Source organism: Numenius arquata, chromosome 20 (genome assembly GCF_964106895.1).
Source record: "Numenius arquata chromosome 20, bNumArq3.hap1.1, whole genome shotgun sequence".
Taxonomy (NCBI): Eukaryota; Metazoa; Chordata; class Aves; order Charadriiformes; family Scolopacidae; genus Numenius; species Numenius arquata.
The window spans coordinates 5,171,684-5,315,862 of record NC_133595.1 but is presented as its reverse complement, the minus strand read 5'-3'; the positions used below and the strand labels follow the sequence as shown (position 1 = coordinate 5,315,862).

Genomic DNA, 144,179 nt, shown 5'->3' with positions numbered 1-144,179 from the left:
CCAGAAAAACGAGAGCCTTCTGCTTCCTTAAAGGGGCAGCTCTGCTTCAGCACCGCAAACTTACTGCAAAGCTAACTGTTTTGGCATTTTAATATTTTAAGTGCTGACCCTTCATTGATTCTGTTCAGCCTTTTAAATCTTTAATTTACTTACTTATTTGGGTTTTAAACCTTGCCTGCAATTGCAGCTAATTAAAAAGCTCATTAGTTGGCATCCTGAGCTGATTCCCTGGGCTTTATGTACTGTACAGTTTGCCTCCTGTGAGTTTAAACCATGGCTGGGATTGCTCGACTTGTTTCCTACCTCCCCAGCTTTACGAGGTGTTCCATATTTTGGAAGACTATTCCCCTTTTCCCTGATTTTTTTTTTTTTTTTTAAACTACCACTTGTTGCAGTTTTCAGTAAACTTAGCAGCCATTCTGGTTATATACAGTAGCTGTGCCACAAATTTATTTATAGCTGATCTTCCCCATGTTCAGAGCTAAGACCTCCCCATACTTGCAGCCCCTTTTTAAAAGGGCCATTATACATAAACAACAAAAATCCCAAGCAGATTCATTTCCAGCACCACATGCAGGGCTTGACTTGCCCAAGTGGGCTGTTAACATGCTCAGTAGGAAATTCCATCCTCCTTGAAGACAAACACTGAGGGCTAAGGCCAGAGTTGGAAAAAAGAGGCCCTGATCTCAGACACCACATGCACAAGTCCCAGCACCCAGGCCCCGCTGTCAGAAACCTTGTCACCCTGTCCAGCCTCCTGTGCATAGTGATCCAGAAGAGACACGTGGAAGGACAGGACACTTACTTGCTTACCTTGTTCAGGACCTTACCTTTTGCAGCGATGATTTTCAGACAGGCTGACAGCACTCCTAAATTCCACTGACGTGGCTGGGAACTGTGGCTACTCAGTCCACCTAACAATTAGGCTACATACTCGTGTTATTTATTGATTCTTAGCAGGAGGAAGATGTAGCGTAGACCCTACAATAGAATGTCTAGAGCAGAACACCAAAACACATTTCTGGACTAAAAACAGACTCACGTTCATATCTCCCCTCCATAATAATTTGCTCCTTGAATTTAGGGGTGGGTGGATTCAAAGCCAGTAAACATTCTTCTGTTTTGGTCCTGATAAAGCCACAGTCTGTGCCAATTCTGGTGAAAATTTTTTTTGAATGCACTTGAGAGGCACCTTCTTTCACACACCTTCTTTGCTGAGCCGTGTCATTACAGTCCAGACGGCTCCAGTCCCTGGGGAAAGCAAAGAGCACATGTTCTGGGAGCTCCCCATTCCTTGAGGACTCAGCTGGCTGGAGAGAGGCAGCCAGGGAAGCCTCACCGCAGGTGCCTTTGTGCATAGTCGCTGCTTTGTCATGGAGATTCTGCAGGTCTTGCAGAGTCTCCACTGGAGATGCTACAGCTAATGAAACCTCTTTAGCTTCCCCCCTCACTGCAGGAAGTCCAGGGGGAGCTCAACAGGGATTGATGGATGGACCCCTGGAGATGCTTTGGGATCAAGTCCATCTGCCCTTTCCAATTGAGTGTGCGCAGGGCTGTGCTAGGCTGGGTGAGGTATGCACATCTCATTATGTTCCGCTGTAGAGCCTCTGCTTCAGCAAACCTCCCTGCGGCCCTGTGCCCCCTGGAGCTGGCTGATTATTTTTGTCTCAGGCTGGAGGCCTGGATGCTTCTGAGCATCACGACATTTGTGTAGCATTTCTCCTACGCTCCCTCCCCTTTCAGTCCCCCCCACTGCAGTCCCAGAGAGGCAATCCAGATGGAACTGCCCAGCCGCCCTCTGATCAAGCCGGGGAGATTTGTAATTAGGACTCGACGGCTATTATCCCATGACAGCTGAGTGCGGTATCCAGGCAGCCTGGAGGCCACAAAAGGAATGTGAGGTTTTTAAGGAAGGAGAGAAGATGTGAGTGCTTTTCAGCTGTGCCATATTGCACCAGCCCTGGTGACAACATCCCACCTGCCAGGCCCAATTCCAAGGGCAGCGTCAGTGCAAAAGGGCAAGGGCGGTGGAAGCAGGGGAGGAGGATGAGTGGCAGCTACAGCGGGGCCAGGAGTAGGGGAAGAGACCTCCAGGACCAGCCTAGCAATTCCGCCCGGGGCAAAGCCAGGACAGTCTGCTGGAGCAAGGGGGCCCAGGGTCCAATTTCAGAGTTTGTCCCCAGAACAGGGCTGCGACGGCGCCATCCAGGCTTCATCTCCGGCCATTCAAATTCCTCTGGGTGACACATGGCTCTGGAGCGCGGCCATGGGAGACTGGAGTAGCCCAAGAGGGAAGCAGGTGTCACCATCCTCCCTCGGTTTTCTGCATACACAGCCAGGCTTCCTAAAACAGAGCCCTCCTGCTTTAAAAAGAGTTGGCGCCTGAATCTAGGGGTCTTTCCAAATATTCATTTTATTGCCAAGCCTTCAGAGAGGTCAAGGAGAAACATGCTCTCTCACTCCTAAGCTCCTTTCTCGTTTGCTCTATCTGCTGTTGCCAGAGCTGTGGCACCTCTGCCTGTCTCTTATGCTCCAGTAATTACCAGCCCGCTGGCATACAGAGAGAGAGAACGGTAGGAGCAACAGAGGGCTGGCTGGGTCACAGACCAGCAAGCAGATCTGCAAGCGCAGGATACAGACAGCTTGCATCATATGCAAACTAAACCCTGGGAATTTGGGATCTAGTGTGTCAGAATGGGAAAAAAAAATCAGGTTGTCCTTCAAAGAAAGCCAGAACTCTCTATGCCCTGAGATGCTTCAAGCCTTGTCATTCTGGACTTTGCTGCTTCAAAGCACATCAGACTTTGAAACAAGTATTAAATCTGTTAGACAAGCAGTAAGAAGCAGCGAAACCCAATCCAGGCCATCTCACAGCCAGCCTTTACCATCCAAGGACTGTGCACTGGTCCTGGAAGGCAACAGGAAATTAACAGGGGCCAGCGAAGGATGTGAACAAACAGTAAATAAACCCCAGAAACTGAGACGTATGATCAATATCCACCTCCACATATCCCCCCTTCCGCTGCACATGCTCAGTGACTTCCCAGCCAGTACATATATCCCACTTTTCCCAACGCAGTCCGCATTGTTGCTGGCTTGAATGTGTTAAAACATGCTGTTTACTTCTGGCTGGAGACCTTTGTGTAGCTTCCCCTTCTGGCCCCACAGATCAAATATGGACGGGCTCTAACCTCAGAGTAGAACAAGCCAGATTCAGAAGGGGCAGGGGAGAGGAAAGAAGAGGTCTGAGAGGTTTAATGCCCCAAAGCATTTAAGTTGGCTCTTCCACACGGAGCTTCTGCCAAGGCCGGAGGAAGTGAGTCATTGCCGGGGCTGGAGGGGGGCTCTGGAGTTCGTAGTCACCCCGTGGAAAGGCCTGGAGCAGCGGACAGGCTCTGCCCAGGGATCAGCCAGCATTCGATTCCTGTTCGTGTCCCAAGTGAATCATTCCCACCAGCTGTCACCGTGCCTGACTGTGCTCCTCATGTGCTTTCTATTAGCTGAGAAAACAAGGCACGCTGCTCCCAAGCACAGGGAGTTTGCCTTGTGGCAGTGGGGGGAGTGGAGAGGGGAAAACCTGGGAAATCCAACTCTGTGCTTTAACCCTCCACACAAGGCAATGGTTTCTGTGAGTGGGCGCGGACACCGCTCACAGGCTTATTGGGGTGTCCTCGGCCCCATTTCTGCACAACTTTTTTCTCCATTCAGCTGTCTAAATGCAACTTCTGTGGATGTTCTGTCATCAAATTGACTCCCACAAATACATGCCACTATTCCTCAAAAGCTACAGCTCTATGCCTGGCAGAGCCAGCTTTTCAAGAAGTATTTTAAGAGACCACTGAAGGCACAACCCAGAGAAACTTTCCCATTCAAAAACTGTAGCAACACCCTGAAGGCATCACCGACAGCACCATGCAGCCAGGAGGGAACCACAGAGTCAGAGCAGGGAATAAGGGTCTTCAACAGCATGGAAAGAGCCTGAGGAAAAAAGCCTAAGCAAAGCGGATGGAAAGTCACAGCCTCCTCGTGTGACTTAGGGTAAATCTCTGTGCCTCAGTTACACCCCTTCTGCTAAGCAGAGGTTAGGGTGACCAAAGTGGGCTGGGAGGACCAAACAGCTCTTAAAGCTCTAGAGGAAAGGAGCTATAGACATGCAAAACTGTGGCTATTAATTGAAACAGCACAAAGAGAACAGCGGAGGCTTTACTCCCCTCCTGCTTGGGTCACTCCCCTATGGGAAAAATGCTAGGGTTGTGCTTTCCACCTCAGCCAAAAATAATCAGCAAGCTGCAGGGGGTAGAGGGCTCGGGGAGGGAGAGAAGATTTCTCTTCTCCAGCTGCCAGAGCAGAGAGGCTGCAGCATGTAATGAAAATGCATTCCTTCCCTCCCTGTTCCCTCTCCTGCAGCCACCTCTTCACAGGAAAAGCGTATGGGCCTGTCCAAAAGACACAGGAGTGTGAAGCCCAAAGCCAGTGGTTCTCCACTTCCCTTTGAGACAAAGAGGCTGCAAACTAAAATAGGACGTTTGTGCATTAATCCCATTGCTGCTCTCAGATGGCCTCCAGCTCCCATCAAGTACAGCTTGGGGTGAATGGAAAATACAGTTATGCTGAGTGGACAAAAGATATATAATGCTACAAAAAAAGGCTGGGCACCCATCCCCTTCTGACGCCCAAACAGCACTATTGGCTCCTCACCTACTGTAGGAGGCAGCCCAATTACTGCGCTCCTGGTTTTCAAAACCACTCCACAGGCTTTCAGTACATTCACCTAATAGACCTGAAGTAATAATTCAACAGAAGCAAAGCATTTATGGGACCGAAATCCCATTTCTCAGAGAAACATGGCACTTGAGGGACTGAATAGCACTGACTTTCCATGATTTTTAAGCAAATTCTTCCAAAAGTGGAATTTAGCCACCTGAAAAAACACTCCCTGTCTCACCTCTGCTCATTCATGAACATTCATGGCTGCACAGTGTACTGTCATGCTTATGGGAGCTTCCTAACCCACAGCGCTGAAACACCTTCCCAAAATCTCTCTTATGTCACTCCCTCCTCCTATCTCCTACCAGTGTCTGTTCCTCACCAATGTCACTATGGAGCTGGCTAGTAAATTACTTGGAACGGAGTTTTTTGGAGAGGCGCTGTATAAATAAGACTCAGACAATATTCAGCTTATTTTGATTAAGTAAAACCATTTGGTTTTAATCTTGCCACTGAGAAAAGGAAGCTATCCAGTTCTGTCTCACAGTAAACGTTCTTTACTATATGATGTGTCTTTACAGCGACTGGGTCTCCAAGCTCTATCACGCATTGCTTACAAGATCCTTCCCTGACTCCATGCCTCAAATTCTTCACCTATTCATAGGTAACAATAATATTTTCTATCCTTAGTAAAAAGAATAAGAAAAGAGCAATTATTTGAGATTTAAAATAGAATCACTGAGATTGGGAATTGCTAAACGCCATCCCCCTGTACACTCCTTTGCCAGCCAGTGTCCCATACACATTCACAATGTAAAACTATTTGCATTCACTTTACTTCATCCATATCCAAGGCATGAAACCAAGGCAGGGACTTAATCCAGTATTCTACTGGAACCCAATACACTCATTCCAATAGCAGCCAGGCCAGAGAAGTGGGCAGAAATGGCCTAGTAACAGACAATACATCTCACTTGTGTCCACTATTTACATACTATTCACCACCAGGTAAAAAGCAGCCCATTTTTGTGCCAACACCGCATGCAAAAACCCACCACCTAAACCTGGGACCATGCGGAAACATTCCCCTGTATTTTTTTAGGGTAAAAAACAAAATAAAAATGCCTAAATCATCAAAATACCACTACAGAGAACAGTGGGAAAAAGAATAAAGGGAAAGGAAGTAACAAACTCCTAACTAAAGCCAACCCAAACCTCTATCACAGGATGTCAGGGCACATACAGAAAACTCCTCAGTGTTAATAAAAGTTCTTTCTCCAGTGTTATGCAGGAAATCCTCATCTCACATGCCCCTGCACAGTGTGCGGTCAATGGACTGTCAGACTTATCTGTCTTGTAGATAACCCTTGGACATACGTAGAAGTTCTTTCTCAATGTAGTCCCTGTGCTTTCATGGGTGCTACACTTTCACTGCTAAATAAAACAAGTCTGTGTCAAAAGACAGCTGATGTATGTGGTGTTAAACACATTATTGCTTCCAGCTTTCATTTTCCAGAAGATGTTGCTGGGGCTGCTGCTCTGGCCTATATCCTGCAGAGACGGACTTGACTAGAGTATTGCAATTTGCTTTCTCCAACATCCTATTGCTGACCCTTGTCTGTGATTGTTGTGTTTCAAATCACCACATTTCCTCCTCTTAGTCAGAAACTTGGCTTCTCTCCAGAGGGTGTTCAGGGAGAAATACAGGTCAGAATAACCCTCCACCTTAAACTCCCCAGCATCTTCGCCTCAGCCACTCCTTTTCCACGTCATTAGCATCAGGGCTGTAGGATGCCAGGAAGAGGAAGCCTTCAGTGGGAGCTCAGGGCTAATTGACATGCCTTTCAGGCAGCAGCGGTGCCAGGAATCGAACTACCGTCCCCAGGGAGCGGCGGCAGAGGCAGCAAAACCCTTCCTCAGTGGCAGATGAGTTTTTCCATTTCCTTGGTTTCAAATCTTGCTTCTGTTCTCCCCAGTCTCTGCTGTGGCTCCAGCCGCGAATTCTAGGGAAGCCCAGCTGCCTCAGCAGGTATGGTCTCGTTAATGAGCAATTAGCTCCTAGCCTAATTGGGCAGCAGAATGGCTAATGAGCACAGCCATGGCTGTCTGTGCCCTCATTATCCTGTGCTCAGCCAGTGGTAATACTGAACTTCTGTCCCATTTCCGTCACGCCACGATCAGAGCACTGGCTGAAAGCTTAGATGTGCCAGCCCTCGCTGCCTTTTAGTGCTCTAAAGTTGATGGTTTGTCTTATCTGTTTCCTCTAGAAGGCCTGGAAAAGCTGCTCTCGCCTCTGCACTAACAACCAGATCCTCCCTCCCTTGTCTGACTCCTGCTCTTTCACTCAGCAGGTTTTTGATCTCTCTTCAATATATTTATATTTGTGAACATACATACAAATATTTAAGTATTTGTCTATGCATACATATGTATATATACACGCATACAAGGTTGAGGCTTGTGAAAATAAACAAGGGTAGTGCTTACCTGCCTAAGGAACACAATTGGTTACATTTCCAATGCAATACAGAGCACTAATATGTCTGTCTTCAGCACATATCAAGAGGTTGGTCTAACCCAGGCACTCAGCACCCGGAGAGGAATCCATCTGCCAAAGACTGTGCAGTGTTAGAAGGCAGGCAAGGTTAATCCAAAACCTTGCTTTCTAATTCTAAGTCACAAATCTTCAGGAATCCTCAGTAAGTTCAAGTTGCAAGTCACACAAGCCTGTTTTTATTTGCTCTGCTTTGGATTCCAAGGTAGGGAGTCACCAGTTGTTGGATTTTGCCCAGCCTCACAGCTATTTTCTATCATTTTTATCCCTGAAGTGAACCATAAGGATAGAAGGAGAAAAATGAGCTGCCCCTGACCAGACTTTGCTTTGCTAGGAGGTTGGGAAATCTTCATGAAGTTGTCTCACAGGTCTGAATACACCGATTAAAGAGCCTATCTTCACACATCTCAAAGCATCCTACAGTAAAACGATTCTTTCACAGCTACAACAGTATGAACAGCAGTTCTTAACAGAGAACCTCAACATTATGTGCCAGTTTAACATGATACATGAAAGATGCACTATCCACTTAACTAGCAAAGCACTTTGGCAGAATGGATCTTTACTTCCTCGCATTTGGATTCAGAGATCGCTTGTGAAAAGTAGCATATGACCTTTAATGACAGTATACAGTCAAGGTTGGGGGGTATTTTTGGCTTTTTGTTTGTTTGGGGTTTTTGTTCGGTTGGGTTTCTTTAAGTCTTATCCAGCTGCTGGGTTTCGGATAATCCAAGTCACATTCCTAAGATGTGAAATATTTCATAGCTCTACCTGCTGCAGCAATGAACTGTGTTCCTTCTAGGATTGATTATTCCAACTTCCTGCTGCTCCTGATAAGGCTTTCCAGTGGCTGCTGATGGTTTTAAACATGGCTTCTTCTGCCTCCAGGGTACTTTCTTAGATTATCTCAACACATCACACCCGCTTTTTAGTCGCTTCACTGCCTTCCTGTTAAGAACCAAAATGATTTTTTAACTGCTCTTTTGCCCTAGAAGGACTTGTTTGACCTTGCTTTACCCCACCTAGCGGTTCTCCTCCTAGGTGCTCCATGAAATCAGGCAGTACAAGATCTGTCACCTCTAAATGTCTGTACATCATGAGACACTTCAATGTCTCCACTTTTCACTGAGTATTTATACTTTCATTGAACTCTACGTTTTTAGAACCCACCAACTGAAAATCAAGACAAAACTTCCCCTGTTTATACAAATGTCTGACCATTGCTTTTTCTGACAGCCTTGAAACAGTGGGCCAGCCTGTTCACCCATCCAGAACAAACCCCTTTAGCACAGCGTAAGCAGCTGTAAGAAAGGAACTAGGGGTTCCAGCTGCACCAGTGCTAACGATGCTGTCAGAGCAGGCACACCACTCAGAGGCAAAACCACCCATTAATGCTTTACACAGAAGGAGAAAAGAAAGACTAGGTCAAAATTTTAAGTATTGAGCTTTTTTTAGGCCAAATCTTCTCAATATTTATTCATTCTTGCCCAACCTGCTAGTAACCACACTAAAATCCAACACACCTTTCATTCAGGACAGACGGACAACTTTGTTTCATCATGGCTTCCCAACACTGCGCTGGGCCCCTTCAGAATCTTTTTCACTTAAGATCTCAGAGCATTTCACAATCCTTAATGCAAGCCTCACACCACTCATAAGTCCACGGAAGAGGAAGCTGAAGCACTGAGAAAGACTGAGCAAGCAATGGCAGATAAACTTTCTCATAAAAAACATGCTGTGCATTGAACCATTAACAACCTGCACTAGTATCTTTAAGGGGCTAATTTAATGAATGGAACGAATGCTAAAACAGAAGGCAGTTAGAGAATCTTCTCACGTCTTCTCCCTAGCATGTGCTGAAATCCTTCCTTGCTATTGGGAAGAGAAGCACGGTCGTGTGCATGGGATTGATTTCCCAGAAGTCCCAGACGGCATAATACCAGGCATTCCACAGGGGCAGGCAGCAAACAGAATATTGTGTCCATTTTTGACAGTCTCTCCTTTTACTGTGGGCTCCCCACAGCGTTTCTTTTTTAAAAAGCTTTTGCACAGCCCTGTTTATATCTCCTGGCTCACCCACCTCCTCTTGCTAATATTTTATTTATTGCATCCTGATCCTAACAAGTGAGCTTCTTCCCCAATCACTGCTAATTAGACTGGGTGTCCCTCCAGAGCTCGTATGCACACAGATCTAGACAGAACATTGATGTGCTTTGCAATTCGCAGGAAGTATTCAGTGTCCATACAGATTGGCCAAAGACCATAGCACTGGAATAGATATATTTTACCCATAAATCCAAATATAAGCAAGCAGAATTAATATTGCATTTCACTGAAAGCAGAAGATAACAAAAGATCGGGCAAGCCTATATATTGATTTGGCAAAAGCAATACAATGGAAGACACCTGAGGGGAACTATTTCTCTTCCCCTCTCTCTGGTCTGTTTCAAAAAGCTGGTGACTGGCTCAGGGTTGAACCCTGTTGATCTCAAAGTCATCCCTCTGCCTTTGATACCGGCAAGAAGTTTTCCCAGCCAAAAATGCAAACTTGGAATTTCTTTTTCAGGGTGAATCCATGATTGGTACTCTTTTTTTTGCATCTTCAAGATGGAAGTGGAAAAGATGAGGTGAAGCCATAAATGCAGCATGGGGGGGACTTGCTAGGACCTAGATAATGGTTGGGGGCCCTGCAGTAAAAACTAAATGAAAGGGTATTTCTGGAAGCTAGAAAGATGGTACTGCAGTCCAAGGAAATGTCTCCAGAAAATAAGCAGTAAATCTTGTTCCCTGTATGTACGAAATCAATACTGGTATTGGACCAGGGACATCAGAAACGGCAGAAGGGACTTTCATACTGAAAAAGGTATTTACAGCACAGCAGATCTTGGACAAGGGAACAGAGAGCTGTATTTCACCTAGTGAATTCAGTCATTAAACAGAATTAACAGCAGCCATTTCTCATCCATTGCAGAAGATAAGAATACTTTGGCCAACCCTATGTATCGATACAGAAAAAGGCAACTCAAAGGAGGCCATTGTAAGGATGTTTTTTAATATGGATACATGAAGTCATTTAAGTAGGCTCATTTCCAAGCAAATAGTTAAAATGCAACCAGCACGAGCTATGTGTAGGAGCTGGTAGCAAGACAGGAGTTGCTCAAAGCAGGATTTAAACTTCTGACCTTCCAGTTCTGGGAAAGCAGGGAGGGGGAGAAACAGTAGAGGTGGATGGGGAGTAGGGGAGAAGGTCATAAATCTTATCATTCCTCCACAAGCGTTCAGAGTGACATAAAGGAGTTGTTCCCCATCAGCAATGCTGCAAAAGATGAGGAGCTGAGCAGGTGGGCTGCAGGACAGACTCTCGAGTAGACCCCACAGAGCAGTTCTCCACAGGAAACAACAAATGAGTGATTTGTGAGTCCGGCTCAAGTCAAATCACCTTCTGCCACCAGAGAGTCATGGCAAGTTAAGAGGAGAAATCTACAGGCCTCTACCATTCCTGCATGGGAGGTGAGGGAGATGTGCTCCTTGGTGCATGGCAGAATGGGGTGCTGTCATTTATCTCCTCACCAAAGACACTATTAAAAATAAAAGCTGAAAAGCCACCAGCTGGATGCCATGCACACGCTGGGCAGAAGGCCAAGGGTCTTGCTCTTTCTCACTTTACAGACATACGCCCCTAGCACAGGAGATGTTAAATATCAAAGGGCATAGCTTAAACTGTCCCACATACTTGGCAGGGTTGGTGGGGAGAGGGTTAACACTTGGCTGTGAGGACAACATGAAAGCCAAAGAAGGCTCTTTCTTAGCAACATGCTGGTCCATTCCAAGTTCATTTGCAGAGTAATCAGGTGGTTTGCTTTTGGCTACTCTTGACTGCCTTCCACCTGGCTGGGATTCAGTCAGTCATGACAGACTACACCAACATAGACATGAGCTCGTGCCACCAGACTTCCTGCTCCTTGCCCCAGGTTTGAGGACATCTTTGCAGAAAGACCTTGCACATGGATGCACGTGCAGGGGAACAGAGCCTGCTTTCCTTGGAAAACCCAAGATCAGACAACCTGATAAGCACAGACCTCTCTCCTAACAAGCCAAGAGACAGGACAAAAAGAAACTGGGACAAAGAGAAAAGACATTTCAAAGCTTGGTGTCAACGCTCAGACCAGACCCTATGGATATTTTGCTGGCAGATTTGCATGCACAAGCAGTACTATACACACACAAATTCGGCATATATATACACACACACGCTACATATTTATATATAAACAGATCACTGAAGGAGGCAGGAGCCAGGCACCCTCTGTCACTTCCCTCTGCCTCTCCCAGGGACTTCAAGCAACACACTCAGTTGCTCTGAGCTCCTGTTCCTTCACAATTTATTTTCTGTCGCATTGACAAAGTGCTGCTGGTATTCTTAATCCAGGCAAGGCACCACTCCTACCCCCAAAGAGCTTGCCTAACACCAGTAATTGGACATATTGCGTAACATAGCTAATTACTACCTGAATTAATTTACTTTAAATAATTCTTAGATATTGTCAGCTAGCCACAATCTCTTAATAACGTTACAAACAAAAGAGTTACACAGCGTATTAGTGCATATTTCATGTACACACACATAGGTAACATCCGCAGCCAGGAAATTCAGCTACGCCTGGCAGGATGAGCCGACACCAAAACCCAACCTCAGCGCTGTGCACAGAGAAGAGGCTGTGAAGGCCCCAGGTTGTGACGTGGAATGAAATGTCTCAGCATAAAGTTGCGTGGCATTTGTGACCAAGTCACATCCTCAAGTATTCTTGACCACGACATGCTTGGGAGCAAGCAGTATGGCTCACATTAGAGCTGGTCCAGAGCAGAAGGGACTCCACACCCATCTCTGAACTGAAAAGAAATTATTCTATTAAACAATCTTATCCCAACTTCTACCCTTGAGGGGGAACCACTTCTAGGGGAGCTCTGTAAGGTTTGGAGGACTTGGGGACAGGGAAATAATGTGGGGAGATTGCAAGAACTGTCCAAGTGGGCCCCTACCATCATTCTCTTTTAAAATTGATTTTTCAGGGGCAAAGTATTTGCCATGTAGAAGAAGAGCAGTTCTCTTCCTGCTGGCCCCGAGGAACCCTCTGCATCCCATGTAACACTCCTGCCCACCACACTATTTCACTACCTGCCTTTCTGCCTCCGGGCATGGCTGCCCAATGGCCTATACCTTCACTCGCTTCTTTTGCTACCCAGATCCTCAGAGGCGTTCAATGGAGTAGGATGTTCATCTCAACAGAAAATGCTAGTGCCATTAACTGGAGCAGCCAGATCAGCAAACAAATGTTATATCTACCAAACAGATCAAACAAACTTGGAGCTCAGACCTCCTTTATCACATCTCAGACCTGCAGACTGTCAGGGACTGGGCGGCGCATAATGCAAAGGCAGGGCAGGGGCTGGCACAAATACACGCTGGGTAACAAGGGGCCCTGGCTCCACATTTGCAGGTGCTTACAGGCTGATGCTGTGCCCAAGCACAGTCCCTGCACACCAGTTCTGGACATACTCCACAACCCCCTCGGTGCTCTGACACCAGTAGCTGGGCACCCAGCCTGTGACAAGATTACTACAAGAGAAGCTTTCAGAAAGCCAAACTCCCCGTAAGACAGACATCTTGAGCTAAGTCCCGTCTCAATACACAGGATCCATGCACAGAAAAGAGAGAAGTAATCAATAAGGTCAGAAGCATTTTATGTAGGGCATCCTCTACCAATACAACAGAGACCAGTCCTTACCAGACCAATACTGTTTGACGGTAGCCATTGATCACCACAGTACATCTGCTTGATAAATGACATGTGTCCTCAGCAGTAACTGACAGGCACGCTGGCACGCCCTTCAGACAAATAGTAGCTCTCAAGAGGCTGTGACAGTCAAACCAAGAAAGCCAAAAAAATCTAGAAGAAAACCCCTTGTGCCATCACCCAGCTGCGGGTGTGGAAGAAGCTGGAATGGTGTGGAAGAAGCTGGAATGGTGTGGAAGAAGAGGGCTGTTGTTAGCTGGGGTTGTTATATTAAATATTACTGCATGGCTTGTGTATTTTTCAAGTTCAAGAGTGAGCCTGGAGTTGAGGCCATCTAAAAGAAACAAATATTCTCAGGGCAGCTGCCTTGTGTTTATATCCCTGTTCCCATACAAGGGCATCAAAAGCATTACTTGCTGGGAGGGAAACCAAGGCACCAAGAGACGGTGCAACTCGCAGAGGGCCACACAGCCAGTCAGGAGTCCAGACAAGAATTCCTAGACTGCATTCCCCCAGGATATAAATGTGCACACACCCGCAGAGAGAAACTCGCTTAAAAGGTCTGTCTCTCCCAGCCCCTAAAATGTGGAACAAGGAAAGCAAAAGAGAATCGTGACCACTCTGCAGTGCCAGATAAAGCCAAAAGGTGCACGGTGCACAGCCATGAGGATAAAATTAAAGGAAGCAGCTGGGAAGTTCTGGCAACAGAAACTTATTTTTGCAAAAGAAATGAAACCCAAAGAAAGCCACAGACTTTTAGTGTTGTGTGGGAGCAGGTGGCCCTGGACCTCACAGGCCTCTTCTCTCCTGCTCTGAGGAAGCCCATCTTGCAGTGTTTCTGTGGAAGTCTTGCTTTTTGACCATGACTTTGGCACAGCAGTTCCTCCTCAAGTTTTCCTGGAAACACATGCTCATGGGTGAGGGTTGAATTCCTTTTTTCTGAGCATTTGCTGCCATCCAGTGGCAAAAGCTGCAATGGCACCCAGGGCCTCCCAGGCCAGAGTGTGGACAGCCTAGGTGACAACCTGCAGCCTGGCCCGAGTCCTTGGGGAGCCCAGTCAGCGTCCTGAGCAGGTAGCTCCTGGGAAGAGGGAGGGAGCTGTTTCACGCTTACCTGGACAGGGAAAGAACCTGGGTGAATCACAGACAGAAATCAACTGCTGCAGGGAACTATCAAATCACACTGAAGGCTGAAGTTGGGACAATTGTTTAGTGCAAGCCTACTCCCCTCACATCCCATGGTCTTCCTTCAGATGTTGTCTCCTCTCATACCACTGTCCTTTCTATTCCCCACCACCCCAAGGTGGAAGAGGGAGTTTCCCTTCCCCAGGGCCAGTACTCCAGTAGCCAGGAGGCACTATAAAGGCAGCTTTGCCAAGTCCCTGCAGTCCGGCTGGGCACAGGAATGCATGCCAGGGACATCAGCCAACTGTTCATGTTTTCTTATTTGTAATCTTGTAAATAAAAGTCAGTCAGACAAGAGCCCTGCAGGCCCAGCCAGAAACAGTCTAGTCCCCCATCATCTGAGAGCGTCTGCTCTACATGACTCAGAACTCAGTCTGGCACATGCAAAAATACACAGAGCATTGCAGTCTGCAGGAACACTGCACGGCAAGTATGTTAGACTGATGATAAAAAAAGCAGCCACATACCTAGACACTCTGAGGGGACAGAGCTGAGATGCCTGAAAGTTAGTATTCCTCAGCCAGTAAGAAAGAGCCAGTCATCTTCTTAAGAGAGAGAGAGAATTATCCATTGCAAAGGCTTAGACATAACAAGCAGTAACGTAAGAAGTGCAAGCCCAGATCTTCACTTTCCAAATGTTGCAGCAAAGGCTCAGCTTATCATCTGTTGTGTCCTAGTACCTCAGAGCAAACACATGACTGTGCAACGTGGCAGACACTGTGCAAAACAAGCTGTTCGTCTTACAGAGATTACACATTTAGGTAGAATATTTCAAGCATTGCTCTCAATTACTCCAAATAAATCCAGCAGAGCTCAACAGCAATTCTCCTACTTTATGGTGGCGTAACCAGCAGCTCACGATGGACCACTTCAGAATAGATGCTTATGCTTCCACCTGTAGTTGGTCAGGAGTGCTGGAGAAGAGCAATGGAGATGGAAGCCTTATCTTACCGCCCCCTCCAAAGCACCAGCTCCACAGCATTAGGGGCCAGATCCACACCATGTAACTACAGGACCTTTATTAGCAGAACAGAAGGTGTAAGCAACCCCAGCAACCTAGGGTCAAATCACATCCGAAATCACGTGACTACAATTACTAATTCTGTAACCATTACGATTCAAGGGTCTCAAAATGCTTTACTAAATTCTCTTCCATCTATATTGCACAAATAGAACTAGCAGAAATCCATTTGTTCAAAGCTCTTTGGAAAGAACAAGCCCAGAATTTAGAGCAAGACTGTATCCTCACCTCTGTTTTACACACAGGGAAACCAAGGCACAGCACACCAGCACTGGGATCTGCGGCAGAACCAAACAGCACCTGGACAGATTGGCAAAACCACCAGCCCAAGCCCTGTGGGACAGATGTATCTTTCAATGGGCCATTAAGCAATTTGTCATGAACGCCAAAATGCTGTTTGAGAGAAAAAAAATCCTGGAACTGCAGGGAGAATTACAGCAACGGAGATCCACTGGCAGTCAGCTGAACTGCCATCAACACCCGCCTGTGCCTGTTAGCCTCTCGCTGTCAGGAGCAGCACAGTGAGGTTACCTCAAACCAAAATCCAAGTCAAAAGAAAAGGAAATACCACTCAAAAGGCACCACTCATAGGTGCTGTTGGCACGAGACACACATACAGAATTGACACTTTGGTGTATAATATGAAATATATAAAGAAAGAGCCATGTTTTGCACTTTGGTGTGGCATCTCTTTACCTGCTTTCCCTCTTTACCAGACAGGAGGGGGTACAACAAGAGAATTTCAGGCTGACTTGGCCCAAGACGGTCATCTACAAACAGATGTTACTTCACTGAAGTGACTCAGAAAATCTCTTCCTCTATCTTTGTCAGGGAATCTGTTTTGAATTCCTTTACTCAACCCCGAACCCAAGTCATAAGAGACTGCCCCAGTGCACGGGGAGGAGCACCAGGGAGTTCTGTCCCACTTCTACCAGCACATGTTGTCTTGTGTCCCACTATTAAGGCGCTTTAGCTCTTTCCACCCTTTACACTCAGGAGCCCAAGTTGTAACCCCCAACTGCAACAAGCCTTACACAGTTTCTTTTCCCTCTCCTTTAATGCTTCCTATTTCTCATTCCATCTGAGGCACCTGCTTAAAAAACAAATGTGGTCCTATCACCCCAGAACAATACATTTCAAATAAGCATATAAAAGACCTTTTATTGACATGAATAAATTGATTGGGACCATTACTTTGTAGCTGCTTCCCACAGAAAAAGCCTCTTAAAGGCAGCCCGAGGCAGGGAAACCACATTTACATTTAGATGAAGGCGTTTGTGTCACAGCACCTCCCAACAGTTTCTGGCCCCAGGTATTGTCTCCAGAAGAAATTAGTAAAGTCAAGGAGCTTTGCTTTAAATAACACAGAAGGAAAAGGTAAAAAACCATTTCTACAGTCCCACTGTAAGTATATTGGAATCACGTAATCTGTAGCAAAGCGATGTCAACAGGTGAGAGTAGTGTCATCACAATGGGGAGAAACAGCCAACAGCCTATGTCTGGAAACCCATCTTTTCAGCACAAACTCTGTTAAAATGCTTTGTGTGTACCAAACAGTGAGGTTTCTATCACCAGGCTATGCACAGTTCCCTTCCACGCTGACAACGGGCTAGATTCAATGCTGCTGTGAAACACGGTAGTACCACCACCAATTTACACCACGTAGGCTTTACCTCCAGCTTTTACTCAGTTCATTACACTCTAAGTCTTCAAGACACCTGACAAATGAAATGCACGGTACATTGCTTCAGTCCTGATAGAGTGGAAGCGCTTTGCAAAGGTACCTATTTTAATGTGGGTTTTTTTTTTTCCCCAGTGAGCACAGATCTGACAAGGATTTTCACTGCCCTTGGCATCCACCATGTCCCCAACTGCCACAGAAATGTCAGTGAACAGTAACTGACCTGCATTTTTTGCTGTTCATTGAAAGGCTTGTCCGTGCTAGAAATTTGTCCTGTTTCAGCACTACACAACAGTTACAAGAGTAAAAGCAACAGATGCAAGTATAACTAATAAAATTATCTTTTACAGTCTTATCCATAGTAAAGGAATAAATATTTTGTAATCAGTCAGCTGGGGAAGAAAAGTACTGCCACCTTCCTAATTAATACCACCTACAGTAAAACTCAGCACAGACCAGGCTTTAATGGATGGATGAAAGACAGATTACAAACCCTCTAGGTCCAGCACATTCTCCTATTGAGCCAAAAAGTGGATCAAAAGAGGCCGAGAAATCAAAAAACCTCGTTAATAGTTTCAAAGGAAAGAAAAGATGTGTGGCAGATTCTGAGAGAGGATGTAGTTAGGGGATTATTTAAGTATTGTCATCTGAATGAATTAGTACTTACAGCTCGGTGCCACCCTAGGGACTGAAGTCTCTGCTCAGATTCCAAGTCTGAGGTCAACTCAGAACAAGTTCCAATCTACACAAGTGCAGACAAAGCTTCCCCATATGCTGAGGCAGCTGCAGAAAACTCCCCGGCTGCTCTCCTGATGGCTTGCCTTCACCTGGAGGGTCCCTGCACGTCAGCACAGAATGTGCACATGATGGAATGTTTAATTAAATGCTGTTTTATTACAAGCAGCGAGACACTTCACAGTGGCCCTGTGTCAACCCTAGCATTTTGCAAACCATTTCAGTTCTGTACCACAAGACACTTGTACACTTTTCAAACTGTGGCAGTGGGTGCAAACATTCACCTGCTCGTTCTGCAGAATTAGATTCACGCTCGTTTTTCTCTTCTTGAGAAATAACATGGTGGCACCAGGGGCCAAGTGAAAAACGTGCTGCCACAACAGCACAGTGCATTATAGGGATTTGCATATGTATTGAAGATAAACCCTTCAAAATTCCTTAAAGTATAGCTCCAGAAACTGTTCAAACACTTGACACTCTCCAGCCTTCCTTCTGACATGCTCCTCAAGCTCATCATCCTTCCTGACAATCGGGAAGAAAGGACGTATTTCCCTGTCTCAGTGTGTATCCTTAGTGGCCGTGTATCGATGCACCGCTAGTAAGTCTGAACAATGATGCTCATTTACCTTCATGTTTCCACTCCTCACACAGTGGCTGGAGGAACACTTCCAACATAAAATGACTTTGCTGGCAGATACACTGGACATCGTGCAATTCTGTCCACTAGAAGATTTAGGGCTGAGAGGACCCTTTCACCAAAAACAAAAAGAGCACCCAGAGAATTAATGTATTTCAAAATGGACACTTTGCCTGTTAAGTAATTCCCTCTATCAATCCTCTCCCCCTACTTCCAATAAATTGTCACAGACACTCCCTTGGCGACAAACCCCTCAATATTATGAAGTACTGGAGCTTCTCAGGGAAAGTGGATAGTGTTCCTTTACTCCTTTGCTACTGAGCAACCTCTTGTGCTTCTTAAAATACTGCTACTGATATCCGTTTTATTTGCTACTATATAAAAAGCATTAAGCTGTGAAGGAACAGACTAGAGAGAAGCCAAAAGAAGGATAAAACAGTGACAATTAGATGACAATAAAACAATCCAACTTAGAAGAAGGAAAACCCCCCCATGAGGCTGTGGCTGAGTATTTTGAAGTCATACATTCAACCATGTTACCAGGCCAAGAATACTAGATTCCTTATAATTGCCTAGACCGTCATTAGGGTTCACTCAAACAAGCTGCAATGCCAGAGAAATTTCCATCTTACAGATTTGACTAATAGTCTCTTCCAGCAAAACCAAGACCCCAGGCAAAGTGAAATACAACTCCATTGACATCATGCACAGCTATTTTCCAAGGCCAGTGCATCAATTTATTCCATAATTTCTCTCCCATACACACGTTCCCTGGTGCAGGAAACTCAGCCTTGCAGCTATAGCGATAGACAGGGGTGTTCACAAGCTAGGCAACAACTTTGTAGAGCATGCTTTTTTCTGGTGACATTGCCACAGGTAAGGACATCTGACAAATATTTAAAGAGCCAACAAATAACGAAATGGGATTGCAACAGGATTCAGAAACTGGAAAGACCCAGTCATCCAGAGTAAAGGAACGGGTAACAAGACTGACTGCATGAATCTTTTCTGGGTCTTTCACTTTGACAACTTTACTTCTGAGGTACCCTAAGCATGCTTTGGTGTTAGGGAAAGCACATTACTTCATTAATATTCATAACCAGTAAAGTTACTCATGCTTGCATTGAAGCTGGGCTTGATTTAGTGAACTAGAATTTACATATTCTGAATTCCAAAACCCAAGAGATGTGCAAGCAATGGAATTATCAAATCCTGTCCTGGATGTGACTTCTGCCTGCCAAGTGTCCTCCACTCACTAAGTGCTATCTTTTTATCATGCCTTTGCCCCCTTCTGCAGAGCAGAAGATTAGCCTAACCCCTCCCACTACTCATGCAACCAGAAAGCAGATTTGAGCCATGTTTATTGGGAAGACTGGTTTCTCTAGTTTGTGAGATGGCAAGGAAGACATGTTTATGTTGTGTCAGAAACATAACATCAACATTCACTGTTCTGTATCAACATTCATCGGTAAATCTGTCAGGTGCCATGAGTGACCATTCTTAGAATATAGTTTCGCAAAACATGAGTTTATGCAGATAAATGTTTTTGTGTTTTTTTTTTCCAGATTCCTTCACTTGTTTTTTTCTTTAGGGAAGAGAGTGGGAAAGAGGATGGTGCTTAGGAACAGGGCAGGGAAGTACATTCTTTATATATACATATATAGCTAATTTTGCAGGGGCCAGTCACCGCTTCTACAGAGATGAGCATTTCTAAAGACCAAAAGCAGCCTGGCTAAATCATCCACACTTGGGATTTGTGGTTTGTATTATGTTTGTTTTTATCTTTTGCTCCAGATTGTTTTTGCAAAGTCAACACCGTAAGAAAAATAAGGCTTGATTACCTTGCACTAAAGGAAAAAAAAAAAAAAAAAAGAAAAAAGCAGAACAGTATTTTGCAAAAGCTGATTTGTACACGCAGGGCACCCAGAAGGTTCTTCCCTTCAACATCAGACGTTGAGTCTTTCTGACACACTTAGGGTAAGAAACTACTGTGGAAAAAGACCCAACACAAACACCAGCAAGGTTTTCTCAAGCTTACCTGTCACAAAGAAGAAAAAACATCTGGGACTGTAAACACAGGAGCGAACAGGTGTCTGGAACATATGGCAAATCCCTGCTGCAGCAACATGGAGGTAACTGAGCAAAAAAGAACAAGGCCCTGGGACTTGGCTACCTCAGGGACCAAACGGTATTTGCCAGGAGCACAGAGGGATCCACCTCTTTTAGGGACGAAGGGACACTCCCAGGAAGGGCAGAGGGGAAGCTGGCTCCCTTTGGGATCAAGGAGCACGGGCGACCATCTACCCCAAGGTGTGGGCTTTCCTCCGCAGGCAAACAGGCACGGCTGCTCTCAGCGAAGAGGCTGTGCCCCAAAACTCGGTCCCACCATCTTTCTGTCACCGTTTTCCCCCTCACAGCAAGGGAAAGGCTCTCACCCGCCCGGCCTGAGGGGCGGGTTCCAGAAGCTTCTCGATCCTTCCGGGTCAGCTGCTCCCCGCCCGGCCCCGCCCCGCCGCCTCTCACAGGCCCCGCCCTCAGCCCAGCCCGGCCCCGCCCCTCGACCCCCGCCTGAGGGAAACCGCCTCAACAGCCCCAGGGACCAAACGCACGGCACAGGAGCTTCTAGAAAGGTCAGAAATTTCACAAGCAGCACTGTAAGAGTTACCTTTTTTCACGTTCAAAAAAACAGAAAAATCAAATTCCTGAACGAAACACCAGGAAAACCCAATTCCTGAACGAAACACCAAAAAAACCCAATTCCTGAACGAAACACCAGGCTTTACCTTTTCTCCTTGTACTTGAACAAAAACAAGTTGTAAAAAGCGATCCATGGCCTAGGAAGGATTGAAACCCTACTGCCTATTGTAACTTTTTACAGCTGACATGACATTAAAACGAAGTCTGGTAACACACATATAACAAAGCCACACCATAAATAGCTTTCCAGCTTTTACCCTTGTGATGACAAAACATCATGAACACCACACCACTATTGCAATAGAGACTATATTGTTCAATTTATGGAGTAATAAAAATCCTCTTCAGCCTTGTCCCTGTAGGATTCATAATTTTAAGTCTGGGAACTTAGAACCTGTAGCAAGGAAGGGAGAGCAGCCTAAGCCCATTCAAGTTCTACATTAAGTGCAAGGAATTAAAAAAAACCCCAAATGTCAAAATAAATACCGTAGCACATGTTCAGTTCAAGCCAGCCTCAGAAAAAGCACTTTCAGAAGCTATTTCCAGTAGCTGAGAACTGACCTTCCCCTTATAAAATGCCACGGGGTATAAATAGAGCAGCCTCTTCAAACAGGCAGCTCCAAACTCCCGTGCAATTTGTCATGAATCCTCCTCCCTCTGCTTCAAGCATCCTCAAACACCAGGGCGCTCTCTTCTCACGGCACTCGGAGCACTGATTAGCTTGAACTGGAGTCAGAATACCTTACTACTTGCGAAAAATCATCAAGCAGAACGAGATCAAGAACGCAGCCTTCCCGTCTCCCTTTCGACCAAAGATTTATTCCGCAGAGATACTCGCCGCCTCTCCGTGGCATCGTAACGTTTCCCTAAGTTTTGGAGACGCCGATTACCATGAACCGTAAATATGGAACGCTCGAAGAGCTGGCTCACACAAACACATTATAATCCCTGATAGATGGAAGGCAGGGAGCCGTTACAAACGTACACAAACATGTAACTTGATGCAATTTGAAAGCAAATTTTAGCTTTTCAGTGGGCAACGAACAGACAAATAGTTATTGTGCATCTTCCTCTCTGTAATTATCATCCTTTTGGAATGCAGCTCTCGCCAGCTCTGTATCAGTTGTACGAGATGATTTTACTGTCAGAAAGTAACCTCTCTTAGAAAACAAGAAGCATTAAAAACTCGGCTACTGGGGTATATACATAGTGTACTGTATCTAATTTCAAGCTTACACACCGTGAGTCATCAGGCCTCATTCTCCTTCCCATGTCTTCTGAAGGCTTCGGTTCACAGACAAATTTAGAAGATGATGGCACGCTGTCTTTCCTACTCTGTTGAAACCAAAGGATTTGTCCTCTCTGGTTGAGAAGTTCTTGTCTTTCTACTCTTCTTTGCCTGACGCAATGAGAGCTTATGTGCACACTTCATTTTAACGACTTGTTTGTGCTCTGGCAGATCAGTGGCTACAATATATTACCACCATACACAAAAAATCCCTGACGTCGTAACATCCAAAACATCCTTACACATTCGTTCTTACCCATTTGACTGCTAAACTTACAGGAAAACATGCCAAAGTTATGCAGTATGGCCCCAGAGCATAAATGTGCTTCAGAGAGGCAGAATACACTCTGGAACTGGACACGATGTTGGCGTTTTGTGTGGTGTGTATTAAAAAAGAAATGACCTCAGAGAAGGAAAAAATAAAGCCAAGAAAGACAAGACAGCTTTGCAACAGACAAGATGGCCGTGCTGGCATCCCGTGTTATCCCAGACAAAAATAACTCTTTTCCCACTAACAACAATCAACAGACACATTTCGCTTGCAGGCAAAACCTGGCTGCTGTAGTGTAGCTTGGTTTTATTTATGTCCACAAATATTTCAAAAAAATTACAAAATACTCAAATGGAGAGAACACAGAAGTCACGATTTCTGGGTTTCTACTCTGTTTACACTGTGTTATCCCATGGCAAACTACTCATATATACATTAAGCTTCAAGATATATATAAATGTAGCAGTCAGAATGTACACTCTGCTTTAACGGTGCAGTGAAACAAGCTCAACCATGACGACATAGAACAAGAGAGACGTTTCAAAAACACTAAAGCAAAATTTAAAAATAAAACTTTCAAAACAGAGGAAAAGTAAGAGAGATTTCTTAAAGAAAATCAAACGGTCTGGGTTGTTTTAACAGGGCATCGAACACCAAGATGGCTTCAAAAACCACTGCATGTAAAGTTGTAGTTAATCATTGGTCTAGAACGGAAGAATTTCAGTGCTTATTTGCTGAATGATGTAAAAAAAAAAATAAAAATAAGAGAGAACAATTAATAGCTTTTGAACAGACTGCAAACCTCAGCTGAAAAAAAAAAATACAGAGAGGGGACCATTGGAGGCAATTAGGTTTTTTTTTCTTAAGAAGAACTATAGCTAAAAATAACAGTAAAATAGAAGGATCAGAAGAAATGGCTGAAGTGGCTGAAGTGGCTGAACTCCCCCAAACTCCCAAATTCCACATGGTAAAAACAAGGAGGAGAGTTTTAACTGAAACGTGCCTAATTAGACCTTTAAAGTAAACTGAGGCACTCTCTCTGCTGAGCAGACGGATCTCACTAGCTACTCACTGTTAGCTAAAGTAAAAGGATGTTACTCAGAAGAAAACCATTTCACCTGATCACTGCAGACAGCGACTGAAGGCATTGACTGAAGAAGACTTTACCATCCTCGATTCTAGCTTGACCTCATGGTTTCCAAATCTCAGAAACACTAGCTGTTCCTCCTAATACCTTCACAGAGAGTTCAAATACAGCAGATGGAACTGATTAAATGCTACTGCAGCTCTTTAGCACTGAGAAATCTGGAATGGAGGACAGAAAAAAAGGAAGATCAACATCAGCTGAAATAGTCCCCCTCTCTCTCCTATACACTTTTGCCTTAAGCAGACCTAGAATAGCCCAATGTGTATTTTTAATTGGTAAATGGATGTTACTAACTGTCCAACAGTAATCTTTGGGCACTAATGCTGACACTGGTTTGAGACCCAAGAAGTGGATAAAGCACTGTGCATGCCATGCCTTCCATCAGAATGTATGATTAACTACAAGTTTATCAAACATGGCTCGGTACAGTCCTATGACACAACCATCACACTGAACAGTCTACAAGAGCAGAGAGAGAGCACTCGTGAGTTAAGAGAGAGAATGGGGTGGGGGGAAGTTATGCACCAGCAGAAAAAACAGCCAGCAGATTCAGATGTCCATTGGTTGCATCACCCTCTGCTCTGGCAAAGAAAACCCATGGCAAAACAGTCGGAAAAAAATAATAATTCTGCCTAGAAAGTAAGCAGAGCTGTCTCCAAAATAATGCTCACTGGCCTTCTGTGTATTCCTCTCCTTTTACCATCCACATGGGAACTAGCCAACAGGAGTTATTCTGCACGGACCTGTTGTGTTGGGAGTCAGTAAATGTTACTGTCCATATATCCGGTTAATCCCAAAGCAGTAAGTTCCTGAGATACAGAACACTGGTGGCGATTAAGAAGTTTTTGCTTATAAAAACAGAACTAAAACAGTCAAAAGAGAAATACAGACTAGTCTTTGCAAAACAACTTTAAGAACACCGAGTTGCCTATCCACTTTTCTTAAGAACATATCAAACGTAAGAGGCCAGAAAGAGCACGTCTTCCAAAAATATGCACATGCATACAAAATTCTGGCTGCACTCGTTTGAGCCACGGAAAATTTTTAAAAAGGTATTTTAGAACAGATTATTTCTTTGAACTTTTGCCTAAAGTCTAAAACCAATGTAGTTCGATTAAGTTTCAAAAGGTAATAGGAAAGAAGTGTATTATGGCCACACTGAAAATTAACCCTTGAAGTAGGCATCAAAAGGGTAAGCTAGTTCCAAGGGACACCTGTACTGCTGAGAAACCCAACTCAACAGAAATCATCTGCAGAACAGAGAGATGTAACACTAACAAAAAAACCCAACAAACCCAAACAAACCAAAAAACCAAGAACAGAAACAGTCATTTGCAACATTATCCCTGCAACTCCCTTTAATGCTTATTGTTGAGAGCAAACCAAATTTCAAGCTTTTACCCATTTGAAATTATTGATAACCATCGTTCCCTTTAATTAAAGGGATAATTATATATATATTTTTTATTAAAAAATCAACTCTGTATTCTGTCAATACCAGGTAGGAATTCACAATTTGTGATGTTACTGAAAATCAAGATAAATGTTTCTGGAGTTTTGTTTTGTTTTGTTTCTCCCCTCTACCCAAAAAAGTTATTTACAGACTTAAAAAGCCATGCTGCAGAACTGAGCTCTCTTTAAAATTATGAAGATTTCCTACAATGTATTAAAATAAAAGTAGATTTTTATTATTATAGCACTTGGATTCAGAGCTTGTTATGTCACCTACTTGCAATCCTTGTTTTTTTTTTTTTTAAAATAGCTATAGATGCATTGAGTGTCTCTTCACGCACAGTGACTTGTGTTGTGAACCTGATTCTAGCACCTACTCAAAACAAACTAGTAAGAAAAAAAACCCAAGATTGCAGGAAGTTCTCTGAATATTCCACACAGTCCTGTATTTTCAATAGGCTTCTGAATACGTTGTCATGCAGGGAGACCCACACCAGTCTTGAGAAATCTTCTCTACAAATGAACACTATGCTGATAAGTCTCTACTTGTTGGGTGGTTGTTTCTGTTTTAAATATATAAAGAAATCTTTATAAGATATTCTTTTCCTTTTGTAGCTCTTATTGTATGTAAAAATGTTCCACTCCTTCCCAAGGACTGGGGTTTCCATAGCCAGCATTACAAATAAATAATTTATTACAACTGTTTGTCGCCTTCTTTCTTCAGTCGACTGAAAGAGAAAGAAAACTCATTTTAACAAAGCCAAGGAGGTGTCACGACACTTCAGAGAGAGCTCTGCCTTCCTCTAACCTCACTCAGGAGCCCTGAAGGGACCAGAGGTTGCAATAGGACTTGTGAGCTTTCAGCACAAAAACGAGTGTCACTGGAACAGCAGTGATAACACTCTCTGCTGCGGGAGGAAGCGATGACCTTTTGCTACTGAAGCGCTCCTTACACGTGAGCGAGATCACTAGTGCCAGCTCATTGAGCTTCAGCTTTATCTGCGATTGCAGATACGACAGTCAGCTTCAGGCAGAGCGGCTGCCCCCGTGGCACAAGGCCAGCAGGCAATTCTGGATAGCAGAAGCGAGGACTGACACATCAGAGTAAAGCAGCGCAAAGCAGGTGTTTTAATATGCTGCTTCTTACATAGCCCTGCTACCCACAGACATGCGGAATGACCCTTGCTAGGTGCCGGTGGCCTTTTCTTCTTAGCTGTCAGTGGTCATTGCCAGACGGGAAATAAGGTGGGCCAAGAAGAAAACCACTCTACTATCAACACCACAGAGCATTCAGGGGAGAAAAACTCCCATGATTCGCCTAGGAATTCTCAGCTGCTAATGCAGGATCTGTATTATTCATACATTTCAACTTCCTACTGCCTTTAGTCATTTCTTAAAATTTATTGAGTTCCTCCCCTCTTCTCATTCATAAAGCTTTTACCCACCCTCCTCCGCTGTTCTCAAGAGAGAGAGATGTGGAAGCAGCAATCGTAGTATCACACTAAAAACCCCAATCAGAGGTAATTCTGCACTAGAAGACTCAACTAGTCTACATCCTGTGCCAGTAATTGGGACTTCGCTTCCAATCTGCCCTATCACCTACGCCCAAATGTCTTAGTACGTCTTCAATTACTGCATCAGGATGGTAACTCAGCACACAGTAAGAAAGGCAGTAATTCCAAAGAAAAAAAAAAAAGACATCACGTGGAGAAAGATGAAGGAAGCTGTAGCACCCCCGAGTCTCCAAAAGCCTCCATTGCACCTCTCACCTGTAATAATCTTCCTGACTCGGTAGATGACCACCATGCATGTGAGGATGCCCGTGCAACCACTGCTGCTCCATTGCCAGTCTCTGCAGCTCTGCTGACTGGGCGTGCATGGCCTGCAGTTGGTGGGCTGCTGACATAGGAGGTGGAATGGCACCAGGCAGATCTCGTGGATAAGGAGTACCTAAAGAGAGAATCGCCTGTTTTTAGACACTTGTTTGCTATGAGCTCTGCAGAGAGTTGTCCCATGAAGTTTATTGGGGTGGTTTTTTTCTTTTTTATAAACAAACCAACCAACCAACCTTTGGCTGTAACCCAAGTTACACCTCAACTTCTCCAACTCCCCTCCCAGGAAATGCTACAACCCTGACAGCAACAGTCCAGGTCAACAGACAACCTTCGTAGAGGACCATAAAATGCTCTCACCAAAGACTGGATGTCGGAGCATTTCATGCTCATGAGGTGGCTGCCCTAGCAATGGGTTGGGGATGGTCCCAGGCGGGTAGGGAAAACGTGCCAAATGGGGTCCAGCTGCTAAAGGATCCACCAGCGGATGAACAGGTCCTGCCGAACCTTTAAAAGAAGGAAAGAAAGCAAGCAATCAACTGCTTTGGGAAGCACTGCTCACTGTTGGGAGATCAAAAGCCCTGTTAGACTTGAGCTGGATCAGCATTTGGCCTAACTGGCATGTAAATACCAGGAGCTTTAGCTCCAACCAATTTGAAACCCACTTTTCTATCTTCAAGTGACATCTGCTTACCAAACAGTCTTAACTGTTAAAGCAACAACCCAGGGCTTTCAATTTCTACAAGAAAAAGAAATACACCAAACAATAAGGAAAAACAACAATGATGATCAACGTTTAAAAAGATTTTCCCCCAAACTCTCTCCTATTTCCCCTTAACACACAATAAAATCGAAGGATCACTAGTGACATTTAGTACAGAAGCACTTCTGACTTAACCAATACTACTTGATAGGCCAAAAGATGACACTGGAGCCCCTAACTATTTTAACCTGCCATCCAAAATTAAAGCCAAATTACTTTCAAACAGAGGTAGGAAAGACTTACTTGAAAATGAACTGACTTGGCTTTGTCTGCGCCAGTCTCTTGCTCAGAGTGAGAATGTACTAGCCATATTTTTGTCTGGAATAAGTAACTGGGGAGTATCTAGACTAATGGGCGCAGAGTGGTAAGTGACTTACCTCGCAACAGAATCCCTGTATAGACATGATCTATGACAAATTTCTTCTGCTATCAGTGGGGTATGCAAACCTACTCAAATTGCACCAGTCTGTAATCTGTGCAGTCTCAACCAATGCTGACAGCTTTAAGCATGCTGATGTTCAGCGCTACCATCTCTTACCTGTAACCCCTCGCCCCTTAACAATCTCACAACACCCTGCTGATTTCCTCGCTATACAATTTGGCTTCTGCAACAGCACTCAAACTCCTCCCAAGCTCCGAAAAGCAGACATCCCAATTCCATCTAATGCACATTGCTCCAAGGCGAAGTCTGCCTGCACAAACACTACATTTGTAGCCAGCTGCACCAGAAGCTGCACTTTAAGTACTTGGACTTTTTTCTTCTTACTTAGCAGCTACTGCACCTGGTGCCTCGCTTGCTATGTTCTCTCCAGTCTGCCACCAGATAATTAGAAAATTCTGCTTAGTGCCTCATCTTCCAGACTCCAGGTTCCAGACTCCTAGAGGAGTAACCACGTAGCTTGCTTTAGAAATGAGCAAGGCATCGATTCATTTTTCAGACTATTAAATACTTCAGGGAAAAAATTTCCATGCATAAGAATACACCATAGCTAAAAAGATGCCAACCTATAAATTTAGATGGTTCATCATGGGAATAGTGACAGAGAATTTCAGCTCGACTAAAGCCAGATGGTTGGCATGTCAAATGGCTAAGGAGATGAAGTTTTTCTCTAATTTTTTTTTTTTTCCCAGCTCCTGTATGGAAACACCAGCTTCAGCTCCTTTACTCATAACGTAACAGCCATGAGCGTTAGCAGTGTTACCGGTTCCATGACATCCCTCCTACTGAATTCCCTTCACCCACTGGAGTCTCCACCTGTATACCAGACACCACTGTGAGGTGGTGCTCTAGGACTCCAGTGCTTTAAAAAAAAAAACACAAAACAGCAAACCTTTTACAGTGACGGTGTGGAGTCTCAGTGGAGATCACCGCACTGTTACCATCATTTACTTTAGCACCGTTATTGGTCCACCCTCCCAAAAAATAACTGGTTGCATTTCAATTATCATTTCAATTATCACAACTTCATACAGTACAAAAAATCGTATCATGTACAAGAAAACAGGGATTTTTTTACTTGAATTGGAGCCACAGTCTGCCTGTTTTGGGCAAACTGCTGCTAACAGCTCACGAGAGAGGCTCCCTAGGAAACTGCCCAGCCTGTTTCCCTGCGCTCACCTTGATGTAAGGGATCCTGTTGATGTAGGTGTAAATGCGAGTGTATGTGTGAATGTTGGTGATGGTGAGGCGTGACGTTGAACATCTGGAGCCGTGCCAACGGGTCGTTTGTCAGCGATGCCATCCGCTCAGCGTGTATTCTCTCTGCTGCCAGTCTGTCAGGGTAGCTCATTTCAGGCCGTAACTGTGGGCCTGCCAGTGCAAGTCTCTCTCTTTCCAGGGGGTTCAAACCCGGATGGAAGGAAGCAAATGGGTGAGGTCCTGCTGTTGGGGGAATAGTCAGTGCACCGTGCCTGGCAAAATGCTCCATGGGGTTAGTAGCCGGGTGAAGTGCATCTAGCTCTGGGGGCTTCACCTCAAAGCCAGGTTTCATCCTCTCTCTCAACTCCCTTTCCCGGATTTCTCGCTCCCGTATTTCCCGTTCTCGCAGCTCTCGTTCCCGAATGGTGGGATCCACATTGTAGAGGCCAGGCATGTGGTAGGCCAGAAGTGGATCAGTGGGGTTCAAGGGGACAAAGAAAGGATGGTTACGGTTTGTTGGCGACATGACATGAGGACGGGCGTATTCACTCAGTGTTCGTAAAGCAGGTGTATCTGGACCAATGTATGGTGGTACAGCAGCAATGGTCGTTGGGGGAGGTTCGAATGAAGGTCTCATATGTGCTGGCCCGCTGAGCTGAGACTCTCCGAGACGGCCTTCATGGGAGGAGCTGGATACCTTCTGCTGCACAGAATGGGGGAAGAGAAATTTAGTTTAACTAGTTGGTACATGTCACAGCTATGGGCAACATAGCTGGCTGGTACCTGTCACCACAAACCACCAGTCTCATTTGCAGTGTCTTCTTCCTGTCCTCTCCACACTCACTTGTGCCCTAAAACTTACTAAACCAAAGGAAACTCATCTCCATGATGTGCAACACAACAAATTACACTCCTTCCGCATCAGGACTTTGCATCCTGTTCCCCCCTCCTGCACAAGGGCAGCACAGCACTCCTGGGGAGGGCGATAAGCACAGTTTACCCACGCAATTGCCCAAGGATCCCTATCCCCAAAATAATGCAAAGTCCCCGTATGTGACACATCCCTTAATGGACAGATGTTATGTTTTATAATTATATTTTTATAGGATTATTTTATAATCCTACAGAAACACCTAGTTATGATTCAGATCTCTGAAATGCACTATGGAATGGGAAGACTTTAGCACCTTTTTTTTTTTCAGCATCAATAATATATTACCAACATACCAATTCTGTAGGCCCAGATGTAATCATTCCTTTTCAACAGGCCACAGAAAAAGGGATTACTTGTGTTAGCTCTTTACCAATGCTGGAGTTTGGGTCTCCCCATAAAAAAAAAAAATACATGACTTTAATTAAGTTTACTTCAAATTTAAAAAGCCTTCAGATCCCCTTTTTCTAGTCTATAATCTAGTCTATAATCTATACTGCCTGCACAGCAGTATAACGTACACAAAGGCATTCACTGTATCTAGAGAGTGCTTTTCTACTGCAAGTAAATGTAAATAGTTGGCCTAGTTATCCCCAGCTGTGCTGGCTTCCTGCACATCACAAACAGACCAGGACCAGAAGCTCTCCATTTCCTTTAAAGAGAAGAAAGTCACAGGCAGGCCAAGAGGTGCTCGTAGCTGGTTGGCCTTCACTTAAAACACAAGGCTTTCATATTCACAAATACCTGATTGCACATGCCTTAAAGCACTTCTGGAGATTTGCATTCTGTAGTCAGCATCCAGGTCAGATCCTACCACACAGCTCCCTTAAACAGCAATTTGCTACAAATAAACCTACCGCAGCTCTTTCTGCTTCTCTTTCACGTTCCCGCTCCCTCTCTCTTTCCTTCTCTTTTTCTTTTTCTCTTTCCCTCTCTTCTCTGGCTTTCTGTTCTGCTTCTCTTTTGGCCTTTTCAATGGCCTCTTCTCTCTTCTTGGCCAGTTTCGATCCTGCCAGAGGCATGAAGTATAAGTCTGCTCTTGAGCATGAATTGTAGCCACGGTCCAGGTGCTTATAGAACCTGAAAGAAATGAAACAGAAAGAGCTTAGCCCTGGGAAAGATGCAAGAGTCTGGGATTGAAGAGCTGTATATCAAAAAAAAAGTATTACTCTACACTTACACAACAGCACTACCAGCTTCCCTGAAAGCCATGAGAAAATTAACTGCACCACATTACTCCAGAGACAAGTCGAGTATAAAACCCCTCTCACAATTACAAACTGTAACGCCCTGTCTGAATACACTGGCTGAAACAGCACCTTTCCAGAAAACCAGAGCAAAATCACACTAGAAAGAGAGGCTGAGAAGATGCGCATGTGAAACACACTCGGCTCCCACAGGAGCTCATTTCTCAACTTTTGGGAGTGCCCAGCTACACAGAAAACCAAAGCGCGTTAAAGAAGTGCTGCTGGCAACCTCCTTACCTGGCTGATTGACTAGCGTGACTTGGGGTATCCACCACAGTAGGTTCTGGTGATGGACTTCTGGGTGGAGGGGGGGGGCTTTCTGGTTCCTCAGCTTCATCTGGGACTTCTTCTTTGATTTGAATAGGTGGTAGCGTGCAGGCTGTCACCACTGGCACGTTGCCACTAGAAGCCGCTGACGTGGAGATGGAAGTCTGAAGTGGGATGCCAGGCACGGTGGGTGGTGTGGAAGTGGAAGGGCAAGAAGGAGGGGTGATGGAAGGCGGGCCTCCTGGGACAAACGGATGCTGAGAAAAGGGGGGCTGGGAGGATACCTGATGGAGTCCAGAGGGGGGGTGATTAGCAGGCGGAGGAAGGCTCTGACTCTGCGTCAGTACAGGAGGCTGGGCTTGCGAAGACTGCAGCGGCTGGCTTTGAGGCATCAGCTGCAGAGGAGGAGGGTGTGCAGATGGAGGATGGTGAGTTGAGAGGGAGCTCAGAGGTTTTAAAGCAGGTGGTGGAGGCAAGTTGGAGTTCATTGAGAATGGAGAAGGGCCAGAGAGATGAGGAGGATGCTTGTGGGACGGAGCAGTGGGGAGCTGAGGGATTGGGGTAGTAGGGGGAGGTTTGATATGAGGCATGGCCATGGGCGCAGGGGGCAAGGGCTGCTCCCGCGGAGGCTGAGCCTGCTGCAGCGAGGTTGCAGTTGGCAGGACAGGCTGTGTCACCTGCACCTGGAGAGCGGAGTGAGAATGAGATGGTGCTTGTGTCTGAAGGGGAACCTGAGACTGAGATGACTGAGTGGGGAGGGAAAATGGCTGGGAAGGTGCGGGATGAGGCAGGAGGGGCTGAGCCTGCAGGCTGTGAGGGGCAGGCTGGGCCTGACTGTGGAGCGGAGGCTGCGAGTGGGGCTGTGACGAGGCAGGGGTCGGCTGGCTCTGCGACACACTCAAAGGCTGCAGGGGCGGGTGAGGAGATGGGAGCCTCTGCGGGTGCAAAGCAGGGGCCTGCTGTATGTGCGAGTGAGGAGGGGGCGGCGCGGGGGCCTGGGGCTGGCTGGGGGGCTGGGACGCCGATGGCGAGACCTGCGGTGGAGCTGAAGTAGCACTCGACGTTGCTGGCAGCGATGCTGGTAACTGGGCTGATATAGGTGGCGTGGGAGGAGGAGCCTGGCCAGAAGCGCTCTGTGCCTGAAGCACTTGGGGCTGTGCCTGCAGCACTTGCTGTTGAGCAGATGAATCCGAGTCACTCTCATTGTCTTGAGGGCTTGGGATGCTGGGTGACGTGCTCCGGTTGTCCTGGTCAATGTCCTTGGGATCACTGCTGCCTTCGTCGTTGACACTGCGGCTGTCAGAGCTCTCACCTTCGCCCTCGCCCTCTGAGGGGGAGTTTGGCCTGCTGATCTCCTGCAGGGAGAGGGGGAAGAATAACCACCGTGCATGAGAAAACCACCCAAAGAACATGATCAGCATGCCAAAGGGTGCAACCTGTCACACACGCTGTGCAAACCCACCCTTTGAACCTCACAGGGCTTAAAACAGCACAGGCAACATCAATATCCAAAGGGAGGGTGAAAGATCACAGAGCCAGGCTCTTTGTAGCAGTGTCTGGTGGCAACGGGCACAAATGAAATACAGGGGGTTCTGCCTCAACATAACAAAATGGGTTTTCACTACAAGGACAAGCAAGCAATGGAACAGGTTGCCCAGAGAGGTTGTGGACTCTTCGTCTTTGGAGATATTCAGAAGCCATCTGGATGTGGTTCTGGGCTCAGCTCTAAGTGGCCCTGCCTGAGCAGAGGGGTTGACTAGATGACCTCCAGGTCCCTCCCAACCACAACCATTCTGTGGTTCTGTAACACAAAAAGCTCAGCGCCAAAATTCCCAAATCCTGGGCACACAGTGAACCTGGTCAGGTACATGGAGCTGAAAAGACATCCAGAAAGTATTTAAATTGAGCTTTGATACCATTAAATTAAGACAACTCCAGTGGTGGTCTTCTAACTTGCCACAGAAGAGGAAAAACCAAATTTCATTTTAAAAGTTTTGGGGATAAGGGGTATGGATAATAATCCATGTATACTCCTACATGGTTGATAATTGATATTAAAACAAAAAAAAAGACTTCTGGACTTACCTCATATAATCCCACTATTATTCAACAGAAGGAACACATTATAACATGGGTTGCTTTCCAACCGCAGATTAAGTTACAATTTGCGGTGGCTTAAACTGATTTCACGTTTTTGATTTGTTACTGGGTTTGCATCCCCCCCCCTCCCCCCAAACTATTCCCTTAAGTGAAAATATTCCTCTGTGGGACTCACTTGAGTTTTGGATTTTTTGGCATTGGACCTGTCAGGTTCCTCTGTGTCAGAAGCTGCCTTTTCCCGCTGCCTCTTGGAGTTCTTGAGAGGAGAAGACACCTCTTCTTTTATCTTCTGCCACAAATGAAGCAGAACACAACAGTTACCAGTGATACAAACGCGAAAATAAATTGAGCACGTGCCAGCGCTACCGTATTTAATACAAATAAACGAGAGAAATTCCTATGGAGCAAGAGAACGGATCAGAAGTTGAGACAGTGTCAGTATTTAACAACAATCCAAGTTACATCGAGTAAAGCATTCCTCATCAGGCAGATGTGGTTTCAAGCTTTGAAACGAAGGATTATTTTCAAGAAAGCAGTTGTCTTCTGCTGTGCAGAATCAAGTCCACCAGGAACTCACACCAGACCAACTGGCCGAGGATACTTTTCTAATGGAGACCAACACCAGCTGTTAACAGAGGATGGAGCAAGGCTCTCTGCAGTACACAGGCAGGGAATAAGCCTCTTTCTACGAGATGAAAGTCTTGCTTTACTCCTGATATTTAGAGACGGATATTTTTATACCCTCTCAAATATAGGGCTAACAGAGAGCGGCTACTGCAAGATTACTACCTTCTTTCATGGCCTGGGACAGCTTTATAAATCACATAATTATCTAACCTAACTTCAAATTTTACTAAGTTCTCAGTTTTATCATGTGAAAACTTGCTCCGTACTCCAGTTTTGACTAGATTTCTTTTTAAAATATTTATTTTTAGCTTGCTACTTTTCAATTTACACTGCTTAATGGCAACCCTTCCCGCTTCATCTGGCTTTGTTTCTTCAGTACTTTCTTGGAAAGGCACTTACTCATTTAAACAGACTAAACTGTCAGCTTGCTCTTAAAAATCAAGCAAATATATGTACAGAAAAACAGTAACAGAAGTAGTCTCAATTACTACATATTCATATTCCTTTGTAAACAAAGATTAAGTACTGCTTGAAAAAATCCTCAAAACTGTCTACTTGTCTCAAATATAGCATTTCTGATCTGTATTACTTCCATGAGCTTAATGCCTGCATTTGCATCTGAAATTGAAGGATTAATTTATCATGAGAGCAGGAAGGTTACGTGGGGATACTTTAATGGTTTCTATCACTACACATCCTCGTGTACAGGAACAAAGCATCAGTCAGATGCACCATTACATTTTTTGCTTATCCCCACAAGTAGGAATTTCAAGGTCACCGAGAGATTCCCTGGCCTCTCAGAATCTGCAGCTCATTTACCCGACTGCAGAGGCCTCAGGTGTCCCGTCCTAACCCAAAAGAATGGGAAAATTTTACCTTGGTAGACTTCTTCACTGAATCTGCCTTGCTGTCATTACTGGAGGTGCTGGCAGCGCTAGGAGAGTTGCGGCCGCTGGAACGGATGTCTTCATTAATGGGTGAGGCTCTACCATCAGGGCTGGCTGGCTGCTTTTTACGACCACTACGTAGTGTAGACATCTATTTGTGTAACGGAAACCAAAGGGTATCAAAGTCAGTGTTTGTCCAGGCTCTTTACTTTTTTCTGTTTTACAGCAGAGCAGGAACGCTCGCTCTATGCCTAAGAGCTTGAAAAATGAAAAACCAAGAGCATCTAACATTGTTACAGTTTTTCCTTGAAAGCTCATCTGGACTTAAAAGGAGACAAATCCTTAATTTATCTCCTCAAAACCTGATTATTTTATTTACTAGCATCTGCTAGAAATGACAACAGTAGAAAGATGTTCCAAAGCTGCTGCTGTTTGCATGCTAAATTGTCTTCATAAAACGCACGCACATTGACAAGCAGGTACATACAGAGTGCATGAGGTACCCTCATGTTCCATTAAAAAAACCCAGTCTGTTGGCATTCAAAACCAGTTTCTAAAGCCACAGTTTCAGTGTGCTCCTGCTCTGCAATAAGGAATCACGGTGTATTTCAATAATTAACGCTGTTTCCCTCCCAGTTTTGGCAGGTTTTTTGGATGACTGGCTACCATAAAAACAATGACGCCAATCTTGCCTGACAGTGTAGCCTCACAAGATATTTAAAAGCAATGGTCTTATCATCGTGATCAGAAAGACAGAGGGGGAGGGCAAGGAAAAGAAATATATCTGCTGCTTTCTATCAGCCAAAACCCAAAGCAAACATCAAATTAACTCAAGCTGCTGTCAGAGTTCTCACAAGTCACAGTAAGGCTTCCAGCATTTCACCCCGAGTAAAAACTCTGTGACAGAGCACACTGACCAGAGGAACAAACTACGCTTTTCTGCAGGGGAGAGATTTTTAATTCCGGTAATATGAGGAGGCCACATGAATAGCATTTAATTTTTCAAAACTCTTCCATAAATAAGCCCAAGGGCTTACCTCTGACAGATCCAGCTGGAAGGAGGATACATACTAGCACAAAAACTGTAATGATACACTGGTCAAATGCCCCCTTACGGTGACAGTCCACTGCCAGTCATTAAAAACATGGAAATAACGAGTTTTACTAGAACTTGCAGAAGAGACATTTCAGCTCCTTTTCCAAGGAAAGCTTCAGCCTTAGCAAATCTCACACCTGCATAGACAAATGCAGCAGCAGGCACATACCACGGCGAAAAAGCAAGATGGAAAAAGCATCATTTTCCAAGTTTGACTACCTTCTTCCAGACAACACCTCCTCTTTACAGAAGCAGCTGCAATGCAAGAGTGTTAAGCCTACCGAGCCTCGACTCCGCCTTGTCCTCATGCTATGCTTTCCACTAAGTCCATCATCTTCCTCTTTGACAGGCTTAAACATAAAGGGTGGAGGGTCTACAGGCTTCTCAATGGGTGGCAGCTCTCCGTATTTTTTGAAGTGAATGCGACAATCGGTGCACAACAAAATGTTTTCTCGACCGCCGTGGTGCCAGTCCTTGGAGGCTTGGGGCAGGAAAAGCAACAGCTTAGAAACACACAGTGTACCAGACAACTCAGCACAAACACATTGCATTATTAAAAAAAAGCACACAACAACTAGAAAAGTAGTTGCTTTTCTATGGGCAATGAAGTTGGAGAAATTTCTGGAAAACTTGTCCCGTTCCAGGCTTAGTCTGTGTTCCAGTGCACATCTTCAATATTCAATTTACAAACTATTTGTTTACTGACGCAATTACAGCCTTGAAAACAAAGAACGAAGCCTTATTTGCTCTACCTGGGAGCTAACAGGCAGCTATTATTCTCCAAAGCTGTGGTTTCTTAGAGTGAAGTGAGCCGTGAACTCACTTCCTTCCCTTCCCTATTTTGGGATTCACACTTCCATGCCATGCACATGCCCAAATATCAGACAACCTTCAGGAATGGGGCTGCTGCAAAAGAGATTTGGCGCAGCGTGAAGAAGTTTTGCGTGTGACAGTCACAGTCCAATATTGATTTGCTCTATCACATTGATTATATAGATTACGGATTATGTCGATGTTTTTTCCTGTATAAACTTCTGTCTCCCAAGATTCTCCTTTGTCACTGCAATATTCATGTGCAACGGCAAAGCACGATTAACTGCGCTAGGAACGCTGCCTATTTTAGCTGACTCAACCCCACACTTTTTTGAACAGCTGTACATGCACACGAACCGCTCTTGCTTGAATGAACCTGCGTTAAACAGGCAGCGGCAGGAAGGAGAGAAATACAGCAAGGAGTGGGGTGCGTACTGGTTGTGAAGCAGTGACGACAGGCGTAGCCCTTCAGTTCCTGTTCGCTGTCCTCGCTGTCAAAGTCATCTTCGCTGGCTGAGCTCAAATCCACTGAATAAGTAAAGAACAAGGGTAAGAGGAGGAAAACGGAAAAGAAAAAACTCAGCAGGATTTTCAATTTCTTCCTACTTGGCTAAAATAATCACTGATAATAATAGCTCTAACACAAATTTTGTGACTTCCCACAACCCACCTTGCCTTGGATAGCCATGATTTCCGATTTTGCAAACTAAGCAAGGCCAAACCTCATCAGTCTCCAGATTAAAGGAGGATTCCAGGAATGCACCAAGTGCTACAATTCACAGAACTTTTCATTCAGTACACGGTACTTTTCCAATTAGGTTGTTGTTCAAACACTGTTTGTGCTTAGTTAGAGAGGCTGCGTTCCACAAGCACAATTTTCAAGAGAAAGGAGGTTTATCTCTAGAACCTGGTCAAATGTAAAATGAAATATTCTATACCTCAAATCCTACTTTACTAGATTCCACGGACAGATACTGTGGTGGCTTTTCTGGTTTTTATTTTGTTTCTAGACTTCTATTTTCTAAACCAGATGGGAACTGCTGTTACGCGCTGTTAGACAGTGGCTACGTTTAACCCAAGAGCTAGATGTGTTTTGTGGGTGGAAGGAACGATGATTACATGTAACGTTACCTGTTTGAAAAACATGTTGGGATTCTTTTGGATGAGAGGTACTACAAGGTTACTACCCGCTTTCCAATCCTTACTGCAAGCCTCCTTAAAAGAGTTTTAACCCACGGCAAACTTACATTTCAAGAATGTCACATTTTGAAGAAGTGGAGAATACAGAAGGGGTCACTTTGTGGCAGGCAGTATATAGGAAATTAGCTGATTACAAGGCTGTGAGCTAAAAAGCACCATCTAAACCACTGAAAATCTGCAGACATCACAAAAACTGTATTTTACCTCGTCTTCTAAAACAACTCAGAGGTAAACCCTTTCTTATTGAGAGTACTGCATTTTTCTAGCACCACCACTAGAAATTCACAACGTAGCAGGTCTGTAATTTGTCACAAGCAGAAAGCCCTGTGGCTTCTTTTGTTCACATCTTTAATTAGAAAAGAAGTCCTTGGCGCAGGAATGCTGTTTTTCTAAAGGTTCCAAGAGCGTACTTTGTAATACACGCAGGTTATAGAGAGGGAGGGATTCTACAGTACTTGCCATTAGTGTCTGTCATCAACTCATTACCCTTCAAATTAACACGGGGTCCCATTTAATAACAGTAGCTCCTAGCACTACTGTAATTTCTACATTAATTCTTGCAGGTGTGTAAACCCTTACTGCAAAATTGACACCAGACTAGATGTCGCTTTCTTTTACTTAATTGATTTTTATTCTCATCCTGCAGTCGGATCCATATGGATGGCTCCTTCCAGCACATGTGCTCTGAAGCGCTGAGTATCTTGGATTGAGCTGGGAACTCAAGATCCTCAACTCTTGTGCACACAGAAATCGGCAATAAATCCTATCAGTTTCAGCAAGGAGAAGCTAATAGCCCTTTCTTGCCACCTCACTGATACACTCTCCAGAATTCTCCTGCCTCCCTGCTCACCACATCCTCTACCTCCCCCATATTAATAAGATTCTGCCAATTTCTACCTTTTACATAGTCCCTTTTCTTTAGAAGGCACATGAAACGTGCTGGGTTTAGTCCACAGAAAGACTTAAAACTCACAGGGTAACACAAGCCTTTTACGTAAGGATAAAAGTTTATATATCCATATGGACATGGCTAATCATAACCCTTGGCAATGCAGTACATTTCACTGGTTTAGGTAATTATTTTTTGTTTAGACACTCTTGCTTTAGTCAAGGTCAATGTTCTTCCAAGGTTCATTAAGATACAGCAGTGCTGGCTGCAGCACACAGTCTGAAGGAGAAGGCATGGGCCACCAAGTAAGGATGGAAGGGACTTCCTTCCAAAGGGATGGAAGTTTTTGCATTTACGCTTCTTTTTGCATTTTCTAATTCCCATTACTGTAATAAGCCTGGAGAAAATACAACACAAAACCAAGAAAAGAGCAAGAAAATTCAGTACCAGGGCAACGTTTCCATCCTTACAGGATGCTTTTATGTTTAAGAACTGCACAAAGCACTTGGTGATCAAAGACGCCTACCACATTCCAGCATAATGGTATAGGAACAGGAGAGGGCAACTGCCTGAACTCCATTTCCTTGCTTCATTCCCTTGAAGGTACAGCACCATTACATTACTGTTGCTCCCTGCATCTAAACAAAGATAAATGCATTGCTTTTAGCTTCCACTTACAGAATTCACTGGAGGGGGGCCTGGAGGGAGTGTTGACTGGAGTGGAAGCAGTTCGAGTTTTAATTCTCCGAAACACAGCCTGTCTTCGATGCCTACGGTGGGCTCGAGAACTTGCTGCTTCAGGGGTTTTCTTCCAATAGTAATAGAAGGTGATTAGTTCTCCCTGCAAATACAGAAGGAGTATGTTAGAGGGGCATGCAAATCTGACTTGTCAGCTTTTTTCCTCCCTTTTCCTCTCTCTACGCGCACGTATATTTTTGTAGGAAGCTTCATGATGCATTTCAGCCAGACAAAAGAATTCTTTAGCTAAGACAGGAAAAAAAAAAAATCCTCATTATTTTTGGTTTGCTTTTTGCAGGGGAGGAACAGAAGTAAATAGATGCCTTCTCACTCCTCTCCTTGGAGAGAAAAGAGGTTGGGCAGTTCGTATCCAGCCTCCACCCGGATGCTGCTGGCGCTGCTGCTCTCGGCAACGCAGCAGCGGGTGCCCCTGCCTTGCTGTCAGCATCCTATTGACACCTCTGGAGGCACCGCGTCCCGACAGGTAGTACCTTTCAATGAGTTGTCAGAACAAATAACTGATAACTGCTAAGAATTCTCTGTTTTTTTACAGAAAGAATAGGGATCAATTCAAACAGATACTGCCGTTTTGTCAACCTACATTCTGCGTACAGATTTTTTTCTATATACCTGTTTAAGAAGCTGAAAGTTAGAGTAGTATTCAACAAGAAGTCTATAACCATAACTCACCCCTACTACAGCAAATCGTGTTTTAAGTTGAATATATATGCCCACATCTAAATTAATTAAGCAGTTAAAAAAGCACACCTAGAGAAATGAGTGATAATTTCACAGCATCACGAATCTGGCTTACATTCAAAAACTGGAGCAGCTGCCATTCAAACTAGCGGATGTAATGCCGAACTAAAGAACAGCATGTGGTTTTAATCTCTTTTCTCTTACTTTGAAACCCCATCATTTCCTGGCGACTTGTCTGCCTCTAAGGTAAAAGATGTTGTTTCTTTCAAGTTGCAAGAGAAAGATGGAGAAGTTCTAACCAGCCCCTTGAAAAAAAAATCAACATCAGAACAAACATACCTGAATTGCCCACAAAAAGGGTTTCTTTGAACTACATTTTATGTGATCAAATAACATAACCTCAGCCTGCTCCCTCCGGGGGGAAATCCTGCAGCCTGTACTCGGGGCAGATCACTCACCTTAATGCTAATAAAGACACACCCTTAATCCAAACTCTCCCAAGGGCCTCAACAAGCAATTACAGCCACAAGTAACATCTGCACCACTGAAACACTGGAAAGACAAAAGGAGGATGTCGTTCTAGACATTAACTGCTGACATTGAAGACACTTAAGAATTTTACCGATGCCCAATTTAAAAATAGGAACACCAGAAAAAGAACGCAACCACAACCTTGATTTCTGGTGATGGACAGAAGAGATGCATTTTTAATCTGCACTCCTGTAGGCTGGGATTGACGCTACTGATCTCCACCACAGACCTCAACAATATTCCCACCAAGCTGTTTTCAGACTGATACGCAGTTAGGAAGAGGAAAGATTAAGTGGGCAAAATTAATCATTACCTACAACTAACTGTTGATTTTGAAGGACAAAAGCCCTACTGAAAAAAAAATAGAGAGACAGATAGATCTCTTTCCTGGAGAGAATCTAAAAGTAAAATGTGTGCAGGCTGGCGATAAGCATTCAAGCTATGTCCGACGTGGGAAGAACACCAAGTTCTGACACCCAGCACCCTGCCCTGCTGCTGCGTGTTCAACCACGTTGTGTTTGCTTTAGAAATACCATTTTACTCCGAGTCCATTAAGTGGGCTCAAAGTCCACCCAGCACAACTGTTTGTCAACCGAGGATACGACCTGTGCCAGGCGGCAGAGAAAGCTCTGCAGAAAAGCTTATGCAATGCTTTTCAGAGGTAGAAAGTTCTTTTGCAAATGAAACCAGCCACATTTTACGTATAAATTCATTTGTATCAAATCTGAGGTGTCAGCACCAAGGAGCAAGTCAGTAAATCCCATGTCTTTATGTCAGCGAATTAATGCGTCCTCTGACATATGGCAACAGCAGAGTGCAAACCAATCTGCTTTCCTCCCATCATAAAATAGGAAATGGGATCCTATTTGAGCTCTATTTACACATGGCAAACCCATCGGGTCCCAAGGGAAGTTTAACACATGTACTACACCATAAACCAAACTTAAAAAATAAATAAATGGTGTATATTTATAAAAACCCACTAACTTCATGATGATAAAGCTTTTCTTCCTGAGACCCCCCAACACTGCAGTCACAACTGCGTGCAGATAAAGATGAAACACAGGTTTATTCAACAGCTTGTTTTACCCCATCGATGAAATCTGGAGAGATGAAAGGACTAGAGGATATTCTGTACTTCACATTCACCGTCAGACCTCACAGCTCCATGACTCAGTACGTGACTCAGCCTTCTGACACAGGCGGAGAAACAAACGTCAGAAGGGATGGAAGCAAACCCCGAGAATGTCAATGTTATAGACAGACACGAGGTTAGACGCGTACCACACCGAAAAAATTCCACGCCACATCTTATTAGCTGCCTGGCTATCCAATATTATATTGTCTACCTAAGGGATTAAATGCTGGAGTGGAGGGAGGCTGGAAGGATTAGAAGCAGCGTACAGTGGCGGCGGCACGGGTGGCAGAAGCTTGAGCACAAAGGAATAAGTCAGGAAAGCTTTGGTTCTACAAACAGGGAGTGAAAACAGCTCCCAGCTTCCCTGCAAGTGAAGTCAAATGAACTTTAATCAAACATGCATAGTGTGCGCTGCCGAAACCCGTCGCACATAAATTCAGGAAACAAAAGCGGTTGCAGAAATCAATAGCCTACTGAAACATTAACACAGGCAGGCATTGATCAAAGGGCCCTTTTACAAAAGGCAGCCTTGCAAATTAGCTGCTGGTTCTGCTTGCAAGCAAACAGAAAAGCATAAACGCCGCTGACACGAATGGCCTGTAATGATCATCTCGTTCCCGGCGATTTCACCTCACCGCGAGGTCTCGCAGCCGACACATCCCACATCCCACATCCCCGGACCGTAACTGGGAACAGCATGAGGGACTGCGCCCGTCCGCTGGGGAAGGGCTGAGAGCAGCTGCTCTCAATCTGATTTTCTGGGTAGCAGGTCTACAGCCAGGGGGGAACAGCCCCAACCTAACAACCTGCAAATATACTGTATGTCTTCTTTGAAGCTTTTTGTGCCAGGAACTGGCTACTGCTAGCAACACACGCACTAAAATCCCGTAAAATGAAGCAGACTGAATCATCCTTCGTTGCATCATTATACTCGTTCAATTTAAGAGTGACATCCCCCTCGTTTCCTAACTCCAGAGATAAATTTAGGAAGGGGTGAGACCCCTGAAGCAACTACTGCCTGCGGTGAGGTCTCTGGTGGGTGGTGGAAGGGAAACTCAAGGTTTGCAAGCCAAGATCAGGGAGGGCTGAACCTGCTGCTGGAAACAGTGACCTTGTTCATCGGTCTCTCCTCCAGCTCAGTGGCCTGAAGCGCACAGACCGTCTGATGTGAGGAGGAGACCATCTCCTTTCGCAATAAGCACCATCCACCTGCTTCTGTCACCCTCTTCTCTTCCCTGCACCCAATAACATGTTCCTGTTTAACCAAGCTCTGGGACCACTGAGAAAACCAGCATTAGCAACCACTGCAAAGCCTCACAACGAAACGTAAACTTCAGCAACGCGTGGCCCAGCTGATCACCACTTCCAACGTGAAGCAGCAAGATTTTAGATGGCCGCACATACATGGATGACCCATAATGCATATGCAAATGAGAAACACGAGTGTTCAATGAAGCCGTCCCTCATAGCACGCACAAACCCGTTCTTCAGCAAAGCTTCCAGTCTAATGAATCGGAGCAATCGTAACGTTCCAGCTGTTTGGTGGCAATACAGCCAGTACTTTGAGGCAACTGGCCAGCAGGAAGGGTTTCCACATCCAAGTTGCTGCTTCTTTCTCCAGAACGGTTAATGGGCTGCCTCCTGTCCCAGAAACCCATCTCATCTCAGACCCCAGACACTGATGTTGCTGACAGTTGTCCATTTGTATCAATTACCAATAAATCCAACCCTAGAAGAAAAGTCCCAGTAAAGTGACCCACAAGTCTACTCTGTCACCATCCCTCAAATGAGCAGCTCTAATTCCTGTGCCATGCCACATCCAAGAGAGATGCTATTAGTGCCCTCCCAGATCAAATCCATCGAGGAACAGCTTTTTCCATCAGCGTGGGGAGAAGATTCATTTCTCTCCCAATCTCCTTCATTGCTCACAGTAAGAGCCTCACCTCCACTTGATACAAAGCCACCTCTCTTCTGCAAACACAACTCCATTTTTCTACGTTAACATCTGAATAACCGTCCCAAGCAATTTATCCAACACATATAAAGCAAAACGAGAAGCATTATTCAGGCTTTTAATGCCACCTTTCCTCGAGAATATCTACTTTCGCATTACTGAAGTTTCACAAGACAGAGGGGATATCTTCTTCACTAAAAACCATGGCTCAGCTTTCATCAATTCTGAAATACGTCCGCAGCTCACAGCTCCTCCAATCTCTTGCCTTCTCCTGCCAAGGCCATTTCACCCCGTGTTGTAGCTACACAGAAAAAAGTCACGCTTCATCTCCTTTTAGCTCTGGTCTAGGGATTATTTTTGAAGAGAAATAAACGGTTCGGATCCCCTCCCGCAGAAGTACGCGGCAGCGAGACTTTCTCTGCAATTCAGCTCCGGGGGCTGAGCTGCCAGAAGTCTCCGAGTGCCCAACGCCTGCATCCTCCCCAGCACAGTCCATCTGCGTTTATTCCATTACTTCCTCGGCACGTGGCACCTTTCCCTCACCTCTCCCACCATTTTCACCCACAGCTCTCACCCCTTATTTTTTCTGCAGCTCACTCAAGCTCTCCGGGCCACATCCCAAAACCCGAGGCCAGGCCTTACTAACTCTGCCATACCCTGAGCAAACCAAGTGCTTCGGGCCCTGGTTTCTCACTTCTTATCAGTAGTTTTCAAATGTAAAATACACAACACAAGCTGTGCCCCGTGTTTGTGTTTCGTCTTGCCTTAGGTAAACAAAGGATTAACACTGTGTATGCATTTCTGGATCTGAGAGGTTTTGACAGCGCTGCTGCAGCGGAGGCTGCTCCTGTGGAAGCCAATCACACAAACACATCAACCTACCTTCAAGTATCTGTTATGGTATAACAGAGTGAGCAAACATAATAATTGCTGTTTAATTTCCCCAGAGCCTAGCTCTGCCAGGGAAAAAAAAAAAAAAAAAAAAACAAACACCAAAAAAAACCCCACCGTGGGGGAGGGGAATAGCTTTGCAGTAATTAAACAGAAAAAGTAAATGACAACTCTCTTCAATGGCCATAAACTAGTCATGGCAGAGCAGAGGGGAACAGATTGTCCAGCTGTGGTCTTAATGAATTCACAATCTTTCTGGAACACAACAAAATTTTATTAAGTCAACTCAATTTAGCTAATGCTCCCTATTACTAAAGTCCTGTGGTAAAAACACTGTCTCCAGCGCGTCCCTCCTTCACCAAATCCCCTGGCTTTAGCAGCCTTGGTTACAACATCTGCTCAAACGCCTGCATGCCAAGGGGCGCATCAAGGAGATGGACTACACAGGCACAGGTTTTGCTTCTTGAAACTTTACAGAATCACCCCAGGGTATTCCATACGCTGTTAGTCTGGGAGACAAAACCAAAGTTGTCAGTCCCTTCTACCACACACATCTCCATGCCCAAAAGTTGCTAAGACAAGAGGTGCAAATGTATGCCAAGGGGCTTGCAGGACCATGGCCCAAGTCCTCTGACCCGTTGAGCAACACAGCCCACCACTCCAAGATGGACAGTGACTGGAGACCATGGCATGGCTATATCCAGAGAGAGAAAATTCCAAACAATCTTCATGGTCTAAACAAGTTAAACTATTGAAAAAATGCAGCAGGGAAGAGCAAGACCAGCTGTGTGCAGCTCAGAAGAGCTGAACCCAGGCATTTTTACAATTTTAAGCGTGGTCTACGTGCCTCTGCCAACTATGACAAATCGGTTTGCACATGTTCTAATTAAGCAATAAGTCTCAGCAGCTTATTCAGTAGCGCTGATTAATGTCCACCTTGGGTGCAGAGGAATACTGCATAACCTAAAACATTACTGAAATTTTAAGAGAGGCTTTTAAAAACCAAGCAATACTTTACTAAAACTACAAAAAACACATTAAAAATGGTGGGATGCTCTCTAAGGAATATCCTGCAGGTCTCTCCGTTCTCTAGCATATTTTAAAAGCGTAGGCATTTTATCTAGCAGTTTCTCTAGCCACTTATTATCTTTTGGATGACCATACAGCTTTCTCTCCCTGGTCTCTGCTAAGAACTCTACCTACAATTTTAGGAGAAATTGGCCGTCCTAATACTCCATATTTCCTTGTTCTGCAAACAGCAAGGTAAGCTACTTGGTTTCGATTTTTATTTGAAACTGCTGGCAAAACCAGCTGGCCCAGTGAGACTCAAAGGAGGAGACAGGTATATAAAAAACCCAGGCTAACTCCCTCGCTTTTTATGCTGTCAGTTCACCCCCAACACAGGAACAGTCACAGAATTTCCTGGGAACCCAGCCGAGGCTCCATCTGTATTTTCTGAATTTCATTTTATCATGGAAAAAACCTGCAATCAGATACAGCTTTATGCTTTCTAATCGTTTCTGCTAAATGAACGCTGCCACCCTGCTTAGTCCTCTACAGACCAGGGGAAGAGCGAGCTTTATCTCCTGCAAACGATGCTTTTGATCAGATCACTGACACAGGTCTAGGAGACAACAGGTCATCAGAGAACAGTGTCGCTCCTAATATCACTGAAACAAGTTTGGAACCTGAAGATTTCTCTCCAAGGTTCCTCAAGCAGTGAAGAGACTAAAATAATTTCATTTTTCATGTTACCTGAACACACAGATCACTCTTGCAATTCTCCCAAGAGAATATATTTGCCCTCCTTTACAGATAATTTTTAAAAAAATAAACATAACAGGCGAGTGCAAACTAAACCCAACTCCTCCAGCAAAATCATGCATGGGAACTGGAAGTGGCAAGAGACCACTAATGCAATCACTAGTAGAAAAAAGTCAGTGAACAGGGACTGTGAAGTGGGGAGAAAAAAGGAAAGGAATGAACAGGGTACGATGTAAATAATCTCTCATTTGATACAAACATTCATCTGCAGTAACACTCAGCCCTTGTACAGCATCTACCACCTGATGACAAAGTCAACGAAGTATTTACAAATTAAATCTCAGCACATCCTTTAAGTTTTATAGCATATAGAAACAAAGAGACAGAAGATTTGTAAATTAGCTGAGATGAATCCTGTGTGAGAAGCATAATTGTAGTGATTAACCTCAGGCTGTGAACGGCTCCACCAGCAACAGTCAGGTGCTAAAATTCCTTCAGAATTCCAGGCTCAGCCATCCTCATTCAGCACCGTCCCGGTGACTGGCCCTCGACAGCTCAGCACTCCTTTTGCCCTCGATACACGCTGCTGCTTCTTCTTTCCATTGGATATTCTTGTCTCGTGCCTAACGATTTATGGTTTTAGCAAACCACAGAGAAATGTAAATGTTATTGTCCATAGCCTGAAAAACCTGCCAAGAACATGTCTCTGCGCCACATCTAACTCACAATTTTCATGTAGTACATTTGCTAACCTTTTTCCAGTGTTTGTAATTAAGGTTGCACATACTGGTAGGCAATAGGATAATTAGCATACCATGGAGCTTACCCTTCCTATCTCTTCTATGCAAACAATTCTTTGTTTTTCAAAGAAGAAAAAAAAAAAAGAATTATTTTTTGGGAGGATCTAAGTACCAGCTTTAACAGTTTTGCACAAACAAACACATAGCAAGCCAGCGCGTTGTTTTAAGCCTCCGCCACAGCTGAAAGCTGCTGACCCTCTCTCCAGCCGTACGTCATGCCAGAATGAAAAGAAAGCTTTTGTAATTAAGGCTTCTTCCTCCAGAGACTCTTCTTTGTTAATCAACAGAGTTCCTAATCCCCACAGGAACTCACAGACTGTTGGCTGCATCCATTATTAATTATTAGAGCCTATCTTTAATAGCTTCAGTTATATCTCTCCAGGACTGCGTACCCACTGCCAGTGTCACCAGGTACACCCCACAGGGATCTCTGCCACTTGATCAATTAAGAGGTTATCAAAATAGTGAAAGAGTTAAGGACCTGCTTGCCTTACACACATTCATCAAGGATTTATTTTCTACTTAGCTTTGCAACTTAAGATTACCAAAATTTCCTATTTCCTAATTTGCTTGACCACTTTTAACTCCAATCATTTAACATCTATTTCCCCCTCCTCTCCGAAGCTCACCCTCCACCTCGTCCTCCCGCAGCCTCTGCCCAGGCACGGCTGCCAGCCTGAAGCACAGAGGGGTCTCCCATTCCAGCAGATCCCAGTTCTTCAGCACTGGTGGGATGTCTTCACCTGGCACACAGTATGAACCACCTCCTGTGGACAGAGCCTGGAGAACGTAATTTAGCCCCCGTGGAGCCAGGGTATCTCTCCTCCTCCCGAGGCTCAGGCCAGCGCACATTGCAGGGTCCTTCCAACCCACTGCTCGGCATCCACTTGTTCTCCCTGGCAAATGCAAATATTCAGCCTTTTCCCCTTTTCCCTTACACCTTGACACCCAAAGCGCTACCCCCTAACACAATGCACATGGGCCAGGTGAACCAAGCACAAAGCAGTTCTGAAGAACAGAGATGAAATGCTTTTGCAAAGGTGGGAGAAGTTCCTATTTTCTCGAGCCAGCAACCCTGTCATTCCATTTTACAGCCCACATCGCAGTCCTGGGGTTCCCAGCTGTTTCAGGCAGCATCGTTCACTGCCAGCCTTGTGTTAACGAGAAGTTCTCAATATCGGAGCTCACACATCGGGACAAAAAGGAGAGTGGGATAAACACCCAGATCAATTAAATGCAAACTATTCAGAAAAGCTTTCTGGGCAGAGCTCACCGCAGTCTGCACTGGATCCTGTCCTTCCCCCTTCACATATGCTTTTCCATCAATTCAGTTGACATCGAAAATTTAGCAGCACAATACAAGGAATAGGATTTTCTCAATGAAGGTGCCAAGCACCGACACATCATCCCTTTAACTGCACTTTCTTTTTGTACCAGCTCAATAATTAAGTTTCTTGGTTGCATATTGCTGGAATTCAGGTGTGGAACAAAAAAAACCATTTCACTGCTACCGGCTACATCACAATGATCTCCTTCTCTCTGCCTGTAATACCTTTACTTTAAATAGTGAAAATGTGATGTATCGGTGGTGGTTCACGTGGGTGTGTGTATGAGAGAGAAGCAAGCCATAAAGCAGTTAAAACTACCACCCTCCATCCCGTAAACATTTTTCTATTTATCTGCCCTTCATTACATGCACAATCTTATTATCTCTGCACATCCTCAAAGCGACAGCCGTCAGGGTCACCCTATAAAATATACATCGGCAATGTTACATTTAATGACTGGAGCGAGAAGAAAAATGAAAGATGGGAGGAGTGGAATACCGCAGGATGTTTTAAAGGGATCATCAGTTATATCTATGCATTTCCTGAGGTGATAATTGAATGACAGTGGCTGGGGGGAAATCCATTTTTGAGCTTGGGAAAGGACTGTTAAGAAAAAAATGTTTTTGTACTGGCAGCATGTAATGGCTGCCAGAAAATGAAAAAGGTTTCTTCAACCACAGCAGTTCCTCTATTTTATGGATTTTATATAGGGGCTGAAAATTATATCAAGTACAATCAGCTATTGAAACCAAGCAAAAAATATTGACAGACTTTGGTAATTTCATCCCCAACTCGACTACTTTCTGTTGTGCTTTGCGTGTCAGCTTGAATTAATTTAAATGGAGACTAATTTGTGTATGTGCCTGCGTGTGTAGAAAGCGACATTCCGAACACAAGGACAGCAGCATTTGCTACTTTCACAATTTTTGTTTAAACAAAGTATTAAAAATTTAATTCAACTATTCAGCAGGGAACTTAATCCTCCTGCATTTCAGTAAGGTACACATATGCTAGTTTGGTTTTTTAATTCTGCACAAGTGAAACTAGGCTTGCAATTATGAAAAAACTGTTACTACTTTAACAGTATTTTTATTATTACTGCACGGTGACAATTTTACAAACAGAATCAAACTATATTTACCAAAACATTTCCCGTGTTATAACTGTTGGCTCTAGTTGTTCTGTTAGTCGACCACAGCAATAAGCAAGTTGGTATTTAAACCAAACCACTTCCCGTTAATTGTCACTTAGAATCAATACTCTGCATTTCTGCAACACTCCACTGCCTGCCTCGGGCTCACTGGAGGACACTGACACATCACTGAAGGGATGATAGAAAATACTGACTTAAAGCTCATCAGAATTAGAAAGGTTTTCTCTCACTGGGAAGGGGCAATAAAATAACTCCCACACATTCACGCTCCTCATTAGCTCAAACGGACAATCACTACGTGGCTCAGCAAATTCTCCTTCTGTTCAGCTGGAAATTCACACAGGGCTGAAGATGGATTACATTTTACTGATCAAAATATATTTGAAATAAATGGTTAAGCGCTTCCATCGTTCCTGCTCAACTTACCTGAGAAGCCACTGGAGTCTCTTAACATTTAACAAAGAAATTTCTCGCTATCTCTCAAGCTCCCACTCAAAAGCCATCAATTAGTCCATGAGTGGACAAGTGTTTCAGGGCGAACGGACCACACCGTTCAACACTTCGGGGGCACCTTGGATGGTCTGGAGAAAGAGTTCCAATCCCCAAGTTGCTGCAGCTTCTCTGGACCAGTCAGATGTGCAAATCCTACGACGTTCTGTGGGCCATCTTCCTGTTAATTACAGCTGGTTTGTTTCTTTGTATGAAACTGTCTCACGCCTCCCCAGGTTAAGTTAGAATATATTATATTACCAGGTTTCAAAACAAATCTGATTCTTGCCGTGTTCTATTATTGGCATCTGATGTCATTCTCGGCAGGAGCTCATTCCCATGATGTCAGAGAGTTTTTTTTTCCCTGCTATCCCTTTGCAGAGTGGGGGTTTTGCCTCTAGATTAAGAGCACAGATTGCCTGCACTGTGCTCTGCAATCCCAGCCCCGTTTCCCTCCTGGGCAGGCAGTGGCCACCGAGAAGATACATACCATAAAAACAAGGAAACAAAACCACTCAAATAAATAAGCAAAGGGAAATCTGAAAGTTTGATCAGATTTTCCTGTTTTGATAGGGCAAGAAGAGGTGAAAGGTATGTCAGAAATCAGCCATTCGTTTCTCGAATGTCATATTCTGGAACTGCTTTTATTTAAATGTAGAAATAAGAATTGAAGGCCCACTTAGTTCTGAGACGATGCCCAGCAACGCGGCTTTGAACGGCTGCTGCTGGTGGCGGGCTGCGGAGTGTCTGCAGGCTGACCCGCGTTCCTCAGTGCAATCTAACACATGTTTTAGGTTTTCCAAACACATCTGTGATGAATCACACAAAGCCTGGCTTGTCAAACGTACGCGTTATCCTCCCTGACACGCAGCTTCCTCCCTGCAGCTCATGACCTATAGGGGAGCTGTTGAGTTTTAATAGTTTATTATATAAAGTCACGTTGAAAACAACAGCGCTCAGAATATACTGAAAATTACACGGGAGGCAACAAACCTCGTAAAATAATGCTCATGGCTAATGGGGAAAGTAAAGATGCAAACAGAAAACTTTTCCATCCCTTTTTTACTGCAGCTATCCTCAAAGGCCTCACAACTGCCTATTTCATGATGAAAACTATCAAATTCCCTGATTCCATGCTGAAGACAGCTACAGTTTGATCTCTTAATAGAAATCTGTATCACAGGATGTCCAACACCTGAACAAGACCGATGGAGGAAGAAAGTCATCCATTTTACACCTGGAAAGTATCAAATAAGCTCCTGCAAACCACCAGGCTCATCACCAGAACCTTTATTCCCACAGCACCCAAAGGCGGGTTTGAGGAGGACGGGTCCCTGCTCTGCTGCACAGTCCGAGATCTCCACAGAGCAAGAGACGTGCAAACAAAACCTCCGAGACAGACCCCCCTATCATTAAGCCTTGATTTTAAACAGACTTGGCTTCTCTCAGATCTGATCCCTGAACAGCTGTTTTCCTTTTACTGCTCTCCAAGAACATTTCCCTAAAATAGTAGATTTTCTAGATTAAGTATGGAGGGTTGAGGGGTACTTAAGTGTTTTCCTGTTTACCAGAGCAATATATGGAAAGAGGAATATTGAAGCGGGACATCCAAGCAACCCCCTCACCCCCTGAAATCACAACAGAACTGCCACGTAAGCTGCTTATCCCTCTGTTATTGTTGCTTCCCTCCAGTCTCAAATTCTTTCTGTCAGGAAAAAATCCTCAGCAAGCAAAATGTAACCAGAAGACAATGGGAAGAGTTGTAAAGCAGTATTTGAAAGACTAATTCGTTGTAGCTTACTGTAATACCTATACAGTGAACTCAAAAGTGAAAGAAAATGCTAATTCTTTACAGTTCTGTTCTGCCCTGGTGTCTCCAGCAAACACTAATCCCAGCTGCTCCCTTGGAAAGTGAATTTGATCCCCACTTCACAATTAGGGATAAGAATTTAAAAAAAAAAAAAAAAAGGAAGAAAAAAGAGGGGCCAGTAATTTGGAGCCCGACTGAGGGCTCTAAGTGCTGAGGTCTTGCAAATCATCCTACGGTGACTCCAGAGATGAAATCTGTCTGCTGCCATCAATCCTGCCCGCCCCGGACACGGCCCACGTCCACAGCAGGGCTGTCAGGACAGGCGACACGGCTGCCACGGCCCATCTTACAACGTGTGTAACTTAAAATGTCACGGATTTCAGTTTACGCTGTCAATTGCCACGAAACAGCGGGCTCATTTTTACCTTGTCATGTCCACTACAGGATGCTAACTTCCGATAGAAGAGCCATGTAAGCAGGAGAGAAAAGTAGTAGGATGGAAGAAGGACGTTAAGGCCGTAGTATTTTTCATCTTTTTCATTTTTTCAACCCAAAAATCAACTGCCACTCAGAACCAGAGGTCTCAGGCACAGAACCAAAACCCAAGAGCTCCGATTCCCACCAGCAGGCAGGCTCACCTTCTAAGAGCTGTTTCTCATGAGCTGGGCAAATTTCAGATCCTGACCCACTGGATGACAAAAAGCAGCTGCCACACCAGAAAAGGCATTTTTATTTGCCTGGCTCTGCACGGCACCCATTACACACAACCGGAGCCCTGCGCGCGGTCACCCCCCAGGGAGACAGAGGAGCCATTAAAGCAAAAGGGCAGTGTTGGCAAAAGAACAAATGGCTATAGACCTTATGAGCTTTAATATGAAGTTTAATCCGTTCATGAAAGGGATTTGAGAGATGGTTGCCTGTGACAACAGAACTTTAGATTCAGCAATCCTCCCCCCCCGCCTGTTCTGGCCCCGCGTTCCTACACCGGAGGAGAGAGAAAGAAACCTGTCGAGCAAGGGGGCTGTCCTGTTAGCCAGCCAGCCGGCCACTTACGAAGCATCTGCCTTACAACACCCTGATGAGCTTATTCTAGAGCTGCCTTTCTGTTTCCCTGAAACATTTCTCTCCACGTTTCACTCTACTACCCAAGAAGAGCCCGATTCTCTCATGTAAATGACACCAGGTTTATTTCCCTCTTCATAGGTACTGGGCTGGTCTGACTTTACCCGCCTTCCCGAGTTCTACAAGTTAACTAGAGATTGAGACTGAGTTTCTGATAAAGAGGAATAAAATGTCATTTTTACCCAGACAGCAAGCTTCTGAAGATTAAGATGAGAAGAGCTCATTGTACGGCTTTATTAGCTATGCACAACTATATACCCAGCCCCTCCAAAGGATGTTTGACTGACCTGGCCACACCACACTTTGCCCAGACCCGCGCTCTCACCCCCCCCCCCCCCCCCAAGCCCTCCATCGCACCCTCTCCCTCATTACCAGTTCATAAACACTCAGGAGTCTCATTCCAGCTGCATCAATAAGAGCTCAGACATTCCTGAGAGGAGCTCAGACATTCTCTACTATTACAGTTAGACTACGCCAACATGCCTGCCTTGGAAACACAAAGGCTGACTGATCAGGTATTCCAAACGCATGAGTGTTACACCGGTTATTCCCTACTAACACCGTCCAACAGTCACGGCACGGTGATGCCCACCACTAGGCAGCGTGAGTGATCGCTTTAATTAGTGGCTTGTATTCAAACGCAGCACCAAGGTGTCAGAATCTAAGAGAGAACCACTTATAATTGAGAACTTCAAAACAAGACAAAGAGTTTATATCAATATTTGTTGGCCTCCTTTGAGAAAAAACGAAGCCTACTGGTGTACATTTATACTTGAGTGCCTCTTCAAAGGATGCTCCGTTATTAACTGTAAGCTGTAGCTACCATCTTTCTCAGATTGTTGGAGTATGAATCTTCATAAATTTAACAGAGGGCAACCTAAACACTGCATTATTTGCAAACAAAACTGCTCACAGAAGCATCCTGCACTTTCAACAAGGCACTTCCATCCCTATTGGCCACCAAAATTGCCCACTGCATTTTTTCCTTAAACTTTTGTTTTTATGGAATCCTCTGCCTTCTTCAGTTGCTTCCCAAGACTGACTGCAGGTTTGTAAAGCCACACCACTCGCAAAGCAGCCCTCAGTACGCACGTCTTTTAACTACGGTGGTACCACACGGGAGGCTCTACCTGAAGATCTGAATTAGCATTTCCATCAGGAATCTGAAAATGTATCACAGACAGAATTTAAACACACCACTAGAGGGGAAAAAAAATAAAAAGATCAGTGCTAGTAGCAAGCAGAACTGCAACTAAAAACTTAACCTGGTTTTACCTTTAAAGCACATACATCAGAGGGAGGTTATACTGTCAGACAGGACTTCCAGCCTTTACTTTATGTGCAACAACACTTTCACTTTTAGTGATCATCAATAGTATTACACGAGCGTAAATCAGAGTGAAGTAAAAACTAGTGATTCACTGCATGGGAAACTCCATTAACTAGAAGTGGGTACACGCTGAGTTAGTTTAAGAATTCACTCCCCTGAAAGAATCCAAGAACAGATTTCTTTCCTCTCCCAAACAAACCATCCAACCTGTGACTCTAGACACAGCAACACCGGCTTTCATCTATTATGAAGTTGCATTACGTTCTGGATTTGGTTTACTACAGCAAAATATTACGCTATAAATAAATTCTTCAGAAAGATGCAGAGACCCAACGACGCAGCTCAGTGCTGAAACGAAGCTGGAGGTGGGCGTTCAGGGTGTTGCATGTGTAAGACTGAAAACCAGGAGATGCCAAAAGCCTCTTTGGTGGGGACACGTTCTCATTTTTCCTTCTAACTGTGGAAGATTTCCATTTGCGAAACGAGATGGGTGTTTAACGCGGTGCTTGGGCTCAGGGCCAAGTTCAGCAAACAGCCACATGTGGCGCACGAGTCAACGTTTCCTGCAGACATCGAGTACTCGCAACTTCTACAAAGGGTTTCTCTATATACTGCCCCATCGCATCAAACCCGTAGTAGAAGGGCCTGCTTAGAAAGGCCATGTTGACATCATATGACAAATCATTCTGGGAATCCTCCAGCTCCTGTCTTTTGCCTTCCCCTGTCCCCTCCGTCCCATTACAGATCACACCTCCTTCCTACCTGTTCCAGTGAAATGGGAAATTATCAGTTAAGGGATCAGCAAAACTAACGTTTGGGGGAGACACAGAATCATAGAATGGTTTGGGTTGGAAGGGACCTTAAAGATCATGTAGTCCAACGCCCCTGCCCTGGAAAGGGACACCTCCCACCAGACCAGGTTGCTCAAAGCCCCGTCCAACCTGGCCTTGAACCCCTCCAGCGATGGGGCAGCCACAGCTTCTTAGGGAAGTCTCTTCCAATATCTCATCATAAAAAATTTCTTCCTTATAGCCAAACTAAATCTACCCTCTTTCAGTTTACAACTGTTGCCCTTTGTCTTGTCACTACAGGCCCTGGTAAAAACTCCTTCTCCATCTTTATATGCTGAAAGGTTGCAATAAGGTCTCCCCGGAGCCTTCTCTTCTCCAGGCTGAACCCCCCCAACTCTCTCAGCCTGGCCTCACAGCAGAGGGGCTCCAGCCTTCCCAGCATCTCTGTGGCCTCCTCTGGCCCCGCTCCAATAGCTCCATGTCCTTCGGATGTTGGTGGCCCCAGGGCTGGAGGCAGCACTGCAGGGGGGTCTCCCCAGAGGGGAGCAGAGGAACAGAATCCTACCCCCCCGGCCCTGCTGGGCACACGTTAATGCAGCCCAGGGTAGGACAAAGGTTCTTTGTGGTTGACATCTTCACAGCCTTTCTAAATGCAGAATCCCTGTGTTTTCCATATGAAATATTCAATAACCTAAGATTGCTCTCAGCTTTATGTGCAGTTCTCCATCAATTAGGAGCAAAACACGGCAGTGACAGCCATCTCGGCTCTTAAAGGCATCTGCTGCTTCAAACAATTCATCACCTCAAGTTATTCAACAGCAACATTATTACCTCACAACAGCCTTTCTGTTCTGCTTAACTCTTCCCTATCTGTTCGTCCAGTTTTGGAGTTGGCAGCATCCTGTTCCACCAGCCACAGACCCCGTGTCTTGCAGGCTTAGAACATTCGAAGAAACAAAAAGCCACGGACTCAAGCAAGATGCAAGCTCCCTTCCGATCACAAACACGCTCAATTACCCAACGAAGCTGACACCAGCCAAGGCAGACATCTTGCAAAAACAGGGATTTGAGACATTACAAAAGAAACCCTGTGACACATTGCAGACAGACCACAAGCACTATTTTCTCAATTAAAAAACACTTCACTGTGCTGGAACTAGCCACACACATTATAAGCACAGGCTTTTGTGTGTCTCGTGTTTGTAAGTAACTCTAGCCCTCGTATTTGTCCCCCTCATTAATCACAACACCACCACTAAGATGTATGGTTTATTTTTGGTCCATCCTTGCAGGTATTGTTTGTAAAGTAACTGACAATTTCTTAATTTATTTGTAGGTTTCTATTGCTTAGGTCTCACTCGTGGAACTGCAGTCTGGGATTCAGCCCATTCCCATACCCACAGAGGACAACCAGGATTCCCCAGCTCTATACGCTGCTGTTAATTAACTGCTACCAAGATAGCAGGATAAAAAGTGGCATCTTCAGCTGGCTATAAAACAAAAGCAGCAAATTAAGACAAATACAGATGTTTTCATGCAAATGGTACTAACAATGAAAAGGAAGAGGGGAAAAAATAGAGAAAATGATGCACTTAAAAAAAGTGAAATCACTTACTGTAATTTTTCTATGGCGCTATTTTTCACAACAGCGCTACCATCTCTTTGAAATGTTTCATGAATCTTTCATACACAAACACACACAAGAGGCCCCGCAAACATCTGACATTCAACTCAGGCACGTAAGAATTTTTACATCGCTTATTTTATACCATGTAAAAATACCATCAACAGCTCAACGTCCGAGAACACCGAGCTGGAAGCAGCAGGGGACCACTGCGCGTTTGTGACTCCAAAGCAGGAAAGGGACTTTGAGGAGGTAAGATTTGCAATTCTTCACTTCCAACTCACTGGTTCAGGTTCAGTCTGAAGCATCAGGGAGAGAAGAGCTGGCAGCATTCCCAGGAAGCAAATATGCATCTGGGTGGATCAGAATATTTGAAGGAGTCAAGGAGCCTAAATCCACTCCTACCCTTTTGGATACAAGGCACACAAAACACTACGAGATAAAAAACAACGAGCAACTCATTTGGACTTTGTGTAAACTTTAATCTCTCTGAGCTGCTTCAGTTTCCTGAATCGGCCTCTCTTCAGAGTGATAAAGAGGAGAGCAACACTGCAGAACTCCAGGCTGCTGTGAAATGGTAAACTGTGATGTGAAGTTGAAGCTAGAGAAATAGTAAAGCTTAAAAAAAACCCAAAGGAGTAGGAGTTGAGGGAGCAAAAGCGAAGAAATATCTTTGCAAATTCCACACTCAAGAAAAGCCTATCTTTACAAAACAAAGCATGCAAATATCCACATTCGAACATACAGATAACCCATTAATCCCGTTAATTGACTACCCAAAGCTCCTTATTAAGTTAAACATCAGAAGTAGGTCGCGTTAAGAAGTATTCCTCCCAGCTTCCCTTACCTCCCCCTCTTCTTGGCCATCCTTTCCTCTGCAGAACCTCTACAAACCTTCAACTATGGATCCTCAACACCACCCGGGGTCTGCAACTGCGCACACAGCCCCGTCCAGCCGACTCCATCCTTCGCCCAGCACCCCCCTTCTGGGCCCTCTCTCTTTAATTACCACCCAAACCAAAATATTTACAAAATGCTCCAGCTCAGAAGCCACTGAAAAAGGATGAGGAGGCAGCAATGAATGATGTTCCAGCAGGGCATCTGCTGCGAGGCTGCGGTGGAGACGTTTCTATCAGCTCAGCCATCTTCTCTGGAAAATTATAAACCCTGGAGGGATGTTTGCTGTTAAAGTTTCAACCATTCACAGAGCAGCTCTGACTGACACCAGCGACACAGAATAATGCTGCTGTTAGGGAACAGAACGTAACATTTTAACAGTCATTCTCCAGGATTTCTGTTTCACAAAGACCCATACAACAATTTCCAGTTGGCATGGTACAAAAGTATGCATTATACGAGGTTTGATCAATTTTGAAGCACACACAGTGTAAAATAAAAAAGCAACATCAACCTGTGGAAAAAAAACCCCACCCTAATTAATTTTTCCACGTCAAGCAGAGATAGCTCTGTAGATCTCACTTGTTTGTTAAAAACAGAATAATTTCACCAAAAAAAGCATGTATCCTTATACTAAGCATTTCTCCTGTGGTCGGTGCTACTGGTTAAACACTTCACCTTTGTGCTCTACAGTCAAAGGAATTTTTCAAGATGTTGCCACAGCCTGACCGTATCTGTCCATGCACATCATTAATCAGTCCTTTCTCCCCCCTCCCCATTACTACAAAAGGCTTCTTTTTTAACTAGAATGTCAAGCTTTTAGAGTACTGCTCATTTCAACAAGCAATATTTTTGTCTTAAAAGACATTTTTATCTTCAATAGGAACACCACAAGTAAGTATCTGGAGCAAGGTAGAAATGCTTAAAAGAAAAGGATGGGAGAAACATGGCATCAGACTCTCATGGAACATGCCAGAGAAAAAAACCCCACAACTGCCATGTAACCCTGGAATAATTAGCTCCATCTTCTCAACGTGAAAAGCAGCCCCTTTCAAGATAAAAGGAAGGAGGCTGCCCAAGGTGCATCTCCGAAGGCTGATGTTAACTGCGTGTTTGACACCCAACCTTCAGGAACAGTCACGCTGTCACCAGCCCGTCAGACCCTCCATGCTGGAAAACTCCACCCGAAACTCCACCTCCACCCGTTGTTTTATTAGATATAGGCAATACATTTGGAACGACGGGGATTTTGTGTGCGTTTTGACTCTTGTAGATTGGTTTGGCGTTTAGGTTTTGGTTTTTTTCTTTTCTTTTCTAAATAAGTAACGCTACATTCTCGTATCACTCTTGCTCCTTCCAGTCATCTCTCACAGCTTCTGTCTCCCAAGGAAAGTGAACCAAAGAACGACAGGGACGTACCAATAGTATAATGGATGGTATCAGAGTACAGTCACATTACCCTAGAAATGGTTTAACTTCTCCCAATGAAATTACACTGCTTCTGTACAACCGTGGCAGTCAAGTTTCCTACGTGGACAGGCTGAGAGTGAGACTACAGCACATAAAAATCAAATTAATTGCAATTTTAATGCTGTAATACATACCTACGCATATTATTGCTTTGCATTGTAGAATGAACACACACTGGTGCTATCACCTTAAAATCAAAAGTCAAGAGTAACTTGGAACACGTGCCTTTCCCCCACCCCAAGTCATTAACGAGATGGTTGTACTGTATCCTAGGAGATTTCCTTGTTAACATTAACTCGGTTTTCAAAGGGCAGGCAACAGTATTATCAGATACTTGATGACCACTGGCTGTAACTGTCCCAGTGTTGGCAGCCCAGCTCTCAGCCAGTAACGTTGTTTTAGCTTGGACAGGGTAACAGGGAGGGAGGAAACTGTTAATATTATGTTTTTGTCAGGATTATGTTGATCAGTAACGAGTCTGTTACTCAATCATTTTGTCTGCCACACATGCTGCATTCCTCGGAATAAATTCAAATAGAAGTTTAACAGGTCCAGATAAGATTAACAGTTAAAAATCATTTGTGTTAGATTTCCAAACCTATGATAATTCTCCAGACTGCAGGAGTTCAAAAGAAGTCAACCAGAAAAAATAATTAACCATGAATTGTAGCAGAGAAGGTAACAGGTCAGCAGAGCACAGCGTCACTTGCTGGCATGGCAAAGCTACACAGTCTGACCATCGGAATCACTGCTTGTCTCCTGAGTTGTCCTGTGGTTCTCACCCAAGAGAACGACCCCACCAACCAGACCTGAACGGTGGAAGGGAGAACACACCAGGCTCCTTCCTGAATTCGGATACTCCCCAGGTACTGTAGTTAGGGGGTTTAGTTTACTGTGAAGGAAAATATTTAACACACCAAAGAATTACACCCAACGACGTAGGAAAATTTAATTTACCAATTTACTTTTGACCTTAGATAGAGGTACTAACATTAGAAGAAAACCAGTTATTTACAGATATACAGGCTTGTAAGAACATTGGAATTTTCAAATAGATTAAACACGTGGGACAAGGTGAAAGCACCACAAGGTACAGCCTTTTTACCTGTGTCCTTTTTTGGTGTCTGTTAGAAGCACCTGTTCTATACTCAGTGCTCTGGTAATTAAAAACAAAAAGCCCAAAAACAAAACCTAACAAAACCCAGAAAACCCACAACTAATACAAATTATTTCCTTACAGTAAATGACAGCAGACCATTTTCTTAAGCGGAGTAACATCCAATAATGAGAGCTCACCTAGGGATAAATTCCCACAGGACCCTTGAAAATTCAAATTTTCAAAAGCGCATTATAAAAGTGGAAAAAAGTATATAGGGGAATATCATACATAACTCTGAATTCAAGAAGTTCTTACAGTGGTTGTGTGTTTTTACTTCAATTATATTTTATATTTAAAAACCATGAAAACCACCTCAATTTGCATTTCCCACTCAGAAGAAAGCTGTTGCTACCCCAAAGAGCCGCGCTCCTTCCTCCCTGCCGAAAAGCCTCGAGCCACACAAAGCAGCAGGACAGGTTTCTATTACTCACGTTCCCCATATCCATCAAACGCACGCTACTGCGAAAGCGGTCTCATAATTGAAACCATTCTAATTGTCAAATACGGGAACAAAGCTGCCTCTGTGGCTCACCAGTCCCTCTGGCCGGTGGTTGGGTCCCTCGCTGGGCTTGGGAATCGCGCAGGACCTGGGAACGCAGGTGTAGAGCCTGCGACCACCCAGCACCGAGGTGGGCAACGCTCAGCCTGCAGAAGATACTTCATCAAATTCCTCAGAAATCCTTCAAATCTAACACAGGAAGGATAAGCCTCCTATAAAACGGCTTTTTACCCGTTAAAGGATTTAATTAATGGGCATGTATTCTGTTCAGAGAAGATGCGGGTACCTGCAACTTGTTTTTTCAGCGTCTGCATCTCGGAGGCATCTCCCCCCCGGGGAACAGACCCCCCTGGGGAGGGAGAACGCGGAGCTGCCAGGAACCCGGCAGCCTTCAAGCCAGAACCGTCAACATTCATTATTACCGAGACGAGGCAAAATAATACAGAGGCAACAAAGCTCTGGCAGCATCTAACTTACTTTCTTGCCGCCCTTCAAAAACACTTCTAATGAAATAAAATGGAAATCCCCACTATGTACTGCAGATGAAGGTGACCTTGGGAAGAGGGGGAGAAGAGGAATAAAAGCAGATGGACGATCTTAGCAAACTGCCCATCCTTCCACCAGGTAAGGACAGTTCAGAAAAAGCCAAGTCTAATCGAAGTGCTGATCAAACCTTTGCTATCGATGTCTCTTCCAACCACTGGGTTTCCACCAGCTGGGTTTTTCCCCTGCACTGCTCCATCTGCAAAGACGTCAACTACAGACATTAACCCCGTTAAAGAAACCACCTCTTCTTATTAGCGTTCCTTTTGCATTACAAGAACAGAGAAGGTGCACAAGCTGGAGGCTGATTAACGGAGTATTTGGGAAGTTACACAATGGACTCCTTTCAGCATTACAGGAGGGATGAGATATTCCTGGAAAGAGAGACTGAAGCAAGAATATCCAAAAATCAGTAGCTGAAAGAACTTCTTATTCCTAAGATAAGAAGTCCCTACTAGTCTGTGGTTTTGTTTTGGGGTTTTTTTTCCCCTCATTTTGACATGACCTTTATGGAACGACAAACCAACACCGAACAGTGCACCAGAAGGGCTGTTTATCTACAGCCTGCAGGATTCCATCCGCGTTTTTAGCTCCGAGATGACAACTAAAGCAGTCAAACATAATGTGAAACTGTTTTAAAAATTTCCCATACCTTTTCTACATAAGTTCACTTGAAAAGGTCAAAGCAAAACTTCGGGAATTCAAAAAAAACCCCCAAAACTTAACACTAGTTTGGCAGAGACATAAATATATACAACTAGCTATTCAGTGGTGACTCACATAAATTTGTCACATACTAGTTAATTGCTGAAGCAATGAAAACTCCTACAGTCGCAATTTCTAAATGCCAGCATGGTTTTTGAGAGTCATGACTCCAGACTGTGTAAACATGGGATAAGGACTATAAAAGAGTGATCGGATGAGGTGGGAAAAGAGTAGGGCAGTTTTCACTTAAACACTTACCAACCCCATCGATTTGTCTTCAGCTGCACTATTAATATGCTCCATTAGAAAAACATGCAGAAGATGAGAGTGGGGCAAGTGGGGTCATTCGTAACAACCACAAACAGCCGCCTCCAACCTCCATTTGTCTCTACAGCAGATACACACCTATTAAATACAACTTTCTAAAAGTCCATGCATTATTTCCAAATATATCTTGGACAGCTATGGGTTAAAACTCTCTGGTTTTTCAAATCTAACGAGACTTTAGATTCCTCCTTTTCATCGTTTAGCTGAAAAACATTTTAATAATTTTTGAAAGGCATACAAGTTTAAAAAAACCACCGATTTATATGAAACAAGAACATTACTCACCTTAAAAGAATATAAATAAGGGAAAGATAGGAAGAAGAGCTTTATGCCCACAGTGAGCAGCCAAATTCTTTTTAGGAGCTCTTACACTCACAACAAAAGAATGTTCTTCTAAATCCAGGCAACAACAACGACAAAAAATAAATCTATCACATCAAAATGCCCCAGAATAAGAACATGAGCTGGAATTGTTAAATCAATACAACTTTAACACAGCACTGAAGGTGGAAGGCCTTTGTCCATGTTACTTCATCATAACAAGGTGAAAGTCCAGTTATACAACGCATGGGGTTATTCTATGTCCTGCAGCTGATTTAGCAGCAGGAATTAGGATAAATGCATTTTTCACATGCTCTGTAAGCATCCAGAGCATGTTTATGGCACACATCTTTAATCACATCTGAATCTGCAAGGTATGAGATTCTGCAGAACAAAACCCGGGTCCAAACCAAAACCCACCTATTTCTATAAATTATGGTCTTCCAGTATTCGAGCCATTACACACTGCAACCATGTTCCTCTAACACAGTGGAAGGAAACCTCTGCAGAAAGTGTAGTCTCCGCGACACCAAAACTGCAGAGAAGTCAGCCAAGCTCTACGAAAGCACGACCAAACCCGAGAGCACTGCCCAGGCGAAAAAAACCAACTTACTACACAACCCAGCGAGTGCAGAATCTCTGATGAGGTCACCAGGTTTCTATGATGCACCCTCTCCTACACCCACAGCCAACGAACGAGTCTTTTGGGCTCTTAGAAATATGCCGTTAGAACGGGCAAAATCCCTCTTTCCCTTATCTTGTGCTACTGAAGAGAAAAAGATAAACCCGAGTGATGCTGTTAGCATTGCACATTTGTCTAAATCCGCTCTTAACCCTAAAGGCCTAGAAGAAACTTCAGAGAAGGGAAAGTATCGGACGGACAGGGATAGCTGCAGGGACAAGGAGAGGCGAGAAAAAGGTTGTTTTTATCTAGTTTCATGGCATTTCTTTTTTTGGTTTGTTTGCTGGGGAGGCGGCACGATTTATTTCTCCCAGTTTCCTCCCATTGGAATTCAGGTAATGAAAGATGTGAACTCTGACAAAGATCCCATCCTTAGCCATTGGAAAAAAAAAAAAAATAAAAAGGAAAAAAAAGAAGAAAAAGAAAAGAACCATAATTAAGCTTACCAGAAACAAAGCTAATCAAACTTGAACAGTGTCAAAGGGCAACAGAAACACGTTCACTGGATCCCATCTTCCTTGCTGGCCAAGAGCCCAGAGTTTTCATTACTTTTTTTTTCCTTCCCCCTCCCATTTCACAACAGCCCTGGCCCAGGACATCTCGCTTTACAAACTGTATTTATAGGAGGTCAGCTTTTCACCAGGCCAAAAACCCAGCATGTGGAAAGCGTTAAGGCTTTAATGTAGTAGAGGAGGTTCTTAAAACTACTACTGTTCAACTCAAAAAAAAAATATCTTGGAGCTTCACAGATCATTAGAGGTTTCTGAACCGCAGAGAAGGGCAGAGTTAGCAAAATAAATCAGGAGTTCCTGTGGGATGTCCTGGTGCTTTACACAACGAGCGGCGCTGGGCACAAAGCAGGCTCAGAATCCAGCAACAGGGAGGACTTCTCAAATTGCAGTAGGAAAAGAGCTGGTTTATAACCTGGAATGTACGTCCCCCTTCTTTAAAGGTTAGGGTCTAGAGGCATTGTACGAAATAATTCCGTTTATGTCAGGGGCACTGGGAGGAAGGGAAAAGGGAGCACAGAAAGTGGGTTTGGGGGAGGGAAAGGAGAGGAATCAACTCAACTGTTCCACCCCAGCAAGAACAATCCATTTCACCATGGCAATAAAAGTACTTCTCAGCACCTTTTTAATGCCAGATTTCTTACCACTGCATAGGAGTTTAGCAGCATAAAAAGAAACAATATTCCCTGCCAGTTTTCTATACACCAGACGACCAGAGCCAATAAGGATTTCCCAACCACCAGTACTGTCAGCATTCTTGATTTTGTCATTAATCTCCTAACACTTTGTCTATTTCTTAAGACTCCCAAGTTCTTAAATACAGTGATTACTTTGGAAACCACCTCTTTCACTTAAGAGAAAGCTTCTAAGTTACATTTACAAAGGCAAGAGGAATCGAAAAATTTAATCTTGAAAGATCTAAATCGGAAGGAAACACGCTCATCATTATTCTGTGATTTTTTTTTAAAAATAAGGGATGTAAAAAGCAAAGGGTTTTCTGTGGAACCTGCCTTGATTACTCAGTGTTTGATGGGACGCTACCTGTACTTTCTTAACTAAAGGCAAGAAGCGCAGCAGCGCGGTGGATTTCTTTACAGCAGAATGTGTGATGGTGCAGCGTCCGTGCAGTTCCACCTGGGAGGATGTGGGAGGCACCGTCAGCAGAGGGAGCCCCTTTTACTCCCAGCAAAAGGCACCAACAGCACCAATGACGGACCCCAGCCCCGCAAGATATTTATTACTCACAAGCAGGAACGGGAAACCCAAAGCCCAAGCATTTCACAGAGCTCACAGCTTCACGATGTTTGTTTTCCACATACCAGAAGAGACATTAAGGTGCCTGAAAACTCATTCTATCTCTTGGCAGGGAAAGGAATCCCCACTGTAAATCCACCATCAAACACACATATACAGGGCCGTGGTTCAGATCTGCAGCCTTCCACCTTGCAGAACACGCTGCTTGCCTTACACGCTGCTGGGATAAAAGCAGTGGATGTTTCCCCAAAAGAACACCACCGCTACTTATAAGTAACCATTAGTATTATTACATCCTCAGAATTCAAATTCTATCATACTCCTGAGCATTTTTCTTTCAGGTACAAAATAAAAAAGGGAAACAAAACGAAAGCAAACGTAGCAGATTTCAGTTTGTGATGTTAAACGTTTCTCGGAGCACAGAGCCTGTTATATCCACAAACTGCCTCAGTTTCCCCTATGGCACAGCCCCTTTAAACAAAAGCCACTATTCTTAACTCCTCATTCTCAGTTTATTCCACAATCTGTGTAATTCCTGGGAGTTTTCCTTGGCAAGAAAAAAAACAACAAACCAACAAAAAAAAAAAACAAAAACCACAAACAGTAATCAAGCACTGCTTCTTTTTTACAGCTGGTTTCAAACAAAAATGACAAAATGAGTGCATCTGTCTCCTGAAGTTGTTATTGTCTTGTTCGCACAGTACAGTTATAGCAGCATATTACAGGATATTTAGGACTGAATAATGTATTTGGGGGCTGATTCTACGCCAAAAGAACGCTGCAGATACCGTTCTTACGGTGCCATCTGGGGCAGGAAGCAACGATGAAGGCCAATGATCTGCTGTATAAGAAGAAAGTTAATTTCATGCTCAGTATGGCAGGCAAGACGCATTAAAAGTATAGTTTACTCGCTGCCAACAGCCGGTATTTTTTCTCCTGGTGCATAATCCTTTGCCCCTGGATGACTTGCTCTGTTGAACCCCCCTCACAACCCGGACAACAGTTTTATGAACAGTCTGCGTTAAGGAACTGAAAACTGCTTTGCACTAGTAAGTGCTCCAGATCACCCTGACTCTTTCCACAGGTCAAAGCTGTTCATATATTTATTTACTTCTTGAACTTGAAAATTCAAATAAAAGTGCTGCAATACCTTTTGAAATTGTAATTGCTCTCTCTCACGCACTGTAAATACACCCGTGAAACGGCACCACTTGGGACAACACCTAGATAACATCCTCAGTTCTGTTAGCTACAATCTGGCTGCCCCTCCTCTGTTTTTTCCCCCTTAATGTTACATTTGTAATTAATCTTCATTATCCCTGACTCGGATAAGAAAGCAGTGTGGGTGCTGAGGAGGAGAAAAATCAAGTAGCAAGACAGAATGCTTGCGCCTCAAATGTAAGCAGGTCACCAGTCTGGCAAAAACTGCCTGTGAGCCGCCTGCACTGCCTTCCATTGGGTAACTACGGCTAAAACTTGGCCCAAATACACACGCAAAAATCAAAAAACCAATTATATATAGGCCATAAACATCAAGTTTAAACACAGAAGTTGAATTAGCTGCAAAAACTGCTTGAGCTTCGCTGCAGTTTGTTTTTCAGTATCTCAGACTTGAGCAACTGCCATAAAACTCAGCCTGGCAACCAAACCACTTGTCTGTCTCCCCTTCTAAAAACCCTTTTTAAAAGGAATTCCTTTGTCTGTTCCATACAGGAATTTTTAAAAGTTAGCATTCCCACAGCAGGCAGACACCACCTGAAGCACATCTTCCCAAGAGACCTGCATGGTCTTGTCCCCGCCGGTCCTGTCCCCCCCCCCTAAACCAGACACCACCATCTTCAAATGCCATGTCCACGCATAACAGAAGTCTTGTAACTTGCCAGAAAACAAGGCCATTAATTCATGTTTATCTTTCACAGATTAAATAGAGTACTTGTAGGATGAGATTTGTGCGACACCCACTTTTACATCAATTATAAAGGACACGAAGCCTTATCCTCTGCTTCGCCACAGACGCTTTCGCTTCCCCCCAGCAAGTCACCAGGTTTGCTTCTGACTCAGTTCTTAACTTATAAAAACTCCAATTCCACACCCAACAGGGCTGTACATCTGGTATGCCACTAAAGACCATGGGATCCTCAGGTATCAGTTGTGGGTCTGTTAGTACCACAGAGGATCACGTGGAGAATACTTCTCTATTGAGCCATTTCAAAAAATCAGACACCCGGAAGGATTATACAGATTAATTTATTCAAGGAATTACCCAAATTTTGTAACATTAGCACTGCTCTAGGACAGGACATTCCACAAACATCACTGTTGCTTATATGACTTGTTTATTTTGCCTTTCTGAAAACCATCTTCAAGTTTTAAAGCGTTATCTTCAGTCGCTAACTGGATGGGCAACAAACAACAGGAAGGGTTTGGTGCACGGCATCCGTAGAAAAGAAATCTTGTCAGGATAGGACACTCAACCATGAAAATAAACTGCACAAATTCTCAAATAGACACCAATTTTATGTACCTGAGATGCACGGGACCTTAGGATGCATGTCTGAATACTTGATACGATCTGACAACTGCTACAAAAGAAGCTATTACCTTTTCTCATAGACAAAGAAAAATACAGAATAAAAGTATACAGCTGTCGATGAACAAAAACATTTTAAGCAGTCACACACACCCTTCAGCATCCACGCAAAAAAGAGAATTCCCAAAAAGAAAATAAACAAAACAAAATGCCTTGTGATGGTGAATTATTATCAGAAGGTAAGGAAAACGCAGAGTCACAGAACTCTGAGGAGTCAGGGAAGCACTGGGTTGTCTCAGTTGTGGAGGAATACTCAGACAATATTGTATCAACACCCCAAATAATCTTGGCTTAGATCTTCAGCTACAGACCTCTCACTACAAAGCAGAAATTGTCCTTTTTGGCTCTCTGACAGAGCTCAATGCAATTGCCTAATGGCCCTTTTTTGCTTGCAACAATATTTTACTCCTACCTATCTCTAAACCTTCAGAGAAAAATAAACAATGGGTTTCAATCTTGTAATGTAAAATAATAATAAAAAAAACCACCGGAGTGCAGAGCTGATTTATTACCCATGCTAAACACAATTCTAGAGTCCAGTTGGCACAGTGAATACACCTTCTGGTTTTATGCTCTTCACCTACAAGGATTTTTTAGGAACAAACTCAAATAAGCAGCCCAGTTCTTGAGCTGATGACACTGTAAATTACTTTTAGAATACAACAGTGAAATAACGCAATTAAAAATGAATTATCTTATTCTCTTAAGAGAAAGCTGAAGAGATTTAAAACAAACATTAGGTACTTTCTTTCTTTGGTTTTACTTGCTTCAGCTGGAATGGAGACACACAGGTCTGCGAAAGGCTACTCTGGTCTGTGTAGGACGAACCATAGTCATCCATCAGACCACGGCACTGGTGGCACCGGGCCCTGAAAGCAAACACTCAATGGAAACAGGCAGCCACGTAGCACGGGTTCAAGAGCTAAGCAACATATACCTTCAGGATATGTTAAGTCGAAAGCAGAAACTCAGGAAACCGAAACAAAAGGAACACGTGTGGTATATAAACCGTCAAACCATGGCCCAAGCTTGTCCAGTGAAACCCAGCCGGCAGCTCCGCTCACCTGTAAGGCCTGAATCAGCTTTTAGAGATGAAGACAACACGGTGTACACTAGAGTTAAACCTTTACGTCTCTTTAAAGACCTTTCCAAACCTTCTGGTTTATTATCCAATAAAGTGATGACATTTGCAATAGGTTTAACAGTTAAACTTTTAAAAACAAGCCAAACGACAGTGAACACATCTACTGAACATCCCTTACAGATGATCTAGGCTTTGTAAACAGCTTTCAGCTCAGTGCTGCTTAAATTTAGGAATATCTCCATCTGAGCTCAGCTCCTATGAGCTCAGCATTTCATTAAATTCTTTGGCTTACTTTTTCTGCTCCTGGTGGGAAGCATGAACTGAATTACCGTATGCCGCCTCAGTACGCTGCTTTACCTTAAAGCCAAACATATTAATTTAGTGTTCTTCAATCAGCTAAGACAGCCACACTCAAAAAAAAAAAAAAAAAGAAAAAAAAAAAGAAAAAAAAGCCAAAATGCTCCCCAGAGAAGAGTTTGTTACACAAATGAATCAATGGTTTCACTTACACAGGAAAAACAACCAACTGATGTCTCTGCCCGTTTTTCAAACTGGACTGGAGCCCAGAAGGGTACCTGCTACGACTAAAGAAAAAAAAGTCTCAGGCTATCATTTTTAAAACGTGAAGCCCACAGTCCCTGTCTTCACAAGAACAAAACCCTCCAACTGTAATATCCACGCAGTGGAAGCACTAGCAGCAGCGAGCAGAGATGAAATGAAAAGAAGCAGTGGCTGTTTATGTTGGCAGTCGCTTCAAACTCTAATGGAAAATTTCAGCTCTGACTGCATCTGGGCTAGAACGAGTTATTAAGGAAAAAGGTTCAGCTTTCAAACAGAAAAGGCTTACAGAGCTCGTCCCTTTCTGAGCACTCCTGCAGCCAAGACAAGGAAATAACACGCCTTGACTATACAATGTATTAATATCCCATCATTAGGGGAATAGACCATCAAATAAAACATATTTCCTTTGGGAAAGGAGAATGGTGATAATGCCCCTGCCACAGACCCAGACCCAGCTATTGGTACAAATAAGTTATACCCCTAAATGCAAATATTAAAAAGCAAACGTAGGGCTAACTAATCACTTTATACTAACAGACCAACGTACGTTCGCCTAATTATCCCCCTCTTTTGATCAAAGGAAAATGCTAATTGAACAATTATGTCGAGGGAGAAACTTTACCTTTCACATGCTCAGGAGAATCTTGCACAAATATTACTAAGGCTGTTTTTTGACACCAAGAGTACACAGTGTGTCCTCGGAGAGGACAAACACCTCGCCAGCCCGCACATATGGCAACCGCAGTGACCTTTCAGCTGCTACACATTCGCACTATATTTAAGAGCTACTCAGGAAGCCAATATTGTATATTATGTAACACAAGATTAAGCATTAATGAGGCAAGAATAAAATTGTTTATCTAAACCCCAATCTAAAATTAAACAGAAGTTTATGCTGAAAGCTCACACTGCACTCGTTTTGTCTCCTAACATCAACAGAGCACAGCTTATTTAGTCTGAGGTAAGTCCCAACAGCATTCAATTTGGAAAGAAGGATTTTACTATCAAAGAGAGAATATTTTTGCTAAAGGTGGTGATGCATATTTAGTTCTTACGCGCGTAAATCCAGTATATCGCAGATATTTTCATCTAAAGAAAACAGCTGATATTCATGATTTCTATTTACACTGTGTTTTAAGGCTAAATACAGAAGCATCCACCCAGAGGCAAGACCTTTCAGTTGCACTCTGTCATCTCTCGCTAAGCAGCCAAACCGAAGTCACACACACCAAAGGTACCCATGGGCTCAACAGGGAAATTCAAAACAAAATTTGACCAAAGTCTGCATCTCCACAAAGATTCACTGTCCTCTTCTTCGACTTCTCACTAAGCAAGCAGCTCTGCAAGGCTCACTGAGGAGCACCAGCCGGCCAGAAAAAAAAAGACAAGCAGACAATGAGACCATGGCCACAATCACTGACCATAAACCTTCCCTGGTAGCGAGGTGGGGATCAGTCTCTTCTTCTCCCAAGTAACAAGCAACAGGACATAAGGAAATGGCCTCAAGTTGTGCCAGGGGAGGTTTAGGATGGATATTAGGAAAAATTTCTTCACTGAAAGGGTTGTCAACCACTGGAACAGGCTGCCCAGGGAAGTGGTGGAATCGCCATCCCTGGAGGTATTTAAAAGCCAGGCAGACGTGGTGCTGAGGGACATGGTTCAGTGGTGGTTTGGGAAGTGTTAGGTTGACGGTTGGACTTGATGATCTGAAAAGGTGCCTTTCAACCTCGACGATTCTATCATTCTGTAAGAACACAGCAGGAGCATTCGAGAACCTCAAATCATTCCCAAAGGTGTCATCCCCAGTTTTCAGAAAAGGTCAAAAGTGCCTGGGCCTATTCCCGTGGAAGACACGGTGTTTCCAAACCCCCAATTCAACTGCAGCATATGCCGTGGCTCTCTAATGACATAACACAATAGTATTCTTCAACTTATCACACACATCCCCCTCCATTTCCAGTGGCATAAGGAGTTTGAGTTCCGCTGGTCGGGCAGCACACCTGACATAAAACAAATCTGCTTCTTCTGGGGGGACGGCCTTAAATAGTCCAAGCAAACGGGATGTGGTACCCTCACCAAAGCTCCCAGAACCGTTTCCGAGTGATCAGCAAGAGGGTGGGCTGAGGGGAACAGGACCCCGCTCTCAATCTGAGCAAGTTCACACCATGACCTGGCCTCCTCCTCCTCCTGCCCGGACTCACAGTATCGCTCTGCACAAGCTCACCTTCACTCCACGCTTCTATTTACCTTTTCCACGTCACTAACACGGAGTTAAGCTCTTTACAAGAACACAATGAGTCAATCCCCAACCTTGCAGGTACGTACGTACGTTTATCTCAGGCCTATCACAATGCTGGTGCTTCTAACCTCTCAAATTCAAGTAGCTCAGTGTAATCACCTGAAGAATTCAGAGCAGGAAAATTTTAAATACTTTGAAAATCCTGTATTATCACAAAGTTTTAGCCAATTAACCCTAAACGGGGTGGGATCACACTGAAAGCCAAATCAGATACTTAAGAAATCTTGTTTCCAGCTGTGTACCTTGCATTTTCACAACATATGAATTTAAATGAAAGTTATTAATGAAAACTGTTCCTGTCACATAAGTGCCTCCAAAATCTGCTTCTCAGCTTGCCGTATAGATGAATCAAAAGTGCTGCTGAGCACGAACCGAACGAGAGCGAGACACTTCACCAACTGCGCCATTCAACTCTGCGATAACTAAGAGAAAACTACTCAGGAGGAAGAGGAAAGGAAGAAAGATGGGAACAAAACATGTAATTAAGACAGAGTTCAATGGAAACCCAAGGAAGTTTTATTCAAGCTCATCTACATGAAAGTCCTTTTTCTGCAGAGAATCCCAAGGTTAACATTCCCTGATCCAGCCTTTCCTTGACCCGTTTCAGCAGAGGCCATGCTCGGATAAGAGCTGAGTTTAGTTCCTATGCCTCTTGTCTATAAAAGCTTGAAGAAAATGCTACAGCTGTTTATACTTGTGCCCACCGGGAACCCCTCTCCAACATAAACTTGGAAATAAACTGGAAATTTGAAATACACTAGAAGAGGGAAGGCCTAAACAAACACACAGCTTTGATACACAGTAAATATTTTCATTCATAAAGATTTTTTTTCTTGCTGGTTATTCATTTAGAAGAAACAATTAAAAAACTGTTGAAAAACTACGTTGAACTAGTTAAAAACACGCATTGACAAATACAAGGTTTTCTTAAAAGATACCGCACGTTAACTACGGAGAGGAAAAAAGCAAAGGCAGGGCTCAAATAGGACATTCCTTAACGTGCTTGGGAAAACTCAGTACAGCATGGCCTAATTCTCAGCTCTCACCACGGCCACTCTACACCTTCCGATATCATAAAAGAAATACAATGTCATATTCACCTCTACATTCTGACTTCCTGTGCAGTAGCCTCAGCTTGATTTAATATAAAACAGGCCTGGTCTCTGTTATACAGAATATAAATAATTCTGTATTTCTATTGTATTACTTATCCTCCACTATTGCGATGTTCCAACTGCAGGGGATATCAGAGGAGTTCTGCCCCAGTGAAAGCTGCATAAATACAAGTGTCTGGGAAAGGTACACATCATACAAGAAGCACGACAACAAGGAGATTTAACTTTAAGAGGGTTTTGCAGAGAGAGGCAAAACCCCTGGCTCCCCTCCCCACCGGCTTCAGTGACAAGTCCGGTAAACTCTAATAAATCAGAAACATGCAGGACGTATCGACCTATAGCCTGGTTTCCATTTAGGACAAGTCACTTCAAGAATGCCCCTGACTCATTTCCAAGTCGCTTTTGCAGAACTCGGGAGTTGCCTCAGTGCTTTTGTACCCATATAATAATTTTTAGGAGTTTCACCTCATGTTAATATGGTGGCTAAACAGGAAAAATAAGGCCTTTTTTCCAGCTGTTCTAGAATTACTAGAGGGTTACTTCACACTGCAACAGAAAAACCGTCAGGCAAAGTATCTGAAATTATTCTGCTGATGAAAAAAAATACAGACAAATTAATTCCACAGCCTTGTAATTTACATTATTCATTATCCCACTTTAAGGAGGAAAAGCAAAACTGGATAGTCAAATAGAGTTTACTGCAGGTCTTACTACAGAAAAACTGCTGTAAATTTTGTCTGAAAAAGATTGGGAATTAAAAGAAAGCAGAAGCGAGACCTGTGGGCAAAAATAGGAAACGGAGATTAAACAATCCGTTGTAGGTCAAAGGTTACTTGTAGATCAGTTACCACTAGGGGCTAAAAAAGCCTGCTCAAAACCATCGACACGCGGCTTCCCAGTTGCTCTAACTTCATATTTAGTCTTCTCTACACTAAAAATGTAGACGTAATAAAACAAAAACGTAACCCTTGAAAACTGATAGCTTATATAAAGTTCCACGCCACGTGCAAACTTCCCAAACTCTTACAAAAAGCCTCAGGTCTGACACCCCAGTTCAAACGTAGAAGTCAAACAGTACAAACAGGGTCAGACACCTGCCACCCCACCCTCGCTTTTTGAGCTTTTCTCTCTTCTACAAACTGGTTTTCTCTATCACAAAGAGATGTTTTGTATTTAAAAGCGTATTTCATAGTTGCTGCAATTCAGACTTCGGGAGCCTCTCAGTAACTTTACCATCAGCAGAACTAATTTCTAAGGTAAACACTAATTTGTTCTCAATACATTGCTAGGAGATATGGTAAAGAAAAGAAGCAAGGACTGTTTAAGCTGCCTGTGCGCCGGATTTTTAGATGCTGCTAAGAAGGATACTGTTTCAGCATTCCTTCTAAGCTGTCATCTTTCCAACACTGGGCCTTCAGGCCTCAAAATCCAACAGAAAACTAAAGCACAGTCTACCTACACTCCAGCAGTAATTAAGTTTTCCCAGCGCTCTCAATAGACTCAGTGAACATAAACACCAACGGAGGCACTCCAGGAATCACTTTAGCCTCTCCTTTCTATTTGACCTCTGAGGTGTTACTATTTACCGAGGGAAGATTGTGACACCACGGCATCGTCTCACAAGAACATCTGAGAACAGACTGGAAATGTCCTACAGAAAGTGACAGGTTTTAAAATATTTTTACTCTAATGTTCTTCCCCACTGAACATCCACATTCCACACACACAAAGTCTAAACAACCAGTTATGCTTTAAATAAATATTCTCCAGATCATTAACACATTGTTAGAAAATAGTCTTAACTCAATTTTCATTGAGTTATCTCCCTTTGAAATTCAAATAAATATGAAAAGTGCTTTCCAAAACCACCCTCCCAGCAGTTAAATGACACCTGCAGAATAGAAACCGAAGCTTCTAGAGAAGCTTGGCAATTAGGACTAATGGAAAAGTAACTAGATTCCCAAGGCTTCCCAAACCCTCTTCCCTTTGAAGAAGTCACTCGCTCCTCCCTGTCCATCTCCCTTCCAAGCACTTGCCAGGATTTTCAGCAGAACGGCAGCTGGATGAGCTTTAGGAAGTTCGGAGGAGTAATGAGCCACGGATCAATTCCGAACCCAAGTTACGCACTTGCTGTCCACATGTTTCAGGAACGCAAAGAGTTAAACACAACAACCGAATTCTGCGGGTCCTAGGAGCAGCCGGCACATACCTCAGCCTTCCACATTCAATTAGATTTTGTTTTAGGCTTTCTTTAATTACCCGCTGCCATTTGAGCCCAACTGGGTGACATAAATGTATTATCCCATCATAATGTCAGAATTTAAAATTAGATTTGGTCTCCATAAATACACTTCATCCAAGCTCAGTGCCTCCGTCCAGCAATGACGACTATTTTATGTAACATCTTTCACACACCGTAAGACCTAAAAACTGCACTCAAAATTACAGCTACCTTTTCCGGCTGCGGATTTCTCTTCCATTTATCTGAAGAGAATTCAGTTCAGGGTGAAAAGGAAATAGTTTCGTAAGATCAAACGCTGAAGCAGCAAGAAAAAAAAAAAAAAAAGGCAAATTACATAAAGTCCGAATGTACTTACCGTCTCCTTATTCGGAAGCAACTCCTTTCGGATCCTGAAGAAGTTCTTGCCGTACTGCCTCAACCCCTTAATAAAACGCTTCTGCGATAAAAGATAACAAAAACAGTATGTCAGCAGAAGAAAAAAAAAAAAAATTCAAAAAAATTCTTGTTAATCAGCACAACAGCCAAACAATGTTCTTCGCATAAGCACTGTCGACAGAAGAAAACATATAACCTACACAGCAACCCGAAACAGGCGGGGGGAAAAAGGCTTTGAGAAGATACCGAAAAATTCAAGCCACATTCCCTTCTACGTCAAACTTCCACCGTTTGAAGCTTAAAAAAAAAAAAAAAAAAAAAAAAAAAAAAAAGGAAAAAGTCAGTACCACAGTCAGTTCTTCTCCGAAAGGACCCAAGCGTTCAGCCGCACGGCTCTCCCGAAGTCGATTTTTCAGCGAGGAAGCGGCAGGCGAAGGAAAATACGCAACGCTGATTTTCGGGGCAGAAAAGTGGCTGCGGGGCGGCGGTGCCGCAGGGGTTAAGGAGCCCTGGCAGCCGCCGGCCCCTCCGCACTCGCCCTCCCCGGTTTTTCGGCGGAATAACACACACACACCCCCACACACCCCCCCCCAACAACGAACGCCTTCCCCGCCGAGCCCAGCCGAGCCGCCGCCGCTCCCCTCGGTGGCTCGCAGCGGTCCGCGGTCGCTCGCCACGCCGAGGCGCTTCCTCCTCCTCCCTCCTCCTCCTTCTCCCTCCTCCTCCTCCTCTCGCCCCGCCGGCGGGTCGGGGTGGCCCCCCGCGGCGATGGCGGGTGGCCGGGGCTGGGGTGCGGGCGAGCGGCGGAGGCGAGGCGAGGCCGGGGGCGGCGAGCGGAGCTGCGCGGAGCGGCGCGGAGCGGAGGGCCGGGCGGGAGGCGGCGGCCGCCCAGCATGTGATCGCGGCGGGGCTGGGCGGCGCGGAACCCGCGGGGCGCGCCGCAAAAGGCGGCCTGGATCGCCGGGCAACCCCCCCCCCCCCAACCCCCCCGGACCTTGTCTGTCCGTCCGTCCGTCCGTCCGTCTCCCCAATCCCCCCCCCCCCCCCGGGAAAGCCCCGCGGAACCAGCCGCCGGATGAACGCCCCTCTGCGGCGGGGTGGCGGCTCCCTCCCCCCGGCGTCCGCCGCAGCCCGAGGCTGCCCTTCCCTCCCCGCCGGTCCCCCCACCTTCAGCTGGCCCTTGCGCTCATGTTTCCCCGCTGAAATACCTTCCCCCCCCCCTCAAAGATAACTCCGCGGCCGCCAGCTGTAGGCATCGCTCGCTCCCCTCCTCCTCCTCCTCCTCCTCCTCTTCCCGAGGCCAGCACCTTCGCTCGGTACCTCCATGGCAGCGTCCCAGCCACCGGCTCTGGGACCCCTCTCACCCAGAGCCCCCAACACTTCGCCACCATGAATCAGGAGGAGGAGATTAAAACTAAACACGGAGTCCCTCTTTTCCAAAAGGCCAGCCCTGAGGACTTTTTCCTTCCCTATAATAAGCATACAGGTATAAACACTAGAAAATACCCAATTCTGCCTGCAAAAAAGATGAGGGGTGTTGAGTATATGGGCGCTAACATTCTGGGGGAGATGAGAATTAATAATTCCCTAAAAAGAAACATACCTCAAGTTGGCTTAATGGATTTAGAACCACATCTTCTTGCAAACATCTGATTGAAGGAGGGGGGCAGGTGATTACAGGCTTCCATATTACGAAGTGAATAAGGAATCCCAGAAAGGGTAATTCACTACCAAAATAGCGCTCTGTACACCTCATACGCTCCCACCACAATGCTGAATAAGAGTGAGCAGTCTCTTTAGAGGAACCTCATATCTATTATTTTGCTGATATGCCCGCGCAGGGCTCTAGCCTTACCTAACCCTGCCCCTCAAAGCCAGCAAGACTGCTAGGGTTCGCCAAGAACACGCCTGGGGGCGCAGAGAGGAGAATTAACCACCGGTTGTATATGCTCTGAGATTATAGTCCCTTCCAGTGTATGATTTACTCATACCCACCTCCTCCTTTTAAACCAGCAAACAGAGCTCTCGGGAGTTTAAGAGTTCAGTGACGGGGGTGCTCGGGCTCCTGAAGGAGGAAGATTTTACTAATAGGAGGGTCCCAGCCCCCCATTCACGGGCAGAAGCCACAGATGCCTGCAGAGGGAGACACCTAGACTGCCTCCAACCCCTGTCTAACGCACACACACACTTTTTACCACGAGAATGACAAGGAATTTTCATTACACAGAGGGGGAGGCCAATCGCTCCCCTGGCACAACCCACACACCTCTTCTGGGCAAGAAAAGACGGCAGCAGGAACCAGGCAAACCACCATGCCCTCAAACCGCTCCCAACATCCCAAAACGCAATCTAAATTCCCGTCTGCAGCTTATCACGGAAAAGGAAAATCAACTAAATTAAGAAACATTTGAAAACAGGCAATCCAAAGGGAAGGCAGATTCCAAACGCTGCAGCTGGGTTCCCAGCTTTGACATCTCTGCCTCCTGGACTGCAGCGGGGGTACCACGCTTTTGCAGCATCACTTAACAGAGCATAGATAGGAAAATGCGACAGAAAAAGCTGTAGGGGAATAGGAAGAAACCGGAGCTGGAACACTCCAACCACGGATGAAAAAAGGCACAGAGAAATACCAGAGAGCAATCTGGTCCAGTGCATGAAATGAAAAGCCCCGATTCCCGATTCCTCCTTTTGCCAAAGACTGACTTCGGTGTGTGTCAGTTCTCAGAGGACCATTTTATTTATTTTTTAAGATTCCTTTTAACCCAACTATTTTACATTTGTTTTGTGTTGGAATTCAACTCTGTATTGAAAAAGCCTATGACAAACTGCTTTCCTTTGAACTCGGGAGATGTCAAAAATCCCTACCGGGAATGTAAGCCTAGCACATAGCCCAGCTGAGTAACAGAATTGAGGGAGCTTGAAATGCTGCTCCAAATTTCCAGATATGATTGGAGTCCATCCTTCCGGCATTCTGAAGTTTTGGCCAATTATGCTGTCACCTTTAGCAGTGTCATACAGAATTATCACTCGGCCATTGAGGCAGTGCAAGATACCCAACTATAAAATAGTTGCGTGCCTCTATTGAAAGCCAAGAGAAAGCCAGTTCTTAACACATAAAGAACAACAAAGCACCCTAAAATTAGTTGCAGAAACTTAAGACAGAAATTCTAAAGCTTAACAAAATGATCAAGGTTTTTCCAAAACATTTTCAGATTTTCCTTTCTCTTCTAGTCCTCCATTAATTCAGGCGTCACGTCCAGTTCTCCCTTCGCCTGCAGCAAGAACAGCTACTTCTTTTCTCCAAGTCAAGCACAATAGAGACCTCTAAATGTTTTAAATATCAAAGAACAAAACAGTTACACGCGGAATCAGCAGTGACCTGTTGCTCTCCAGCGTCTCATAGAACAGACCGCGTAACACGGTTTAATTTTTCTCTCCTCTGCACAAATGACATGCAACAAATTTTATGTCTGTATTTTAACGGTGCAGGAGATGTTGTTGCACTCCTCAGAAGGCATCTCAACATGACAGCTGCCGAATTAAAATAGTCCTGCAGCACAGGGCTGGTAGAACAATGAGGTTTAAACCTATGAATGCACAAGAAAGAAGTTTGGATAAAGAGTGGAAGTGGCTCTAGAGCACAATGATTTAAAAATCCAAGTTCTAGACTTTTAAAAATTAAGATGAACATTTCAGTTTTACCACTTAGGTTTATTTTTAAAACATTATTTATGACAGAATTCATAGAATGACAGAATGGTTAGAGTTGGAAGGGACCTTAAAGATCATCCAGTTCCAACCCCCCTGCCCTGGGCAGGGACACCTCCCACCAGACCAGGTCCCTCAAAGCCCCCTCCAACCTGGCCTTGAACCCCTCCAGGGATGGGGCAGCCACAGCTTCTCTGGGCAACCTGGGCCAGGGTCTCACCACCCTCACAGCAAAGAATTTCTTTCTAGTATCTCATCTAAATCTCCCCTCTTTCAATTTAAAACCATTCCCCCATATCCTATCACTCCAATCCCTGATCAAGAGTCCCTCCCCATCTCTCCTGGAGCCCTTTTAGGGACTGGAAGGCTGTTATCAGGTCTCCCCCAGAGCCTTCTCTTCTCCAGGCTGAACAACCCCAACTCTCTCAGCCTGTCTTCACAGGAGAAGTGCTCCAGCAAGATTCTTTCAGCATTGTTGTTTGTACAATTCACTGAAGACAAACTGTAACACAACTGAAGAAAAGAATGCTGTGGATAATTATTGCCGTGAAGTATGATTAGGGAATCCCATGGTTTGCTGGGTCGGACAATGCTGACGGACGGCACAGTTCTATTTTACGAAGTGGTCACCAGGGCCATTGACCAGCCACAACAAGAGATGTCCTCATTCCATTTTATAATCTGTTTCCCCAACAAAACTTACTCGATTCTGCAATATCCTGCTCCGATGTGTAAACAGGGAGCTATAAATAACCGGGGAAGAACAAGGAACAAGCATGTTAATGTTTGCATATGTGTTACTTGCAGGCCCCATATTTTATCCCAAGAAACAAATATCATGACAAGCTACACAAAGCCATTATGCTCTGACTAACAGAGCTCAGATGGCGTGTTTATCAACGCGATGATAATGCCATTGCAAAGCTGTAGTTAAGGTTATGCGTCAGGGTTTCTATTATCAAGAGATTAGAGCTTGGCAGGAAAAAATTTGCTACCGCGTGCTGAAATTCAGCACCCCGGGTTTAAACTGGGAACTGAGGTTCCCAGTCCAGTTTTCTTCTTACTGCAGAAAGCTAAGATAAAACTGTTTCTAACAGCATGCGAGAGTAACATCTAGTACAAAATAACCTGTTTAATCAATTTAAGAATTTCCAACTGAAGCCTCACAGGCTTCAGAAAAGCCAGATGTCCCTGATAAAACTGTAAATTCATAACTGCTACTAATATGTCTCTTCTGAGGTGCTGCTTCCAGCAGGTTTAGATCAAATGAATGTTCTCTTAAGAAAATCCATGTGCTATTTCATTCCCTTCCCGTGGCTTCCACCTGGTCAATTAGTGAAGAGCATGTTGTAATGTAATATATTTACAAACACACAAACACAGAGCCTTTTCTGTTCCTTCTTAATCCAGGAAATAAGGACTTCCCCCCCCCATCTTTTTATAAAAAGAATAATCTCCTCTGTAGAGCATGTCCAAGAACAGTATGTTCTTATCTCAACCTTTTCCTTAATTATGAGCATATAAAAGTGGAAGATTTTGCTATCGTGAAACCATCAGGTACGGGGCATGTTTTGAAAGGCCCAAGGTTTTCTAGGCAGATGCCAATTGAAGTTGTCACTATCGTCCATATTTAATATGTCTTTTAAAGTTTTAATGTCAATATGGTAGGAAAAATTATGGTGTTTTAATAGTTAACAGCAAATAAACGCTAAATGCATAAAAGCTTCTTTAGTTCTTAGATTTCACAAGATGAAAAATTATGGCAGTTGTTCTGAAAAGAAAGTGAGATCTGGTTATATCTGCAAAACTTCTGGTAACTGTGCAGCACATTTATAGATTGCCCCAAACGGTATTTTTTTTAGCATATAGGCATTGTACATGCGCAGTAGCTGAATTTCAGTGCACAGAGTACATTTTATTAAAAGCCTGGCTGAATTTTAATGTTCTATTTCACTTATGCACGTACAGTGCAAATAAAGGCATTTGCCGATAACGTTAAATGATATTTACTGTCCTCCAAAAACAAAAGTACCCTGATGGTTTCCTTAAGACGACACAGTTTAAGCTAAGGATGTCAGGTATCTCTTACAAAAACATAAACTTATGTTATTCACAAATATTTTTTTTACCAAACTATTCCTGGCTGTAGCAGAAAACGATGCTAGTATTTACTGCATCTCTACCTCGAAGGAATTCTATATGCTCAATAACAGACAGGACTAAGTGCTGCTCGGTAAGTAATTCCATCAAGGGCAAAAAGCGGTACTTTAAGTTAAAGGAAATGCAGCTGTCACACATATCCGAGCTGTTCTCTGTATCCAGCTAACCTCTGCAGACACATAGTGGACTTATTTAACTCCTTCCACAAGCTGCTTGATTCCCTGAATGCTCTTACACAGAGGAAAAAAGAAAAAGAGAGGGAAAGACCCTTTTGCAGGGGTACAGGAGAGGGCAGAAGGGAGAGACGTTCCACAGAAATTTCTTGGCCTAAGAAAGCGTATCCTCAGAGCAACTTGCTGTGAACAGGGATTGAGGGATAACAGAATATTCTAGGCTACAACAGTAGCATGTAGAATGAGGAACGAGCATGATGGCTCACCTGAAACCTTTGTGAAAATAAATAAATCAATCAGTCCACTGGGAAAGAGGAACTATCAACAAAAATCTACCGTCAGGCCCCTGCTATGTTCCTTTAACGTGCCCTGCTGCTGGGAGAACAGGATATGCTTCAACCTCATCTGAACTTCATTTTATTGTTTCCTGTCACTCCCGTAACCCTGCTTAATGTTTTTTTAATTTAATTTTGAAGTAGCAAGCGATTTTACCCTCAGCATTAGATACTGGTGCTGTTGTGCGTTACATCAGTTAACAGCACAGCTTGCAAAAAAATCACCTCGCTGGCAAACTCGTTTAACAGAAAGACACCGCAAGCCTTCCCTAAATGCCCCTGTGTGTTGTTCCACAGACCTCGGTGCTGTAGCAGAGGCGTGAGCAGATCTCAATCGCACAAGCAGAAGTAGATATTTGTGCAAAAACCCATGTTCCCGCTGTTCCCTCAGCGTTACCTGCCTTTAGCATACGTCTCAGATGCTCTCAGGTAAAGTTCACTGCTCCGTCCCATCTCTAACCGCAGCACCTCTTTGTCTGCTCCTGCAGGAAGCACGGCTGTCACAGAATCACATGGGGTTGGAAGGGACCTCTGGAGATCATCTAGTCCAACCCTCAAGTCACCAGCTTATAATTGAGAGTCTCCTCCTGAAGAGGCTGCACTGAAGCACTGGTCGTGATTTGAAGGACCTTATTCTCTGCCACGACCAGGCGAAGGGAGGAGAGATCGCCCACCCAGCCTGGCAACTGCTCGAAGATGTCTCCAACCACTTACTGCAAATCCCTGTGGCAGGAGACCTCTGTTGCAGGGGAATGTCTGTGCTTTGATGACCACCGACACGGTTCACACCTGCTCTTGCACCATCCGTTCGGTTTGCGGAGAGTTGTGGAATGACAGCAAGTGAGGATCGTGCTCTGAACCGCACCGGCGCTGAGGGCGAAGCATGAACGGTAATAAATGCCAGCCAACCCCTGCAATGCCCACTCTTGCTGCTTAATTAGACTACAAATTTTTAAGTAACCCGTTTTGATACAGTTTGTTTGTTGTTTGTTTGTTTTGTTTTTTTTAACAGTCCTCTTTCACAGCTGTACACATGTGAACATTTCTTAAATTGTGCCACAAACATGTTTCCAGATTTCCAGTCCAAGAGAGAAGGCACACGATCCTTTTGTAGAGCAAGATGGAAGAGAATAATCATATATATGTATGTGGGGGTGTGTAAAGAGAGGTTTTTCTGGTTTAAAGTATCCCTTACCTCTAAAATATACTTACTTAATTTGCTTATTTCAGCAGATTGTGACCTTAGTTCAAAATACATACAAAAACCCAAATCAGCTTCCTTTTAATAGATACTGGTCTGTTTATTTTTCTTGTCAATTAATTTTAATGAAGTGATTCTATTGTTTCAAGACAAAGTTGTCCTCTAACCTTCGTGGTAATTTGAAAATGAAATTCTTTTTCACCAAGTCCTCTTACTCAGAGATATTGTGGAAAAACAGAAATATTTTGATGGTATTTAACATTAGATACCAATCTATATTGAAAGGCATTAATGCTCCCCTTGGATACTCAAAGCACCTCCTCAGAGCGCCCTGCCTCGCCAGCCATCTACACGTGACAAAAATCTGATAGTCCTTAGGCCATATGCCTGTAAGATCAAGTATCCTCTATAAACAAACTGACAAGAAATATATCAGCTGAAAGGCTTAAAGGTGCCAAACAATTAGCTTCCCCCCCCCCCCCCCCCCCCCCCCAATCGGATTGCTTTGTCTTCCTGAAAAATTCTACTGCGGAATTATAAACCCTGCCTCAAACCCCTGATTCAACACCAAAGCATTACACAGGGGCAGAGGCGCACAATGTCCGCCGGAGCCTGCGTTCCCTGTATCCACAGCCATATACCCAGACGGAAAGTCATTAAACAGACTCCCTCGAGGGAATGCCAAAAGATCCTGAAATGATAATGATCCCCCTTCCATGGTGCTGCACTGTTAGCTTTTGTTTTGAACAATAGATCTCCCATGATACCTCTCGCTTGCTGAAAATATTGGTATTAAGTGAGCATGAGCACAGCTGTGTGTAAATTACATATATAAACAGATTAGATTTGTATATTTATACTGGATGCAAACACATTAATAGCACATTTGCATACACAGTTGGCTAAATGAGATTGCATGCAGAGCAGGATTACTGGTTACAAACACATTTATTTAGAATTTTCAATAAAGTATTTATACTGCCATTCAAGAGGTCAAAGTGGATTCATCATCCTGTCTCTCCTCTTCGCCTTCTCAGTAGTACGCAAAAACACTCTTGTCAACAAGCCTTCCACATCGCCAGTCCCTCCTCACAGGCTCAAGCGACAGAAGAAAGTGAACTGGGGTGTCTACCTAAAGGTTACCCAAATTTCCTTCAGTTTAGTTCGTTAAAGGTGACGTTTTCAGGGATAAGAGTTCTACATTTGACCAGAGCACAAACTACTCCCTAAATGCCAGTTTATAAAACTCTTTCTCTCCCTTCTCTGTTTAACGCCAGGGATCAACGCACAAGTCTGTATGAAAAGCAACACGATATCCAAGGTGACACAACAGCTCTCAGACGTTTCCGAAGCTGGGGGAGAACTCAACTATTCCTTCACCCTGGGCTTTGAGGTGTCAGGGCACTGCCAGCCTTACGTGCTAACCCCAGCTTTATTCTACCATCGGTATTTGAGCACAGCTATTTTTATAAAGAGATTTCAGGTTCAGCCACAGCAGTAGGCAAAGCTTTGATTCACTTTCTGCATTGTACCCGTTTCTGCCTGAGAGCCTAGACGAGAAAGAGAAAACAGAACAGCAAAAAAAAAAAAAAAAAAAAAATCAATGATGCCTAAATGAGGAGCCTTTTATTTTTGCTCTAATTGTGCCCTCTGATTATCGGCTCAGGGTGCTTTCGCTGCGAGTCCCCGGCTAATGCTCCCAAGTCTCTCTCTCTCGCCTTCACGTTTCCCATCGGTTCCTGTTGAAAGGTCCAGTCCTGCCTCTCGGGTTCGCCGCGCTCGCAGCCCCAACCATAAATCATCTCCCAACCTGCTCCTGGAAAGGCAGTGGCCGCGGCGCGATGGCTCCGGCCCGGGGTTGCCAGGCAACCTGCGCAGGAGGGATGGATGCCTGAGAACCGCTGACAAATGGCCAAGTGGCTGCAACAACGGGCTCCTCTCTGTCAAAAAAAAAAAAACCAACAAAACCAAAAACCACCCCCTCCCCGTGTTTGGGAGAAGTGTCTCCTCCTCCCCCGCCTCCGCGCTGCACGAAACACGGCGTGATTGTAAAATCAAAATCAAAAGGCTATTGTAATGAACACACACTTCCTGCTCAATTACTAATTGTTCAAAAGCTGCGGGGAGGCTGCGATCACACAGCGTATGGCAACAGAAATGTGATCCGGTAAACGAGATAAAGTCAACAGCACGCCAAGAAACCTGATCTAAGAACAGCCTGCAGTGGCACATCAGAAGCTGATGCACACATCAAAAAAAGGCTGGATATTAAAGCAGCAGCAGGAGGAAAAAAAAAAAGAAAACAGAAAACCTGACTTTACTTTTCCTGAGCTCTGGAAGGGGTATTTGATAAACCACCTTGGCTCTTCGGAAAAACAATTTGTAGATTATTTAGGAGCATTATTATCCATCGTAACACTGCGGCAGTCGCGTGGTCCCACATTTCAGCAGCAAGAAGAGGCAGGGACAGATGAGCACTCTTGTTTGAAGACTGCTCAGTTTGCAATTTTCTTTCCTCTAATGCAGTGAGAGTGGGCAGAGGAGGCATTCATTTTTCCAGACCAGGTCTGGAGACCTCACCCCTTGGGGCACGGTGACAGAGGGCCCAGCTGCAGGAAGATCTTCCAAGGAGCAACAAGTCCTGAAGCTCCAGGATGCTGGAAATGCACCGTCCCTCAGGACTCTCATACCTCTCCTCTAGCAGATGTGCAGAAAGGCAATTAAATTGCACACACAGGCAAGCATTTCCTTATTCCACTAAACTTAATCATTTGCACCAGCAAGAAACTCGGTTGGCCAGCTTGCCCACGTTTATATTTCAGTGCCCACGACAGACCTTCTGCTGACAGACACTAAGGGTCCACCTCTGCAGGGATCACAGGCAGATCCAGATGTGTGCAACGCTCCAGCTGCTCAAAGGCTCCCCGAGACTCACGCTCTTCCATGATCTTCACAAAACCATCACGTTGCACGTCTCCATAAGCCAGGTTTCACACAGTGAGTCTAAGGCTGTCCCCTTCTGCGGGCACAAACCTTAAAAACCAAACTGGAGACTGCCTTCATCAACCAGAAAAGAGCTTTCTATTTATATAACATTTATCTGTAGATTGTTGTCTCCTGCCATCAACAGTTTCCCAGTGCTGCAAGCAGAACTAAAATGATTTGAGTGTGTTTTTACACAAATGATTCCTTAAAGATGCATTTGAAGAGTTAAAGAGAACAAAGGTCTGGCACATTGTGACCCAGAGAAGCAAAACAATACGCTGCTGCCAAGAGACAACAGAAAGCTTTTGATTAGACTTCAGATTGCCTTTTTCTGTACACAAAAAGATTCATTTCTGATTGTTATTTTAAACTGCTGTTAAAATGCTACTATACAAAAAGCCTTCTTATGCATCAAAACTAAAGAGCGAGTAAAAAGTTGGACAAAATGTTCCTTTTCAAGGACATACTTCCTTTCCCATGTGACATCTGGAAAGCCCTCCCTTTAATATAGGCTAACTACTAGAAATTCAGCTCTTAACTTGCAAACTTCAAGCTAAAAAAAAAGCTATTTGCTTTTCATTTCTCCAGCTCATCCTCACCCAGACTTGGTAAAAACGCATTTCCTAAAAAATTACTCATAGTTCTAATTGTTGTTGTTTTTTTGAACAGGATAAAACTAGTCAAAGTATAGAATCCAAAAGCAGAGATAAAGATAACATACAAAGCAACACATGTAATACGAACCAAAGCAGAAAAGCAGCACTTGTGGAACATAAGCACTGCCCTGCTGTACCACCTTTCCACCCAAGGAATAGTTCTCATGCATCAATTTGGAATATTACCCTTTCTTTTTCCTCACATATTCTGAATCTCAAATATCTGTACCAAAAGCTGCAATGCCAGTGCATTCTTAAAGTTATTAATATTTCCTTGAATAATGCCAACATCAGAACATATAGCGTCTTCCACAGGGTTCAAGATGCTCCTTATGGGTCCTCACCTTTAGTGGGCAGAAACAAGCCAAAAGGAAAATATCCTATATTACCCTCCCTCTGAATTTCATTCTCCTCATCCTGTTTTTCTTAACAAGAGGATTTTTACTCAACTTACAATACCGTAGGGAACACCACTCTGCTCGCTAACACAAAGCGGATCTCCATTAAATCATCAATACTAAAATGCCCGTTCTAGGCAATAACACGGGTGGGTGAACACAGATCCACACCAGCCCCCAACCCACCAGCCGCAGGTCGGCATCATCAGCCCACAAGGGCTAATCACTAACAGAAAATAAGCTCCCGCTTGAGCTTTTTCCTTAAACATCAGAACATTTCCATTTTCTCCATCTTTTTCCCCAGAAATCTTTCCTTTTTGTTACACAGAACATAGAGTTCTGAAAATACATGCCGGTTTACTCAAGTTTAACACTACTATGGAAGCCCTAAGTTGTTCTCTTTCACCGCGACATTTTTTTTGTCCTTTCAGTCAATTAGTAATACTAAGCACAAAAAAGCAGCGCTCAGACTACTTGAAATACACTGTGCGATCCTTTCAAGACTCGAGCAGAGTATTTCTAGTGGAAGTTCCCTATTGCAGAAATATTGTTCCACTGGGATTTCAACCATTATTGTCAATTATTCCGGAGACTATTTCTGCCTTCGAACAGTGGCTTTATGCAAATGACAGAAGGAAACAAATAAAACCACTTCAAGAGCAATGAACAAATCCCAAGAATAATGAGACAAAATGGTGGCAAGAATCCCCAAGGAAATTATCCATATAGAGAGGAAAAATATTTCTGTAGGTGACTTGGCCAAGTAAATAATTAAACAGCAGGGCTGTTGACGGCAGCAGCGCCCAGGTCTGAGCTCAAGCACCAAGATACAAACTCCAGTTTGTGACCCTTACTGAAATGACATCAGGCAACCTCTGGAAACTTCCTGAATTTCTCTCTGGATCACTCTGCCACCGACTGCAGCGTAGTCAAGAGACACCCGAGAGCACAAATCTGGATGTAAGAAATACTAGTAATGAGAAAATCACATTCCAGGTTGAGATGTAGCCTCGGTGAGAGACCTTTCCTCTATCAAACACAAAGCAAACTTCCTCCTGTGACAGCAGCTCTTCATCCTGCCAAGTTGTTCACAAGAAAAAAATAGGGTGTTCTGATGTGCTTCAACAATGTGTTTTAACAATTTTTAACTATTTAGTTACAGAAAAATGAAAATGTAGTAATTCCCATTTTCACCTAAGATGACACAGTATCGGAATACCTTGAACAAATACTTACAGACCCACATCCTTTGACATTTTTATAAGAACTGAACACCCAAATCTGGCATTCAAGTAAGTTAATGAATTCTTTATTTCAGTTGTGCGGCACAGTCTGACCCAGCGACGTAGCAGTTCCTAGGAAGAGCGGTAGCATTAACCTCCAGTTTCCAAGACCCCGTGCTGAAATCACGTAATGTAGCCTTCTCCTTAAATAAAGAAGTAAAAAAGCCTAACCTTTTGCAGGATGATGACTGATTGCTAATTAAACATTGTCTTTGTAGCCTTATATTTAAAAGAATCAGAACGTAATAAAGAGCACCAACATGAATTCATTCGGTAACGTGAATGATAGACTTCTGCAACGCAACCATCCAATTGCTGAGGAAGATGCTGGCTCATACAGTGATCTTGGCAGTAACATATAAAAGTAGTTTAAAAAAGAATCAGAAGATTCTTAAGTTCCCTTTTCTTTTGGGTAAGGGGCTCTGAATAGAAACAGCTACTGGGGGGTCGGGGAGAAACGGTGCCAAACGGTGAAAAAAAAAAAAGCGGCTCACAAATACGAAAGAAAAAAGATTTGATATTGAAGTGCCAGAAATGCATCTCTAAAAGGTGAACACTGGCAGAGGAAACCTGAAAGGTAGATATCTGGGGGGAGGGAGGCGAGGGGGAAGTGGTGCTGACACTGTGGAATTACCTCCCCAGACACGTAGAACTGGACAATATCTTCCGTAACAGATAAATGAAATATGCACCCTAATAAAACAGAGGTGCCCTCTTTTGCCTTCCCCAATTTGTAACAAATGGAATGTTTGATTTGAGTGTTTGAAGTTATTCCAGTGCAGTGGCGGGTAATACACTGTGATGCTTATTTATTAGCTCCTCTAAATGCATAAGCCCCTGTCTGATCAATCTCCCCATGTAGCCTAAAAGCTATATAAATCTGAGCGGATACTGAGGGGGAGGAGGAGGAGGAAAGGAAGGAAAGGAACAAAAGAAGAAGAAAAAAAACCACAGTGGATCACGCACAAGTGGACAGGGAAACAAGTGAGATATCAAGAGGCCAGTAAAAGCTGAAGCAAAACCACAAACCCAGAAGCTACGTGCACTTTGAGCCTTTACCACAATATATTCTAAACCACAGGGCGCATGAAAGCACAAAAGCAACGCTGGAGGAGGAACACACAGTAGTGGTTTTTAAACACGCCCTCGTGAGCGCTGATCAACACAACCCATCTTCCACCCCACGGAAACCCCTCACGTTTGTATGTCAGCAGCTCGGAAATTCAGCGTTCTCCGCTCTAGCACCAGCAGGTACCGAGTCTCTCTCTGGATCGAGTCCTTATTTGCTGTCAAATTCTTTTTATGGCAGTATAATCATTAGCTTTACTGGCACTGTTACCCTCGTAACTAATTAGGAATCTTGGATGGATGCAGAAAATGATTAATATTTAGTCACTGTGCCTCTACTACAGAAGCAGCCTATTATCAAACAAGTGACACCTCCACAAACTTAAATTAAATAATGGCTCCCATAGAGGATTCGGAGCCACCGACAGAACGGCAAGTGATTTAAGTAACATAAAGCTGAGCAACTGGTGATGGATCGCAGTTTCTTCACTCGCTCTGTTACAGCCTGTAATAGAACAAATGATCATTTTTCAGCCTAATTGAATATGGCCGCCCCGTTTATACACAAAAGGAGACAAAGCTATATAATTTGCTTCATTAAAATGCATTTTCATGTCATCTGAAAGATTAAAAAAAATTGGTGCTGTTGATAGGGAAGATGAGAAAAATAAAATTTATCATGCAAACAGAACTTACAAATGAGGTGTATTTTGGCATTCGTACTGCTTATGCTTGCGCAAGAAAGATAAGTTCTGAGCACTAAAGCACACGGAGCATCCATACTGTGACAGGAATCAAAGTTTCTTAAATAAGAATTATGTCACTATACCAATTTGAAGAAGCTTTTTGCCATTTTCTGCTGCAATGGCCACTGGGCCTTACTGCACAGTTCTCAGATAAGCTGTGAGGCAGAACCGCAGAGTATCTAGTGACATTTGAAATGTTTGGGAAAAGTCTTTTTTCTTCCATAATTATTAGAAAAATCAAAGTACCTGTTAAAAAGGAGCCTTTTCCAACATTAAGAGTTTCAAGCAAGAGTGCTGCAAATATAACCTTATTTCAAATATAATCTTAATTGCACTAAAGCTTTCTGAGATGACACATTTTAGTCCTCTCACCCTCCTCAAGCCGGGTGGCAAACCTCGCTGTTCTTCCTCTCCCTTCTCCAACACCCCCTTTAGCTTTCATTGCCTGGAGATGCTGGGAAGAGATCCAGGAACCTAAAGAGTTATTTAAAATCAGTTACCATTTGACACTGGAAAAGAAATTTGCTGTCTTCCATATTTCTGGCCTGGCCAAGAAAGCCCCACAGCCTCTCTGCTGGTTCTCCATGGAGCATCACTGCTGCCAGGAAATGCTACCGTGGCAACAATGATCCGTTATGGACGGCAACCACAGCACCATGATGGAGAACCTGGTGTGTCTGCCCTACCAGGCATGAAGGCACGGGCTGAACCCCATACTGTGTCCTAAGTAAAATAACCTCAACCTGGTCCCAGCTCCGCTCATCCTTGGACCTCTTTGACCAACACCCTCTACAGCTGCAGCTCAGGCTTGGGATTCCCCCCATCCACATCCACGCAGAACGGAAGGCAAAGCTAAGAGATCCAAACTATCAGTAGGAAAAACTTGCAGGGGGAAAATTAAAAAAAAAATAAAATAAAATCAAATGTCATCTTGCAAAGTTGGAGAAAACACTAATTTGTCTCTGCACTTGCTTTGTTTTAGGTGGGTTTTTTTGTTTGTAAAGCAAATCTTGTTAAGAACGGCAAATTGCCATTTCCTATGGTTTAGGCAGCAAACAACTCTTTCAAAATACGATATCGGTTTGCCACAGCAAGTAATCCATTCCTGGGCTCTATGTGTTTACTAAAGTATAATCCCAACATAAGTATTCCAAAACAAAATTCTTTTATCTATACCAGCTTAGATTAAGCCAAAATTACTTGGAAAGATGGTGGAGGTTTCTATCATACACTTAACAGAAAAATATCAAAGCACTTCACCATTATTTATCACTGTATTAGAATTGCACTTTTAGGTATTAAGGAGGTAAGGATCCTGTGGACTAATACCTGCAAGACAGATAAAATTCAACCAAACTACTGAAATGACAGGACTATTGAAATAATCTGAAATCAAACCAAGAACTCTGGATGTTGCTAAGAATACAAGCCGATAAACGACTCACCCCTCCTTACCCATTAGAAAAGATGAATTTAAATTACACTATTTACAGCATTTCCAAAAAAAAAAATAAAAAGAAAAATTCAAATCTTCTGAAAACAGATAAGCTAACCAACATTTCTCCTATTGAAATTACAAAACTGTTTTCAGGAGCATAAATTCATACAACCCTAGATGTTGGGGTGCTGGGATAACAGACATCAAGGAGCACGAGTCAGAAACCTATCTAAGGCCATTTAGTACATTTGTATTCAGAATGGGAAAGAAACTGCGAAATGTATCTTAATTAACACTATCGGTCTTTCAAAAGTCAATCACACTATTAACAAATATGGATTATCTTTTAAAAAAAAATTAAATTTCAGAATTTGGAAATTAAGCTATGTACAAAGAAATGGAGAGTAAATAGGTCAGTGGGGTGTAAGCAAGATAGCTTTGATACATGGAGTCTTTTTGACATTAATTTAAGAGGCCTTCCCCCTAAAAAGACAGATATGGGGCAGAAAAAGTTTTACCATGAACACTTCCAGTCACTCATTCCCTTCTGCTGGCTACGGGAAAAGCATTAACCCTAGAAACTCCCGGAATTGTGACAATCCCTGCACTCTCCAGATGCTTCTTACTGTGGCAATGACATGACTCAGTTTCCTTTTGGAGGAGAACAGGACATAGGACCGTGTTCTATTTAAACCACATTCCGGATCTCGTAGCAGATAAAATCTGACTGAAAGGTCAGCGTATTGAAGACAGTAACTGTGTCACTGACCAGAATATCATCTGATGGGGAGAAGGAGGAGAGACAGACGCGTCCATGCCGCGCATTAGCACGCTTGGTTTATTTTCCTCCCCTGCGCGAGGCAGGGTGAATAGTCTTTGTTTCAGCTGCAATAGTGCTGAGCCGCGCGGCTCGGGCTGCTATACATAGAACTTGTAAGATATACACGAACATTAAAACTGACTCCAGCTCTGTTGCTAAGAAACTAGGAAGGATAGCTTTTTTGGCCCTCTTCATCTATAAAATAACCACCTTGCCCTATGGGAGAACGAATGCAATCTCTCAAGTCCCTCAGCGCCTTGTTCTCATTTTTAAATGAACACAGAAAGATGATCGAGAATGCCAGGAAGTGCAAGTGATCTCCATTTTTAAGATGCCCTTGAAAATGAGATGAAAAACATGGTTTCAACAATCAGCTGCTGTCGTATTTATTAATCTTTCAAGCAGGGATTCTTTCCCCTTGGCAACAGTGAACTGTGTGGATGTGCTTCTGTCTCGATCACAAACCCTTTTCTGGAGAACAAAACACACCACCAGCTTCTGAAAGCACCTACAAATTATTTAGTTTATACTGGAGTTAAACTTTGAGTTTAGAGTTTAGCTTCCCGTCCGTCCCCACACAGAAATAGCCCTCTAAGCCGTGGCAACTGGCCAGTGTAAATATTTGTTGTATTATTTTTGGGGATCAGCAATATGGTAAGTGCTTAATAGATAAAAAATATACCACACGAAGGCAGAAAGACGATGAATCAAGAAACATATGGCGGTTAAACAAAGCAAATTAAAAAAAAATGATATTGTTAAGAAAAGACTAACTTATCTGGCAGCTGTGGAAAGATCAAGATTAGCGAAAGCAGTGAAATCACCCATTTTGAAGCCAAGGTCACTGACGGGATTTATAGATTTATCCCTGAAGGCAGCCTTTGCTGAACATGAAATGCTGAAATAATTTTATTTTTTTTTCCTAATCTACCCCCCCGCACCCCATTTGGGCTATCTCATTTGCTGGAGGCTTTTAAAATTCATTCCTTTTCACAGCTGGTTAAACAATGGAATCTTTCTGCAAACTAAAAGGACAAAATTGATTGCCCTACACAAACTTTTCTGCACGTATAATTGATTTTTAATTCACTGTCTTATTTCCGAAAGGACTTGACAATAAACTCAGTGCTGTATGTGCAATATTGATCCCTTTAAACAAGGGCTTGGATCAAAGACTGATGCAAGTTAATCACAACCAAAAAGATTGTTATCTTTTGTCTAGAAACCTGTGTTTAAACTAAATTCACCTTTTCTAGCCATATTACACCTTGTATTTTCTAGCTGTACTGCACCTTATTGCTTTGTAGCCCTGTCAACTGCTAAGTAACGGGAATTTTATTCAACTTTTAAATAATAACTTTTTTTGTCCTAAGCAGAATAGTTTCAGCCTTCATTGGTTACTTTTTACTGCAAGGACTGATGGTCCTTTTACGCTCCAAGTCCTTAGAATAAGCTACAGGGAAGACTGTACGTTCCCACTCTTTTTTAAACTAAAATCTTATTTTTCTTCAAATAAAGGTCCTCTAGACCATGGCAATTTGTGTTTGGTGGGGTTTTTTTATCTCAACGCTCAATTAATTTTCAACTGTTACCGAGTAACACACTTGCTAATGGCATCAGATGGCTTGATTTCTAAAGTCCAGAAATGTTAATTTAGTAGGAACTGTCACCCTACTGTGAAACTGTAAATGTTTACTTTTTTGTGGATAAAAAATTAAAACTAAGCAGTAACTGATACCTTAACCTTCTAAGCCCACGCGCGCGCTCACACACAGCCTGCAATGCCAACCTCCTTTTCGAATATCCCTTGATGATTTTCCACCACCACCCCCTGACTATTCCAGAGGCTCTGTTTCAATTTTGCTATGAATTACATTTTCTATAGCTGCCATATAAACAGTAAATAAAATTCATGGTATTTTTGCCCCAGTAAGCAGCTCTGTCTTCCAGCGTATCTGAAAAGCCTGGCTTCAAAGGAGTGAGCAATGAAAACAATGTTTTCATGAGCAGATACTCCAAAAAGGGCAGACGAGAGGCATTTGAAGATGATTCCGGGCAAAGAAGCCAAGCAAATAAGTATGTGGTTTTTGCATAAGTAATTTCTTGACCAGCTAGACTGGATTACAAATACTTGCAAACACGTTAAGAAATGGGTTTGCTGTATCTTGTCATTTTTGGCAGAAGGATCTCCACTTGTATTTTATGACAAATGAGCTTTATGCTGAAGCCAGGTGTGGATATTTTAAAATTTATGAACTTGTAAATCCACATACATGGCCAATTAAGGTTTATCACCAGCAAGGATTAACTATCCCTCCACATAAATTTAAGAGGTTGTTTGAATCTAGGTTGTTTACCTCAACTACTCTACATCAAAAGCAATGTAAAATATTTAAAGGGCAGCATATTTCATGATAAAAGCTAGTTATCAAGGACATCACGGTGTGTCATCAACAGTTCTGCACAGAGATGCACAAGTGGGAAAAAAAAAAATCTTCTTCCTAAGAAATACTTAAGAATTTCTTTTTGAGAATTTAACATCTCTGAAAAGATGGGACTAAGTGTAGAAGAAAAAGGAGGAAGTGTCCAAGAAATAATGCAAAACGACTGTTTCACCCAGATTCTCTTTAACTTTGGAAGACACAGCCCTGAATTTCAAAGATGGCTCCATTAGCCTCGCCAGTGTTCCTCATAATCAACATCTGAATGCTAATTAGGAGCACAATTCCATGCAGCAAAAGCATCCCTGTGCAATAAACTGCAACACAGCAGCAGTGAACCCTGCCTGTAGCTAGCATGCATAAGTAAACAGAATTAATAACTACCCAAGTGTGGACGGGTGACTTAATCTGTTTCGATTAGATGCAGCTCAGCCTGAAGCCTTTGTGTTATTTAAAATGTGTTCATCATGTTTAATTAAAAACCTAATAAACTAGAGGTTCTTTTAGTTCTGATTTGTATTTCTCTCTTCTGTAAGCCCTATTGATTTTGTTAGGACTTTTGATAAAAAAGAGACAGAAAAAAGCACATTCTGAATAAAGAGACAAAAATGCACGATCAAATCAGCAGGACAAGAACTACTCGATTTCCTTCACCGTTTCTGATACAGGAGGCACACCAGAATTAAAAACCATTTCATTACATTAACAAAACTTAAGATGAACATAGTGTATTTTGTAAATGATAGCCATTTGATGGGTTATTTATCTGAAATGGAAGCGTGCACAATAAGCTCGTTTTAGGACCTGGAGCAAGCGTAGGGTCAGAACTGTACTGAACATCCCCGAAAGTATAGAAGTCACTTTGCAGAGAAGATTTTGTCCCAAGAGGGTAGAAATTACGTAGAGACAATTTTTCTTGTGAAATATTTCCACTGAAACCACACCAGGAAATACGGGTGTTCAATTTAACCTAAACTGAAAGAAGCAAATGATCGTAGTTCCAGATTTGGAACCTGGGGAAGGTAAAGCAGCAAATCACCAGGGCAAGCACCAGAGTTCTCAGACAGGTGCTCAGTTTCAGGTTTGTTGTACTTAACTCTTGATAGACAACAAACTTTAAAGTCTGCGTGTTTCAAAATACAATTTCAATGTCAGTTTTGAAATATTTACAACAGGAGAAGAAGAATTGAACCAGCACCATTCTGTTCTTTTTAGGGATTTCTGATTGCTTGCATCAAAAATGCCTGTAGTCTGTCAAAGATTAAAGGAGATATCTTTAGAGATGACCATGAGAAGCAGAGTAGAGCTCCCTTCTCTTTGACAATCCCTCACTGAGTTTTGAGTGAAGCATCTTTGTTTTCTCGGCGCGTTGAAAGCAAGACAAATACTAACCGCATCTTGTCTGTCCTACAACCTAAGGTCACGCACACAATGACAAGAACAGTGTTCGAGAGACTGGGTGTCACCAGGGCTTAGGGAGACCACGAAAGGTGACTGAAGAAAATCAAAGGAGAAACGAGGTTATTCTAATCTCAAGTTAGGGACAGACATCCCATAGAACACACGCCCAATGGCTAAATCAGCTCCCTTTCCAGCTACACTGACCTTGCTCCAGCAGCATCACGCCACGTGTCAGACATGGCATTCGGTGCCAAGGAAGCTTGGGAGAGGGCACTGCCACCAGCTGTGTCAGAACAGAGGACTTGCCCCACGGCTTCTCCCCAAATAACGCACCCACTCAGAACTGTACCACTCTCCCTTTGAAACTGCAGCCCAACACTGACGAGGGTCCGCGGGTGATGCTGCGGATGGTGGTCCAGGGGGTGTGTGCTTACAAAGTGCTTAAATACGGCATTATATATGACAGATGCTCAACAAATTTGTCCACAGAAGAAAATTCGTGAGCACTACAAGAGAAACCAACCCCTCCCCACCAAATCATCGCTGGAAATGGATGTCGTCAGGTGTGGCATAAGTCTTAATAAACAGGAAACAGCTGCTGGTAGAGCTGCAAGCAGAGGCACCAGTGAAGAAGTTTCCTTAGTCACTTTTATTAGGCAGAGTGGAAGGCTGGTTTTCACAGTGTGCCTCTGAATTTGCATACTGGAATAAAAAAGGTTTAAAAATAGCCATAGGTTTAGAAGCACAAGGGAGACAACAAACCTCCGTCTTCATATTTACAGAGCCTTCCATTTAATTCAATCACTGGCAAATTTTATCCTCTGCTTAATTTGATCTAAACCTCTGTAACCACATCATCAGTAGTAAAAATAACGTAACTTCCATCCTTTATTTTAATCAGTTCTGATCGCTGCAAACCAGCTCGTACTTAACAGTTTGGTCACAGGCAACGAAGCTGTTTCAATTAACAAGAAAAGCTTTATCTTTGGGCAACAGATAGTCCACAGAGAAAGTTAAAAGCTTTATAAATAAATACATTTTCAATAAATTTGAGTTATTCACACAGTGTTTTATCACAAATATCACTGAATACTACAGAGGCCTGTGCTGGACACAGCGTTGCTATTGTGCGCACGAGAAAATCAACCACATTAATCATCCAGCACAGTGGAAATGGATCCAGTCAAAATACTTGTGCAAGTAATAGAGCAACCAACTTACAGAGGATTTTTGACTTAGGGAGGTTTTAAGAATTAGTTTTGTACTAAGCCAGTTCTTTCCCTGCATCAAAGTGACCACACTTCTTCTGCAGCTGCTTTTGCCCAATGACTTGACGTTGCCACAACGCTCCTTTCCCCTCGCACAACCCTGCATCTTCCCTGCAAATAAGGCTTTTCTGATGCTCACCTTAAAAATCTGGCAGAAAAATTAACTTCAGAATAACAAAAGTGGGAGTGTGGCTTTTTTGGGGTCCAGAGGCATGGCAGGGAGCAGAACGTGATTCCAGGAATGGACAAACTGAGAGAACAAAAGCCATGATTTATGTTATTTCAATTGGCCCCAGGCCACAGAGTCTCTCTCAGGTAAGGAGTTGAGCTAACAAAGCTTTGTACCCCATGTGCTATCTGCTTGTTTATACAAGGTGTAAAAATTAAATCAGCTGGGCCACAAGACGAGATTAATTTTAAGTCCAGCTCAAACAGGGACACGGTTCGGGCCTTTCACTTGCCTTACACGTATGTCTCTTGGATTATCAGCCAGCCACGTTACTACAGGCTTTCATCACTTGCCATCAGGAGATGGGGGGACACATAATAAGGTTCTCCCTAAAATTTAATTGTTTTGACCAGACTTTGGGTTTGACACATCAGTGTTTTCTGAAAAACACTTTGTTGGGGAGTTCCTATGCTGTTTAGCACCCCATGTATCCCACAGAAAGGGTTTTCCTCCGTTTCACAGAGCCAACAAGGAGGAAACTTCCCTTGCAAGTCTCAGAAACGCTCAGAAGTGCAGCGCAGCTGCTTTAATCTGGAGTGTTCTACAAACTCCCAGGGACAAACGCGCTATGAAGTTGTGCAGGTGGAGCTTAGCTGTCTATAAATAAGAGCACAGTTTGATCTCTGGCTCTGCCGAGGCTGGAGGGCTGCCAAATATTTCTGGAAACTTGGATAGAACAGAACAAGAACAAATGCGATAAAATGAGCGGAGCCTGACAATGATTTATAGAGTCAATGATCATTATTCTGTACTCACAGTGTTTGCACTTTTGGAGTAATGTTTCATTTTTCAATAAACTTTGCTTTTTTTCTTATTCGTAAGGCTCTATTCTCGATCATTTAACACAGATTGCTCATCAAACCCCCCTGAGCTGCAGCAGCTATGGCATCCACAGCACAGTGCAGCTGATGGAAAAAAACAAGGAGACTGAAAAAAAAAAAATCTACACAGAAAAAGAGGTGTCGGCACTGTACAATTTAACCATGAATGCAGGAAAGAACATATGCAGAGAAAACAGAGGTTAAAACAATAACTTAAACACAGGGCGGAGCACTTGAAGTATTTGTTCTGACAGTTGGTTCCCTAAATAAAACTCCTTTTTATGACAAGATAACCATAAAAAGTATCAGGAAAGCGCGTTCTAGGCTTTTTACTCATCCTCTCCTTCGCTTTGCTGCCGGTGTTAGCACATGATCCTCTTTCACTCTACGACTTCAGGCAGTCTCTTACCACAAAGGCTCTTTGTTGGATTTCAGAATAAGCTTACTTTAATACGGGTTTATATGGCCTGCCCTACCCCTAATCTAGCTCTTGCGAAAAGGTTTACATAAGGAGAGCACAAGCACACATAATTCATTGGAATAACGCCCTGAGAAACTGGAGCTTAAAAAAAAAGTCTCTCCAGCCATTGTCTGAATAATTAAAAAATGCTAAGAGACCACGAAAGCTTCACCCATTATTAATAAGTTTTATTTTATAGCACTACTGCAAATTTGTTAGTAGCTTAACAAGACCACAAAATTTTTATTTCTATTTACTTCTTCAAATACTTTTACCAATTAGCTAAGTAGCTTAAAAAATAATTCATTCAAAGGAAAAAAGAAACAAAAAACTTCTCTTGTCACTTTTACATGCTGCCTTGCACCATATCAGATTCTTTTCATGTATCTGCCTGGTAAGTTTACGTGACAAGTTGAATTTCTAACCCCAATATGGTACATAAGAGGGAAGAAGCTTTTCCAACAGTGAAAGGTAAAAACCATAAGCGAGTCTGAAGTTCTTCTGTGATAAATATTTTATCATAACTAACTTCCAATCATCTGATTTTCTATTTTAGTGCACATTGCAGCCTAATTATTGAGCTAGGAAATATAATATTTTCCCATTTTCACAAAACCAGACATGCCCAGTCAGTCTCCTAAAGAGGTACCGTCTTCTTACATGTTACATTTCACATAAATCTATTCTGTTAAGCACAATTAACATCAGCATTAAAATGCAAATATTTTTAGGATGTAATCCAAGTGAACTTGTTCAGCATTTCTCCTAGTTATTGAAAAGGCAGGAGTTTTGCTCCCCCCCCCCCCCCCCCTTTTTTTCTTTTTTTTACAGTCAAGTACTTGTGTGCTGGCTCAAGCTGCAAGGTCTGGAAAGCAAAGGGTTGTGATGCAGCAGCATTTGGAACCCAAATGCCGCCAGAAAATGCATCTTGTGTTTAATGCAGTATTTAAGAATCTGTTTGTTTACAAGGTGTCAGCAAATTAAGATTCTATAATTTGCTCCCAACTGCACATGATTTATTTCGGTTTACAACCCTACAGAAAACTGTTTCATAAGCACAGTTGCATTATATCATATGTATAAAAATTAAGCCAGCAGAAACCTCACGGTTGCAGCAATTAAGCTGCAGAATGAAACACAAGAAGCACTTCTGCTTTGCTAATTCTCACACAGATATCGTCTCCCCCAAACTCGGGGAAAAAACCCAGAAATAAAATAAAAATGTGGTCCATTTGAGTGTGAAGTGCTTTCCCAGCAGCACACCTTTTCTGTCAACTGGAGCTTTCATGAAGAGGTGCCTTTCTCAGGTCAAAATTATTTTTTTCCACTAATCAGCCTGCAGAGCAGCATCTTTTAGAGGGCTACCGACAACATTAGCATTTCAACCCAAAGCCATGTACACCCAAAGCCCTCAACCTCTGTCTGAAGGAAAGAATGACATGTTTACATGTTCCTTCCCTGCCTGCACCATGACCTCAAACCTAGAAAGACATAACTACCAGCACATGCTGAAACAGCGGCCATATGGAAGAATCGACACTGAATTGTGTAAATTGATGAGACTTGCAGCGCACCAGGATGTTAAACTGTATGAGCCCAAATCCCGCAGCGATTGACAGTCCACAACTGTGACAACACAATACTGCAACTGCGTATTTACTCCATGCAGCAAACTCATCACGTCCACACATTACTTTGGAGGCTCCATATAAGATGGATGCATTGTTTCCAGTACAGTTTGGGAGCCTGACGATTTCGACATACTTTAAAGTAAATGTGGATGGCATGGCTAAATCCCAGCTTTCAGATAAGCTTATTTTTGGTCTGCTTTTTGTCAAAGATTCATCCATCAAGAACGAGGCCAGTAAACACTTTCTAATATTTCATATGAGGGGAAGGCGGGACTAAATCTCAAACTCTGTTTAGGAGAAACACCGATACCCAACCTCCCATTAGCCAACTTGAGCTGAGACTGTAAGTCTCCTCCAATACCAGGAGATAAAAAACAGGGACAATAGTTTGTAAGCCTTTTACATCTTACCCTACTCCAATTAATGAATGGGGCCTTCCTGGAGGTGAAACGAAATTTAAAGGCCAGAAGTTTTGCAGCTGGTTATTTACCCTACTGCATCCTCTCAAAAGCAGTTACTTGATCTTCTCCTTTCTTATTCTACTATTAGAAAGGTATTTTCCCCAGTCTAATAAAGTTCTTTATATCAAACAAAGGCCCACTAAGAGAATTGTGCAAAAATTCATCCTGTGCAGCAAATTATTTGCCCCCTCTTTCCCATAAAGATAACCTCTTTAGAAGGAAAAAAAAGAAAAAAAAAAAAAAAAGAAAAAAGCAAGATAAGCAACATGAAGTATAAAAGCTCAAGGGAATAATTCATTTCCCTACCACTTCATCTTCAGTCCAACACTTCTCAATCAGTTTTGGCACAGGTTTCTTCACCAAGCGCTGCAGGGCTTTTCCAGCATCATAGTTACTTTCATGTAGCTAAAAAGTAAAGAAGACAAATAGATCATTCAGTGGAATTAGCAGTGATCTGATATTGGAGAGAAAACACTAAAGGGGGCCATATGAGATGTTCTATGCCTAATTATTTTTACTGTTGATATATGAAGTGAAATTTAAACAACCCGAAGGGTAATTGGGGCTTTATTAGTAGAAGAAACAGCTTGAAACAAGTACCTTTTTTCCCCTTCCTTCCTAAACTTCTCCCAGATAATGCTGCAGCTCATAAAGCACTGAAGATTTTTTAGTTAACTTTGAAAAAATACATTTTACATTAGAAATTCCAGGAAAATTTTTAAAAGCTTCAACAAAAGGTTTTGTATTCTATGCAGTGTATTTTCTACAGATTAGTAAAACCAAGTGGAAAAACCAACACAGAGGAGGGATTGCAAGCCATGGGATGTCAAGTTTACCCATCCAGAAAATTCTCTTTATTTTTATTGCACTGCAAAGATCACCATGTTGTTGGAAAACGAGTATGGAAAAGAAACAAAACCTCTACAGATAGCTACAGGAGTACATAAAAGCAACTCAGGATGTCTAAGTTGACATTACTGTTTCAGATGGTCACAGCCTACAGTGTACCTTATTTTCTACAATAAATTCAGTATCTATATGATCAAACGCTGTCTGAAGTAGACAGTAGACATTTAAATCACGGTGAGGTAAAAAAACAACTATACTGAAAAAAAATATTCAACAATGAACCCATGAGACTCTCCGGCTCTTCAGTCTTGATAGAAAACATTTAGCACACTGGAGATTTATAGCCTGCCCTATCTTCAAAGTACAGTGGGATTTTAAGGACTGAAGGACTAGTCAGGAGCCTGCTCTATGTTTTCTGAAAATGATCTCCAAGAAAAAGAAATATTGCTGGGATGACAAAAACTGAATTATCTTCCTGCACCCAAGAGGGAGAACGATTTGCATGCAAACTTCCCTCCACAGGCAAGAGGTAGTTTTATCTAAATGCACTGTGCAAGCCAAAGCTTCAAACCTATCGATTAACACTGCAGCATTTTACTGACCCTCCAACGTTTCTTTACAATAGAGACAACCAAACCATTCTGCATTATCTCCTGCTTTTCCTTCCCACCCAGAACTTATCCCGAGCCATCTGCATCCCACCCATGCTGCTAGATCTGTGCTTAATCAGTCTCAGAAAACATTTCTATACAAGCACTATAATTCTTGAACTTCTCCCAAGACTGATGAATGGAACAGGGATCAAGATACAATTATGGAACAGTGACAAGATATTAACTACTTTTTCACTATTAATATTAAGTTACAACAAAACCTGATTACAAGAGGAAAAAACTCCTCATTTTTCTTATGTCAAAAGGCTCAAGTTTTAGAACAGCATTCTGCTTCAAATAAAAACAGCCAGATGACTTACTGCTGCTCACTTCAGCCATTTACATCTCTCAACCAATTCATAAGTACTGATTCTGTACATTTGACAACAGTGAGACCCCTTCTGCCCCGAGGCCACCCCCTAACAATACTGTTTTTTCCTTGTATTGCTTCTTTTGTCTTGTCTTGTCTTAACTCTGACTGTGAGCTCTTCGGTGCCCAAGAATGCCCTGCGTTCATACTGCATCCAGTAGCATGATTCAGGGACTTTTAAAAGTTTTAAATAAATTACTCAAATTTATTTCTGTTAAGTAGGTCTAAGTGATTTCTCCTAAGAAATAAAGGCAGGCATCTGAATCGAGAGAGAAGGGAAGGGAAAAAGCAAGTCACTGGCCCTACAGCATTTTTGTTTAGGCTGTAATAAAAATAAGTGTCCACTGAAAGCCAGCATTGTATAGTTCTCCCAGTAAGTAATCTCTTTGAAGGGTTTTGTGCACCGATTTTTGGAAGCCACCATACAACTACAGAAGGAAGAAAGTCAAATGGCAACTTAAGATTGCTATGACAGCATTTAGAGCAGAATACAGGTATGTGTGCATGTGTGTGTATGTATTATAAAGATAGATATAACATGCTGCTTTAGAGCTGCACCACTGTTGAATTTAGGTTTTAGCTGGGACAAGGCCACTGTAAGGAAGCCAGCATGGCCACAGTGCCATGGTCAGGGCAGAACATTCAACACCTCTTCTGGAGCTGCAGCAGAACTTGCCAAAAGCCAGGAAACGGAAAGCGAAGCTCTGGGCTCTGTGCGGGACTCGTGCAGCTGTGGAAAGCAGCACATCTGTAAGACCTGGTACAAAGCAGCCTTCACTTTCACTTCCTGGATTTTGTCAACTCAGGTTTTAAATAGCTTTTGCATCTCTAAGCACATTGTTTTCTTACAAAACAGGGTTTGCTTTTTCAATAAAAATTATACCATAAACGAAGAGGGAATTTCACAGAACAAAAAGTGCCCATTTCAGACAAGGTCTATCACCCTGGTGTTCTTCATGAAATGGTGCATTTTGGATACCACGTACAAAGCCATGCCATCTTCCTGTCTATTTTATTTGCCTCTCAGAATTCTGGCCATGAATGCCACAGAACAGACTGTGACAGTGTATAAAGCCCACTGGTCTGCAGTACAAAGCCCAGCAGAAATTCCTTTCTTTAGTAAAGAAAAAGTCCTTGCACACAAACCTCAATGTACTAAAAATAACATCCAATTTATTCCATTTGCTGATGAAATTTCAGTTCCATATAATTTTAAGCCTCCTTCTTAATACCCAAAGAGCTGAGTTTCCAGAAAAAAAATTTGATCGAGAATTGTTGCTAAACAGCTCAAACCAGTTAGCTATAAAAGCAGAAGCGCACAGCCCTCTAGAAAATCAGCCCACTCAAAAGTCATTCTGCACAACATGCTCATCCCTGTCCGTAGGGGGTATCAAGAAGAAATTAGTACATTACGGGTTACACTTCACACAAATTGGCTCAAGTCTTCTATTATCTGTAGGAACAGATCTTGAACTGATGAAGGTGCTCTTCCACTAAATTATTGGGGCATTCAAAATTTATTTATACTTGAGGGACTTTCAAAGTAAATTACTTCTAAAAATAGAAGGTCACTGCTGGGCAAAGATCATTACCTGCAATGTGTTTTTAGAACAAACAGTAATTTTCCCTTAACTGGCGGCCTGAACTTTTTCTTTCCTTACCAACAACTAAAATAACAATAGCGTACAGGGTGTTACTGCAGTAAAATAAGCGCATAGCTAATATAATGGGAATGAGAGAGAAAACTAAGCCAGAGTGGTTTTCTATTCATTTTCAGCTTTCTATACGGCACCTACCAGAAAGTTACAGATACTCTGGGCAGTAATTATAACCATTATAACCATGTGTACCTTTGCAGAGTTAACCATGGAAAATAACGCTTCAGCTTCCAAAAAATAATTCCCCCCCCGCCCCCATCCTACTTCTTCAGCTAATTGATCTTTGCAAGCTACTGCCACGAGATACTTCAACACATCCGAGCCACCAATGGCACCTCCTGCTGCTGTACGTCAGGAAGATGTGTTACCCAAGATCATTTTGCAGAAACCGCTGCTTTCCAACCTGCCTCCCCAGGTGAAATTTCCTGACGTACAGGAGAACCATGGCTTGTAAATCCGCCTCTGTTGACTAATCCCATGGCTGCACCTCCATATGCAGGTGACACAATGGGCTGCATCAAGAGAAGTGTGGCCAGCAGGTCACAGGAAGTGATTCTACCCCTCTACTCTGCTCTCGTGAGACCCCACCTGCAGCACTGTGTCCAGCTTTGGAGTCCTCAACACAGGAAGGACATGGACCTGGTGGAACGGGTCCAGCGGAGGGCCACAAAGATGATCAGAGGGATGGAGCACCTCCCCTATGAAGACAGGCTGAGAGAGCTGGAGTTGTTCAGCCTGGAGAAGAGAAGGCTCCAGGGAGACCTTAGAGCCCCTTCCAGTCCCCAAAGGGGCTCCAGGAGAGATGCGGGGGACTCTTGATCAGGGAGTGGAGCCACAGGACAAGGGGTAGGTAATGGTTTTAAATTGAAAGAGGCGAGATTTAGATTAGATCTCAGGAAGAAATTATTTGCTGTGAGGGTGGTGAGACCCTGGCCCAGGTTGCCCAGAGAAGCTGTGGTTGCCCCATCCCTGGTTCAAGGCCAGGTTGGACGGGGCTTTGAGCAACCTGGTCTGGTGGGAGGTGTCCCTGCCCAGGGCAGGGGGGTTGAAACTGGATGATCTTTAAGGTCCCTTCCAACGCTAACCATTCTATGAACCTATGATCTCAGTCCATCTGACACCAGCCATAAGTGAAAGGATAAGAGCAGAAAGCTCCACTTGCAGTGCCAGTCCCAGTTCTCAAACAACATGACTGACTTTAAATGTTTTTTTTTAAACTTGTTTTTTTAAGACTCCCGTGGTATGCAGCACCTACTTATAGGCATGAAAATAAGATGTTGTCCTTTCTACTGGGTACACAGTAATTTTTTCTCCTTGTTTGCACTCCAGCACTGGGAAGAGATCCATCTTAAAGAAAAAAGGGACTGTTTGTTTTGCCAGCTCACCTTGCAAATGTTTTTTTCCGTGCGTGCCACTACCTAAAAGATTTTTCACTTAGGAAATCTGACAGCGTTGAAGAGAATGGCGCTTCTGTTTCTTTTCCCAGTTTGCTCCCTCCCAAAACATGCAGTAATGCCAAAGCCTCTTTGTAACTTGGAGGGCATCTTTCTTTTGCCTCAAGGACAACACGTGTTTTTCCCTGGCAGCACTATTGCCCAAGCAGTTTAAACTGAAAAAAAAATAAATCAGACAAGCCCAGAAAGAATGGACTGGTCTAACAGGCAACTCCTCTGGTTACTGAAAAATAGAAGAGTTTACGGGCCATCAGATCTGTCCCAAATCAACAACAGAAAATACGAGCATTAACTTCTGACCAAGTAATTACATTAATAGCAATCACAAAACTCTTAAGCGCAGACGGGAGAGAAGAGGAGCCACACAACAGAAAAGACACAGATGTGAAAACAAGAGAACTGATACAGGTTTAGAGTCTCCTGAAAAATGTTACTTTTCGCAAGCAGAGGAAAAAAAAAAAGTGCTTTTCTAAGTGCCAGGAGTAGGATAATGCAGCAAAAAGGAAAAATATTTTTTTTATAAGTGCCAGAATTACATTTACTTGTTTCAATCTGGCTGATTAATTCTCTGCTTATTACTTTCAGCCATTTAATGTATACAAGCACTTTATTGGCAAGCGACTCAAACATATAAATAATAGCTAATGATGACTGCCTATGGTTTCATTAACTCCTGGTTGAACTTTTCAAGGTATTGCTATAAACACTAGATTACTATCCTGTCATCTAGAGAATCATCATTTTTAGCATTAACTCTGCCGTCTAAATTTTGAACCACTGTGACATTGCGTACACATACAAACGCAACAAAAGGAATCAGCACAAAAGTACTTATACTTTAAAACAAAATACAGCAATCCCTGCATCACTGGACAGGATTTTAGATTAAAGAAAAACATTCTGAATGTGCACGTGTCCAAAAATCTCTTTTATATTACAACAGTCATTAAACAAAGCTCCATCCCAGGCAAGGCTTATTACCATAAAGTCTACACGTTACCACAAGGTTTCCAGTTTCCCCTATAGCTCCTCAGCAGAGCTGCCATTTTCTGTCTGCGTGAGGCTGCAAATAAATTCTCCTTTTGGCATGGCTCAGCTGTCAGGCACCTCTGGTCTGTAATGAACCCATGAATTACATCTTGCAGCTCTGACATCTCTGGTCTTGCTCATCAAAATATTGTTCTTCAATTGTAATTTATAACTTAATTTAAACGTCCCTTTTACTGTGACCTTTTTAGATCAGAATGGCATTGCATCTGGCAGCTTCTACTTCAGCAAGGCATCCTTTTGCAATTACAGTCATTATGATCTCCCTTGAAAAGCCCATCTGAGTTAAGCTGCATTCATGCCACAGTATTAAATAATTGCAGTCCATTAAGAACACTGTTAGATTCCAGAGTCTTTTTCTCTAAGGAAAAATTGCTACTATACAGTGATAAAGTAGTACTGAACTACTTCGAAATCTACCCAGAAAAGCCAATAAAAGCAGAAAGGATTGTTGAGCCAGAACAGCCTTTTGTGGGGACGTAGCCATGTGCAGCACGGGAATTCAGGAGCACCCCGGGTTCGAGTGCTGGCTCTTCCACTGGCCATGGACAAATCACATCCCTTCTCAGGGCACAGAGATATAAAACCTGACTTGCCAAACATGTAAATACTATCGATATTGCAAGAGCATTTTAAGACTCATGTAATACAGATGAGTAAAAAGAATTTTTTCACTGCTGCCAGTAGAACTGTAGAAGAAAATGGTATTTGCCTGGTACTGCACAGATGATATTTACATAACTTCCCCATTTAAGCACCAGTTACTGTAATCTATGCAGGCTTAAGGACACTGTAATTACTAATAAGGTATTTGCTCCTCTCACTGAAGGGGACAATGGTCAAGATACTCAGTAGCTCTGTAGAACTGTAGCATTTTTAAGAGGGTAGAAAATAAAGAGGAGAGAAAAGGAAAAGAGACAAGTTAAATGAAAAGCAGAACACGAATTACTGCCATGTGGCTGGAGCAGCGAGGTCTTTTGGTATAATTACTCTAATCCAAGCACCTAATTTAATATAAAATGTAATTCAGGCCACTTCTTTCAGTAGCAGAGCTGACAAATTTCAGTTTGATGCAGGTACTCTTATAGCTACAGACATCGTGCCCTATTATCAAATGGAATATGCTCCATAGCAAATATATCTTATTAGGTGAAACAGCAAAACCTATTTTCAAGTTTGCAGTATTCTTTAAAGCGCTCATCCTCCAAAGTAGCAAGATTTGATTTTTATCAACCATGTCTGACACTCAACAAGACGCTAGCCCCAAATGCCCTTTAATACCAGGAATTTCCTTTCCCCCTCCTCTCTGAAATCCTACCTCCTCCCCACCTGCTGCAACAAACTAAATAATCTGGATCAGAGGGGGAAAAAAAAAACAAAACACACTGCCCTCAGACAACAAAACTACTTTGCTGAGCTCCCTCTGGTGCCCAAGGACAAGGGAACCTTGAACCATTCAAGAACCCAAACTCTCCAACAGAAAGGCTCTGCCCAACAATCTTGTTCTGCGAACAGGCTGTCACGGTTAACTGGGAAGTTTTGATTTATAACTTGTTGACCCAGCTTGGCCTGCAACAGAATTTGAAACGAACAAAAAAAAGAAGGTGACAGAAATCAGTAAGCTACTTCAAGGGAAAATTACTACCAGTTCTGTTCTTTAAATATCTGATTTGTGCTATGTGACAGCTTGAAAATACAGAAAACAGTCCCCACTGGTTTGGGGGGTGGAGGGGAGGCACCTTCCATCTCTTTCCCCGCGTTCTAATCTATTTTATGCTTCTAAATAAACTCTAATTGCTACAAAACTATCTAAGATACTAACAATGAAGATTAAAAAGCCAGATGCTTGTGCTACATCCACTTCTCACACACTGGTGCTGCCAGGGCTCTGCCAAACAGCTCAACATACAGTTGCAAAATACAGAACAGCAGAGGGAGCTCAATGTGCCAGCCGGTTTGGTGGGTCAACACAACAGGCATGGCTACTGCTCCACAAGCAGCCTGGGCAAGAACTTGCCAAATAACTGCGAAACTTGCAACAGCATTTAAAAAAAAAAAAAAACTTAAATATTAAATTTACATATTCCCCAAATTCTTTAAAAGTTAACCATGGCAGTCATTTTTGGCCCTTTTCATCTGCCCCGTTTCAACAGTTTCTCTAGAAAGGCTCCCTGACTCATCTTACAAATAAAGTGCTGCAGTTTTTCCCCTAAGAGCAAGGATAAGGAGGAATGAAAATGCAAAGTGGCAAAATTGTCTTACGCACTAGAAGTGGCTTCATTTTCCAGCAAGCCCAGGCAGAGAGTGATGGCCCCTGAAGTGCTGCGCTACCTCATTTGAACCTTGAGAGTAGCTGTTAATTAAGACTCATCCAAAAGGAAAACTAGTAATAATAAGAAATGCTAACATATATTTAAATAATTTTTTATGCTTTCAACCTTGTCTGTAGTTAATGAACAAGAAAATCTGGTCTAAGGGCAAGTTAAAACAGGGAGTAATTTGTCTGGGTGACATCTTACTTAAGAACTGAATTTCCTTAAACCGATATTACACTGTCATGTTTGTCACTCATAATGACATGTTCCCATGTAATAGTGTTATGAGAAGTCAGAACAACGCTATTAGTAAAGAGAGATTTATACAATATTAGCATATGATTGTTTTGTCTTTCTTCCGTGTAGTAGAACGAGAGCTTAAGTGGTGGTATTTTCTTACCATAGGAGGATAAACAGAGTTGCTGACTCTTTGATTTCCCCAGCAAAAATAACACGCACATCAAAATGACCCAAAACTCTTGAGATTCCCTCTTACACACCGAGTTTGCACACTGTCATTTCCAATTCCTTTTCTAGGGTCTGCTGTTTTATGTAACTGATGCTCACACCTACTCTTGAATCAGAGCAATGGGTAAGGCAGAACACTGAGAATCAATTATTATTCTGGAAGTTTTTTAAAAACTGAGAACAAAGAAGTAATTTAACTCCTTCTTGACCTGGATTCTCTGAGAAAAGAACCACAGAAACTCTGAACAGCAGGCACAGGTCAAAAGCAGCAAAAGATAAGAGAGGTCATGAGTTTCTGGCTTATGTGTTAGCAAAGAGCACAGAAAGGATCTTAAAACAGATCCGATACTAAATCAGAGCTCAGGAGGACAGAGGCCATGGAAGGGGAAGAAGGGGAAGAAACTACACCAAGATTTACCCCAAGTCTTGCCAGCAGGAGCAACTACGTTTATGCTCAATATTCACCATGTTATGATCTTTCCGTGGATTGTTGGATTTAGGGCATCAGCTTTCTACCATGGAGCAGGATGAACCTTCTGACCATACTTGTTTCCAAACCTATTTGTCAGCTATTTCTGCTTTCCAAAAAATCACTGTTGTAGTACTAAACACTTTTTTTGATAGTTCTAATCTGCAGGGCTTGCCAGCTCCAGTTCTTGTAACAGGCCCTCTCCACATTAAGACATTTTAAAAGCAATTCTTTCACCCTTTGCATACCTAAATTCTAGGTATGACAGCTTCCTAATATCCTTGAAAGTTTTTGCCTGCTCTTCTGCTGAAGATGAAGCCTTCTTCAACAAGGTTCCAACATTACCCCTACGGTGAAAAGTGAGGTCAATACTGAACAGCATGTGAAAAATTTAATCTAAGTTGTCTAACACTGCAAGCCACGGTCCAATAATCTGCTAAAATGTTTTGGCACCGTATGGTAGCTTAAGAGGCTGACGTGGACAAGAAGGACATTCTCTATAACAAGGAGAAGGATCATACCTCTGGGAAGTTCTCAGTCCCACAATGAAGGAACACTCAAGTATTGAATAGTCTGTGTCTAAGAGGACTTTTGCAAAAAATGCCAGAATTGGAGTCTACGAGAATGCAGGAGAACAAGGACACACAGATAAAAATACAGTTTCACCTGCTTGTCTGAACACGCTTGAATTTGATCCTGCAACAGAACTTAAGTGCAGTTTTTAGTTGTTTTTTTTTAAACATTTGAGAACTGGAACTCCTTCTCCCCATGCCCCACATAAGTATTACAGATGGTCCAGGTTACCTGCCAATTGCATGTGGTACAGAAGAAATTTATCCAGAAGTAAAACATATTGGCACCACAATTGGCCATTTTTAAAAAATACTTCCACAAGACTTTTTTCTTCCTTCTACAGAAGAGAACAGAATGGTGCGTCAGATGCTTTCCCACACTGAACATGTCATTAGAGTAGGCGATGCACTTGCAAGGAGAGAACACTAAGCAAAATAAGGTAGTTAATTAAAGTAGCCTGACTTGGAAATTGAATGAATTCTAAGGTTTTCGATTGATTTCCAAATTTCAATTAGCTTGGAACAGACAAAAAAAAAAAACAGAAAACAAACAGCAACAAATGGCTGATTTAAGTCCTGGCTCTCCTGCATGATTTTCTTACTAAGGATTTTCACAGGTATCTTGTAAATATAGTATTTTGAGGGGTTTTTGATAGTATTCTAGATTATTAAAAAACGATGCCTATCCACACCCAAAGCCCAAAAGCAAAAGTGCATTACTGCTGAGTATTAATTATACAACTTTCACATCAACCATGCTGCTCTCAGAATGCAATAAAGTTGTCCACAGTGACCCAAAACAAGGTTTGGGAGTAATTCAAATTAGCATTTCCATTTCCCTTATCACTTATTAGGAAGAGTTCTGCCTCAAAGCAACGTGGTTCTCCAGTTCACAACATAGGAGGAACTGGGTAGCTATAAAAAAAATTACCATTTCACCAGTAAAAATGGCTTCACGCTTTGTGGTGCAATTCTGAAACCGGAAAAATACAAGTGTGCTGAATATGCATGTTTTCGTTTTACATGACTAATATTTTAAGATCTAATGCATCAAATAGCCTTTGTTAATTAATACTTAAAGCACAAAAGAAGTAGTTTTAGAAAGTCAGCCAAATTCAGCTACCTGTTCTATGGCAGTGGAACAAAAAAGCCCCTCTCTACCTAAAAATATCATGGTGAAAAAACTCTGAAGAACTACTATGTCCTCCTCCATAGCTCTCAGTGTGACAGCCACCACTCCTCAGGAGGGCAACAAGCTCCAAATGGAAACTTTATTTCCTTCCTAAAGGTTAAAATGGCAAATGCGGCATCAAATCCCAATAGCCAAATAAAGGAACCGGAGTTGAAATTTACCTGGAACATTAAGTGAATAATCATTTCAATGAGCTGATATATATATGTTGCATTGTGCCTTCCACGATCTTCATTTCTATCTGGTATAATTAACAATAAATCATTCTAGGGGCTACAGCATCTGTTATTACATAAATAAAACACTAGCAAAGGAGCTTGTCAAGACTGATTTATATGAAGTGCTGCTCTGAAGTTTATTGGATTTCCATAATAAGAAATCATACCATATCATCTTTTTTTACATTAATCTTCTGGATTGCATATGATAATTTCTAAACAAAACCACAACTTAGTGCAGGGCAAGATTCTCACAAATTATTTATCAGATAAATCTGGTGTGTTTAAATAGATGGTGAACAGAAAGATAAAAAGGGTACTGTTTTGCCAGGACAACAAATTACCTTTCTAAACTGGTTTAAGTTACTCAAAAAAGTAGGCTCTCAGAAATATGTTAAAGTTTCGTAAAATATCCCACCTGACAGAACTAACATTCATAAGAAAACACTGTTCTAAGAAAATTCAAAGTGAACAAGGAAAGTACCTTCACTAGTTTCTAAAAAATGCTGTGAACAGTACTAGCGCACAGAGTAAATTTTCGAAGCATGAATAAATCAGACATCACCAAAGCCTAAGGACCTTTCAGGAGCCATTAAGATAAAACCTTGTATTTTCTTGGAAGTACAAGAGTTCCTGTTTAACGGGAACCACGCTGTATCCACACGGGGTTGAAAACTGGCCTAGAGAGGACCAGAGGACGAGTCCCGGTCCCACAATACCTACAAAAGAGAAACTTCAGCAAAGCTGGAGTTAATGAGATGATGACAAGAACACCACAGGGTAAGTCTTACAGCTATACCTCACCATGTCATACTGGGGGGAAGGGGAAGTCCGGACAACGGCAGTCAAAAGTATTACACAGACAAACAAGATTCTTAAGAGGATAAATTAAGACTTTGTCTGGTGCTTTTATTTCAGAAGCGTGAAACCCTCCCCCACTGAGAAAAAGAATCAGCAGTGATTTTCTAGATGTGCACCAGAAATACAAAGATAAAAGAATCAAAAGAACAGAAACAAAATATTTTGGGACTAATCTCAGTCTCAGAAGCAAGAAGTCTACAAGTGCAACTACAGGCTCCTCAGACTCCTAAGTGATTAAAGGGGGTAAATAAAGTAGATAGTGAAGCAGTGAAGTTAAACGAATTTTCTGCATAGTCTTTTATTATAAATGACAAGGGGAAAGAAATTCCCATTCCAAAAACTCCTTGATGATTATTGACCTTAACAGGGATTTGAGTCTCCAAGAAGGATGCGAGGGAACATCTTAGAAAGCTCTCAAGTGGTGAACCCCCAGAATGAGATGGCATCCATCCCAAGAGGAAGGAAGGAAATAAAAATGTAAAACAGGTAAGAAACTGAAGATGATGTGCAATAGACTTAACTGCAGTTTTTATCAAACAGCATAAAAATCTTTAACACACTGATTATCTTTAGGAAAGGAACCAAAGGTCTAAGATTTATATACATTCACCTCAGTTCAAGTGCACTGTAAAGCACCAAGATATAAGACTTGACAGATGTAAAAGAGAGAACAACAAAGAAGCATTTAATTTGGGTACAGAATTTGATCTTGGATTTCAGCTGGTTACAAACACAAGTGAATAGACTATATTAAAGTTTTGCAGAAATAAGAAAGTTCTGTTGCTGTTTATTTACTAAGTATTACAGGGGCACATTTTAGATCTTAATCCTCTTTTCCTCCTGTCTGTTGCAGGAAACAAGACAAAAACCGATGCGCTCTGTGAAACACATGTAATCAAATTGAAACGGAAATAAAACAAAAAAAACCCAAAAACCAGTGCAAGTGGGTTTGGTAAGTAAATGTTACAAAAGCCACACTTTTCCTGTTAAGAATACAGGCATTTTAACCTCAGTGCAGATATCAAGTTATGCCTTCCTCATCACAGCCCTGACCAGTCACAAACCAGTTCTACAACTTACACAGATCAAGCTTCTTTTCAACTTTCAGAAGTATATAAAAAGCTTCATGTAATGAGATGCTTTACTGACAGTAAAGAAGCAGTTAAGCATATTTAACGTGATTAATTTGATAAACTCAGTTCCAATCACTTTAATAGAACAACCAAATAACACCACATTTCGGATACTTCCTGTAAACAAACAGATAATCTGCTCTCTGTTGCAGTGATAAACACTCCGTTTCTGAGGTGGATCACAACCATCTACAAGCTTTCAAGAATTTTATAAATAAATAGTTAAAAACTACACAACTGTAAGTAATTAAAGCATAGCAAGCAGAGGCAGACATAATATTGTGGTCATCGGGAGGTATCTAACACTAAGGATTTGCAGGAGTACAGCATTTTAAGTTGTTTTTTGTTGGTATCACTAGTTGTTTTATTTTTACGGAATGAAAACAAATTACTTGAGCCTCAAGCACCGTGAAACTCCTTCAGCAGAGGGTACATCCTGTCCTTTGTCTACAGCCTCCTCAAGTGCATGTGATTAGAATGTAGACAACAACCATGAAAAAGAAAGGACAGAACTCGACTCTTCACACCTTCAAGATACATTTTATGGATAAAAGGTGACATAAGAAGAGGAAGAATGAAAATTGTTTATTGGTAGATTCAGCAGATCTGTCTATGTGTTTCTTCAGAATAACATATGACCAGCTACACATAATTCAGCTTAGAGTCACTACCACCGCAGCTCTCCAAAAGCTGCACATGGGACTCTGGGGAAACACACAACCGTAGATTTCACTGTTATCAAAAACATGGAATGACAGACAAGTTTCTTCAGCTTGAACTTAAAAAAAACCCACCTAATGTATCATGATTTACTAATACTAGTGCCCCCCTGCCCTCCCAAAACAGCTAATTGTTGTGGCTACACTGAAACTGCGTGAGCATCTCAACACACACATCTATATAACTACTCAGTAATGCTTTATTTATACACATTATGTTCATGCAAGACATAATACGACATACATACATGCACCCAAATATAAATGTTAATAAAGACTGGGTCACGAGTGTGACAAACTTCAGACAGTCATTACCACATATGTGACATTATATTTATTCTAATTTATTCTGACATTATTCTGATGGCATCATGAATTTCCCTACTAGGAAATAACTGTTTTCCTACAGGTATGAGCTACCTGGACTGAATAAAAGGCCTACGAGCCAGGTGAGGTGCCAGCTGAGTAAGGAACAATTAGCTGTCATCTTAAAGGCACCACCCAAAAGTTTCTCTCTGAAGTTCTTCAGGTTAGATTTTCAAAAACTAGCTGGTATGTGAAAGGAAGTTATGATATCCTGGGCTATCATACTCATTGTGATCCCAAAATCTATCTATTTGCTAAATATTTTATGCACTACACGCTTTTAGTCGTCCAGAAATAAATGGGGAAACTGTTCTTCCATACAGTAGTGCTATATATACTTACTGTATTGAGTGCGTTAAGTGTAGTGTCGTCACGGGAGGCTGCCACACAACCATCTTCTGTGGATCCTCCATCACACATGCCTGCAAAAGCTGCCATGCTCCTTGATAGTTTGAGGGGAAAAAAAGTTTAAATTCTTCAGCTGCTGTTTGATGCACACATCATGCAATACACAAATAGTATATGTACACCTTAAATCACAAATTTCAGGGCCTTGCGATACTGTGGAAACAAGTAAAACAAGGTACCACAAACACTGCTATTTGTTACACAAACCTGAGTTACCTCAGCATATGGAATAACTAGTTCAATATTAAAATCCAATCTAAGTGGATTTCACCAATTAAAAATCTGCACTGCAGTAGTACCAAAGCCTGATCAGGATTATGGAAGATATAACCTCCAGACACGAGGACAGAGTCTCACCAGAGACAGCAAACCTTTTGTTATGATCAGTTTCTTTATGTTAGAAAATTGACAGAAATTGCAGATTCCCCACATCTCTGAATTCTTGCAAACTGCAAGTAATTTACTCATACTCTGAATTATTATGAGGCCCACCGGCGCATCTGATTAATCTGCCAGGCATACCAGAGATCCGAATGAAACTGAAATGCAAACTAGAGCTCATTGAAAAAAAAAAAACATTTAGTCTTTAAAGGATTCCTGTGCTATCACAGCTATTCCACTCGTAGCAGTTACTTCCCTTATTACATGGTACACATCCAACGCCAGCACATGCTGACGGCTTTGCATTTTAAATCCAAAAGCCACAGCCAACGGAAAGACTTTGTGTTGGCCCAACATCAAATCAGAGCATTCTTCTCTCAAACTGAACATTTCAGCTTGTCTGGTTGACATCCACGCTACACCAAAAGAAAGGTGTGACCGTATCCAACTGCACGTACGTGGCAATCCACGTTTCCACTGCAGCATTCTACAGACATTGGTAATATCTTGGCTGCAATTACCTTGCTGCCCTAAGGTACATAAGTAAGTCACAGTCATTGACGCCTGGCATCCACACAAGTTCTTCATGCTGTGTCACTGTGTCACCATCTGGGGAAGGGAATGGCTGCAGATCAGGAAGTTTAGCCTGCAAAAAAATAAAATAAAGAGTTCATACAGACATTCCAGTTGTTAACAATGTTAGGAGGATGCACAAGTGTTATTAATAACAGAGTTTGTAAATTCTCTGGAATATTTTGATCTCATAGGCGGAAGATATTCAGTCAAGACGTGCTGAAGCTATTTGATCCAAGTTTTAGAAGTTTGAGAAAACTGGGTCATCAAGCCCCATCTATTCACTTTATCCAGCATTCCTCCTTTTAGAAGAGCAGCTCATTTTCTGACAACTATGCAGGGCTAACACCACCTCTCAGGCCACCACCAGTGAAGCCCTTCTCTATACAGACCAAGCGCAAGCACATCTGCAGAAACACCACAGCTTCAAAGTAAACCATTCTGTACTGCACGTGTAGCCCTCTGTTGTACAGAAGTCAAATGTTGTTGGACAATTTAACCTCAAAGAGACAGTTTTCATTTGTCAAAAAGATGCTGTTACAACTCCTGTTTCCCGGGCTAAAATGTACTCATATAACATACTAACATAAAAGATGGCAAGAATGTGGCTACCATATGTGTAGCACTTCAAATCAGTTAAAAACCCTACACATTTGATACTGAGTTTAAAATTAAGTCTTCAGTAAATCATTAAAACTCTAAAGAGAAACAAAGAAATTTCCTGACAGTGAGATAGCTCAGTGAAATGAACTCTGCCACTAAATACGTATTACACTGTATCCAGAGACCCAATTAGCATCTTTAGTCATCTACTGCTATGGGATGAGATAGCTGAGAGCCTCTTCAGAACAGCTTTTAAGCCCTGTAATTACCTCCTATACTTACAACGCTAAACATATTTGAGAGGCAACATTTATACACAACCAGTAATTACAAGTCACAGGTTCAGATGTCTTTCATGTTCTGCTCTTTAATCTGTACTTTATTTTACTTCTTCCCTGGGAAAATGGATATGTCATTGAACTTCTCTTCTGGAAAAGGGTAAGCAAGCATTTTACCAAGATGAGATTTCTATGAGCGCTATGCATCCCAGCAACCCGGCTGCTTTCACAAATTAAAGTTCATCCCTACGTACCCTAGGAACATGCTTAATTACCGGAGTTACTCCTACGAGCAACTTTCTCTTGAATACCTCTGGCCATTAATTTGTTAGTCGAAAGTTTTCATAGCACAACATTTAGTAGAGGCCCACTCTCCTCCTCCTACGCATGTGAATTTGAGAACAACTGCAATTCTACAAAACGTTTATCTTTAGTGGTGTCCCTACTTGCTGTTATGATACACCCAGTAGTTTGAGGCATCTGTGCATTAAGTATCAAAAAAACCCATCAGTCCTCTAGTATCTGTAACACACACACAGTTTAAGAAAAACGAAGGCAACAGATATTCATCAGAAACCACCATCAGGATCTCGGGGTTCTTTCTGGATTCTGCAACATATACCTTATTGTCAGTAATGTAGGCGGAAGAAAGTGTATCCATTCCCTGAGCTAACAAAGCCCAGTGTGTAGAGGAGACTATTTTTACACTTTCCAAAGAATGAATCAGACCACGGAATGGAAAGCAGCAAATATCATCTTCAATCTGACTTCCTACCACGGCCTACAATCAGCCATTCATATATCTTAAGATTATACCTTACAGTAATCAACAGGATGAGACTATATCCTTGTAGCGATGACATTAATCAGAAACATAGATGCTCAGCAAATGAGTGAAAGAATAATGGAAGTTTAAAATACTAAGCAAAAATTAACAGTATTCTAAATCAGTGGACCTTCTTCCTACTTTTTTTTCCCTGTCCATAAATGCATCTGGTAATTATACCTTACAGCACAAGTGACTAATACCTGCCAAAATATTGGATGACAATTTGAGATGAAAGTTGTTTTGAAGGTATCATTTACAGTACTCTTATTATGACTAGTAAAAAGACTACTACAGATTTAATTGCCAAGGAATTTTTTTCCTCTAAATGCAAAGCATCCTTAAGAATGTTACATAGGTTCCACAAATTTTCATTTACTTTCACTAGCTATTTAATAAGGGTTTAAAAAGAGTCTGAATTCATCACTTGGATGCAAAAATCCAGTACTTGGGCAGTACAAAGTCAGTTCCACAGGCAAAAGAGAGCGCCCAGTTCCCAGCGACAGAGCTGGTCTTACAAACCAGAGCCAGTTGGATGTTAATGCTCTTTAAGAACAGATTATTTTAAATGCTCATGAAGGATTTCCCTCAAATTAGAACTAACACACCAGGAAAAAAATAACATCTAGAGTCTCAACCTTATTCTGCTTCCCGGTGTTTGAACACATTCAGCATGCTTTCTCAATTTCTATTTTAACAATCCAAATGACTTAAGGCGCTGGTCTTAAGAACTTACAGTTCTTATTTCTTCACAGTCAAACAACCACCACAACTGAGGTCTCCCTATCTTTAAAATCAAAACTTCTCCTCCATACGGCATCAGAAAGTGAAAAGAAAGCCTGTGGGAAAAACTTCCTGGGAAATATAAATAAGATACTATAATTATAACGTGACTTCTGTAGACTATAGACAAAAGGGATATTTCAATAATCGTCCAGAACTACCTGCCTCGCAGTAAAAAGAATTTAAACTGCTTTGTATGAAAAGTGTGCAGGTAACAGGGTGAGGCCCAGGAAACCTCTGGAATGGCAGGGGGAGAGCACGTTGGCGATGCTGGCACAGGGCAACACTCGAAGAAGGTATTTAGAAAGAGGTGTACCCCACCAGCCACCAAAACTGCTCCAATTAGAAATGAAATTAGTCGTTTCTAAGATGACTGCTGAATTTCTAAATACAGAACGCCCCTCTGGCTTCTATGCTGAAGTACCACAGTTGGCCAAACTCATTTAACGTACAAAACTAAGGAAAGATGCGCAGAATTCAAGCGTAAACGTGAGTCAATGGGGAAATGCAAAGCCACAGACATGACACCAGAGAGACCACACTCAGAGACAAACATAAAAGGGGGAACAGGTTTACAGGGAATTCTGCACTGATGACAACTACATTTACAGACACGCTTAAAAGTGCTGTACCCTGTGTTAAAAGTTGAATACATACATAAATATATATGTGTATCTCAACACAGTTGCTGTACAGGAAAGAAACCTTTTTCAGGTTTAAAGTTCCCCCATCCTTCTAATTTTGTGATGTTCTTTTTTTTTTTTAATCACTTCTGATAGCACTCCATTTTGTTTAAATACATGAATTCACGAAAAGGACTGCTATAGGCAACTGAGTATCAAACTTGGCAATTTTACTATGCAAATTAAACTGAAAATATCTACTTTGAATATAACTGGAAAACACCAAATTAATTTTTTTAATAACTTATTAAAAACTTGGCTTGGTGAAAGCCAGCTGAGAATGCATTGGTTTTTAACTCCAGAATGTGCCCAGTAATAGCTGAGATTTTTCCTTCATTTCCAGTAGTTACTCATACTCCTTCAACCTTATTCTAGAATTAACCCAATAGCACTTCTGCTAGTAGAAATCATTAACATATCAACATCTGACATAGAAAAATCTCATTAACTGAGCTAAGGAGTTCTAAAGAACTCATGATGAATCTAAAATACCCACTGCATTTGAATGCACAGAATTTTAAATAAGTGTCCTCTGAGCAGATCAAGTGGGAAAAACATGCCCTCTGGATATTAGAATCTGAACAAAATCCCTTACCTGATGGCTGGGTCCAACTCTGATTTCACCTTGGGTACTGTTCAGCCTCCTAATATATAAAGAAAAAAACAGTAACAAGAAAGAGTTACAATTAATGAAATTTAGGATCGTATTCTGTATCTAAAAAGCAATGAAAACATGCCTTGTAACATTTGTAGAAGTGAATTTAATTCAATTCATCCAAAAAGGGCTTCCCTCCTACATAATACACTTGGCCTCATTTTTCCCCTCTTTTGGAAAGATGTTTATACAGAAAACTTCAGGTTCCAAACAAACTGTCCTCCATGTAGTGAGAATTACACTCTGCAGGGCTCTGTGCTGCTCACACCATTGGTTGGAGTCACTGAAACATCATATTATATGATAGAAGCAAAACTAGTCTTTATGTTGCAGTAGAATTACCCTGGCAACAATAGAAGTTAAAGATATGCCAATATAAACCAAAAAAACACATCTGACATGACAGAATTTATTCTTCTTCCTAAGTTTTGAACAGACTAAACGGAGTAAATAAAACTTCATCGCTGAAGAGTGCCCCTTGACCCTTTTTCTTTATTAAATACAACATAAGCAACAAGGCAGCACACAAACAAAACTATTGACTGGAAATATTAATTTCTCAAGGACTACAGTTGAATCCATGAGACCTCTCTGCTGTGATCTCACACATCCAGCTCTGCCAAGAGCCAGATCACTACAGTCTATAAAGGCACTTGGGCCTGAACACTGGTATTCGGGATACTGAATACGGCTGCGGTTTGAAAACTTAAATCACACTCCAAGCCCCCTGTAAAACAGCATTAAAGAGCACAACCAAATCCAAGGAAATTCAATATCCCTAAGGTCAACATTCTTCTTTTCCTATAAATTGTTCTTATTTAAACAGACATCTTTTATTTATATTCTGCATATTACATTAAGAGGACAACAAAATTCAGAGCTGTTAGAAGACAAACTTTTGATCTTTTGATTTTAACACTTCAGTAACTGCAAGACATTTAAGTGAGTCTCAGCACACCATAGCAAGGAAGAGCACACGCACAAACTGAACGGATCACCATCTTTAATCTGGAAACAGCAAACTTGAATTCATCTTGCAATTTGCTGTTACAGGAATAATGACATCATCTCACAAGTAAGCTGCCACCCTGCAGGATTTCTTACTCACCCTGCTGTGTTCACAGGGATCACAAGCAACGGCTGAGAAACAGTTTCCTTTAAACTTTAAAAATTAAGATCACAACCATAAACTGCTATCCCCAAGAGACACTAACAATGGATAGCCCAAACCGTTAAATACCATTTGAAGTCCAAAAGGGTACTGGAGGAGGTTTTTTTTTTTTTTTTACACGATCATTTGCATATCTTTATGAACATTTTTATCCCAAAACTTTAAAGTATATATTTTAAAGTTAAACTTCCCCTTGCTGAGTGTTCTGAAGTGTTATTCATTGGTGCACGAGTGGGAAAAGCAGAGCAGTGGGGCTGAATGGTCCTTATCCAAGGGAACCAAAAGCAGAACCCATCAGACAGGGATAAACACGGGGTTTGGAATACTCAATCTTATGTCTCGATGTCTACGCAGCGCTCCCCCCCCGGTAAGGGGATCTGCTCTAAAACGTGAGCCAAAACTCTCCTGAAAAGAATGAGAACATGTCAAAATGTTTGTCTCCATTGCATATTTTTGCAAGACATGATCTGACATTGTTCTCTTGTTTTCAGGTTACGCAAAGAAATGACTGAACTAGAAAATCAATTTCAGATTTACAACAAAGTTGTAAATTATATACCAGGGTGCATTTTTTCCAGCTACAAGGTGTCAGGCTTTTTCCCTGTGAGGAACGAAGGGGAAACTGATAACGGGAAATGGTCATGAATTCTGGGAATAAAGGAAGAGCATTTTAAAGCCATGCACATCCCTACTAGTCAGTGCAAGTCAGACTTAAAACATGTCTACGCGCTTTGTGCCAGCTACAATACCTCATACCGGCCAAAGGCCGTAAAAGTAAGTTTGTACTTAAACAGAAAATTATGTTATTTTCCATTTAAATAGGAAAAAACCAGCAGTCCAAGTATTTCCCAACTCTCAAGTTTCTTCAGTTACATCACACTAAATACGATAGATAAAGAATCCAGACTGATTACAGGATGCTGGAGCATCCCATGAGTAATTGCAAAGATAAAAGTAAGGTTTTGTACGGGACTCACGCTCCTAACTAAGTGGAGTTAACTGGGGAAACTCACTGGGGCTACCCAACCATGATTCCTCACATGAAAATGAAGTGTCGAGAGAAATATTTCTGAGTGCCTTTTCATCACTCATTTACCATTTCCTGATTATATTCATCCCCCCAAAGGGCCCTTCCCTCCCTCTCTCCCCCTGCCCCACAAGGTAAGGGCCGGGCTGAATTCAGCTGCTGAGCAGGAAGCTTCCTTGGATCACGACACATCACACGCTTCCTTGAAAGGGCACAAAGCTGATGGCTCCGCAAGGGCACACAATCCGTTAAATAATTTTTACTGTTTCCACGGCCCCAGGAATAGGTTCGCAAATGGAAGGAAAATTCTTGCTACGGGAACTAAAATGCACCGTAGATTTTTAAGCTAAATTATATTGGTGGAGAGCAATTACAATAATAATGGAACAGCACTCGGTGTTTATTCTATGGGAAAGAAAAAAGAGGACCCAACACTGTATATGAAATCTGACACAAAAGAAACTGATGTAACAAAGCAGTATCCATAGCAACAACAACTTAATATTTCAGTCCTCTTCAGCTGCAGTGGATTAAATATAATGACAAGATGTTCCCTTTGAAAAGTAACCTGTTGCCATGACAACGTTGTATTCTGCAAAGTAAACAGGGGCTGGTCAGAAAGGAGATGGAAGCCTGCGACTGAATATCAAAAAGGCAAGAAGCTTCTGTAGCCGAGCAGGGCAAAACAAGCCCACTCTAATCCGAGAGAGGCTTGTTCCAAAGAGTTCCGAGAGACGAGAGAGGATGTTCAGTTCAATAAAGCTTTGTCCTTTCAATTCTAAAGCAACAGGGGAGGTTGGAGGTTCAAGGCCAAAAGCAGCGTCGCGGAGAGAAAACAGTTCAGAGGCGAGGATGAGACAGGAAAAGGAGACAGCGCAGGGTGGTGCGGGGCTGTGATTTATCAGCTTTAGAAAGAAGGAAAGAGGAAGGAAGGCTGGCAACAACAGCTCCTGCACGATTTCCGACACAAACCAAGTTTAACCCTCTCTGTTTATCATCTACCTCCTTTGTCTATACCGTCCAGCAGACACACACCGTTCACCCAAAAGCTGGCGCAACTGGCAGCCTTTGTCCGTGACAATATGGCATTGGAATGAAATGCCATCAAGGACTGAAATGGGGCAACAAAAAGAACTGCAACGAGAAGGAGTTTGAGCTGCAATGAATGACACCAGCTCGGCTGAGAGGGAGGATAACTCGGGTTCAGGACTCCCAACTCCAGCACCATTACGGTACAGACAGAGCCAAAGGAGTTTCAGGGCTGGAAACCCAGAGCAGAACTCTCCAGAGTTTGGAGGCACCGGCAAAAAGCATCTGCAGATTTCTGCGTAGCACTTCTCTGCGCTGTCCTGTCCTTGACATGAATCCAAGGCAGTTCTCTACCCAGCACATTTAGTGCAGATCTCTGCTAGGAACCAGGCTTCTGAAGGAAACTACAGACGCTGCGTACCTAAGGTGGACCTTTGGGGTCAAGGATCACATGTACAAGGCGGAATCTTAGAAGTTGTGATACTGCTTCTTTCATGTCTTCCTTTTTACTCCCAAAGTTCAGCGAGAAATACGCTATGCAGTAATTGCACACCTTTTATCCTGACTTACATGACTGAGACAGGGGTGAGGGGGTGGCGCTACTGCGGGACCACACTGACCCAACCGTGTTCTTCATCAGTTCGTTTCACCCAGCAATAGCCACGGTTTAATTTCCTTCTGCTGTGGTCACCGCGCACCCAATGCTCTCCACCACACACTGCGCCTCCACTGGCTTTCTGAAACATCTGCTACTAGCCAGCAACAGCCCAGAAAACATGAATATAACTTAACGCTACTATTAAGTTTAAAAAAAACCACCCAAACAAACAGCCAAATGAAACACCACAACCCAAATGTCACATGTAGGAGAGCATTCTGCGCTACCCATTTAACCACTCTCGGCATAATCATTCCTGATTCTATGTACTGAGGGGATCTGTAATTAAACTAGAGGGTTGCTTCAACAGGAAAAGGTTTTTATATCAGCCAAATGGCTCAGCCACAGACACTCTCTCAACCGGCCTTTCTGATTCTCTTCAGAGCTCTCCAACAAGGGCTTTCAAAACCAAGTTGCTAAAAAACACTGCCTGCTGCAACATAAGCCTATCACTAAGGCAAACTTAACAGTGCAAAAGAAGTTTCAACAATACAACTAGAAGCACCATCAGTCTAAGGAGCTCTCACCATCCCAGAATGCAGCCCGTGGTGGGGGACAGGGCTCTCTAGAGCCAAGAGCAGAAGAGGTACCAGAACCTGTGCATCCAGCCTCCACGATGCGAGGATGGACTGGTAGCTAAGGAAGTGTACGAAAACAGAAAGAAGAGATGATTATTTTTATATAAAGCATGATTAAAAAAGGAAAGACACAGCTTAAAGCTAGGATAGGCAGGGTTTTGGGGGGAGTTGGCTTCTTGTTTTTAATAAGCAATAAACAAGCCTGAAGTGCTACTAAACAATTAACTTTATGAGATTTGGGTATATACAAAGCCTGGTAAGAAAATCAATGCTTTACTAAATAAAAACCAAAACTAGATTAGATATATATATTATAGGCAGAATAGATTATAAATTGCAATCATACACTTTCACATTGATGTAGCCAAACAGTCACTATTATTGGCAAGATAATCAGTTACATAAATTGAAAGCGTGATACTGCAAGGCAATTCCTAGATATTTGTGATTTCTGTAAAATTAATATAAATCTGAAATAGTTAGGAACGAGAAAGTCTCAAGAAAAGTTTTTTAAAAAAACCCTTTGATGCAAACGGTCTAATATCCAAGATGAAAAAAATGCTCTCAGCAGTTCTAAAAACATCTGGCAAGGATCACTTTGTTCCATCTCTGGAGTGACAAAACTGGAGAGAACAAAATTACTCCACTCCAACTTCAGCTGGTTAAAAAAATAGTTTATCAGGGCCTGAAAGGAACTGGCATTACATTTGAGAGATTTATTTGCTAGGACATTCTGTTTCGTTTTATTCCGTGAATCCATAAAACAAAATTCAGAACCTCCCTTGCCACGCTCCTCCCTCATCCCATGCTACTGCAGGCTCTGTTTGCAAAGACTTAACTATAAAAGAGCAGCTTTACATACATTTGCTCCTCTGCAGCACTGAAGAAGTCATAAGATTTCACCCCAGTGATGTAAAATAGACTGCCCAGAACACAATCAGCCTCTGTCACACATCACCGCTCTGCTCTGCCTTTCTCCAAACATCTGCTCCTGCTCGCTGCCGGGAGACAGGACACTGAGCCAAGCGCATCCTCAATTTGACCCGGAAAGACCAATTCTTATGCATGTTATGTTCTTACACAGTTCAAAATACAAAGGGAATAGTCAGGTTCAGGCCATTTAACCTTTATCAAAAAGCCCCACAACTACCACAAACCTGTGAGTCAGGTGCCCAGCAATAACAGAACTGGCTCCCCCCCTTCTAAACAAACAGCAATTCTTGCTTAAGGACAGAGAGTTAGTCACATTCTTTTGCTTTCATTATATGAGGATTTATAGCAATTTTCAGATTAAACAATGGCTTCTTAGCTTTTTCCAACAATTATTTTCTACATTAAAATTTTTAATTCAAGTTACCCTATTTCACATATCCAGCTTGCACTTCTACCTTAAACCTTCAAGCTAGATTTTAAAAATCCCTTTTCTACAAGTATCTTAACGCTCAGAAAATATTGTTGCTAATGGCCACCCTCTAGCAAGTTTAAGTTTTGTTTAAACCCTGTTGTAAGTGCGTTATAACAAATTTTTAAAAAGCACAAGCCAATTTTGTGTTCCGAGTGAAAAAAAAAGAAAAAAATCAAACCTGTAGTTCAAGCAAATGAACTTATAGGGGAACATTTTAAGCGATTGCTCAATCTAAAGCAGGAATGAATAAACATGTACTAACATTTGTATCTTCAGTACAAGCTCAAACCTGCTGACTGATTGCAGAGTCAGAGCTTTAAGGAAGCGGAGGACGCAGCACTCTGCACCCAGGCTGCTGTTTGGAGAAGGAAGCGCTTGCAGAAGTTTGAGTCAGACAGGAAAAGTTTTTTCAACATAATGTTATTTTTCAGCAGGTTTATATATGAAAAAATAAAAAGACTACACAGTCCTTAGAAGTATTGTCCCCTACTCAAAAGGCAGGGTGGTAGCGACCAGAATACAGGCATTCTGACACACCAGCTATTGCAAGGAGCATTCCCTCCACATAGGAATTACCTGTGTGGGCAATATTTTGCTTAAAGATTACATTGATCACCACTCTAATACTTGTCGGCCAACATTAGTTTAAATATGGAAGACACCAGTATTTTGATCACAAGTGCAAAGAAATTAATTAGTGGAACCCTTTGCATGATACTGGTTTTATGTGGTCTACATGCGATTTTAATAGAACCAGAATGTTACTTATTTGCAAGCAACATTTACACTAATAATATGTAAATGTGGAATTATATTACAGTGTTTATCTTGTAAAGTTTCTAAAATGGCCAGGCAGTATCTTTGCACTTCCCAGAGCAAATATTCACTATTAAAACAGACTATACACTGCATCAGCACCATTTCTTCAGCACAACCACCGTCTAAATGCAGGACAGTGGAACCAGGCAGCAATCTAGCAGTTAATTTTTTCCATAAAGCTTCATCAAGGTTAGATGCAACGATCTACCACTCGGTCTCTTTGCTCGCTTGACAGCCCAAGTCTCCAGCTTCCTTGAGGAGCAGATAAATGGAGAAGCAACAGCAAATGCTAAAGGGGATAAGCATGAAAACAAGCCTGAATATACCCCCAGTTCAGTCATACACTGAAATACAAAGCTCTAATTAAAGCAATTCACAGCCTAAGGAATTGGAAGGACTGATTTAAGTCTTGAAAAAAGCTAAAACGAAGCTGTAAAAAAGGGAAGTAAGACTATCAAGTACTTGGCCACTATTTCTTCGTCCAAAGGACAAAATACAAGTACTTCCCGTAATATATTTCTAACTTCAAACAGTTGTTCGGAGTGGAACTGCAACTCCCCAGACCACCCCTCAACAGGCTGAACTGGAGAGAATCTTCTGGGCATCCAGCCACCTTCAAATTTTGCAATTAGCAGTAACTGCATAAGCCCACTCCCCAGGCTGATCAAGGGGAGAGGGTCTTTTCGGCACATTAAATATCTTGTCAGTACCACAGATAACTTAGAGCAGACAGCATTCCTTCTACTCCTACCAGGGATTTTGGGGGGTTTCATTTTTGGTGGGTTTTTTTTGGGGGGGAGGTGGTGGTGGTTTTGATTTGGGGTTTTTTTGGTGTTTGATGGGCGGGGAGGTTGGTTTTCTATTTTTGGTGTTTTGTGTTTTTTTTTTTTTAAAACCAAAGTGCAACCATCTTGTACACCTATGCACAAACCTAAGGAACTGCTTTCATTATAAACTGGCTGAGCAGCCCTGCAACTGGCAATACAGGTGAAAGACATCTGTGTTGAAGCACGTGGAAAGGAAAAATTGAGATCTCAAAAAAACGCTGAAGGTCTGCTGTGAGAGGAGTAGCGCCACAGGGAATAAAAATATCTATACATCTGCTAGGAGCAGGAACCACCTGATTGTACATGAGCATAACATGGACACCAGAGGCATCCTTCAAGGAGGGCGGTTCTGGGAGCCAACACAACCAACATCGCATCCACAAGTCCTCATGTGGAAGTGATCAAGTGAATAATGCTTTATTTGGCATATTATTCCAGCAGGATTTATTTTGCCCAAAGTAATACTTTTGTTTCACAATCAGATTATGTTTTGTTACAACCTAGAGGTGTTTCCATTTTTTTCCACCTGTGCCACTGTAAGTTAACATTAAAGTTTTTTTAAAATAAGCCTGACCAAATTTTCGTTTTGAGTTTAGAAGTGGCATTTTTCTCAAAGCTTTTTTTAAACGCACGCACAAATTACCACTGAAAGCCAGCACAAAACAGACTACTTTGCACCCTCTCCATCCCTTAATGCATTCTCTTCTGCTTATAAGTCACCATTTAACACAAGCGTTAGGGACACAAGGTGTCACATCCCTGTATTCCTGCAGAGCAGTGCCACAGTCCTGTACATAGTCAAGTAGCTCCTTTATTAGGAATAAGAATGTTTTCAAAGCCTGGGCCTACGCAAACAACCCTTTCAACTATGAGGTGATTTAGGCCAGACTGTGAAGTTCAAGGGAATTGTGCTCTGTAATAATCAGAATGACTTGACTTCAGCCAATGGCAAAAGCAACCAGTGACCCACACTAAATAGGTGTTCTTGATTTTGATGCTCTATAGGTATAAAAGGAAATGGAAAAGGGAATGACACTTCAGGTAGCAAACAGATACAGACATGGCACTAACACGGGCAAAATTATGCAGCCTTATTCATCATTCACTCCTCAGCTTCTGACAGGAGAAGGAAGGCAGCCCCAGCAATGCAGACTGCACAGGTGAATGGCTGCGTGTGCAAGGCTAAAAGTCAACCTCCTGCTAATACAAGTTCCAGAGATGTCACTATGAGCAGCACAAACCATCCTGTCACCTTCAAACCCAATACACTCCAGTGACTCACAAACAAGTTGCCCTGAGGTGTCTCCCCTCAGCAGCACACCCCGTGGTGCCGAGATCAGGTCTGCAAGCCAACGGGCTAGCAGAGGGCCCCAGCAGAGCAGCACCCAGTTCTGCACCAGTTCAGACCCTACTGGGAATGAGAACATGCTGCAGAACCCAGTTTACTCCCATTCAACACACCCCAGTCCTCTCAAACCCATTTATATTCAGCAGTGACCAGTGGCTGATGCCCGTCCCACAAGGCCCTCAAAGCCAGTTGCAGCCACACTATCGTTACACAAACCTGTCGGGCCCAAGTCCTCTATTTTATTTCAGATCAGTCTAAAAATTTAAGTGTTTCGTTAGCCCAATAGACCCGATGTGGGTAGTGCTTACACAGCAGCCGTCTGACAAGTTTCTCAATGCATAAGACAATATTTGCTGCATTTTAGATACATGCGTGTTATTTGTGACCGACAAATAAGCAGAACCACGCTGGCTACTTGCCCCCTCCCTCAAAAGGAGAACCCACCCGTCCTCAGGGCAACCTACTGATCCACAACCCTCCTGTCACATCGTCTAAACACTCTGTGGCAGGCCCAAACGTTTCTTAATAGCCACTTCGGTAGCCCTGCATCCTGCCGAGTGCCTCTGCAGCTCCCCACAGACCTGCCAGAAGGTTGGCATGCAGACAGCACGACTGAAATTAAAACTGCACCACGAGGGTAGGGGAGGGGAGGGGAGGGAGGGGGAAATAAAATATATATATATATAAGCCCACACAGCTTGCAGGTTTTGCTCCATGCACCCCTCAGGCAGCAGATCGCCTGCTCAGTGCCCTCATGCAGCTGCACAGCAACGCTGATGTGATTACACGGTTCTGAGGAACATGCAATAGTAATGAAATGATTTCATAAACATTTCAGAAGTCACAAATAACAGCAAAAATCATCATTGCTTAGGGGAGGCCAGAGTGATGTAGCCTACCTGCAGGGGCTGAATGGATCATCCATGACTATGACAGGCTCTTGTGGGTTTAGATGTATTTCCTTAACCCTCTACTTAACAGCTAAAAACTCTGCCTTTTCCACTCTACCAACTCAAAATGGAGGCACATGCAGTCTGAGAGACCTCAGAGAGCTTTCACTGAGCTTGTGCTATGACCTAAGCCTGCACGCAGAACGCAGAAACTTCGCCCTCGGACTGGGAGGACTGAGCATGTGCTGTGACCCTCCCTCAGCCCGCGCCGTCTCCCCGCCGCCGCTGCCGTCGTCACCCCGGTTCCCAGCCCCTGTGCAGGGACGTGGGGCCTTCGCTGGGGGATCCCGCACGGCCAACGCGCCGCCCCGCAGCCACGCCGGCTCCGGGGATCAGCACGCCGGCACTCCTTACATCTCCAAGCCAAACACACAACGATTTTCAAAAAAAAAAAAAAAAAAAAAAACCACCACCAAAAAAACCCACAACACCCTCTAAAAGCTTGCTTTCCTTCGCTTTTTTAAAAATTACATTGATTAAAAAAGCTTCCACGGATGCTTCGTCCGTTAATACACAATTCATGTGAGGAAATATAGCAGCAATTTTTGCCGCTGATTCACAAAATGCTTTTACTCTACCTGAACATGGGGAAAGAACACGAATTCTCAGCAGCAATGTCACTGTCATTTACAGGCACGTGCGAACACGAGGTGAACCTTGACTCGCTGTTTGAACTGCCTTCAGCATCCCTGATTTTTCACGTTCCTGTTTATTAATGTAGTTTTCAAAAAATTCTTCTCTACCCATATAAACATGAAGATGATATCCCTTCCTTCTACAGCATAAAACTCTAATTCGTATACCTGCCTTCATTCCAGAGGATCTGAGATGCCTGAATTTACTGCGAGGCTCAAGAGGGATAAAAAGTTTCTCAAATTTTGAATTTTAAAGAGACAGAAGCCAATTAAGCAAAACAGATCAGGCCAAAGAACAATCTGAAATTTTGTCTTTTTTACAATAATCCAGTGAGAAAATCTCATATTAACATTAGGTGGATACACCATTCTTGTTGCCTATATTACGTTACCTCCCATCCCCTTCTTGGGAACCTTCACCAACACAGTCTGATCCTTCAATAATGTATTTAAAACTTCCAGAAACACAAAGAAGTTTTATAAAGTGCTTAAAAAAAAAAAAATAGACAAACCCACCATAACATTTTATCAGCTCACTTCTCATTTCACAACAAGACTGTCTGACCAAATTTTCCTAGACTACAGACTAGAAAAAGGTAAAATACTCCACATATGGAACATGGTCTTTACCAGCTGACCGCTTCTCACTTCGAACACTTACGAGGCCAAATGTATTGAGTCTTCATTTCAACTACAATTGTAATGTATTTCTGGATATTTTTTGTTGTTGTTGTTGTTCTGGGTTGGATTTTTCTCCCCTCAAGACCACAACATGAACTTGAGAAAAAGTTCTCAGCTTTTATACTATCCTTCAGTCCAGAGATGAATTGAGATACGGATGTTATCTAGACTTTAGTAAAGCTTTTGATGCTGTTTTCCACAGCATTCTCCTGGAAAAACTGGCTGCTCACAGCTTGGATGGGCCTATGCTTTCCTGGGTGAAAAACTGGCTGGAGGCTAGGCCCAAAGAGTGGTGGTGAATGGAGTTAAATCCAGTTGGTGGCCGGTCACGAGTGCTGTCCCCCAGGGTTCAGTAGTGGGGCCTGCTCTCTTTAATATCTTTATCATTGATCTGGATGAGGGGATCAAGTGCACCTTCAGTAAATGTGCAGACAACAGGTGGGCAGGAGCGTGGCTCTACAGAGGGATCTGGGCAGGCTGGATGGATGGGCTGAGGCCCATGGTGTGAGGTTCAACAAGGCCAAGTGCCAGGTCCTGCACTTCAGTCACAACAACCCCATGAACGGTCCAGGCTTGGGACAGAGTGGCTGGAGCTGCTCGGTGGAAAAGGACCTGGGGGTGTTGGTCACAGGTGGCTGAATATGAGCCAGCAGTGTGCCCAGGTGGCCAAGAAGGCCAACAGCATCCTGGCCTGTATCAGGAACAGCGTGGTGAGTAGGACTCAGGAGGTGATTGTCCCCCTGTACTCGGCACTGGCATGGCCCCACCTTGAGTGCTGTGTCCAGTTTTAGGCCCCTCACTACAAGACAGATATTGAGGAGCTGGAGCATGTCCAGAGAAGGACAATGAAGCTGGTGAGGGGTCTGGAGAGCAAGTCCTATGAGGAGAGGCTGAGGGAGCTGGGGTTGCCCAGGCAAGTGGTGGAGACACCTTCCCTGGAGGTATTTAAAAGACAAGCAGACATGGTGCTGAAGGACATGGTTTAGTGGTAACTTGGCAGTGCTGGGTTAATGGTTGGACTTGATGATCTTAAAGGTCTCCTCCAACCCAAACAACTCGATGATTCTATAGAAATAACGTATTCCAAATGATATTAATAGGTGCGAGATCAGCCAGAAAGAACAACTCAAAGAAATTATATACCCATTTATCTAAATACCATTTTTGGGAGGGTTTTTTGTCCGTTTCTTTAAAAGGAATCAACTGCAAGGCATTTCAACGCATGACAATACCTACTGACATGCAGTGAGGGTGCCCACCAACTTCCTTAATTCTTTCCTGAGAATATCAGACAAGAGTAAAACAAAACAACTTTGCCGTAATTTAGTAAGACATATGGAAGCCATCTGTTTAACATAACATGGGCATATCATAGAAACAGCCCCCAATTTCCCCATCAGGAGGATTCCTGATTGTATTTTAAAAATAAAATAATAATAGGACTTACAACACACTGTAGGAATCGCTTTATTTAAACAAAGTATAGCACAAACTGTCAGTGTTCTAAGTGTAGGCATAATAAAAAAAATCATTTTAAGGCTCTGGAGACATAAGGATGGATACATTTAAAAACCGTTACGATCATTTCATCCTCTATCCCTGCCCTAGGCATTATAATATGCATAGAATCAAAATATTCTGACTGCTAAAAATTAAACAGACAAAAGGATCAAAATAGGAAAACAGAGCTCTTCAGTCTCTTTAGCCTCTGTTCACATTTTGGTTGTAGATAGCAATTTATCATTCAAGTACGATTTTTCCTAAAAAGCAGTATTAAGATAAAGCTTTGAAAATCCTACTTATACACAACTCCACGCTGGCTTATTGTAGGAATATACACTATTCTTATATGTTTCTAGAACTGAAACTTGTACTCCATCCACTATGCTTTCCATAGAAAGGAAGGGGAAAAAAAAAAAAAAAAGGACAAAAAAAAAAGAGGCTCTTGATTCAGAATTTCAACAGAAAACAGGAAGCCATGAAGAACAAGAAAAAGAAAGAGCAAGTCACCTTCAATTTTGCTCTCGGGAACACTCCTCTCAGACACAACAATACTCAGTTAGCTCACAACATCACCCAACAAGAACACTTCAGAAGAAAAAGATTCAAAATAAAGGAAAAGCAAATGTTAGGGAATAAAATCACAGACAAGGTCCTGGTCTTCCCCAAAACATCCATTCAGAAAATTCAGCCATGCCTTGAATGTTTGTTGTTATTTTGTTCTACAATGGAAAACAACGTTGTGGAAAAGTAATTTTAATTTGTGGCCATGAAAACTGTAGAATAATATCTGGTTATTTCTAGTTCCAAGTAAAAATTCAGGACCATTTAAATCTATGCATGTTTACAGATACCTGCATCAGACAGAATTTCATAATGTGTTTATTTACTCCCGAGATCAAAGAACTGGTTGCCTGGTATGTGCCCGTACGCTACAAAGACAGGCCAATACCTTGGCATTTGGCATCCTTCGGCCCGCATCCTTGAGGAAGACTGTTCAAAGTTGTTTCTCTAAGTCCACAGAGGATGGCAGGGTACGAAGGGAAGGACTGGGAGAAGTTCTGGCCAGAATCAGTTACATCTGGCGCTATACTACAGCTGGGATAAGAGCCAGAGGTGTAGCAAATGAGTGGTAAGATGTGAGCTGGTGAAAAGCAGCTGTCTGAGGTGAGGGGTGTTCAACAGCATCCCCGAGCCTGGCTGCAGATTCCTTTTTAACAGGCAGAGCCAACTTCTGACTCAAACGCCAAGATCGACAGCTTAACTCAAGCTGGTCCAGTTACTGATTCTCTGTAGTAGTACATCAGTTTTCTCTGTTCATTAATGCTACTTGACTGCTATTCTGTACACTTTGAAATGCTTCTAAACTAATTTCAGGGCATATACAATTCATCTAACATTTCTTCTTTGATAAAAGCATTGGTCTCATCTGGCCACTTGGGGAACCCAAAAGTTTGAGTGGGATTCCATGTCAGGGGAATTAGTCAGCATCAGACCAGTCACTTCTCTGAAGAGACACGGAAATAATTATTTTTAAAGTATTTAGCATAAAATGAATCTTCTTTCTCAGCTAGCTATACAAGTTTAGCAGATGTATTCCACACTCTTGAGAGCCAGGAACATATTTCAGGTCTACTTACTAGCTTCATTAACACTCCATGCAAGGTGATAACACCCAGCCTCTAGCTTTAAGGTTAGTTTAGGGTTTTATTCGACAATTAGATTTTTCTCACTGATGTGAGAATTACTGAAACATAGCAGATAATCCTCTACCAAACTCTAGGAAAAAAAAAACCCTAACAGATTGATACACATTGTAAAGAAAAAAGTTATCCCAGAATACACAGGTTTGCCACTTCCAGAGCACAGAGTGATCAACAGGATCATGGTTGGTATTTCCCACGCTGAACCTACAGTCAGCAAGCTTCAAATGGAAAGGAAAGGACAAAGCACGCTTCCCTTCCAGCACCGTGTGCTCCAAGAACAAAAGGGCCTCTTACTACACATCCACCACACCAGAGTTCTGGATGGTTTTGGGGGGTCTGGGATTTTTGCAGGTTATTTTGTAAATAGAACACATGAAAACATAGAAAAGAGTCAGATTCCCAACACACCGAGCTGCATTTGAGAGTCCTGGAACAAGTATACGAGCATCTTCTACCGAACGCAAAATAAAAATCTCTCAAATGGAAATATATCTTTGTAGATGCAATCCACAGCTCAAGCTTGTTCAGTGTAAGAATGTATCCTACCACACATTCCTACAAATCGCTTGAGGGGATCACGCTCCAGTATTCAGAACCTCATCTCCAACATATTACTTCAAGCTACAAAGAACATTTTCCGTCCTTTCCATGTGAAACAAAACACTGCATTAGAAAAACAGATCAAGTTCAAGAGGAAGTTACATATTTATAGACAAACTACCAACAGGTCATCCTGGAACGTGTGCTACGAAACGTTTATTTCCGAAAGCAAAATAAATCTAGAATTAGGTATTCACAGAAGCATGCATTGTAAAGCAGTAGCAAATACAAAGGTCAAAAATAATCAAGCAACCTAGACTTTTTCTAAACCTCTCCCCATTTCAGGACAAAATACAGACTTGAAGAGCTAAAATTAAAAAAAAAAAAAAAACAACAAAACAAACCTTGGCTGCAACCAAATGAAGAAAACTCTACATTTGGAGAGCTGGCTAGTCTGAGTAATTAGCTGATCACTAAGTGCTATGCTTTGTCATTTCATCGATCTTTTCAGGCTCAGTTATTTTCTAATAGCTGGAAGAATTAACAGCTACTTCTACACAGAAAGTGGGTTTAAAACCGCACTGACAACTCATATAAATGACATTTCATAAGAGAAATCATCCATTAAACACCGAACTTGAACACTAATACAAATAGCTCATTTAGCATCCACACCCTCAAAACTAAAATGCACTGAAGCAAAGTGACAAAGTAGAGGTGTCGAGCACGGTGCTGAATATCAGAAAGTATCGTGACAAACTTCATACATGCCTCGCCTTGTTGGATTGCTCAAAAAAAAAAAAAAAATCCCACAAATGATGTTACAAAAACATTTTAAAGTATTTTATTTTAAACTATTATAGGATTCCATGCCCAGAGCTCAGCAGCATCCACTACTGCAATTGTCTCTTAGGGAATTACATCGACAATACCCGCTGTGAATGCAAACTGACTGGGTCGAGGGAATTTACCTCGTCCCGTGCCCTGTCTCAGACATATGGACAGCTTAAGACACTTCAGAGTAAGGTACAGGAAGCCTCATAAATAGGCAATTACACAATAATATGCCCACACAGGGAGTTTCTTCCTAACTGCAAGCAGTTAGTGGTTGGCTATGCCCTGAAGCATAAAGATTCATATCTGCATTAAAAACGGCACAGCTACAATGTAACGATTCAAATATTTATATGCCTATCAAATCCCCACTTAAAATAATACTCCTCTCAATGCTATCTCTAGAAATCAAGGTCCACAAGCTATTTATGTTTTCTGCATTGAAAGAAACAATACAGCTTTCAGTCGGCACAGACCTGGCTGAGCCCTGTTACACATTATTAATCTTTTACTCAAGTGCTCGTGGAAATACAGCCCCGGATAACAAACTCTTTAAGGCTGGTATTTGTAAGGCATTCTCTGTGTTTACAAAACTACATAAATGAAAAACTAAGAGTCAGGGTTTGGACCTGAAAAATAATGAAGGTACAGTCCAGTATCAACTTTGCTTTCCCAACACAGCCGATAAACACTGGCTGCACAACTCCCAGGCAGACTGAAAGAACTGTGAAATGGAAGAGCACGCTGAACAGACCTTCAAATATGCATTAGTTCCCCAAAAAAGTTCTTTCTGCACCTCTAATTTGCTCCAGGCCAGCAAAGCAGAAACTAAGAATTGTTGATATGGGACCCTATATGAGTATTTACACAGGAAAGCATGAATTTCCACACTTAAAAACTTTTAATTTGATTTCTTAAAAGTGTGTAAGTTTCAACATTGCTTACTACAAGATGTGAATGTATTTTTAAAAATCTTTTCAGGAGTGTGCATTTAGCCAGTGAGACAGCCAAGGATTTCTGCTAGTGTTTGCACCCTTTAAAAAAAAATTCACAGTTCTAAAAACCTGTTTTGAAGCACTAGGTTTTTACCCAGAGATGCAACCGGGTGCCATGACTCACTGCACAATTATCTACTATTAATTTTTCTCCTATACATACACTCAGCGTCTCCCTCGCATTCCCTTCCATCCCACCTCCCTATCAGCATCACAGACTTGATTTTAACTTTTCTCCCCTTGAGTCGTTTTCCTGTTCCTACAGGCTCGGATCAGTGGTAAAACTTGCCTTTAAAAGTCACTTCACTTACCTCGTCTCTGGATTATAGCCCAGTATGTAGAAAAATGAATCCACTCGAGCTTTAAACTCTCTAGCAGCAAATATGTCAGAGAAATGGGAGATATTACACTTCCCTCTGAAAGAAAGAAGGAAAATGGTATTAGAATTCTATCTTGAATAACCACTATTTTAATTAAGTGCCACTGCAATCTGTGTACAAGCCACAGACATCCTTGTATTCTCATAAAGGTCTAAAACTTCATAAATACAAGCCAGTTGTAACAAAAACCATGCAGATTCTTCCCATGGTGGAAAAGGAAGAAAATTCAGTTACAATGTCTCAGATGGTGTTCTACAAACATTCATTAATTCTCATTCGCCAGCACAGAGTCTTGAGGAGCCCAAATTTAATCAGACTAACGAACGATACCTATCCAAGAAATACAATCCTAAAAGTGTCCTTCTTAAAGTTTTTACAGTCCTATTATTACACTTACATCTTTAAGGAAGCTTCCAAAGTTTTCCTGTTCATATAATCTCAGAAGTCAGCTTTTCATTCAGAAAGTTAAATAAAACTTCAGTTTAATAACACTTACAAGTAAAAAGCAAGTCTATGATGTTTTTAGCAAGACTGCAATCCTAACAATGCGAATTTCAAACACACACTCTAGTTTAATTCTGCTTAGAGCAGAAGATTGGTAGTTACATTCACTGGTTTTATTTACCAGTTTGTCATCAATCCATTGTGTGACCAGGGCCATTATTTCTCTGCCCTCTGTGAGCAAATCTCATACTATAATAAATTAGAATTTCACGTTAACCCTCCTTTTCATGCATCACAATACATTCTGCCTACACTATGTTCTCAAACGGTAAGAACATCATGTGCAATTGCCCTTATGTTCGCCTTGTACACTGACAATTACTGACGTGTATTAATCACAATTTGCTAGAAAAGAATCAGCAAGAGCGTAATCTGTGTCCTGCAAAAGTATATCCTCTCAATTATCAGCATCTTCGATACCATCTACAGGCATGTAAGAATTATCCAAAGTATGAACAAGCCAGAACACAACAAAACAACACTGAAACCATGTGCCAACAACGAGAAAGAAGAGTGATCTGAGAGGTGCCCGTGGTATTTGCAAATAAAAAGGCGGCAAATAAAACACAAGACAGGTTGAGGAAGTGATTGGTTTGGTCTTCCAGCAGCCTCCACTCTTTTTGGAAGGGCAGAAGAGAAGGTTAATTTTCAAGTTTGCTTGGTATGCACATATATTCCTTTTTTATCTTCCCATTTTTATCTTTTCTTTAAGGAAGAAAATAGAAAGGATGTAGCAGAGGGGTTAACATACTCCCAGGGAAAATTCCATACGCATAGTTCAGTTTCTCTCTGTTTAAGCAGTCAGAGTTCCAAGATTGGTTCCATCGAGGCAGCCAGCCTCCTGCTAGCTTGTCTCTAAGCATGTCGGTTTGAAACTGGAATGTGACCTTCTGTAACTTAGAAAAGGCACAGTGGAATTTCATGAGATTATAATACACCGCTGGAATTTTCTGAGTTTATAAAAAAGTCCAAAACGTAAATCAAAGACTTCTGCCCACCCATGACAGAAGTCGCAGCCAGTTTGTCTTGAAGTTAAGTGGCTTCAGCAAAGCGACTCTGAACAAAAAAAAAAACTTCTCCAGATGGTTCTAGTGAAACACCATCTGAGCATTATTATCAGGGAGATTATTCAATTTGCATTTTGACAATATCCATGCATGTTAGGCATGTTGAAAAATCTGCTGAAAAATAATGCCTCGCTGTTCCTATTTGAAAACATTTCGAAGCGATGGTGTATCCCCTCAGCCCAGACAAAGGTTGGCCACTTCAGTTAAAAACTTTGCGAGTGAAGAGAGCGGCAACCTCCAGGGAAGGGCAGACAGCACAGAGAACAATACAGGGGTCCATTACCTCCTGTCTGCACAGCTAGTTTTTAATGGAGCTCTTAGCTGAGCCGCAACAATGACAAGTGCCTCAGAGAAAAAGCCTTTAACGCAATTTAATCAGGGCAACATCCTAACAGTCACTTTACTGGGAGATGCTATTGTTAATAGCGAAATCAAACACGGAGGAGGGAAGGGTAGCATTTCTGCGGGAACTGCAATAACCTAAATTGGCAAGGATGGGAAACAATATCTTCTGAGCAACATTGATTAACTGAGATGAAAACGAGATTGTAGAATTACAGCTCCTTTTTGAATGAGAGCAGATAACACAAGTTAATTACTGCAGGAGATGAGGAGAAAGCCGAGCAGTACGCTAACGAGCCACAACTAACACAAAACCAGAAAAAGCACCTCTCTCACTCAAGAAGGTTTTTCTCAAGCCAGCACGGCATCCCCTGTAACTCACCTGAGGGCAGCAGCGTGGTAAGTGTCAACGTAATCCGAAATGAAGAGCTCTCGATTCTTGATAACTGGGTCTGTAATAACAAGCTCTCGTCCAGAGTCTGCCAGAAAGCAAAAACACAAAGAAAAAAACCACCATCGCATTAGCTGCAGCCTGAAACCACTGCCCTTTTCAGGTATATTTTTACAGGTTAAAGTTTGAGGATGTTTCTTAGATACACGCTCCTCAGTGTTAAGAGATAGTTTACAGGGCCTGTAAGGTATGGAAATAACATGATAGCCGTTTTTACACATGAATTCTCCCTTGTCACATCTAAAGAACTGCTGAAGGGAAAGAGCTTTTAGGGTTCTGGATGACAGATCCACTGACCACTAGAAGCGGTCACTCCCAGGTGAAAGGAACTAAGTAAATTAATTTATCACTGACTTCTGGTTTTCGGGTTAAGGTTTTGGTTGGTTTGCATATTTAATCTCAAATCTTCAACAAAATCTTGACAGTACTAACCGCTTAGTGCTCTGGCTTTGAGATAAATATTGATATTCGTATTCAAATATGGACAATTCTCAGTGTTGATTGAAAAAATGGAAAACAACTTTTCCCATGACTTCTTTATAATAATTTTGAAGAACACACAAAAATACTTCTCCACGTGCCCAGAAGCGCGACATAAAAAAGCAGCCATTTATCAAAAATGCTCACTTTTTGACACTGTGTCTATAATGCCCTTGTTAGAAGTTTCAAATAATTTAATAAGGGAAATGTTAGATTTGTGCAGCTTTTGCTAAAAGCACACGCAAAATGCCTGCAGAAGGAGAATGTACGCTCAACTTTGTACTGTCAGGCACCAAAATTTGCTGTGTTCCACATTTCAAGCACCAACTTTTATCATCACAGTTCACCTTGGAGTATCTTCAGAATTTTAACAGACGCCTCAAGAAAATTCCCTGGTAAGAACAGAAGCAAATGTTATGTCTCCCCTAGAGGCAGGAGATAAACGACACTGGAATAGGTACTAAAGTTTCTTCTGCTTGTATTAAAGCCAAGATCACACTTGTTTTTGCAAAGAGAAAAGGGGGAACTCAGCTACAAGTGCTTCAGTTAAATCACTTACTGCAACATTAATCACAGTGAGCATTCACACGTGCAAGGCAGCATGAACGTAAAACACTTAGTTCTCATTACACTGGCAGAATCACAAAAAATAGAAGAGATTCACAATTTCTTCAGACAACTTGGTCTTCGGCCAGCTAGGTATTAGTACACTCTCCAGGAGGCCTACAAAGGATCCTATGTTGTTTTTTCTTTTCTATTCTCTCTTAAGGCATTAGTATGACACAGTTAAACCATACCTGAAATACATCTGATTATAGCCATGGTTACAGACATACACTCGTTAGAACAAACAGGGCAGGTAAGAAACACCATCACCCATCTTCCAATACATGGTTTTCATCAACAGTCCTTGCTTCACGTCCCTATTCAAAAGCGTTCTTCCTTTCTGGACTGGTAAAACTGAAAATTCAGAGTACAAGTAAAGAAGGCCTTACTCTGCAGAGCCCAACTTACCGTTCTCATTGTGTCTGTCCTGAACCAAATGCTGATAGACTGAATCTGGGACTTCAGACTGGCGATAGTACCATTTGACATTCATAAGGAGGTGGTCCCGTTTACTCTGAAAAAGAAGGTCTAAAGGCATTACTAAAAAGGAAATCAGACCACATGTGACACAATCTTCTAAAGTATAAAATTTGTTTTCACACCGATGAAGACCTGAGGTGAGACCCAAAAGGGAGGAAAATATTTCTACAACGGTGAAAGAAGGGCAATGTGCTAAGGACAGATTGACTTTCAACCCAGACAAAGGCAACAAGAACCCACTGCGTCCCCCTGCAGTTGTATCTCTCTGTGTGACCAGCAAATACCAACCTGTTCACTCAAAAAAAAAAAAAAAAACAACCCCCCCAAAAAAAACTAACCCAAGAAAAGAAGAGGCAGGGATCAGAAAAGGATTGGAATTTTTGGCCTCATGCAACACCATCTTAGTCTGTGAATTTCTATAAACAAGAAGAATTTATGGCCAAACACGGGGGGGGGGGGGGGGGGGGGGCCAAAACAATAGCAACATAATTTGGTAAAAAAAGAATACCAATAGCAACGTAATTCAGTGCAACCATTCTTAACAGTTGTAACCAAGAGCTACCAGATTCCCCCCCCCCAAGGACAGATGGATTCAGACATAACCGTAGATGTTCTTTATTACACTCCGTCACACACAAGAACAGGATGCTGCGCTTCAATCCCAGTAATTATAGGCTCTGACTGCTCATGTACCTCACAATACCAACGGCAAAATTTACAGAAAACTATCTTCCTCAAGTGCTCCTTTTTCGTTTGAGAATCCAGCGAACGGTTTGTTCCTTCTTAGAAGGAAACTGCAGCATAAACACCACTTCAAAAGAGAATTTTTAGATCCAGTTATTACAGACTCTCTGCTTCAGTTTATCTTTGAAACCCTCAGTTGTCAATTCTTCCTACTGCTCCAAAACACTTGCAGAAACAGAGGGAAGCCTAAAGGGAAATTAACATTCTTTTGGCATGAGGCAACTGCGAGCACCGTTTGCTTTTTCTGGACTACAGTCCTCTAGACTCTAAGACGCTCATAAAACACATTTACAAGTTAAATCACAGGTTACTGGACCAGAAAGTTCTTATCTCTCCTGTTTACATCAGCCTGGTTGTGACAGCAATTTCCACCCTTTCTGCTTAATAAACAACATCAAAATCTTTCCATTAAATGCACTCCTTGAAGCCTTTGATTAAAAACACATGTAATACCACCAAAAAACTGCTAGTGGCAGCATTGTGCCAGAAAAATAGTTTAACTAATCCACCACTGCCACATGCGCTCTATGTCCTGAATGCCTCAAAAAAACATTCAAGAACATACTAAGCATATTTGTGCTCTACAGCAGAAACCTCAACCTACTTAAAAAAATAGGGGGGGAAAAAAAAAAGAGGGAAAAAAAAAGACACACACACATTTGCAGTCAAAGCCGACAAGCTTGTCTAATGCATTAAAGAAACCTAAAAGGGCAGTCGGAGAGGCAACACCGATTGCTGCTGCTCCAAAACTGTGGTTGCAGACTTGCCAGTTCTCCTGGAATCAAGTTCTGTGCATCTGTCATTATGACAAGGCTCTCTCAATTCTGAAAACCAAACAAAAATTGCAAGTAAATGTTTTATTACCCTGTTGCTAGGAGTTCATAAATTCTATTAGTGCTAACAAGAACTGCATGTGGCAATGATGGGAAACATTAACCAGCATCTCTCTG

At 42.7% G+C, this 144,179-nt stretch overlaps 1 protein-coding gene across 1 annotated transcript; it reads right to left on the bottom strand.

Moving 5' to 3' along the window:
- Positions 1-22,841: 22,841 nt before the first annotated feature.
- On the bottom strand, positions 22,842-142,513 carry RERE (arginine-glutamic acid dipeptide repeats). The gene is made up of 19 exons (XM_074161804.1): positions 142,414-142,513; positions 140,851-140,947; positions 138,487-138,591; positions 121,413-121,461; positions 117,593-117,717; positions 116,625-116,724; positions 102,245-102,343; positions 76,236-76,316; positions 40,140-40,302; positions 37,808-37,900; positions 36,841-37,040; positions 35,453-35,614; positions 34,125-34,238; positions 31,820-33,204; positions 31,193-31,415; positions 29,384-30,104; positions 27,363-27,509; positions 26,940-27,120; positions 22,842-25,898 (listed from the first exon to the last, which is right to left on the bottom strand). Exons 1-19 carry the CDS (start codon positions 142,496-142,498, stop codon positions 25,865-25,867), a joined length of 4,164 nt encoding a protein of 1,387 aa, XP_074017905.1. The 5' UTR covers positions 142,499-142,513; the 3' UTR covers positions 22,842-25,864.
- Between the last annotated feature and the right edge of the window lie 1,666 nt (positions 142,514-144,179).

Coding starts and splice junctions, on each gene's coding strand:
- RERE (XM_074161804.1), bottom strand. CDS start 142,498: ATGAATGTCAAATGGTACTATCGCCAGTCTGAAGTCCCAGATTCAGTC. Junction 121,462..138,486: donor GGCTATAATCCAGAGACGAG/GTAAGTGAAGTG, acceptor TTTATATATTAG/GAGGCTGAACAGTACCCAAG. Junction 117,718..121,412: donor GAGTTGGACCCAGCCATCAG/GTAAGGGATTTT, acceptor ATTTTTTTGCAG/GCTAAACTTCCTGATCTGCA.